The sequence below is a fragment of the Aedes albopictus genome, chromosome 1, assembly GCF_035046485.1.
Source record: "Aedes albopictus strain Foshan chromosome 1, AalbF5, whole genome shotgun sequence".
NCBI classification, from domain to species: Eukaryota; Metazoa; Arthropoda; class Insecta; order Diptera; family Culicidae; genus Aedes; species Aedes albopictus.
Window position 1 is genome coordinate 302693201 of NC_085136.1, and position 144179 is coordinate 302837379.

Below are 144179 nucleotides of genomic sequence, written 5' to 3' on the forward strand. Positions count from 1 at the left end.
AAATACTTTGAATAAAAATATAAAAATAGTTGTTTGTTAAGAAAATGATTGTATTTTCGCTATATAAAGTTGTGCCCATACTTTCTGGGACACCCTATACATGAATAACAAATCTAGAGGAATTTCTGGATGAGTCTTTAGAAAAAAATCCTGGAAGAATCAAAGAAATATCTGGAAGTATCCTAGGAAAGAAAAATCCCAGCAAGAATGTCAGGAGAAAGCCCTAGAGTCAAGAGGAGTTCCTGGAGGAATCCAAAGAGAAATATTCGGAGAAAATCCAGGAAAAAAATTTCCTTTAGGAATTTCAGGAGCAAACACCGAAGGTACTTCTGCAAGGTTCCTAGGAAGACTACCTTGAAAAATCCCAGCAAGTTTTTGAAGGAATCCCTGGAGAAATTCTTAGAAGAATTCCTAGAAGAATTCCGGGAGATACTATAGTAAGAATTTCTGGAGGAGTCCTAGTCCTAGGAGGTATTGCTAGAAGAACCACAGCAGGAATAGCTTGAGAAATCCAGCTGATATTCCTGGAGGAAGGCCAAGAGTACATGGAGGAATTCCATGAGAAATTTATGAGAGAATCCTTGGATAAAATTTCTTGGATGAAAATTTCTGGAGGAATCACCGGAGAGCTTCTGAAGAAATCAAAGAAAAATCTCAGGAAGTATTTTAAAAAGGTTTCTGGAATGTATCATTGTAGAAATCTCAGCAAAAACCCTAGGAGGAATTGCTGGAGGGAACTATACGGGAATTTCTAGAGAAACCCCATCAGGAATGCCCGGGTAAATCCAAAGAAAAAATCTTTGGAATACCTAGAGTAGGTCCTGCAGAGACCGGTAGAGATATTCTGGAAGAATCTATAGATAAGGCCCTGAAGGAATCGCAGGAGGAATTTCTGAAGGAATCTCAGGAAGATTTCCCAGAAGAATTCCATTCGTATAGGAATCACTAAAAAAATTTTTGGACGTATCATTGTAAGAATTTCTGGAGGAATCCCTGGTAAAACAACCGAAGGAATTTCTGCAAGAAATCCAGGAGATTGTCTGGAAAGATCCAAAAAAACAGGAGAAAGCTCTAGAAGCATCGGTAGCATAATTTCTGAAGGTACCACAGTTAGTTTCTAGAGGAAGAATAGCTGGAAGAACCACAGGAATTGCTTGAGGAATCCCATCTAAAATATCTGGAGGTATTCCTAGAATTCCGGGAGGTATCATAGAAGTAATTTCTAGAGAAATCCTAGAAACAGGAATGCCGGAGGTATCCTAAGAGAAGTTCCTCCAACAAATTCGTTGAGGAATACCTGCAGTTCTCCTTGAAAGGATCGGTAGAAGTATACTGGAGGAATCCCTGATGCAATCGCAAGCGAAATTTCTGGAGAAGGTACCACAGTGAGAATTTTCGGAAGAGTTCTAAGAGAAATTGCTGGAAGAATCGCAGCAGGAGTTGCTTGAGGAATCCTACCCACAATTCCTGGAGGAATGCCATGAGAAATTTCAGAAAGAATCTCTGAACGAAATCTCTAAACGAATTCCTGGAAGAATCACCGGTGGAACTTCTGAAAAGGTCCCAAGAAGATTGTCTTGAATAATCCCACCAGGAATGCCAATATAAATTTTTAGAGGAATCTAGAAGAATTCCTAGAAGCATCATAGTAAGAATTTCCAAAAAAAAACCTAAGAGAAATTGCTGGATCAATCTCTGCAGAAATTTCTAGTATGTACAACGCCATTAAGACTGCCTGGAGAATCCTAACGGAAGTTTATTGAAGAAAAATCGGGAAGAATCCATAAAGGAAGCCTAAAGAAATCACTATATGAATACATAGAGGTATTTCTGAAGGAATCCATGGAGAAGTCTGTTGATTGTTTTTACCAATATCCAAAACGTCAAAATGTACAACAGGTATATAAGCAATTCCGGGTGTGCTAAAGTTTTGTTTAAATGTGCCATTAATAAATATTGTAATTATTATGTGAAGTTTTAAATCACACTGACAGTCACCTGTCAAGTGTCAAGGAAAAATTCCAGGGGGTGCCAAATTTGATCTGGGGGGTGCCAGGCACCCCTGGAACCCCCCCTAGCTACACCAATGGTGCTGGGAATAGAATCAAAACGGTTGTCTAGATATATCCATTCATCGCTGTTAAAATATTACATATCGCAATCAAGCTATCACAGCTCCAATAGCTACTGTTCTTATGTGCTTCCACGTGACAGAATAGTATTGCAACAATTTTTTTTCTGCAAAAGGCAAACAAGACATGACAACGTGCACTGGGTCACGTGGAAGGCAAAGGAAATTATATAAAATGTTGTTATGTAGTGCATTGTAGTTAATTTTGCGACGACGATACATTAAAATTCCCACTGAAAATTAGGAATGGATTAACTTCGAACAAGAGAAAAAAAAATGAAGCCATGGGGGCGTTAATCATGTTTATTTTTTTACCTTTTAATGACACCGACGGTGACAGCGGCATGAAAATTGAATACTCGTGCGTGTTTTCATAACGAGCGTCAATAGTGTATTGGTGTGCGTTAGCTAGCTTGAAAAATAAAAAAATCCTATTCGCAGTACCCAGTGTTGTGATGGGTGGAGTTTCAACTTCTTTCAAGCAAACCGAAAGCCAAATGTTGGTGGGAGTAAGCTTTAAGCTAAAACAAGTTTAATAATTAATTTTCTGAAGAAAAGAGGAAGAAGAACTTACATTTTTAGCTGAACCTTAGATGTCGAGATCGTATCACGACTTATCGGCCAATCGCAGTTGATTTCTGTTTTTAAATAAACATTATTTAGGCTGTTTAACTATTCATCAATTTTGAGTACTTACGGGTTGTTTTAGGTGTACTTGTATGTTTAGATGTTTAAGTTCTAATAGGGGCTGGGTTCTAGTTTCCCTATAGTTTAGAGTAAGTAGGTATAACAATCTAATTCATTATTCGTAATTGCATGTGTTTACCTGACGATTGAATAGTTAACTAGTTTGAATTCACTTATGGATTACTAGAACAACTTTAGCTTATAGGTATTTTGAACTTAATAATGTATGTTTTAATGCTTAGAATGGAATTAGTTTTAGAAATACGATCAACAATCTTCAATCTTGCAAATCATCGTTCCCTTTCGGTGACGTCTATTCGCATCTCATTGCAAGTCATCAGTGACAGCAGAACACCGATCGCGACCACTGTTGACCGGTCAAAATGACTAGGCCACAGTTGAGCTGCAACGGGGGGGCTCGTCGTGACATCCCCCCTCCCGTAAACCCTGGTGAATCTCCTGGTCTTCTGGAACTCCATGCCCAGGTTTACCGACCTCCATAACGTCGAGCATCGCCAACTTCGTTGCTGGTCTCCGTAGAATTCCTGATGCTGTTCGAACCAATGCTTGTCTCACTCGCCCATCCCGTCCTGGAAACACTTCCTTCACACGTCCTCGGATCCACTGGTCCCTCGCCGTTCCTCCTACTATCAACACCAAATCTCCGACGACTAAGTCCCGTGCTTCCTTGAACCACTTTCCCCTTCGTGTGATTACGGGAAGATACTCCTTAACCCACCTTGACCAAAATCCATTGGTGATAGCCTGTGCTAACTTCCAGCTGCTCCGTAGAATCGCTGACCCTTCGACTACTTCGTCCGAATGTACCTTATAACCATTAGAAGATCCTAACAAGAAATGGTTAGGGGTTAGCGCTTCTTGGTCCGCGGATTCGAGAGGGATGTAGGTGAGCGGTCGCGAATTGATCATCGCTTCGGCTTCGAACAAAATTGTTTCCAACGTCTCGTCGTCGGGTCTGCGAGGGGCATCGATGATAGCTCCTATGGCCACCTTCACCGATCGCACCAACCTTTCCCACGCCCCTCCCATATGCGGCGATGAGGGGGGAATGAAACGCCATCGAGTGGTCGTACTCGTGAACACTGCAGCTAAAGCGTCGTTTCTAGCTCGTACATGCTCCCGATCCAGCTCTTTGCTAGCGCCTTGAAAACAGGTTCCATTGTCCGAGTGGAACTCAGCTGGTGAACCACGTCGCGAAATGAAACGGCGCACAGCCATAACACATGATTCCGTAGACAAACTGTGAACAACCTCCAAGTGTACCGCCCGCACGGTGAGACATGTAAAAAGTGCGATCCACCTTTTCACAAGACTACGGCCGACTTTGACTAACACCGGTCCGAAGTAGTCAAGTCCAACGTACGTGAATGGTCGTACGTACGGCTGGAGTCTGGCCTCGGGAAGTGGAGCCATTACAGGAGGGTCAGGCATTGCTTTTTTGACACGGCACATCATACACTTCTTCGAAACTTTTTCGACCAGCGAACGCAGTTTGGAGACCTCAAATCGTTGGCGCATTTCGTTGGTAACGATCTCACGATTGGCATGGCGATAGCGGCGATGATACCAGTCAGTAACTAGAAATGTGATTGGGTGTTGTCTAGGGAGGATGGCGGGATACTTAGCTTCCATTGGTGCGAAGGTTGCCGCTCCGATCCGACCCCGCATCCGCAGTACTCCTCGCTGATCGAGGTAGGGCCATTTTTTGTAAATTAGACTTGATTTCGCCACGCGTCCATGACGAGCTGTTGGAGACCCTTGCGTTGTTGAAAGGATCGAAATTTCTTCAGAGAAGGCTTCCGCTTGTGCCACCTTCCAGAGCGTTTCCTCGGCACGCTTGAGTTCCTCCTGCTGAAGAACTCCTAACTGCAGTGTTAAACCCTTACTTTTGAGACGAACATTGTCGATGAATCGGAGCGCAAAGGCCATTGCGCACTGCAATCGAGTCCAATTGCTGAATCTCGAGACATCAATTAACGGTGTAGCAGTGATGTGAGTGTTGCTTGCTCGCAGTTCTTCGATCGTAGTTGTATACTGAACTTGCTCAGGCCAGTATTCTTCTGGTTGATGTAGGAATGAAGGACCGTGGAACCATGGGTTGGAAGGCGAGAAATCTGGCCCGTTTTTCCACTTCGTACCCATATCAGCGACATTCCATCCCGAAGGGACCCATCTCCATTCCCTTGCGTTGGTTGTTGTAAGAATCTCACCTACTCGCACGGCTACAAATTTGTTGAAACGTCGGTGTTCGGATCGTATCCAGGCCAACACGGTGCTGGAATCGCTCCAGAGAACTCTTCTGCTGATCGGGTATGTGTGGTAACCTTGGATTGTTTCCAAAACACGGGATCCAAGGACTGCGGCTTTCAATTCCAAGCGGGGAACTGACAGAACTTTTACTGGCGCCACCTTGGTTTTGGCGCAAATCAAAGCCAGCCGTATTCCGCTTTCAGTCTCCAAGCGGTAATAGGCCACGCAGGCGTAGGCAGTATCGCTGGCATCAACGAGTACGTGAAGCTCAATTCGGTCGAAGTTTTCCGGGAATGGCGTGCCGAAATAGCACCGCGGTATTCGTAGTGTGTCCAATTGCGGAAAGTACTGTATCCATCGTCGCCAACGGAGATAGAGTTCTTCGCTGATTTGATCGTCCCGGTCTATTCCTGTCGCCCACACGTCCTGCATCATCATTTTGCCATGTATGAGGAAAAACGAAACAAAGCCTAAGGGGTCGAACAGGCTCATTATTACCTTAAGAACTTCTCGCTTTGTCGGCGTGTGATCGTCCTCAAGAATCGGCTGCAGGTCACGGCGCATCGCGAAGGTATAGGTGAAGACATCGTTGCTAGGCATCCATTTCATTCCGAGAACGGACTCAGTTGTTTCCGCTCGCACAAGAGCCAGGGCCTTTGATCCTTCTTGTTTTGGTTCACCAATTCCCCACAGCACCTCCTCTTCGTTAGACCGAAAGTTTCGTATTTCGAATCCTCCCTTTGAGTGCACGTATTTCACGTCATTGACCACTTCTACGGCTTCACGAGTAGTCCTGAAGCTGTCTAAATAATCATCTACATAATGGTGATCTTGAATAGCGGTGGCGGCTCTTGGATGATCCCGGGCAAACTCTTCAGCGTTCAAATTCTTCACATATTGTGCTGAAGATGGCGAGCAGGTGGATCCAAAAGTTGTGACGTTTATACTGTAGATTTGCGGTGAACGATCGGGTGCGTTGCGGAAAACGAACATTTGCGATCTTCGATCCTTTTCGTGTAGTTTAATTTGAAGAAACATCTCCCTGATATCGCCAGAAACGGCCACTGGAAACAAACGAAACCCACTGAGGACTTTTGGCAGTGGAGTAAGGAGATCTGGACCTGTCAGCAGGTGAGAGTTAAATGATACCCCACCCACCTTTGCTGCGGCATCCCAGATGAGCCGAATCTTGTCTGGTTTCTTAGGATTGATAGCGATCCCTAAGGGTAGAAACCAGGTTTTTCGAGGATCAATGGTGGGAATTTCTGCATCGCACACCCGCTGTATGTAACCCTTCCTCTCGAATTCGCTTATCTGCTGTTGAACTTTCTGCATCAAAGATGGGTCGCGCTGCAGCCTTTTCTCCAAGGATTTCATCCGCCGGAGTGCCATGGGGTATGTGTCCGGGAAGTCTGGGTCATCGACTTTCCATAACAGGCCTGTCTCAAATCCGGACGTTGTTCGCCGAGTCGTCTCAGCGAGAAGTTGTTTGGCCCTCCTGTCGTCCTCCGAATCTAGTTTGTAATCTGGTCCAGAGATTCCACAGTCGTCTAGCGTGAAGTAATCCCGTAGTTGAACGTTGAGCAGATCATCTGGACTGGGTGCCGCTGCAGTGTGAAAATTAACCACAGCTCTTGGTACTGGTTGCTTAGGAGAACTGCCGTATATGCCCCAACCGAGACGACACTTAACTGCTATGGGATCGTACAACCCTCCTTCTCGCAATTTTAGGGGAACTACAAGGCGGAGGTTGTCCAAACCGATCAACAGCTTCGGTTGGACTAGTTCATAGTCATCAATTGGGAGGCCTTTCAAATGTGGAAAGCGAGAGCACATCTCCCCGTACTGCAGCCGCTGAGCCGGCAAGACTAGACAGCTCACCGTACGAACCTGGCGAAGGTCGTACCGGTTACTGCCGTTTTTCCCAGAAACCTCTAGGTTAATTTCCTGAGACTTCTGCTCGTCACGCTTAACGTTCCCCGTCCATTGTAGCGTGAGTGGTTTCCTAGGACCCGTAACACCGAGCTCCTTAGCCACTTTCTCTTCCAGCATAGTGACCTGTGAACCCTCATCGACGAAAGCAAATATGGTTACACTTTTCTCCTTCCCGTAGAGTACAACTGGCAGTACACGGAATAGCGTCTGCTGAACGCTGGAAGGGAACTGGCTTGACGAAACGTTCACGGAATGGGACGAACTCGGTGGACAGGATGGAGAATGAAGAAGCGTGTGGTGTTTGAGCCGACATCCTTCGAATCCGCATCCCTGCCATGACTTACATGGCCACTTGCCGTGGTTGTTCAAACAAGTTCTGCACCACCCCTTGCTTTGTACCATCTTCCACCGTTCCTCCAGGCCCAAGTTTTTGAATTTACTGCATTCGAAGATTTTATGTCCCTCCTGACCACAGGATCCACACGATCGAACCGGTTTGCGGGAATTCCCTACCTGCGCCACTTGTTTTGTCGTAGGAGCATCGCCGGACGTATGGGTTTGTACGGCCATTGTTTTCTCCTTACCTCGTAGCTTCTCGTTCCTTGGGATTTTTTGATAACCAGGAAGTTCGAAACTTACTTCACTGGCAGCGCTAACCAATTTTCCCATGAACTTTCCAAAGGTTAGGATAGTTGCTGGATTCTCCTGGTTCTTGAATGCAGCCCATTCCATTTTCATGGGCCCTGGTAGTTTCTCCACTAGTTCCTGCATGAGCATAGGATTTGACAGGTGCTCTCTCTGCTGAGCGGCCTGAAGATGGTCAACGAAATTTTGGACGGCCAGTCCAAATTCCAGAATAGATTCTGGTCGATCGTGTCTAGGACCCGGTGTTCTCCGAATACTTTCGAGAAGGGACCTGATTAGCAGTTCAGGTCGTCCGTACAGCATTCGTAGAGTATCGAGTACATGTGGTACACTGGCTGGCAACAGCAGTCTGCTACGTACCGCATCACGCGCATGTCCAGTGAGACACCGTTGGAGCCGAACGAGATTTTCGGCGTTTGAGTACCCGCAAGCAATGGTAGACTGTTCAAAGCTGCTTATGAACATCGGCCAATCTGCTGGGTTCCCGCCAAAGGAGGGCAAGTCCTTTCCGACCACCTGTCGGGCAGCGATTTGCTGTGAGCTCAGAGTGCCAACCTCATCACGGAGTAGCGGAGGATTACTGGCAGTCGATGACTCGCGACTATACGAATATCCGTGGTGATTATTCACATCGCCGCCTGAATCGCCGTTTTGACGGATGCGATGACTTGAAGTTTCTTCCCTGGACGGACGAAGTACCACTGGGCGAGAATGCTGTCGGATGATTGGCTCAGAAATCAGTGGGGAACTGTGTTGTATGGGCTGACACCAGGGTGCTGGTCGTTGACACAGTAGCGGTTCGGAATTAGTGACACCGGCGACACGACGCGAGAGAGTCTCCCGTTTCGGAAACGGCTGATACAGTACCGATTCGACGAGAGGTGCACATCCCCGAAGGACTGGTTCCGAATTTGAGACGAACCGATGAAATGGTTCCCTGACCATAGTCGATGAAACGCCTTCTGGATGAAAAACTCGACACTGCGGCACTGGATAGGCTGCTGATCGAGGAGGTCTTGCTGTGTTTAGATTGATACAGTTCGGATTGGAGATGTGTACGAAATCCAACCCCTGAGGAGGATGTCCATCAGACCGTTGCTGTGTATTCTGGTGAGATAGTTCCCCAATCGTTGGGTTATACTGACTGAGCTGCGACACCTTCGGGGCCGGAGGAACCAGTTTAGAATGAGGATTGACTGGGCTCCCCACTACATTCTCTCCGGTCTTCCCACAAGGGGGTTGTGCGTTCAACCAATCAGACACCTTTTCGCGCGAGTTTGGCACGGAACTCACAACACTGCCGCGTTCTGATATCTGCAGGACTATCTCGTTCCTCTTTTCGAGTGACTCCCTACGAAGTGATTGCTGTTTCACTAGATGTGCCTTTTCTGCCTCCAACTTGCGCTGTCGTAATCGCGACTCTTCTTCCAGAAGCTTCTTCCTCTCCTCTAGCTGACGATGTTCCTCCTCGAGTTCACGCTTCTGTAATTCTTCCTCCTCTTCCAGTTCCTTTTTCTTTAATCTGGCTTCTTCCTCAGCCAGCTCCAGCTGTCTTCTTGCAGCGGATGACCGAGTGCTACAGCTCCTCACCGATGGGACCTTATCGGTGGTAGATTTCGTCACTGCCGTCTTACCTGATTTGGGCTCCAACTCCATATCCGATTTACCAACGGACCCTTTTGTAGATCGATTATCTTTTGTACGTGACCTAAGAAAACGACTGGGTGGTGCAGATGCCTCCTGGCAACATTTGCAGGTGAATGGACGATTTTGGGCAGATTCATTCACACCTGCACAACTGAAATGTTCCCATCGTTGACACCGATCACAAACTATCATGCGAGCGCTTTCTGAGCTCGGAAGGGTGCATATTTTACATAGTTGCTCCGGCCGTCTGTCGTGATGTCCTTCCATCTTAAACCCACGTCCTAAAAATCTTAAAGGATGTTGTGATGGGTGGAGTTTCAACTTCTTTCAAGCAAACCGAAAGCCAAATGTTGGTGGGAGTAAGCTTTAAGCTAAAACAAGTTTAATAATTAATTTTCTGAAGAAAAGAGGAAGAAGAACTTACATTTTTAGCTGAACCTTAGATGTCGAGATCGTATCACGACTTATCGGCCAATCGCAGTTGATTTCTGTTTTTAAATAAACATTATTTAGGCTGTTTAACTATTCATCAATTTTGAGTACTTACGGGTTGTTTTAGGTGTACTTGTATGTTTAGATGTTTAAGTTCTAATAGGGGCTGGGTTCTAGTTTCCCTATAGTTTAGAGTAAGTAGGTATAACAATCTAATTCATTATTCGTAATTGCATGTGTTTACCTGACGATTGAATAGTTAACTAGTTTGAATTCACTTATGGATTACTAGAACAACTTTAGCTTATAGGTATTTTGAACTTAATAATGTATGTTTTAATGCTTAGAATGGAATTAGTTTTAGAAATACGATCAACAATCTTCAATCTTGCAAATCATCGTTCCCTTTCGGTGACGTCTATTCGCATCTCATTGCAAGTCATCAGTGACAGCAGAACACCGATCGCGACCACTGTTGACCGGTCAAAATGACTAGGCCACAGTTGAGCTGCAACGGGGGGGCTCGTCGTGACACCCAGCATGTATCTAAAACCTTAAGGTTTAGGCACAGACAAACAGACTATCACCACAGAGAAAATTCTCTGTGCTATCACTCTACCAAGGAGGAGTCGCTGAGCACATATTTACTTGCGCCAATTATTTTCAGTGTGCCACCGGGTATTGAATTGTGCCTCAGTGTGCCCCGAAGTGCCACTGCTTGATGATTCAGATTTTGCTTGGCAACTACCAAGACAACCAACTGTTTGTTAAATAAAAAGAAAATCGGGTTAAGTACGGTTCCTTTGAATTCCACTAAGAATTTGCATCCTTTGACAGATACGTATTTCGACCTCAACTGTAAGGTCGTCTTCAGTGTCTTGTAGTTGACTCGACTGTTTGTTTTCATTTTGCAGGTCAAATGCACATGGTTGCCTAGTTTTTTCACCCAAACTCAAGTGTCAAAATTGTGCCTCAGAGTGCCTCGTTGTACCACACAGCGTATAAGACGGCGACTAGCCCCTTGCACTCTACTCACTTCCCAGTGTTTCCCTTTTTAACGGATTATTCAAATATTCCGTAGTTCGCAAATCGCTCGCACATGGCGGTCGCAGTTTTTACTCCTGTTTGACGTTTGCTCATTACCGTGGGTTTGCGTACAACAGCGTAATTAGAATTGGGCGATTATGTTTGCGCGACGATGATTTTTATCGCATTTTATTCCAAGTGATGCGTCTGTTTGTCCGTGGTTTAGGTACAAACATGTTTGTCTTCGTAAATACGGCTCTGGACCCATTGTGCCATGTGTGAACCCTTTGCCGACATCGCATGAATTTGTGCAGACGCAGTGGTATATACGGTCAGTCGTGGACTGTGCAAATCTCGATTAAAGTTCATTTGCTTAATTCTCGGCTAAACATTTGACGTTTGAAGTTTGATGCCAGCGGCACCCTTAGGTACTGCTATGAACAAAATTGATTTTTTGCCGATATTTCAGTTAAATTTAGGTTACCGAGCACTTGGATGTGCGGATCTCGGCAAAAGAATAAGAATTAGCCGAGCTCAACTAAGTGTGTAGTAGGCGTCATTGTCTTCTTGGTCTTTGTTGTATTCTTGGTCTTCTTGATCTTCTCGGTCTGCTCGGTCTTCTCAGTCTGCTCGGTTTTCCCGGACTTCTCGGTCTTTTTAGTAATTTTGGTCTACTCGGTTGTCTCGGTCTTCTGGGTCTTCTGGGTCTTCTGGGTCTTTTGGGTCTTCCCAACTAACAATCGCCAGCCGCAAACAAGCATGCATGCTGAATTGTTGCTTTATAATGGTAATAATAGCTGAACTAAAATTATGCTGTACATATTACTGTACAAATGCTATTTCAATTGAAAAAGTAGCCAATGTTCAACTTTTCGTATTGGTATGAACAATAATAATTTAAAACACTTTTCAAGCGTTTAATAAGATTTTTGTTCGACTCGCAGTAATTCCTTTACAACATAGTTTAACAATACATTTTTCTGCTTCTTGTTAAGTTCATATAAAAATTAGGACATGTATCTGTATAATGTGTTTTTCACTAGTCAAATAAGCGCTTTCGTTTTATCATACTTCGACTCAGAGTACATAATGAAAAACACGTGTCTTTTACTGAACAACAGCTGAATTAATTTGTTGTTCAGTCGTTAACCATAATGTTGTGCTAATTCACCACTGCTGAATAGGAGTCAAAGTCTGATCATTATTAAACCACGGTAAGTTTATGTTTTGATTTGAGCGCTGAAATTCATCATCTCTAGGATGGCGCAGATAGGAAGACATGCGGCTGGCAATCGACGGGTCTCGAGTTCGAATCTGGATTTAGGTAAATTTATGTGTAGTTATTATTTCACAATATGTATTCACAGCTTTATTGTATTTTTTACGAATAATCAGACTTTGGCGACGAAATTGAACTCGCCCTAATATGGTACTAACCTAGCATTTATGACACATTTTCGCCTTCTTTCCCCGATTCAGGCGAAACCAGCTGATTTTGTTATGAAAACATAAACAGCTGGTAGCCGAGAACAATAAGGATGAACGTAAACATCGGTGAACCAGCTGGTTTTGTTGTGTAAACATGACCAGCTGGTGGACCGAGAACAAAAGACCTTAATGGTAAACATTGAGACGGCCGGCGAAAACTGTCACATTATCGGGCGAGTTGCAAAAACCCTGCGACTGAGATTGACAGCGAAATCGAAAGCGAAATATGAGTACGACGAAATTCATCGCATCAAAGTCTAAGTCGAAAAAAAAATCGCAATAAGTTCCAATCATAAAATCTCGTGGAAATTGAAAAATTTTGCATTTTTTTAGTTTTTAATCATTTTTGCTAAAGCTGAATAGCAGCTTTACTATATAGTTGTAAAACGGTTTAACAACAAACAGTTCAGTTGGTACACAACACTATGCTTTATATTTTCTCCAAATTTGTGTGAACAAAACCCGAACAAAAGTTGTGCCTGAAAATTATCCAAATGTTATTCAGCATCATGCTGAATCAATTCGTCCTAAAGGTGCTTGTAAAATGAGTGATTGTTAGTTGGGTTCCGGGTCTTCTGGGTCTTCTGGGTATTCTGGGTCTTCTGAGTCTTCTGGGTCTTCTGGGTCTTCTGGGTCTTCTGGATCTTCTGGGTCTTCTGGGTCTTCTGAGTCTTCTGGGTCTTCTGGGTCTTCTGGGTCTTCTGGGTCTTCTGGGTCTTCTGGGTCTTCTGGGTCTTCTGGGTCTTCTGGGTCTTCTGGGTCTTCTGGGTCTTCTGGGTCTTCTGAGTCTTCTGGGTCTTCTGGGTCTTCTGGGTCTTCTGGGTCTTCTGGGTCTTCTGGGTCTTCTTGGTCTTCTGGGTCTTCTGGGTCTTCTGGGTCTTCTGGGTCTTCTGGGTCTTCTGGGTCTTCTGGGTCTTCTGGGTCTTCTGGGTCTTCTGGGTCTTCTGGGTCTTCTGGGTCTTCTGGGTCTTCTGGGTCTTCTGGGTCTTCTGGGTCTTCTGGGTCTTCTGGGTCTTCTGGGTCTTCTGGGTCTTCAGGTTCTTCTGGGTCGTCTGGTTTACCTGGGTTTTCTGGATATTCTTGGTCTCCTGGGTCTTCTGGGTCTTCTGGGTCTTCTGGGTCTTCTGGGTCTTCTTGGTCTTCTGGGTCTTCTGGGTCTTCTGGGTCTTCTGGGTCTTCTGGGTCTTCTGGGTCTTCTGGGTCTTCTGGGTCTTCTGGGTCTTCTGGGTCTTCTGGGTCTTTTGTGTCTTCGGGATCTCCTGGGTCTATTTAGTTTTCTTGGTCGTTTTCGTCCTCTAGGTCTTCTAGGCCTTCTTGGTCTTCATAGACTTATTGGTTTTCTTGCTCTTCTTGGTCTTCTGGGTCTTCTAGGTCGTCAGGGTCTTCTGGGTATTCTGGGTCTTCTGGGTCTTCTGGGTATTCTGGGTCTTCTGGGTCTTCTGAGTATTCTCATCTTCTTGGTTTTCTTGGTCTTCGTGTCTCCTATAAGTTTTACCGATCCAAAGTAATGTTATCAACTGGATTATTATATTCATTTTTATGCTATTATCACAAGAAAACACGTTAATCAATCAATTTTACTCTGGTAATTGACAGAATGGCTATCTCTGGAAAAATCATCACTGGCCAATTTAATCCACTTAATCCAATCGCAACTTTCCTTTTTATCGATCACCAAAGACCGCAGAAAAAGAGAAACCCCAAAGGAAAATTGAAACATATCCAACCACATAAAATAACCATACTAGAAGGAAAAACTGCAAGTGGATCGCTTTCCCACATTTCCCGCGTTTAGTAGAACACTTGCCACAACGACTGCAAACCAACCCGTTAAACCAGCCTCGGAGATACAACCGAACACAGCGCATTGGCAGAGCAGTAGTGTGGCATTGCAGCGTAGATCACTGTCCATTCCGCGATCATCCCCCCGCGGTTGCGGCACGGGACCGGAATCACCGCTTGCAGCCACCGACCAGGCTGCTGAGCCATTCAGTCTTAAATTAGCGCTGATGAAAGCAAGAGCTTCCACTCTGGTACATTTCTCGAAGAAAAGTGAACTAGTCAATTGCATCAAGTCCCTGCGGTGCTGTGCAAAAAAAATACTTCTGGGCTAACGACGCCTCGGCGGAAATCGAAAGTGCTCGAACCGGCGATCATGAAGCTCACCCGATTGGCGTTGTCCCTTTTGCTTCTCGTGGCACCCTCTTGGAGCGAGCTCCGGAAAACATTCCACAGCAAAATCAGCAGGAGCAGTGGAGGTGTTAGTTCGAGCAGTCGTTATCTGTTTCACCACTATCATGGTGGGCGCGATCGAGGGCACGATCATCATCATCAAAGCTTCAAGAAACAGCTGGCTTCGACGACGATCAGTGAGAATGAACTGGATGCGACTACCCTGCCACCGCCACCGCCACAGGATGAGGAGACTCCGACTCCAACTCCCACTGCGTTGCCATACGAACGATCGCTGCCTTTGCGGGTGCTCAATTGTATGACCAAAGTTTCCATCCTGGACTGTAGTAAGCTCTACGTTCTACAGAACATGGAATCGCGACACTATGAATTTGAAACGACTGGAAATTTGACTTACGACGTGCAGCAAATCTTACTGCCCTCGTACCAACGCCCGGACAATAAATTATTCGAAGATCGTTTACTGCGGCTCAACTCCACAGAGGTCGATCGACGAATCAACCAGGGCCTGGCGTTGCTCTTCAACGAACGCCAAGTGGACTTCAAATTCCTGCCAGGATTCGAACTGCAAATCAAGCCCAGCGACAGTGACACGCTGGAGTTCTCCATCCAGAAACAACTGTCCGAAAACGAATCTCAGGAGGGTCGCGCCCGGGATGATGATGATCGGAAAGATCGCGATCGCAAAAAGTACAAAGGTACCCGCAAGGTGATGAAGCATTTGCTACGGCTGGGAGTGCCCGCTGTGTTGCTGCCGTCGATGCTGCTGGCCGGAGTGCTGCCCATGATGCTTCCGGTGCTGAAGTTTGCGACGATTTTTACCAGTTTTGTGAATCACGCGGCACTGGCTGCGGCGGTGATGTATCTGGCGAAGCAGCACGCGCAGGAACAGGAGGAGAAACAGACGGTGTACTTCAATGCGGGATACAATTGAGTCCTAACTTGGGGTGGATGCTGTAAAAGTGGTGATGGTAGATGGGAAAAGTAAGTGTAGGTGCTAATAATTTATTTATTGCATAAGATTTTATTTTTATAATTTTGATTATTATTTAGTGATCATAGCAATAGCTACAAGACAAAGATTTCGCCTAATAAATAGAAAAAGACAAGTAAACAAGAAAAGTAAATTCAGAAAATCAAAATATCACAATCCTTGCTTTGTTGGTTCTAGAGCAGTGGTATTCAGACCGAAGTACATATAAGGCAATCCATGACGACATATCGCGATGGGGGTGACAGCTGAAATTGTAAACACAGTGTACGTCCAGCTTACCAAATTTTCGTCGAGTGTTCTCAATGCTTAACAAATTCCTTTGTGTTCAACTGTCGCCCCGATCGACGAATGTCAAAAATACATGGTAAACAAAGAAAATCAGCTGATCACATCTGTCTCATGGATTGCCTTACAGGGCGAGCCGATTCCAAATTATTTTCAGAATTATAAGGCCCAGATTCCAGATAGGAAAACATTGAGTTTTAATACACGAGAAAAATCCGTTGCTAAATTCATGACAAAAGGTAATTTAATCATAAAATATACCACTTTATGATATTATTACAACGAGTCATGATAACTACGATTATAGTAAATATTTCTCGCCCTTTTCATTTCCTTTTCAGGAATTCCTTCCGAGATTCTCCTAAAAGCTTCTGGCGGAAACCAGAAGAATTTTTCTGGAGTAAACTTGTGGATGATTTCCATTAGAAACACCTGAAAGAATTCCAAAATGGGTCCACGAAATCCACGAAGGAGTTCCTGAAGAAATTCCATAAGCAATCCTGGCAGAAGTCTACAGCATTGATGTCAAAGAAGCAAATAATCACAATACATTGAAGAATAAGATGGCGTTTTAGAATATAGACCACCTCACGGCGAAATTCTATTTCTTTCGCTCTTTCAGAGAGTTTGAAAACAACAGGACCAGTACCTGTCAAATTTGACAGGTGTTGGTCCTGTTGTTTTCTAATTCTCAGTAGGAGCGAAAGAGAGCGATTTCTTGATGACGTCACCGTGCAATGGAGTATTCAACTTAATATAGATATTAGGGTATTCCAGATCAAATTATATCAAAAATACAACTTTTTAAGGTTTTCCGGATTACAAATGTGATAAGGGGCCATTCATAAACCACGTAGTTTTTTTGGAGAGCGGGGGGTTCTGGCCAAAGTCAACGATCCATATTTTTTTTTGTATGGATGAAAGCCTAAGAGGGGGAGGGGGTCTGGGATGGCCAAAATTTGTTTTTCGTGGTTAATGAACAGCCCTTAATTACATATGATTCCTTTAAATTTTATTGGCATACGTTGTTCGGAGAACTTATAGCAAACAGTTATATCTCTCTTTTGCAAAAAGAACTAACTTTCGACAACTTTTAGTGTGGTTATGATTTTTTGAAGTTCGAAAATAGTCGGAAACACAAAATTGATTTGATGCACCTCTTAATTTCAATGGATTTGGCTGAAATTTGGATCAGTTACTTCGTTTTGGATGCCCATCAAAAAATGGGGGTGGACTTAAGCATCAGAGAACATTTCTATAAATTGGACAGGCCTACTGGCCAGTAATAGCACGCATAAGTTATTACATGAGCTATCTCAAAATCTGGATAATTTAGAAAATATAAGAGTGTATTTGACAAAGTTGTTCACAAGGTCAAAAACAATCTGATGATTCACAAGGTCAAAAACTGATGATTCGGCAATTAGTTGATGATTTCGCTGCTAGAGGGTGATACCTACACTCATCATGCCACGCAAAAATCGTCCTTTTCCAGCCAAATCAAAGCAACCCCAAACCGGGTAGTTCAGAAAGCCTATTTAAACGAATTCTAAAGTTTCGAATTACTTTTCAAAGTAGCATAGAACGTACTTAAAGGGCCAGTAGGGTCTTGTATCATTTGGACAGGTGTACCTATTTTGGGCACTTGCCGCTGTAACTAAGTCAATTTCATACATAATTACTTAAGTTTTGACGCATAGTTAGATACGCACTGTATCAAACTCTATGCACACATTCAAATCAATTGATTTGAAATTGACTTAGTTATAGCGGCAAAAGCCCAAATGGTACAAGATCCTACTTGTCCGAAAATATAAATCATGTAACGTTTGCTTGCGCAAGAAACTATCAAAGAAAGATAAAAAAAAAATATCAATGTTATCCCGGATTGCAGTAAAGCTATTTATGATTTTAGATCAATGGTTGAAATGGACGCTAATCTAAATATTTTACGTAAAAAATGGACGTATACCGATTCGTCGTAAAAGAAACGGACGTAAAATAAGGTCGAAGCGTATCCACCCATCTGACCGAAAATCGTTTGGCTGAATCTCGATCAAAAGAATTTGAAGGGGTAACCAAATTCCGGGTTACCAGAAGTGCGCTAAAAGTGATTGCTGGCACAGGATTATCATTCTAAAGGGATTTAAGATAAAAGTAAAACTGGCACAGATTACCCAAAAACGAAAGAAACGCAAGGCACTAGTCGGTCGTATCCATATATCGTAAATGCATACGGTGACAGCATTACCACCACACATTGAATCATTTGGATTGCATAACCAAAGGCGCATAGTTGCTGCTAGCATATATGGATATCAGGTGCTCGATGAATGTGATGCCACCGAAACACATTTCATCCTATCATTTCTAATGAGTTACACTCTGCAAAAATCAGAATTAATATGATCAGTTTAACGAATCACTAAGAACTTGCAAATGTATATAATACACTGAAACCTCCATTTAGGTAGGATCTATTTAGGTAAAATCTATTTAGGTCCCTCCATTTAGGTAACGTTACCTAAATGGAATTTGGGAATTTCAGAGCAGTTGGAGTACTTAAGATTATAAATTGGCCTGGTTTACGGGAAAAAAAAAACAGAATTGAGAGTTAAGGGACGTTAATGGAGTGTTTAAGAGTTAAAAAAGTATAAGAGTATCTGAGAACTCCCTGGAGTTTAGGCTACCAGATCTACAAGCGTAATCAGTGATCTATTGGAGTATTATGAATGAAATTTATGCTTGTATAGCCTCATGAAGCTATGTGCTGTCAAGTGGTGAGTTCATTGTCAGTTTGAGGATCTCCAAAAACTTCATTGAGTATCGGGCATCGGATCTAGTAACGTATTTGGTTATCTGTAAGAGATTTACGACTAAGGTTCATACTCACACAACCTCAGGTAACTATGAACTATCAAGTTTTGATTTCGAAGAATCTTTGAGGGTCTCCTAGAACTCTCTTGAGTGTAGGTCATCGAATCTCTGTAAAATTTACCTGAGAGCCTCTGAAGCCCCCTTAAACCTCTGTGAAACCTCCTGAAATATCCTGAAATGCATTGAAACGCCTTGAAGCTCTTTGAAACGCCTCTGAAACCCCCATTAAACCTCCGTGGAATTCACCAACAAGCCTTTTAGACCCGCTCAAACTCACCGGAAACCTCCTGAAATACCCCGAAACGCATTGGAACGCCTTGTAGCGTTTTGAAACGCCTCTGAAACGAAACCCCCTAGAACCCTCCTGAGACCTCATGGGACGCCCTAAAACGCATTAAACGCCATGAAACGCCTTGAAACGCATTGAAACGACTCTAAAACCTCTATAAAACCTCCGTGAAATTCACCTGAAAGCCTCAGAAGCCCCCTTAAGATCCCCTAAAGCTCATGAAACGCCCTGAAACGCATTAAAACGCACTGAATCGTCTTGAAACGCTTAGAAACGCCCTTGAGACCCTCATGAAACCTCCGGGAAATTCACCTGCGAGCCTCTCAAGCACCCTCAAATTCATCGGGAACCTTCTGAAATGCTCTGAAACATATTGAAATGCTTTAAAACGCCTCTGAAACTCCAATGAAACCTTCGTGAAATTCACATGCAAGCTTCTGAAGCCCCTTTAAGCTCCCCTTAAACCTCCTGAAACTCCCTGAAACGCATTAAAACTCCATGAATCACCTAGAAACGATTTGAAACGCCTCTAAAGCCCCAATTAAACCTCCGTCAAATTCATCTGCGACCCTGTGGAGGCACCCTTAAACCTCCTGAAAGGCCATGAAACCACCGACGAACCGACGTAACAGCTAGAACAAATAAATTCAAATTTGTTGCCCCCGACGCCATGATGGAAAATAGCCGAACACTATCGCCACCTCTATAACGGTTCACGTTGTCTTGATAGCATGATTCCAAACCCCCGTGTATTCATATAGGAAAGTTCGCGCCTGCGCTGATTTGACAGAAGCGTTCGCTCGCTTCTCTGGTCGACCGTTAAATTTAGGGGGGACTGTTTTGAATCACAACTGTCACGTCGGTTCGTCGGTGATGAAACGTCCTGAGAGTTTCTAAAGCCCCACAAAACTTCTCTGAAACCTCCTGAAACGCCTTGAAACACCTTTGAAACACAAAATCCATGTGAAACGCACCTGAAAGCCTCTGAAGCCCCCTAAAATACCTCTATACCTATGAATCCTCCGGAAACGCCCTGAAACGCCTTTTAACACTTTGGAACGCCTCTGAAACTCCCGTGAAGTTCACATGAGAGCATATGAAGCCACTCTCTGAAACCTCCTGAAACGTCTGGAAACGCCCCTGACCCCCAACCCCCTTAAAAATTCCCTTGAAATCCCTCTGACTATCCCCCCTACATCTGAAAGCCTTGATCTCCTCCCCTTTGCATCTGCAAGCCCTTCTCAAACTTCTTTGCAACCATGAAATCCATTTTGGTAATGAACTAAATCCATTGAGGTAATTAATCCATTTAGGTAAACATTATATTTAGGCAGTCCCGACTCGTTACCTAAATGGAGGTTCGGATGTATTAATTTGTATACTCAATTTCAACCATTTTTTCCAGTGTATGTAATGTACGAAATGTTCAAATCGGGCCTAACGAGAATTTATTGAACTAAACAACTTGAACTATTGTTCACGCTCAGAAAACCCTTCTGATCTGATAAACGTGAACAAACAAACGCAAATATGAGAACAAGCAAATAGGGTATGTGTGCCATCAGTAATCTCACGCTCCCATATTCATCCTATTCGAATACTAGCGATTACGGCACCGTTTGAATCCGTTCCTTTTGTTTTCATGGGTGCTCACTTCTAACAAAAAATGCAAAAATAAGAAACAAAACAAACAGTGCTTCAATCTTTTGTTTTTCATAGGATGAAAATGTTGTTGTTCGCAGCATGTACCAACAACAAAACAACCAGACAGTTACAGTTAGACGAAACATAAGACCAAAAACGAACAATTAGTGTAAGTAATCCAGACCAAACTTTGTATCCATTCGTCGAACAGCCGAAACAGTCGAAATTTTAGTACCCCTGAAGATGACACAAAACCCCAGTGTCGAAACTTCGGACAAACAATAAACTTCGTTTTCCGTATTGAAGACTGCGTAGCCGTTTAATTCCTGCAGTACAGCCTAATATGTGTCTATGCCTGATGGCTTGAAGGATGAGTTCTATGAGAGCCTTGATAAGGCTTAAAGAAAATACCCAAAATAAGATAAAACAAAAGTCATCGGAGATTCAGAAGCGCACATCAGGAGAAAAGGTTGCTTTTGACCAGTCATTGATAACTACGGATACCCTTCATACCAACAATAGGGCGATGCAATACCTACTTCAAACATAAAAATATCCGAAACGACACGCAAGTTGCTCCCATATATATCACGTGCTTGTCAATGGACAACATTACTCGGGCATCAAAAACGTGAGGTTTCACAGAGGTCCGCACATTGACTCGGACAATTACATTGCAGCCGCAAAAATTCAGGTGCCAAAACACTTTTAACTTTTGTTGAAAGGTAACAACGAAGGTTTACCCAGAAGTAGAATAATAACACTGCAGTGTGATGTTATTAAAGCCCTAGACGTGCTGAAAAACAACAAGGATGCTATGCAGGGTGAATCCTGGATGCACTTAACACAACTATATGCTGTGTTAATAAATCACCAAGATTCCTTTAAAGATACAACTGATCTCATATGCCCATTCTACAAGACAGGGTACAGACAAGAGTGTGCTAAGTACAGAGGGATACTCAGATGACATTAGGAGACTGGCGTGCAGAAAAACGACACTACAGTAGACGTTCGATAAGTGCAACATGTTTACGTTTCAGTTACCGAATGAAATTCGCTAACTGCAACGACTGACAGCCGTCAAACAGTTGTCAACTGCTGTTGTACGCGGCCAGAATGCACTCAAAAACATCGCAATGCAGCTGTAGTGCATCTGAAAAACATCGCACCTCTGTTGACGCTTCGTTTTTGACAGATAGCGGCGCGATAACTGCAAAATTGTTGCACTTAGCGGACATGCAGTTAAAAAGCATTGCAGTTAAACCGTTTGCACCGAGCGAACGTCTACTGTATAATCAGCATGATCCATAATGCTTCTTATGTCGTTTTCGTTTTTGCGACGGTGCTACACCGTTTCGTGCTACACTTTTCGCTGAAAAAACGAACGTTTTTGGTGTAGTTGCATTGGTGTGCGTGTTTACAAACCATAATATTGACAACTTTGCAAACGCTGATTGGTGGATTCGGTGTACACTACAGTCTGTTTATAACACAGTCCCGCAAAGAGTGAAACCAAATCTACCTATCGAACTGTCAAATCGGCTACCTATCGAGCACGCCAGCAAAATTGTGAAAACAAAGTCAGAAGAACAACACTCAAAAGAAGTTGTCTTTGCGTGTCTCTATATATACAGTCTCTAGTGTACACCTGCTACACTCCCGATTTTCTGAGTGCTGCACTATCATGAGCGGTGCAGAAAAAGTGCTACACCGGTGTAGCACGAAAATCAAAAACGAACGTTTTCGGTGCAAAAGTGCTGCACCGCAAAAACGAAAACGACATTAGCTTTGCTGACGTTTTTAAAGACATCAACAATCGTCACAACCATCACATACGAGTAAATCTCGCTGAGACCGCCCCACTATTTACACATTGTCTTTAAAAATGCTTAAGGTGGCGATTTTCTGAAAATCCTTGCCAAAATATAAGGAAAATGCATTTAATTACTCAAAGTGATAGTTAGAGCACAGAGAACAGACGTTTAAGCTCGAAAAAAAATACGTCGAAATCATGTGTAAAGGATTTAAGCACAGAGAACAGACATTTAAGCTCGAACAAAAAAACGTCGAAATCGTGTGTAAAGGATTTAAGTGTACCTCAACGCCACCAACGGAGACTGCCCCACATAAAAAGTCGATTTGATCCCACGATGGCAGTGTTCATCGTTAAAATACACTAGCCCACAAAGCGACACGAGCGCCAAACGGCCAAAAACGGCGAGCTCTGGAAACAAAAATGACAACACGGCTGGGATGGGATGCTAGCGCCACGCAACGGGAGCATAATCACTTACTCTGGGCTTTAGGACATAAGGTCGAAGGACGAAAGGTCGAAGGACAAAAGGTCGAATGGACAAAAGGTCGAATGGACAAAAGGTCGAATAGACAAAAGGTCGAATGGACAAAAGGTCGAATGGACAAAAGGTCGAATGGACAAAAGGTCGAATGGACAAAAGGTCGAATGGACAAAAGGTCGAATGGACAAAAGGTCGAATGGACAAAAGGTCGAATGGACAGAAGGTCGAATGGACAAAAGGTCGAATGGACAAAAGGTTGAATGGACAAAAGGTCGAATGGGACAAAAGGTCGAATGGAACAAAAGGTCGAAATCAGCTGGTAACTTGTTCTTCTAAAATTTTTGTTCTTGAACAAAAATTTTAGAAGAACAAGTTACCAGCTGATGTGTCTCACTTATAAGATTAAAAAAAATGATGAGCTTCTGTTGTTACTCATTCAGAGAACATAGTAAATTTCTCCTTCTTTCGTTTATAGGCTGTTCTTTCAAGTTATGTTGATATAGTATTTAATGGCAACTTAGTTAGATTTTTTTCTTTAGGAATTTTTCCTTCTTTAGTTTATAGGCTATTCCTTTAAGTTTTGTTACTGCAATAATTATTGACTCTTTAGGTGCTTATATTTCAATCAGACATTTTGCCTTCTTTTATTCAATAGCTGTTCTTCCTAGCTTTACTGCAGAAATAGTCATTGACTAGTTGTGCTTAGTGATTATCCTCTCTTGGAAAGATAGGTAGTTCCTATGAATTGCACTGTATAAGTAAATAATTTCATTGTGTTTGCTCATAAAATACCCAGAGATTTATCATTCCCTAGTGCATAGACTGTTTGGCTTTATTAACCCTAGTAGAATGTTGGGGTCGATATGACCCAGCCCAGACAGGCACGCTGAACGTGCATAACGCCATCGTGGTGCGAAAAACCTTGCTTCTTAGGGGGGTTAGATCGCTGTAATGATTGGAGTTTCAAATGACAATATTTCAATCAATGATTCATCCTTCTTCTACCCATAGGCTGCTCTTTCAAGGAACATTGTTGTCCACATTTAATTTCAATGAATAACATTATTTTCTATCATTTATGGACATCCTATCTTTCCTATCCTATCTTTCGATAATGTTTTTTTTTTAAGTTGTTGAATAATTTTGGAATCACTGGTTCTATTAATTTTATCGGAATTATAGTTGTCGTTTTTCTGTCACACTTTGATCACTTTTTCATGTCTTCAAATTTGTCTTTTGTCCATTTAACCTTTTATCCTATTCGACCTTTTGTCCGTCCCATTCGACCTTTTGTCCCATTCGACTTTTTGTCCCATTCGACCTTTTGTCCCATTCGACCTTTTGTCCCATTCGACCTTTTGTCACAGAGAACAGACGTCTATCTTCGCTTTCTGCCTTGTGTAAAACTTTGTAACGGTCATTTCAGAGTATGTAGTTATGCTCCTGTTGCGCGGCGCTAGCGTCCCATCACTTACATTGTTGTGTTGTCATATTTGTTTCCAGTGCTCACCGTTTTTGGCCGTTTGGCGCTCGTGTCGCTTTGTAGGCTAGTGTATTTTAAAGATGAACACTGCCATCGTGGGGTCAAATCGACTTTATATGTGGGGCAGTCTCCGTTGGTGGCGTTGAGGTGCACTTAAATCCTTTACACACGATTTCGACGTATTTTTGTTCGAGCTTAAATGTCTGTTCTCTGTGCTTTTGTCCCATTCGACCTTTTGTCCCATTCGACCTTTTGTCCCATTCGACCTTTTGTCCATTCGACCTTTTGTCCATTCGACCTTTTGTCCCTTCGACCTTTTGTCCATTCGACCTTTTGTCTTTCGACCTTTTGTCCTTCGACCTTATGTCTTTCGACCTTTTGTCATAGATTCCTTACTCTGATATGACCGTTACAAAGTTTTACCACAGACAAGCAGACGTAACACTCTTCAAAACGGCTTGGTACATGCATTTAACGATCAATTCAAATTTCATTTGGTTTTCGCGATTGTTCCACCAGAGGCGCTAGTGTTCGATTGCTTTGACGTTTGCCAGTGTACACGTTGCTGAATTATGCAATCGAAAATTACAGGCAATTTGTGTAGTAGTGTGCGTGTCAGCAAAACGTCAAATCGAAATCCATCATAGCCGACAGTGTCGCGCGCGGTTCTACCAACAGGTGGCAGTGTGCTCATAAAAATGATACTGGACAAAAGTTTTTGATGAATTTCCTCTAAGAGTTACGTCTGTTTGTCTGTGGTTTTACATTTGAACTGTTAAAGCACAGACAAACAGACGTAACACTTGCGAAATTTCCATCGACCACGCTGCGACCGATCATTTTAAATTTTCATAGTTGAGGCTTTCACAACCAGAGGCGCGCATCGTTTTTCTATGTGTTTGACATTTCACACTAGCGCCTTCTGTTGACGATATGGCACAACACAGTGTTTCGTGCAACTTCTCCACCAGGTGATGGTAGTGTGAACTGGGCGATGGATTTCCATGAAAATCGTTCAAGGTGTTACGTCTGTTTGTCTGTGATTAAAGTTTCTTCTAAAACTCCCTCAAAATGATACTATTTACAGTTATAAAAAGTTGGGTCGGCCATATTGATTTTGGCCGCCATCTTGGATTTTATATCAACACTTTTTTTCACCATGTTGGCAACCACCGATTTTCACATTTATTGCATTAATTGAAAGCTGAGACATTTATACACAACATATCAAAAAATTAGAAATGTTTTTTGTCTTATCAAAAGTTGTCCGCAGTTTTATAAATCAAGCCACGTTTTCTCCATACATTTCCATGCGCACCGGTAACGACGTGCAACATCATCAGAGTTTACGCCTGCATGTATACACCAGCGATGCCAGATGAATTTCTGTATCACTCGTTCAAAAATCTGTATCCCATACAAAATTTGTGTGGAAAATCTGTATCCTATACAAATGGAAAATCTGTATCCCATACAAACGCAATCTGTATAGATGCTCAAATATCTGTATAATACAGATAAATCTGTATATATGGCATCCCTGGTATACACATACACTCCTGCAGTAAAATCGGAGATTCGTTTCTGGTTTTTATTGTTTCTCAATTATGCGGGGATTTCTTTTATAACTTGTTTAATGTTTTGAAAAACTTGAACCTGTAGCTTTCCATTAGTGGATTCAGAATTCAAATTCATGTTCGTAAACACTGCGAAATAATGCTGCATTTATGTAAACGATCGGCACCTGGCACAGTGCGCAAAAGTGGCATGATTTACAAAATGGCAGATAACTTTTGATAGGACAAAATCAATTGATGCAACAATTTTGAAAATCGGTGGTTGGCAACCTGGTGAAAAAAAAGTTTTTATGTATATAAAAATCTAAGATGGCGGTCAAAATCAATATGGTCGACCCAACTTTTTATAACTGTAAACAGCAGCTCTATCTTTCCTCTTTTCAACAATATTTGGTTTGGAGGTTGGTTTCTGACAAATTTTCGAGTTATAACGGTCAAATTAGCCAACATTTGACCAAAATCGAGGGGTCTGCAAAAATTGCGTTCTAACTAACGGGGGGTCCATCAACTTTAGATACTAAATGCATTTTTCTTTTTTTTTTTTGGCGAGGACTTTCAGAAATTGCCACCTAAAACCTTTTTGAAGATAAGGTGTGAAAAGTCCGGTCTCAGCTAGAATTATTCATAAGGAGTATAGAGTTCTATAGGTTCGGCGCTGGAGCACAGTTACACTTTACCATCATATCAGCGCAAGCTAGGGATCGAATAAAAAAAGAAAAAAACTCTATGGGATATAATAACAATGCATTTTGTATTGTTGAAAAAGTTGTATTTAGTCATCCTAGATCGTACGAAACGCTACAACTACTGTATCCGTAAGATATTCACTTAGCGCTAGAGTATTCTTGCATCACGCAAGAAGAACTAAAGAATAAATTAAACAATTCACTTGAGCTACAGTTTCTTCCTCGTTGTCTAAATACTAGCAAGTCCCCCGCACCACTTGGAGGGGGAACCCTCCCCGCTAGCCTACACAAGAGAAATCCATCATCGATCAAAGCAAGTACATCAACATTGACCCCGTAGTAGTATACTTAATAACCTCCAGCAGTCGGAGAAAACCGGCACCGGGCCGGTTTCCCTAAGATCCCCCGCGTAAAAGAAGAGAGCCACGGTCACGCACCGCCCTTCCGCTACTCCTTCTTGTTGCTAACCGTGGCGTCCCTCCGATCGTCCTCGGCCATATCATGATCGTCCCAGCCCCACACGACCTTCTCGTTATCGTGATCCAGATTGTTGATGTAGTCGACCATCTTTTCCCGCAGGGCCTCTTCACTGTACGGATGCGAACCATCACCGGTCCGCAGCACTCGCTTCTTGATCATATCGTCCGACACCGACTTCAGATCGTACGCCCAGCCGATCCAGGCGAAGAAATCGATCACCGCCGTCGTGAAGTTTGTGCTGTACTGGCCCAGCTCCGACGTCTTGTAGTCCCAGGGGAACACGTGGTGATAGTTGTGCCAGCCCTCGCCCACGGCAGCAATCGCCACAAAGGTGCTGTTGGTTGGAGAAATTTTCCTGGCAAAACCGAAACCGAAATAATCTAGATTAGTTGCTTTATTCTGGATCTGGAGTTCAAATTGCAAATACTGACCTATCATAGGGTTTCGTTCCCCAGATGTGCGCAGCGCTGTTCACCAGCCAGGTACCGTTGAGCGACAAAACGTAACGGAAGATGGCCACGATGTACCACGAGTTGGAGAAAGTTTCGTCCAGGAAGTAGTACGACAGAAACGTCGGGATGACGAAGCAGAACACGGGCATCAGGATGGCGTAGTACCTGTGAAATGGATGACGAAATAATTTATTAAAACAGTTCATATCAAAGAATCTAGTCTAGTCTAGTCTAGTCTACACATACACAGCCATTCATTGAAAGAATCCTGGAAAATGATAGAATCGACTAGTTCTACCATTTTTCTTGTCATTATTAATGTTTGCAGTACATTGGAAATGCATTACAAGCATTAAAGCGGCCAGGCCTACTGTGCAGCGTTATTGTTATTACAATAAAGCCATTAAGTGGGGACATCTCGTACCAACCACTCAGCTTTTGAGAAAGCAAAATAAGTGAAAATCGATGGGGGTGACGATGCTAAGAAAGTTAATGTCACCCCTTGGTCCTTCGTTTCCTGGGATGGAACACAGGTATTTGGTCCGTGTCCTGGCACTTATGCCTAGGCTTAAGCGCCTTTACTCGCTCTCTGAAATGAAACAAACTGGGTGCGAAAGATATGTTGCGTAACTAAAAATTAGTTTTCGAAGTTAATGAATGTTCCCTCGAAAAAAAGAAAATGTAGTTTGAAACGGTCTCACCGAGTTATCTGGAAACTGCTGTTTCTCGGTGTCATTACAGCGCAGTCAGGGTTGCTCTTCGTCTCACCACCGCACTGTCGCGCACGCAGTCAGTCATCATTAGAACAAAAACAGTTCATATCAAAGAATCGTTTATAAAGAGGACTTCATCAAAACCGAATCCTACTACGAATCATTGGATACATCTTCCATCTAGGTATGAATCCGCCAATCTTCAATCTTTTTCTAGAAATCAAGTTAATAAGTAAATTTAGGCATTTTTAACAATGCTAAAGCCCGTGTGCACTATTTGGACTGTAAATAAACTGCCCATACTGCCCCAATTCTTATCAAAATTTGACAGCGTATGTGTTAAACTGTTCTCAGTGAAATTTTGAACGATTTTGATTGAATACTTTCAAAGTTAGAACACTTTGAAGGTCATAATAAAGAAAACATGTTTGATCTTTGATAATTGTAGAAACTGGGATAATAACTCTCTAAACGTAATTTCTGAAAAAAACATACAAATTTTATTCTGGAGATCCCACATGTGCACTATGGGGCGGCTCCATACAAAGTGGTGGCCAAAAATATTGTTTTGGATTTTCCTCATTTTTTGGAAGTATTCTAGTAAGATTAGCATAACATTAGTCAAATTTATGTATTTTCATCACATCTGGAAGCTGTAACTAGTATTTAACCCAGTTAGGAACTACTTATTCTTGAACAATTAACTTAAACGTTTCTTTTTAATTGTTGAGGCAGTTCGAATGCAAATCAATACTAGAATAAGATTGCCATGCATAAGATAAAACAGGAGAGGTGGAGGTGGAAGCACTCCCCCCCCCCCCCCCCTTTCGATGCAAATCTGACCCCCTTCCACCCATTTTATACGTTATATAACGTTTATCGATCACGTATTTTGGTAAAGAATTGTTCATCTACCAAGAGCCCCCCCTCCAACTTATCTGACACCCCCCCCTCCCCCCCCCCCCTGTAATATTTGTTCAAACTCGTCTAAAGGATACTTTTTTAATATGCTTCTATTATTTTACTGAACACATATAAACACCGATAACTAAGTTGATGATTTGTCTCCATTTTTTATACTGCAGGAATGAATATACTGCTAAATAGAAAATCATTTTGATTGATAAATTTCCATCACAAATTTTATTAATTAAGTTTCAAGAGACATAGCTTAATCAAATTCACAAGCAATATCTACTTATTTTCCTGTTCAGGTGACATCATTCCATATAACTTTTTGGGAATGGTAAACATTTTAGATTCACTTTCACGATTTTTGAGAGCATGGCCAATCGAATTCACCATATTTGAAACGTTATGTCTATATGCAGTTTTTATACAGGGTGTTAGGTTCCTGAGTGCAAACTTTTTAAAGGGTGATAGAGGACCATAAATGGAGAAAAAAATTGTTCTACGCATATGGTCAAATCTCAACCGTTACGTAGTTATTGAACTTCCCATGTTTATGACTCTTTTTGCCTTAACTGACAATAACTTGAAAATGGTCAAACTTATCGAAGTTTTTTTACCCTTATTCGAAAGATTATTGAATTTTCTAACAAATGGCATCTTTGAATCCATTGGTTTAGTTAAATAACTAAGTTTTCTAGAGCAAAACAGCTAAAAATAGTGAATTTTTATTGGTTTTTGTCAATTATCTTTGAAACATGCGTAATAAATTAAAATTCTTTCTTTGGCAAAAATGTGGCTCCTGTTACACTCTACAATTCGTTCTTTGACACCAAACTTCTAGCTCTTATCGTTTTCTTGCAATTTTAATTTAAATGTGCGGCACAATGCGCAAAACAGTGCTTTCCATGACAGTTGCAAATTTATGATCTGAAATGCGATGTTAAAATCGAAATTGCAACAAAACGATAAGAGCTAGAAGTTTGGTGTCAAAGAACGAATTGTAGAGTGTAACAGGAGCCACAACTTTGCCAAAGAAAGAATTTTAATTTATTACGCATGTTTCAAAGATAATTGACAAAGACCAATAAAAATTCACTATTTTTAGCTATTTTGCTCTAGAAAACTTAGTTATTTAACTAAACCAATCGATTCAAAGATGCCATTTGTTAGAAAATTCAATAATCTTTCGAATAAGGGTAAAAAAACTTCGATAAGTTTGACCATTTTCAAGTTATTGTCAGTTAAGGCAAAAAGAGTCATAAACATGGGAAGTTCAATAACTACGTAACGGTTGAGATTTGACCATATGCGTAGAACAATTTTTTTCTCCATTTATGGTCCTCTATCACCCTTTAAAAAGTTTGCACTCAGGAACCTAACACCCTGTATAGTGTCAACTTTACCGCCAAACATAACATTGTTTCCAAATTCCAAATAAGCGTCGCGCCAATCGTTATTTTATTTTTCAAAGCATTTTTTGCGTGAGCCTTATGCCATTGTAAAAATATTGTGCTACGTACTTCAACTTTTGAAGTACAGTAGACGTTCGATAACTGCAACATGTTTACGTTTCATTTAACGAATGAAATTCGATAACTGCAAAAACTGGTAGATGTCATAGAACTGTCAGGTGCTGCAGAATGCTGCCAATGTGCATTTGAAAAACATCGCATCGCTGTTGACATTTCATTATGAGGGATAGCGGTGCGATAACTGCAAAATTGTTACACTTAGCGGACTTGCAGTTAAAAAGCATTGCAGTTAAAGCGTTTGCACTGAACGAACGTCTACTGTAGTCGTTCTACCTTAGCAAGATCAACATTATATTTTGCCTTGATATAGGGTAGAAGCTTCAGTTTTGACCAGCCCGGAGTTTTGGCCATAGTGCGGTATTCAGCTTGTTACGATCTAAATCGGCATAAATTTATTTTTTTATTAGTAGATTCTAATGTAATATGATGACTAAAGCTGTGAAAACCATACGTTTTGATTGAAAACTGGAAGAAAAAACTAATTTTCCTTAAAAAATCAGCTCCCATATATCTATTTTGGCCAGGGTGCTTCTAATTTGGCCACTCCCATAAGAAATACACGTGATTGGCCAAAATAGAAACCAAAGCTGAGAATATGGCCAAAACTGCGGCAAGGCTTCTTTTTTGGCCAGTGTCACTTTTAATACAAAAATCAAGTATTAGCCTGATTTCTTCATTTTTCTAATAAAGTGTTGATCGAAACCTTTCATTTGACACATTGGTAGTTTTCATTGGATTATTGGTTATTTTTATAAAAATGATTTCCCTTAGACTGGGCAAAACCGGTGCCCGCACCCTATTCAAATACTTTTGTTGCATTGACTATTTGAGATTTTTTTAGATCTAAAATAAAACCACAGTTAAACAGACGTCTCACTCTACTCAGTTCCCATCGTTTCCCTTTTTAACGTAGTTAGCATTGGGGGATTATGTTTTCGTGATGATGATTTTTATCGCATTTTGTTCCAAGTGATATGTCTGTTTGTCTGCGGTAACACGATGCTCCTATGTTCCATATTACCACAAACAATTATTTTCATATTTGTTTTCGTTGAATTAACTACTGTGCTATACTCACGTTGCTAGCGTTTAATTTGAAAACGAACTTATGAATTGAAAATATTATCCTCATCTTTTAAATACAAGTAGGTAGTTTTAAGTAAAATTAATATATAAGATGTGGTGTTTCTTTCCCTGTTGCTAAATATGTATTGAAAATATAAACAAGATCTTCGTGAACAAAAGAAGTATTTCAGTCCAGATGGGTTCATACAGTTTATGTATGGAACGATAATTTTCGGTCAGTTTTTACCCATTTTTAACATAAAAATAATTAAGTGTGAAACATTTTTAGACTTAATTTTAAAATTAACAGTTCCACCTTTGAAGCACTGTTTAATTTGTACGATTTTTTTTTGTATGTACTCGCATAATCAATAACACAGCGCAACATTTTTTTTGTCTCAAGGGCAAAGTTATGTGTCTCCGAAGGATTTTTGGCCGCTGAATCCAAATCCGGGCTCAGATTTGCTCCAACACGTCACAATTTTGAGCTATACATCAATTTATAGGGCAAAATATGCGATTTTGGGCTTTTTTGACTGCAAGCCATTAAGCTTGGAAATATTTTTTTTAAGCAATCAAAAGGTTAATTGGTCAATTAACATCTAAATTAACGACTCATGCAAAATATTTCATTTTACCTAATCAAATTTGATAGATTTAAGCATTTTATGTTAGTATGAAAACTTGCATGCAACTTTTGGTGGGTGACTTGTATGGGAAATATCGTACCTAACATAAATCGCTTAAAATTATCAAATTCGATTTGGTAATACGACATATTTTGCATGAGTCGTTGATTTAGATGTTAATTGACCAATTAACCTTTTGATTGTTTAAAAAAATATTTCCTTGCTTAATGGTTTGCAGTCAAAAAAGCCCAAAATCGCATATTTTGCCCTATAAATTGAGGTATAGCTCAAAATTGTGACGTGTTAGAGCAAAGCTGAGCCCGGATTCGGATTCAGCGGCCCAAAATCCTTCGGAGACACATAAGTTTGCTCTTGAGACAGACAATAAGTTAATTTTTGTTACGCTGTGTAATCATAGTTAACCAAAAAATAACAAAAAAAAAACATTTTTTCGGGCTTGGGTCAAAATGACGCTCATCCGCAGCTGGATTTGCGTTCCGCAGATACTATAGACCTCAAACTAAACTGTGGAGGCGGTCTCTTGAGACTGCTCGACCCTGCTTGTTAGATATAGACCAACTTAGGCAAAAAATGTTGTTTTTGTCAATAATTACCCATTTTTTACTAATTTCAATTAACCGTGTAACCCCAACAACACACTCATTTTAAAGTTCAGACAATAACATTTCCAACGGAGGATTAAAATCCAAAATTAAACCGTTTTTTCACTGAGAAAACTGCATTTGTTTAAAATGCATTTTTTCTACAATTTTCACTATTTTTCTAAGTCTGATATCTGTGGCGCAATGAGTTTCCATCACAGAGGGCTGAAATTTTGGGAATCTAGGTTTGAACTATCTAGCTCTCAAATGGTATATAAGACACGTCATTCAAAGCAAGTAAATTTTTCGATTTTTGGCCACCACTTTCCCCATAGTGATGTGTTGTTATATTCTGTAGTATTCCCAGGCATTTTGCCAGAAATCTCGCAAAAATTTTATTGGTTTTAGGCTACAAGTGCTTCAGAAATATTCTATTATCTAAAAACTCCAACCAAAATTTATCGATATTATTTACTAATGAGATTCTTCAGGAATTGCCCTGAACAATATTTTAGAAATTGATCACAATATAAGACTCATCTTATTATGAGTTTAAATTAGAGAGTTCCCGTTTTTAAAAATTCTGCAAATTTTTCAACATGTTTTATTTCTAAAATTCGTGAAAAATAAACCTAAAGTTTGACAGTACGTGTATTAGGTATCAGACAATAACGCGACAGAGGGTAGGGGTAAAAACAATAGACGTAATAAATGAACCTTCTCTTGTAGAGGAGACCAGAGGTGGGCGTTTCAGGGCGTACCAGGAGATTTTACTGCCCCTCTTCTCATGTCAGTCCCATGTCGTTTCTGGTGCGAATCATATTTTTGTCACTCACAAGTTCATTTAAAACAAATTTGATACCTATCCCGCCTTATTTCACAGCTCAATATGCCTCAAAAAGGCTATAGGGGGATTAGGGGCATAATGGACACCCTAAGCAAATGAGTATGTTTGGCCTGTATAACAAACAAAAACTTAACATATTATCAGTTGGCCTACAACTTTAACTTGTTTCCTACGTATTTCAACCATTCACAGCTGGTAGAATGGCATTATTGAGAAGAAATAATGAATTGAAAACCGTGTGTTTTTTGGGGCTGGCAGGAAAGGTACGGGGCGAAATGGACACCCATCGGGGCATAATGGACACCCCTGCATATTTTATGCTGTATCTTTGAGAATATCGACCAGTTAAGTAATTTGCCAACGGAGATCAATACCACATATATAATACTCCATCTTAGACGAGTTTACATAACTTCAAAGTTAATAAAATAAATTTAAGGCTAAAATTATCGGATTGATTTTTTTCAAACTCTCTAAAACGCCTAACAGTATGCAATGCGCGTACATCCATTCATAATTGCCAGTGTTCATTTCGCCCCGAATCGACGACAACATTGAAATTGCTATTTTTAGTAAGTTCTGATCAAAAATATTATACTTCATCGATCGCTAAATCTGCGTATACATGTAGATAAGCTAACAATTCATTTGTTTGTATGGTGGACACACTCAAACACTCGTAATGCCTTATTTGCTGCTGTTTCGAAATTATAAGAAATCCACCATATGAAAAACATACTTTAATTTCAATGATATTTTGGTTATTTTGAAGGAATATAAATGGTACTTTTGAAAAATAGAACAATTACTTGTTCCTTTACACTTATGCATTAAACGTTTTACATAAAAGTCAACGGTTTCGGCAAAAACAGGGGTGTCCATTTCGCCCCGGGTGTCCATTATGCCCCTAATCCCCCTACATGAAGTAAATATTTTTTTACAAACAATTTGAGTAGTACATTGAAAAACAACATGGGACTGACATGCAAAGAGGGGAAGTTCAGGGGATCTCAGGGGATATCTGTAGATCTCAGGGCTATTTCAGGGGGCCTCAGGGAGTTTCAGCATGTCTCAGTGGGGTTCTGTAGTGCTCCAGGGGGTTTCAGGAACATTTCAGGGGTCTTTCAGGGAACCCGAGACGGTTTCAAGGGTTACCTGGTGGTCTCAGGAGCTCTACACGGAGTTTTAGTGAGTAACAGGAGATCTCAGGGGCGTTTGAAGGAGTCTCAGAGACGTTCTAGAAGGTTTCAGGGGCATTTTAAAAAGACCCCTGGTTCCACGGGCGCTTTAATAGTTCTCATGAGCTTTTCAAGGGTATCAAGGGCGTTTCGAGGAGTCCCAGGGGTCTCATGGTGTTTCAGGAGCTCTTCAAGGGGCGTTCTAGGAGGTATCAGGACGTTTTAAGGAGTTTCAGTGCTTTTCAGGGGTTCCAATGGGGATCAGTGGGTTCCTGAAAGTCACAGTAATGTTCCAGGGTGTCTCAGGGGGTACCTGGAGGTCTCAGGGAGTTTCAGGGAGTGTCATGGGTTTTCAGAGAAGATCCAGGGGCAGGTTCCAAGCGTGAAAAGGGCGACGCGCTCGTCATCAAGACCGAACAGTTCAAGTACTCGGACGTAAACGTACGAATGAAATGATCCTAGAGCTCTGGCTCCTAGGTGACGCCTACAAAACTCTGGCGGAAGAGGTCCTTGGTGATGGTGACGATGTGGTGAAGGCTATAATGCACAAGGCTTCATGAGTCCACCCAAGTGTTTGATTTGTTCCGGGAAATCCACGAACAGCAAACACCCAAGGGGCCCGCCCATCAGAAGAGCCACAGCTGATAAATCACAACGCAGGTAACACAGCTGAACCTGAACCACTACTTTGCAGTAGTGACGCTCGACGTCAGGAATACGTTCAATGGCGCCAGTTTGGCAACCATTGTCATTAGCAGGGGGAACGACACTAGTTTTGACGAGCCAAAAAACCTCAAAAAAGCTGCTAAAACCCGTAAAAGTTTTGCGAATTTTACCGGGTTTTATCGACTTCTTCCGGCTTTTTTGGGGTTTTTCGGCTTGGCAAAACTAGTGTCGCTCCCCCGGTCAATAGTCAAAAGCACAATAGCTTAATGGTCAAATTGCATCGTACATGTGAAAGTTCCACCAAGGCAGGTGGACCTACAGGTTCATTCTGATTGTAGATAGCTATACCATCAGGCGCCATAGGAAAGTAACTTTCGGCCTGACCCAGGCCCTTTCAGACCATGGTTGAAGCTTCCCGGCACTTCCTTTAGCAGTGTAAGTGGCTGGGCCAAATTGTGGAGGTCTAATAGCGGTACACGCAGTATTAGTTCGTGATATTGTCAGTGCAGCTGCAAGACTAGGCAGCTAATCTCGACAGTGCCGCACGTATTGCATATACACTTACTGCAATATACACTTACTTACTTGCTTACTTACTTACTTACTTACCTACTTACTCACTTACGATTGATGAGAATTCGGTTTTGCCGTGCCAGAACTCTAGAACGACCTTTTAGGATTCGTCTCTACGTTTCAGCAATTTTTAGTGTCTTCTTTAGGGAAAAAATCATGAATAAATGTCTTGAATTTGAGAGATTTAATACTGCAAAGTCAAACTCCAACCAATCGTAATTTCCGAAACAATAGAACTCTTGAACACCCTTGAAATTTTACATTTACTTACTTGCTCACCTACTTACATGCTTACTATCTTATTTACTTACTAACTTACTTACTTATTTTTACTTACTTATTAACTTATTTACTTATTTACTTACATAATTAAAAATAAATTAGCTCAGCTTGACTTAGCTTAATTTAGCATATACTGACTGTTCAATGTGTTCATGTCAACAGTAGATCTCAAGTGATGGTACACTAAAACTAAACTAAAGCAGATTCAAGGGGTTCCAAATATTCTTAAGAGAGGTTTCGAGAGCCTGTTTGAGGGTTTCTTAGGCGATTCACGGGATCACAGTGAATTTCAGGGGGTTTCAGAGGATCGATTCAGACGTTTCAGGAGGTCTGAGTGGCGTTTTACAAAATTTTTGGGGTTATCAGGGGCTTTGCAGGGAACATTAGCGGGTTATAGGGGCTTTTTGAGGGCGTTTCAGGGAGCTTCAGGGGCATTCCCGGAGGTTTAAAGGACATTCCCGGTGGTACCAGGAAGTTTCAGGGGTTTCCAAGAGCCTCAGGATATGTCAGAAGATTTCAGGAATGTTTCAAGAAGTGTCAGGGGTTTTCAAAGATATTTCAGAGGGTTTCAAGGACTTTCAATGAGGATTCAAGGGGCTTCATAAGGGATTTCAGAGACGTTCCAGTGAGTCCCAGGCAAATTCGAAGGCATATCAGAGAGTTTTTAGGAGCGTTCATGGAATACCAGGGTATTCCAAAACAGCTTATACGCCTTTCGTGGAGCTTCAGCTTAATAGGCAATTCAGGAGGTTTCATGAAGCTTTCACAAACGTTTCAAGAACCACAGGAGATTTCAGGGAGCTCAGGTGAGTTTCAAGGGGTTTCAAAGATCTCCTCAGAGGCATTTCATGGGGTTTTCAGAGGGTTTCTGAGAGCCCCAGGAGTTTGTAAGTGAGCGCATGGGCGCGCCAGGGGGTTTTCAGAGGCATTTCAGATGTCCCAGGGTATTCCAGAACTACTTGGGAGCATTTCAAGAAGTTACATGGGGTTTTAAATGCATTTTAGGGGGTTCCAAGTGTGCTCCAAAAAGGCTCAGGGCATTTTCCGAAACGTTTCAGGAACCTCATCGGGTTTGAGAAGGCTGTCAGAGGACTCAGGGGCGTTTCAAGATATTTCTTAGGGCTCATTTCAGGTGCGGTCTTCATTAATACACGAATTTAAAAGATATTGTTTACATACATATAGATTGAATAACAGTTTCAGGAAACGAGCTCAACAAGTTATCTGGAAACAATTTTTCTATTTCAATCAATATTTATATATAAATCATTCAAATTGGAGAAGGAATTTTTGAATGAATGTCGGGCAGATTTTCTCGAGAAACTCTTGAAAGAATCTCAGAAAAAATAATTTCATGGAGTGATTCCTTAAAGAGTTCCAAATAATTCTTGAAAAAAAATGTGATAGTCTAGATGAAATTTCTGGAAGATGAAGAATTCCTTAGAAAAGTTCCTGGAGGAATTGATGGAGAAATTCGTGAGGTAATTTATGAAAGAATGTCTAGAAAAATTCTTGGAAACTCTCTTCGAATAATTTCTGAAAAAATCGTTGCGAAACTTCTGAATCAAGCCTTTCAGAAATTTATAAAGAAATCTTTGAAGCAATTCAAGCAGAGTTCCTAAAAGATTTCCAGAAGGGATTCCTGAAAAAAAAAACACTTTGAAGAAATTAAGGATAGTCTAGGAAAACTTCCTGGAAGAGATTGTGGAATCCTTAAAGGAGTTTCTGGAGAAATCCGTAAGATAATTCATTTTTTTTTTATAAAAATCAGTGGAAGTTTTATTTGAGGAACACCTGGAGAAATACCTGAAGAAAGCTTGAATAATTCAGGAAAGCTTTCTGAATAAATTTCCGAAGAAATCCTTGTGTTAGTGTATGGACTGTTTTTTTGAAGAATTCCTAGAGGAAGTTTTGTAATGGCTGTTTGAGGAATTTATGAAGAATTTTTTGAAAAAAATTCTGAAAGAATGTTTGGACAAATCCTTAAGATAATTCATAAATATTTACTCCTTGCTCCTTAAATATTTTTGAGGAATCTTCGAAGGACCTGCTGAATAAAATCTTGCCTAACCTATTTAACTAACCAGGAAGACTAACTTGCAATACATAAAACTGGGGCTTAGGGAAGATAAATTCAATGAAAACTTTACGAACCGCAGTCTTAGATGTTTAACAATTGGCGAATTACTCTTAAATGTACTATAATATTGAAGAACGTAAAATTTGTTTAAAAAAATGTAGATAATATTATACTGATGTCTGCGTTAGAGAGCACGCGTTTTATCGTTTGAATACAAGAGTTTTTGCAAGACATGAGAAAACGTGCAAACTCAACAGTGCTTTCTATAATATTTCAATGTTGGAAAGATTTCTGCAATTCTCCCAGGAATTCTTCTGAAAGTTGCTCCAGGAACTCCTCTGGTAATTTCTTGGGAAATTTCTTTGAGAACTTCTCCAAAAATTGCTCTGAGAATTCCTTCATGAATTCCCACAGAAATTTCTCAGGGAATTTCCCCAATTCCTCCGGGAATTCCTCCAGGAACTTCTACGAAAAATCATCTGAAAATTTCCTCCAAGAGATTGTCCAGAAATTTCTGTGGAATTTCCTCCAAGAATTCCTCTGGGAATTCCTCTGAGAATTTTCTTAGGAATTCTTCTGAGAATTCTCCCAAAAATTCCTCTGGGAATTCCTCCGGGAATTTCTCTGGGAATTCCTCCGGAAATCCCTCTCAGAATTCCTTCGGAAATTCCTCTGAGAATTCCTCCAGGAATTCCTCTGGTAATTTCCCGTGGAATTCCTGTGGGAATTTCTGATGAAATTACTTTGGGAATTCTTCTGGGAAGTCCTCCAGGATTTTTTCGGGGAATTCCTCCAGCAATTACACCAGGAATGCTTTTGGGAACTTCTCCAGCAATTACACCTAGAGTTTTTCCGGAAATTAGTCCTGCAGTTTTTTTTTTCGAAAATTCCTCCAGGAATTCTTCCGGGACTCCCCCCTGGTATGCCTCCGGGAATTCCTCCAGGAATTCCATTCGTTAATTCTCCCTGGAACTCTACCAGTACTCCTCCAGTAATTCCTTCGGGAAGTCCTCCAGATATGCCTATGGAAATTCCTCCAGCAATTCCTTCCGATTGCAGAGTTCTTCAGGAATTATACAGTATTTATCTGAGAATTTCTTTAGAAATGGTAATATCTTTGGGTAGGATTTACCAATGGTAAAAGTTTTTTGATTTGAACTGCAATCTTGGAAATTCGTCACAAATGGTGGGAAATAAAATCGTTCAAAATCTTTCATATTTTCGTGACATTCTCTATTTTGAAAATTTGAATCTAACGCCCCACCACGAGTAATACGTAGTCCTTCGTCAAGCACAAGCCCAACCACCCATCCCACAGCTACTCACTTCTTCTGGAACATCACGATCGGGTCCGTCTCCAAATCAGCCATATCGACCGTCTTGCCCTTCTCCCGCACGTCCGGGTGCTTCTTCATCATCAGCCAGCCGATGTGCGAGAAGAAGAACCCTCGCTTGGCGTTGTGCGGATCGGCATCCGTATCGGTGAACTTGTGATGCACCCGGTGATCCCGCACCCACTCGTAGATACTGTTCTGGAAGGCTAGCGTCTGCGAGATCATCAGTATCAACCGGAGCGGCCACTTGGCCTTGTAAGCCTTGTGGGACCACAGGCGATGGGCACCGGCCGTGATGCCGAAAGCGCCGAACATTCCCAGGACGAAAGCTGCAATTGGAGAAGGAAGAATACATATGTGAAAATGGGAATTCTTCTGAAAGATTGGTGAGCTCGTTCCATACTACTTCCTTATTCCTTCCTGCTTGTACAAAATACTAAAATACATCATTTCCGTTACAAACACCTTATTCGTTACAAACCTGAATAGGTTAACCCTTATATGGATTGTGTCGGCCCGGGTACCCAGCGCCCATTTGAAAAGCATGGTGTAGAAAAAAGCAAAAAATATGTCGGACACATAACGGTTAAAAATGTATTCAATGTAAGAATAATAGGCAAATCATTTTTCTAATTTATAATACTGAGAGATGTTCATATTTTTCATAGTCCACTATATGTACAACAGAACATCTTCGTAAATTTGTTTGCAGTTTACTTCTGCTCAAAACAAACGATACCAAAAAGCTTTCGTCATTACACTAAGTACAAGTTAATGCTTTGCGACAACCATCAAACGCTTGATTACGCCGGCTGTGTACTTCCCATAATGGCCTCACAGGCTACTTTTTGTCACTTAACCTTGTGATTAACACATTTCAGCTTCTTGCTCTAATTACGACTCCAGCTGAGCCAGTTTCGCACAGCTACTCACGGGTCAAGTTCAACGCATTACACCTTCCTTACTGCTGTAGCAAAAACGTACATATGTTGCAGTTGAGTTGAGCAGGGCTAATGGCCAATTTCATCACTTATTCATGATGGGACAAAACGTCATTCGGCATAACAATTAGGTAGCTTCAAACTGCGCTCACGTTTCCCAACAACTCCCGCTTGGCAACAAGTGGATTGTTGCTGTGGAGATCTTTCTCTGATCAATCTATCATTCGGAGTAAGTCCACCAACAACCGCAATGACGTCTGTAAGTCCGAAAATTGTGAAAGGAATGGCCAGGGCATCCGATCCCGTCTGGAATATCCAAATTAGGGTGGATCATGAACACTTTGTAGTTGTTTCAAATCACAAGAAACAGACCTAACAATTTGAAGCGATTGTCTTTCATACAGGGTTTTTATTTGATTGGTGAGCTCGTTTCATACTTTCTACACTCTCTTTTCGTCCTTCAATTACATAAGTGACCCGATTTTGTCAGCCCCTTTTCGGAACACATTTTTTGGTCTCCTCGAAAACCTAAACAACTTTTTAGACTTTTTATCTCTCTATTTTCTGTAGCTTCATGATAAACATAAATGAATTGATAACGAGAGCAAAAAGTTTGTCGCAAAATGGGGCTGACAAAATCGGGTCCCTACTGTATGTGTTTCCAAATTATCCTAAATTTTGTGCTAAATTGCTGTGCAATTGTATTTGTTTTATAATTCATGTTAAAAAAAATCAGACCTAGCGGTGTGTAGTTTCCATTTTTTCACGGCCAAGTTCATAAAGGTGAGTTGACTCCTTACATTCAGAAACGTTACCTGTTCTCTGGCGTAGACGACTAACGCGTTCTTTTAAGTGAATCGGAATGTCGTTGGTTCAAATCCCACCAGAACTATATGGATTTTCTTCACATTTTTTTCGTTTTCGGTTTGTCTTTTTTTTTCAACCCATTTGTGCCAATACACTGCAACCCAGTTGATCCACCCTAGTCCGACCAGAAACACATGTTCCCCGAAAGCCGGTGCCGAGCGGATTTCTCCTGTGATCCATTCAATTTGGCCAAAATGAAGCCATTACTATTCAGTACACTGCTGCATCGCGCCCCGAGTCGGCCGCTGGGGATGGCGTGACCACTCCACTCCAGACTAGACGTATACGAGACTAAGGCTGGATGGACTATGGAGAATCGAACGAAAGGGGATGCATTATCACGTGCGGGTGTATTGAATGGCAAATTAAGCGATTCAGTGGAATCGATTCACCTTTGGAACCGATCAGTTTGTCTTAATGGGCCAGAAGTTTAGTCACTACTGAGCTCATACCAAGTGAAATGACTAATCGCTGAAGACACCAATGTGCACATACGGAGATAACTTGACTTTTCCGAAGGTGCACCATAAACAGGATATAATGTTTCACTTAGTGACCGATATTGACGTCAAACGGGTAATGTGTTCTAAATTTAGCGAATTTCTTTGCGTCACTGCTGTCATTAAACTTAGTTTCGTTGATTCAATTTATTGTTGGATTCATTGAGAGATGGAGAACATTAAAACCATTGACGTAGCTGGAGGGAGAGGGGGTCTACAGACTAAGGAAAAAATGCTATATTTTCTATAGAACACAAATCATAATAATGACTCTGAATGATGAAGATATATCCATCAGGTTCATTGATTAAACTCAACAGCCGAGTGCACCGAACAGAACGACTTTTCGACGAGGAATGAAGATCGATTTTAGAGGAGAAGAATACAGTACCTACAGGCTGTAATGCTGCACCATGGGACACTGCAGAACGTGGAACGATACAAACAGAAGCAGAAACAGCAGACCTGCCGGTTGATAGTCAGGATCAGTGTTGATAAAAACTCAAATTCTCAAATCTCATGGTTGAGTTGATTCACGCGCGATTCTTGACTCGCCAAACTCACCGCCGAAAGAATCATGCATGAGTTGACTCGTGATTTTACTCATTCCTTCATTTCTTGGTAGTCTTATTATTGACAATGAAGTTTTTAGGATTGTATGACAGAACAAGAGCAAACCTTGCATACAACAACAAAGATTGTCGTTTAAATTGATTTGGATTCGTTTTACAAGCAAATGAGATTTCGGTGCTACCGAAGGATTGAAAGATCTTCCCCATTCATAATAAAGACGACCAATTGCGCGATCACCATTTTGAATGTCACCTACAGAGTGCTATCCCAGTTCATCTTTCGTCATCTATCATCCAAAATGATTAAATTTGTGGGAAATTATACAGCCAGCTTCATCGACGGTCGGTCGACAATGGGTCTGATCTCCATTATAAGGCAAATCATTAAGAAATGCTTTGATGATCTCAACGGGTTTCCTCTATGAACACGAAACATGGACCATGTTGGACCCCAGGAGATCCCTGAAGCGCTCAGGGTTTTTCGAGCGATGTGGGCTAAGGACGATCTTTGAAGGGGCTGAAAAGAATTTCTGGAGGAATCCCGAATGGACCGGAAGGAAAACTAGGAAGAATCTCGAACAATTCCCTATGGAACTTCTAGAGGAATGCCTGAAGGCACTTTTGGAGGAATTATTGAAAAAAAAAAACTTCTGAAGGAATTCCTATAGACTCCTCATAGACTCCTAGAGGAATTCCCGAAGAACTACTGGAAGAAATCATGAAGTATCCCTTTATAAATCTGGAAAGGAACTCCGGGAGAATCTCTAAAAGCACCTTCTGGAGACCTTCTCAATGGAACTCCTGGACTAATACCTGCAGGAACTCCTATATTAATTCCCGAGCTAACTTCTGGAGGAATTCTTGAAGAAACTCATGTAGTGGAATTCTTAAAGAAATTCCCGAAGAGTTCCTGGAGGTATCCCGAAGGATTTCCTGAAGGAATATCCGAAGGATCTTCTGAAGGAATTCCCGATAGAGCTACCGGGAGAATTCCCGAAGGAACTCTTGGAAGAATTTCCGAAAAGACCCGTGATGAAATTCCCGAAGAAACTGGAAGAGTTTTCGAAGAACTTCTGGGGGAACTTCAGGAGAAACTCCTAGAGGAATTGCCAAAAAACTTCTGGATGAATTTTCGAAGAAACTCCTGAAGGAATGAGATATTCCCTTCCTTGAGAAATTTCACAGTGACTTCTCAATGAAACTTCCTGAAGGAGTTCCCGAAATATACCTGGACAAATTCATGAATAACTCCTGTAGAGTAATGCGGGGCAAAAGTTTGCACGGGGCAAAAGTTCGCAGTGGGTCTTTGTCTGCGCACTAATTAAAAACCCAGGCAAACTTGTAAAATCCAACAGGAATCACTAGAAGAACTCCTGAAGGTACCATAGTTTAAAATTTCTGAGAGAGGAATTGTTGGAAGAATCGCAGGAAAAGTTGGTTGAGGAATCTTTGGAGGAAGGTCAACCCGGGTAGACGAGAATATCTAAATCATATCTCAAATCGAACATTTTCTGCTGTCATAGCTTGATGTGATTTTGATGTGTTATTCAAAAATCTAATGAATATCGCTCGAATAGCTTAAAATGATATGATATCAGTTTTTGTTCTTGTCGAAATAGCTGAAAATTTCAACATAAGAACAAGTTTAGCTCTTCTGCACGAAATGAAACACATACACCCATAGAGATGGCTCAATGTTAGTGAAATGTCATGTGCCCCTTTCTGAGCTGTGGAAGCGAAAAACCGCATGCTCTTGATCCCATGTTATTTACAATAGCGAGCCACAGTTGAATGGTAACGCCGCCTGTGAATCCTAATCTTGTCTGCTATTGTTTTGATCTTGTAATATCTTAACGAGCTGTTATTGAGTAGTTCACCATATTAGATTTTGCTATTATTTCTGTTCTTTTACCTATTATATCAATCAAACCAATATCAGTTTTTGCTCTTCAGTATTTCAATCAATAATAACTGAATATGCTATCCATCAGATTTTTTCACCTACTCGGGAAGTGGAGTTTCTGCAGGTATTTCATGTATGATTCCTTAGAGAAATCCCTGGAAGAACAACCGAAGAAATTACGGCAAGAATTCCAGGAGGGTTGCCTGGTAGGATCCCAGAAAAAAAAGCCAAGAGAAAGATATAGAGGAATCCCTATCAAAATTTTTGAAGTTTCACAGTTAGAATTTTAAATGAAGTCCTAGCAAGAAAAGCTTCAAAAATCGCACGAGGAATTGTTTGAGGAATCACAGCCGGAATTTCTGGAGGAAGGCCACGAGGAGCTCCTGGAGGAATCTCATGAGAAATAACTAGAGGAACTCCTGGATAAAATCTCTGAAGGAATTCCCAGACAATTCATCGGAGGAACTTCTATAAGAATGTCCGACATATTGTCATGAATAATCCCAGCAAAAATCTCAACAGAAATCTCTGGAGATACCCCTTGAAGAACTCCTGAACTGCCGTTCTACGCCCGATCGCCCCATGTTATATGGGAATCCCATATAACATGGGACGATTATGCGTAGCACGGCAGTGAAGGTATTACAGTAAGAATTTATGGAGGAGTCCTAGGAGGAATTGCTAGTAGAACCACATTTGCAGTTGCTTGACGGATCTCAGCTGGAATTTCTGGATAAAATCTCCGATGATGTTCCTGGAAAAACTTCAGGACGCGCGCCGTTGTAAAAAATACAACACTACCAAAAAACCTCGCTGATCGTATACAGCGCGTGCGCGGTGCAGTCTCAGCTGCTTTATGGCGCGCGCGTCCTGAAAGGTTAATGGTCCCACCAAGAGCTCTTGAACAAATTTCTGGAGGAATTCCTAGATATTCCAAAGAAGATATTTCTAGGAAAATCCTAGCAGGAATAGCTGGAAGAATCCCTACAGGTATTCGATCAACGATCAACGATCAAATCTGACTATACATGTCAATGGTTGCTACTCCGTGATTGATCTGAGCTGGTACCAATTGCACTGAGATCCAAATGAATAAGGGCTGGGACACTCCACTTATTCTCAAAGTGCAATTCTAGCAGCTCATACATTTATGATCAATAACGGCGCTGGCCACATCCTTATAGTCAGTTGGGAAGGGAAAGGAATGTTAGAGTGTACTGGTTGTTGCTACTAAAGACCGAGATCACCTCTGCATCCCCACAACCAGCACGGACTGGGGTATTTGTTAGACAGAAAGGATGGGAGATCTGGGAATCACCGTTGGGTCAGTGATGCGATCCATGGATAGGGGGTTATTTATAGTGTTCGTAAAGTGATAGATCGTGTGGTGAATAGGGTAATAAGGTCAAGCGGCACAGCACGCTTTGGTTGCATAACTTGTAGGCGTTATATACACTGTGCTGTGAGTGGAAATTAGAAGGGAGGGAAACGACTTTTTTCTAATTCGTTTCTGGTTCTAGCGATGGCTACGAACATATGAACATATGAACAAATGAATAGCTGGAAGAATCCCTACAGGTATTATTAGAGAAACCCCATCAAACATTCCGGAGGAATCATAAATGAAATTCCTTGAATAAATACCCACAGGAGGAATATCTACAGTTCTCCTAGGAAGAGGTATTCTGGAAGAGTCTCTGATGGAATCGCAGGAGGCATTTCTGGAGGAATCTCAGGAAAATTCCACGAAATGATTGCAGTAAGTAAGTATGCCAGGAGAAATCCATTAAAGTATTCTCCAAACTACCGAAAGTTCAAATAGAAATTGCTTGAGAAATCCCAGCTAGAATTAATGGAGAAAAGCCAACAGGAGTTTCTGGAGAAATCCCAAAAGGAATTTCTGGAAGAACATCTGGATGAAATCTCAAGATGAAGTCCTGGGCAAATCCTTGAAGAAATCCCTGGACGAATCACCACAAGGTATCATAGTCAGAATATCTGGAGGAGTGCTAGAATAAATTGCTGGAAGAATCGCAGCCGGAGTTGCTTGACGAAATCTCCATAGAAATTTCTAGAGGAAAGCCTAACAGAATATGGCTAATTTCAATGACCCATTTTGATTCTGGAATAACTCCGGAACCAGGTGACCATTCCAACAATCTCTAGAAAATTCCCAAATAAGAAGGATATGCGCTTCTTGTGTCAACATTTGGTGGAAAAATATTGAAAATCGAAAAAGTTATAGCGAAAACAGTGTTTTTTCGCGCTCTCGTTAGGGGGGTTTGTAACGGAAGGAGTAAAGGAAACGTCAATTTCGAATACTGCTTTTATATTATTGTTTTTGTCTACGCGGTGTAACGTGTTTTGTAGACACCGTCTTCTGAGGCTACTTTTGGCTACTCAGTGCTACCGCCTGAGAGTCAATATGAAATTTAGAAAAAATAAATAGTTTCATTTGGGAACCCTTGTCGAAGTTGTTTTTTTATACTAGGGGAAAAACGTATTTTGGACACAGCGTTACGCCAATGTATTTTGGACACTTCCATTTGTTTTTGCCTTAATTGTCCAAAAAATATTGATGCGTTGCTGTGTCCAAAATATGTTGGTTCCCCTATAAAGATATTTTTCGCCTGAATTGCGTGATTTTTTTTCCGAAATGGATTATTGTGGAGGGGGCCATGCCCGCTTGGCCGCTCACTATTTACGCCCATGGTCAACGCTCTACCCTTTTCGGCTGGCTTACTACTGGAAATAGGGCAATCGAAGATGAACTTTTTCTACTATTCACGAATAAGCCGAATCGGCCATTGTCACCTCAGCAAGTACAAATAGAGACAGCCATCCTCACAACCAGGCAGACGAAATCGCTTACTGATTGCCTGGCGACATCAGAGTGTGCCCGTCGTCGTTAACAACAGCATCGTCTGACGGCAAATTATTGAAATTTTAAATTTTCTGAATCAAATTTGAGTTAGTGTTTAATTTACGAATGACTTAATTTTCACAACTTTTTTTCTGTGTATGAATTGTCTAAAATAACAAAACCGATTCTGCGATACATATATATATATATTAATATTCAGTGATATTTTGCTTAGGCTCTTCTCAAAAGTAACGCTGAAAAATGCTTATGCAAAATTCGAGATAAATCATATAAATTGTCAGTTTGGGAGAAATGCTGTATTTCGTAATGGAAAAATCTGAGAAAGAAGGTAGCCCCCAGAAGGGCATTAAGTTATAAATTTTATTAAGGAATCCCTGGGGAATTTGCTAAAGTACGAAAATTCAAGAATTATTTTAGGAAGATTTAAGGGCAGGATTCTATACGTCATTTTTTTATGGGGAAATGAATCGAAGAATTTGGGTAATGTGGGGTAAGATGACATTCTCAAACTTTCATTGTTTTCAACGATTAATAGCCTTATTTTTTAGGCATTCCAAGGGGTAACAGCAACTAATCAATATTTACTGAAGCAATTGATACTGCAGCAGAAATATTTACGTAATTAATGTATTTCCATCGATTTGAATCGATTATAAAAGAAAGTATGTAAAACGGAAATGGTGCAAAAAGACCAACTGCCATGGCATAGGATGCCACTTAATGACGACATTCAAAAATTACGTCTTTGTGTGAAAAATTAGCATACCTAAATAAAATACACAAAAAAACTTCCATCATTTTTGATGATATTGATGGTTCAATCGCCGCGAATTGATGTGTTGGCGATTAATCGATTGCCGCGTCTGTCACGCTTTTTCATATACTCAATACATGGAGTGTCACACTTTACAAACCCCCCTAAATGGTGATCGTCATATTTCAATGACCTCTAATATGGATAGCGTTGATATCACCAACCATGCGCCTCCATATGTTGCTAAAAATCCTAGGAAACACTTGGCTGATAATAAAAACACCAGAAACCCATAAATGTAAGCAAAAAAACCGGCAGTTGCTAGTTTTCAATGGGAAATGAAAAGATTTTCCGTGGGTTTGTCTGCCTGGCTTCTAGATTTGGGTTCCCTAGAGTGAGATTTTTAGGGAGGATTAAAAAAAAAATTCTTGAAATTCGTTGACTAAGTTATGGTATTTGAAAAGTGCTTTTATTCAATTAGATAAATACAAACATATTGAACCATCTTCAAAATTGATTGGATTTCGCACAAGCTTCCTACAGTATACTGCTGCTATGCGAACAAAAGACGATGTAAATGCACTTTTTACCCTCAACCGTGGATAACTATGCGTCACGTTTCGATCAGTGCTGTGCCGTGTGGAATGCAACCGTGGAGATGTCATTTTCTTCAGTAGGCAGCTTACCTACTGCCTAGCAACTTTCCACCGGCCACCGGTGCCACCTAGTGTACATCAGGAAAAGCATGACATGATCAATAACGCGGATGCTGTGAAGGAGCGTAAACTGTTTTCACCTCGTGAACGTTAAAACCGTCCGCACAACACGGACGACGAACGGTCTACGTTTGCGCTGATGGAGTGTACCTGCGCCTAATGAATGACAGTTGACCTATAGTAGGGCCGGTGCAAGAGCGGTGAAACATCATGAGGTGCACCTCATCGTCGTTGAAAGTGCAAGTGCAGATTAATCAAGCTGATGAGATTGAGTTTCGGAAATGCTGAACTTGAGTTGAATAGAGTTGGCATATTCCCATAACCATGGTGTTGTCGCTTCCGGTTCGTTACGCTGCAATCGGAATGAAGTTTTTTTTTTCGCAATAAATGCCTACAATTTTCGTACACTCACTTCTCTACTGGCGTTGTCTAAACTAAACCATACTTTTCCGTACGTCAGCTGTATGAATCTTAGAAGTTGAAAATAACCGTTTGATTGCCAGTATATTTGCATGTACAAAATTATTCAAATCATCCGAGCCGGAGTACTGCCGAACAATCAGTACAAACTAGCAACTACTGGCCCGCCGATTTCAAATTCATCCAGAAGCTAAAATTCTTGGGAAAGACACGCGTGCACAGGATTCTAATGAATGCGCGCGCACCGGCACCGGCTGCCTTTCTTGCAGGCTGGCAGGCATCATCTGATAAAAGTGGTCGTTTGACTGGGAAGTGAATGTCCCAAATTGGTGTTATTAACATGAGCGTTTAGATTTAGACGATTGCGTGCCGAGTTGTGATTTATGGGGTACAACAGTCGCAGCAATATAAATGGCATCATTATTTGGCGCTGATAAGTTTTGTCAAGTCATGCACGGATTCGATGGGAATTTAGAGAAATTTCGACAGTTGGATGTCATGTAGAGTAAGCGGATTACGATTCTAGGAATTAATGGACCCCCTCTAATAAAATCTAATCCTTAACAGAGACTAAGTAGTACCGATGCGCCAACCACAGCACTCTACCCACCTTCTCTAATCGGGGAAATAGTACAGCTGATGTTCTGTTTCTCTGATATAATCGGCCACCCTTCTTAAGTCACTGAATCGAGGCCTAGCAAGCGTGATATTATGAATATGTTGCTTTTAGGCTTTAATTATTACCTAGATGGTTTTGCATTATGCGTTTTATACAGTATACTCTGCGTACTTTCGCCTTTAGCGTTCTCCAATCGACACCGAATTGCTTTTAACGCTCCAGTTCTTTTCTGTATAATGATTTAGAAAAAACTTGTCTAGTTTGGTATAATAAAAAAAACTTGTCCAGTTTAGTCTAACCGTTGCAGGAAAGCTCAGATCAACTTCCAGCATAATACATCCTCAACGGATCAATATTGCAGATTACGCAAAATTTTTCAAAGTAAAAGGAATTTCTGTAAAGGTAATCGGTGTTTGATAGGTTCTGTAAAAATGAAACGACGAACTCGCGTGTTATGCCTCGAGCATGTGTGCTTGTCAATAACACAATCGTTGCTACATTCCTCAGTGGTCCAGGGCCCAGTTTTCGAAGCCAGATGCATTTAGCACCTTCAAATGATGTTTTAGACGAAAATGGTTTTCTGCAAAGTTGTTCCTGTTAATGAAGCCCTCTTTTACATGTACATGAAAATAAGGGTGCCCCATATTCTCGAAGAAGTTGGAAAGCAATTTTTTTATTTGCAAGAATAGTTATATACATTCTTCGGCAAAATTGTACATATATGCAAATTTGCAGAAAACAGTTTTCATGTAGCTTCTAAGTTGACCGATCTAGAGATTTTTTTTTCTGAGTGGGCATAGGGTGGTGCAAGAAAACCCGGTTTTCTGGGTGTCGACTCAATTTTGAAAATCAAATTCCCTGACTTTCCCTGACTTTCCAGTCACTTTCACTGAAAATTCCAGGTCATGTAAATCAAAGCTTAAAGGTGTCTGCTCATTAGATAAAATAAAATTCTCTGAATTTTCCTGGTTTTTCTAGTAGTGGTAAAATAGAAAGAAAAAAAAAACAAGTAAATTGAACCAGATTTATTTTTTCAATAAATTTAAGGCATATTTGCAGTATTTCTTCAGAATTCTTCTACATATATTTAAATTTCATAATGAAAAAAATCTCAAAAATAAAATCCACCGAGTACTCTTCAAAAATCCTTCAGCAAGAGATTCATCCAAAAATTTTGCAATATTATTTCTGATACTGATGTAAATAAGTACAGTAAATGTTTTGGCAATATTTGAATGCAGTTTATAGACATTCCTAATTTGTCGAAAAGACGTTCATGAATTATGTAACTTTTCATGGAAAATTCTCTAAGAGGTCTGCCACAATGTTGACAAACTCGCTTTGAACTCATTTAGATTTTTTTCTCGAAAATTCACCACACTTATTTTGTAGAAATTATGTCCCAAAAATATGTTTGAAAGCTCCATCAAGCGCTTCCGAAAAGCCGTACGGATTTTCTTGCTAAACTTTCTGATGCCTCTAAGCATTGATAGAAAATCTGTTGAATCCTAGAATAAGATTATAGGATGTCTATCAGGTTATGTTTCGAGATTCTTCTAAAACTAGGAATTACAACATGAATTTCACTTGAAGGACTTTTAGAACATTGATAATCCTGTCTTCGTTACATAGTTATCATCTTGAAATAGCTGAAACTTTTCAAATGTCTTTATGGAATGGATCAACCAGTATAAGAGAGAATGTCTTTTCTGATTTATTGTGCTTTTATCTTCTTAAGTCTCAATAAATTTGCAATTTTATTGGGATCTTTGGTAAACTCGTTACTTGATTCTTTCCATATTCTCATCTAAATTCTTGATGGTTTCTTTACTGTAGATTTAGATCTTTGAAGGATTTCTTGCAGAACGGCAAGATTTTGTTTTTTTTTTCAAGTGTTGAGTTCTCAACACATATATTTTGACGTCCCAAAAAACACTTCAAAAGTTCATCGAAATTGTAAATTCACATAAATTTTCCATTGTGGTCTATTCGAGAACACTTCAAAAAACTTTTAAAAATCTTAGAAAAAAAAAGTCGACAGAATGGTGTTTCTTGATGTTACCAAATCATGTTACGAGTAATCTGCGAAAACAAATAATTTGAATTCTGTAAGGACTATGCCAAAAGACCACTAGAGATGGCGTTTGGATTCGAAAGTTTGTGAAAGACATGCAAAAGTCTGGTAAGGACTCGGCAAAGAAAGATTGCTAAATAATTTTAGCTAATTCATGAAAAATCCCGGCAAAAATCTTTCAGAAGTCTTATAAAATATTCCTTATAGACTTCGCATAAAACTATCAAGAAACTAAATCATTAATATACCAATACACCATGACTTTTGTAGGGTTTAGATATCACCATGAGGTAAAAATGCATTAAAAAGCTGTGAAGTAACTTGGGTATCCAGTTCTCTAGTGCATTAGGCTTTGATTACCTTAAGTAGTGCTTAAAGAACACTAAGTTGAAGAAGCAGACCAAGCTCTACTGAGAGCGTAGATCTAGAACGAATCAGGTGAAGAACTGCGCAATCATCATTTTTCCGAGATTCTTATTAAAGATTCAACAAAAATTTCTCTACAAAATAATAAAAATCATCATTGGTCTGTACAACAAATTTCTGGGCATCTTAAGACTCGCTAATAAATCTATTAGAAACCCATCAAGATACAGGAATGAGACATTTCAAAACGATATCACCAATGAATCGGCCGAAAACCCACCAAACATTACATTGAGTACAGCGTGATGTACTTTTAATTTCTAGCTTATTTGCTGTATTTAAACCGGACTTGTTATTTTTACATGAAATAAGTCTTCGTGATAAAATTCAGAACAGCATTATACTGAATACTACAAAAATCAGGATGAAGTTCATACATTGAGTTGATGGTAAATCAGAATCATGGATGTAATAGTTTAAAGAAACTATTTAGCTAGTTTTTTTTTGTTCAAATTCCATAACTGTAGGAATATGTATAACTCAAAAACATCGTTTTATGATTATCGTAAAAAAATTTCCCTGACCATCAACAAAATTCCCTGACTTTCCCTGATTTTCCAGGTCCAAAAATAAATTCCCTGACTTTCCCTGACTTTCCAGGTTTTTCCAGGTAGTCGACACCCTGCGGTAGTAACTGTTTCGGGATCATTTGCTCATCAATGCCGTCCAAGAAACACTTGTAGAGAATTTCAAAACGCTTCGTTTCGTGCGCGGAGACGGTCGTTATCTCTTTTAGTTCAATAGTTACAGGCAAAAAAATTAGAATGTGTTATTTTGTATCTCAAGAAAAAATAGTAAAAATGTGCCTATTTTTCTATGAAATTATCAATACCCGATAACGACCCGATAGGACCCGATTTTGTCAGCCCCATTTTGCGACAAACTTTTTGCTCTCGTCATCTTACGGTCAAACTTTAACCAATAAATTTATGTTTATCATCAAACTACAGCTCTTATGCAGAACTTAGAAGTATAAAAAGTTTGAAAAACTGTTCAGGCTTTTGAGGAGAGCAAAAAATGTGCTCTGAAAAGGGGCAGACAAAATCGGGTCACTAATGAATCGCTTGCTGAAGATTTTCGACAGGGAATTCTATGTTTTGGAGGTTTCGACGATAGTACCAAGTGAGTTCATGAATGTGCACAAGCAGTGTCTACGTCCCTTCCAAAATTAGCGTAATAATTCGCCTAAAATCTATATGTGTAGAAATGCTACAAGAAGTTCCAAAAGAAACTGTGCCACTAGTCATAGAACATATTAAAAAACGATAGATAGTTTTACCTTTGAAATAAATTAGGCCGAAACGTTGGGCAATGCCAATTTAATCTTTTGGATTCCGTAGGATTGAGGAAGCCAAAACCTCCAAAACATTATCAACATCTTTTGAATGGAATGACGTAGCAACATTTTCCGCGCACAAAAATGTGCATTTTCGCAAGCTCTAAAAGTGTTTTTTTTTTTAACTTTGTTAAGAAATTTGAAACAAAAGCGATCAAGCGTATAAACTGTTTTGACAATATTTGAACCATTTCGTGGACCACTGTGCCGTGGTCCAAGGCTCTGATTTACGAGAAAAGATGCATCTTCTAATGATTTTTAGACAAAAAATGTCTTCTACGAAGTTGTTCCTAATGGCAAGGCCTTCATTTAAATCTACATGAAAGTTAGGGCGGCCCGTATTGTGAAAGCAATTAGGAACAAAACTTGTATTTACTTTATTTTCAAAAATAATGTTATGCAATCTTTGGCAAAGTTGAAAATCTGTCAATTTTGAGCAAATTTGTAGAAGACAGTTTTAATGTGGCTTCAAAAGAGCATTTCCAGCCTAAAACACGAAAAAACTGTAATTTTGAACCCGATATTTTTCAATTAGAATGAGATTTCGTTCATGCACTGGATTTCGTGGATTTCTCTGCAACACATCACCATTTTTCCACACCTAACTTTTGTAGAGGATACATGAAAAATACCTAATCTTCTTCTTCAAAAATTATAACTCGAAAACGGTTTGTTTGATTGAAATGGTGTCTTCACAGGTGTTTGAGGATATTTAAAAGACTTTGATTAAATTTCAATTTTCCAAAAACCTTGCCCTTCGATTTTTTATTATTTTCAAGTGTTTCTAACTATTATTCTAAAATTTTTATTTTTTATCGATTTTAAAATAAAAAAGCAAAAGCAAACAATTTTTAAGTTTTTATATAGATGTGACGTACAGATTCCAATAAAAAAAAACTATGCAAAATTTTTCCTACTTAACAATACTTAAATTACATCGAATTAAAAAAATATATGGGCACTTGTGGAATGTTATTCGAGATTTTTTTACTGTTTTATAGTTTTTGTCAAAACAGAATTAATTATTTCTCAGATATAGACCGTCTAAAATATTATTTAACAAGGTCCAATTTTTTCTAGTTTTTTTTTCTGATTTTAAATTCGCTGTGTCGATGAATGTAGGAAAAAAATACATACTTTTTTAATTGGAACTTGTAGGTAGAATCTTAAGATCTCTAAAATTGTTCCTTTTGAACTATCGATGAAAAATAAAAATTCGATAAAATGGTTAGAACCATTTGGCCATCCTAGGCTACTAGGCAAATTTCGAGGCTGGAAGTCAGCTTTCTACAAAAAAAAAACAATAAAAAAATCGGAGGGTAAAGTTTTTGGAAATGATGATGAAAATTGGAATGAAATTGATATTTCAAATGAAATGACATCTAACATTGATCCACGATGAATGTTACTCACAGTGCATTTTTTTTTCTAAAAGTCTTTCAATTATCCTCAAACATATGAAGGCATCATTTCAAACCGTTTTGAAGTTGAAATTTCTTGAAGAAAATTACTAGGTTTTTATATGCCCTTTTCAAAAGTTAGGTGAAGAAAATTGGTTCAAAAGAAAAAAAAAGGGGGGTTTAAGGGGGTATCAGGAGAACTCAAATACATTGCAAGGGGTCCCAGAGGGTTTCAGAAGGTACCCAGAAATTTTTCTTTCCTTTTTAATGGCTCTACGTCCCCACTGAGACTTGGCCTGCCTCGCTTAAACTTTGTGTTTTTTCAACATTTCCACAGTTTTTAATTGAAGGGCTTCCTTTGCCTGCCATTGCATGAATTTGTATATTGTGAGGCAAGTACAATGATACACTATGCCCAGGGAGTCGGGAAAATTTTCCCGACCGGAACGGGAATCGAACCCGCCTTCTCCGGATTGGCGATCCATAGCCTTAACCACTAGACTAATTGGAGACCCAGAGTATTGGTACCCAGTGATCTCAGGGGCGTTTAAGGGATCTCAAGGACGACTTAGGGGGTTCAGAGGGTCTCGGGGCGATTCAGGGGGTCTCAATGGAGCTCCAGTGGGCCACAGGTGCGCTTTCAGAGGTTTGAGGGGATTTCAGAGAAAACCCAGAGGGTCTCAGGGGCGTTTCAGAAGTTTACAGGGGGTACCAATGTTCTCAGGGGCGCGTCAAGGGGTCCCAGGAGGTACTAGATCTCAGCAGCGTTTAGGGAGTATCAGGGGCATTTCAGGGATCTCAAGGGATTTCAGGGGGTTACAGCGGGTCTCTGGGGCGATTCAAGGGGATCTCAAAGGCAGGGATGCCATATATACAGATTTATCTGTATTATACAGAGCATCAGAGCAGCTTATTTTTAAAAGAAGGGAAAATATCTAATGAAAATACAGCAGCTATAACATACCCAGTATAAATATGAAACATGAAAAAATAGCTTATGTTCAAACGAAGGACAAATCTCTGATATAACAAAACACAAATACAATATCTACATTCTACACACAGCACAAAAAAGAAAGTTGTAATGACATCATATGAAGATGGAGAAATCTGCGATGAAAAATTCAGCTACTCTGACAATCTGACGAAAACTACCCCTTGGAATAAATTACAAAATAAATAACATTGGCATTTAAACTTGAATGGAATATTTGATTTTTAATGTTCAATATTATTAAGTACGATTAAATTGTATTCGACTATATGTCCATTCGACCAAATGTCTTTTCGACCAAACGTACTTTCCACCAAATGCCATTCGACCAAACGTCATTCAATAAATGTCTTTCGACCGAATGTCCTAAGGCCCTCATGACCGTTTCAGGGGGTCTTAGGGGCGTTTTAGGGGGTCACAGGGGCTTTATGGGGTACCTGGAAGTTTCAGCAGTGCGCTTCAGGTGGTCTAAGCGGCGTTCGAAGGGTAACAAGAGTATTAAAGTGGGTTCCAGTAGGTTTCAGGGAAGTGCCTAGTGCACTACGCCGACACTTACTGCATAAAAGCGACAAAACCCAACGTGATCTTTGGGTTTCATCAATAAAGGGCAAGGTACCGTCGGATGAACACCATCGCACTTATTGTGAATGTTGTAACTGGAGGTCTGTTTCAGAGTGTTTCAGGAGTTTTCAGAGGTTGCCAGGGGGTTTCTGAAGCGCTTCAGGGAATAATAGGGGTTTTCAATGAGGACGCAAGGGTGTTTAGGAGGTTTAAGGGGCGTTTTACGGAGTGCCAGGAGACTTCAGAGCCGCTTCAGGGGTTACAGGGGATACTTGGATGTCTAAGGGGATGTCAGGGGCTCCAAGGTATTTCAGGAGGGTATCCGGAGGTCTTGGAAGGATGTCAAGGGGTGCCTCACAGGTGCTTCAGAAGATCTCAGGAAATTTCAGAGGCGTTCCATGGGGTCTCAGAGGCGTTTAAGGGTTTCAGAGGAATCCCTGAAACGCCCCTGAGAATCCCTTGAAACGCCCTGAAATGCGTGCAAACGTCCCTTCTGAAACCTTTCAGAACGCACTTGAAACGCTCCTGAAACTCTCTGAAACTCTCTGAAACTCTCTGAAATACCTTGAAACGCTTCTGAAACCTTTTCTAACGCCCTTCAATGACTCCTGAGACCCTTCCCCTTCCCTAAATCTCCCTTAACCCTCGAGTGATCACGCTTTTATAATTTGAATATTGTGCGAGCATTCCCTAATCGAACACGACTGACGATTCGGAACGTTTTTGCCTTCACGCATGGTTTCACAGTCGAATGTGTCAAAAGCGACAGAGTGGCACGTGCTTTTTTTTTGCTTCCTCACTCACATTTCATCTTCGCTCTCCTGCTTTTTTCAACGTTGACAGCAGAAGGTCGCATCAAAAAACGAGGTAGTTTGTGCAAAAGTGGCAGCAAGGACACATCAAACTGACGAGGTTCGTAGAAAAGGACGTTTGGAATAGGGTGACGAATCGACCTTCGAATCCAGTGGCGCCAAAGAAACTCACAATATCACGTTGAAAAAGTTTTGCTTTTTGTACTCAGAATTAACGTGGTGGTTAAGATGCTGGTCAATTGCTCAACTAATGGAAGGTTAGAACTCCTTGAAATGTTCCTGAAACCCCTATTGAAAGACTACTGAAATCACCGAATCCTATTGAAGCCTGTTGAAACGCTCTTAAAAGGCATCTGATATCCCCTGAAACGGCCCTCTGAAACGCTCCCTGCACATTTTTAATTAAGTATCCCCAGCGTATGGCATAAAAACATTTCACTGTATTGCTTATCCAGAGAAATCATCCAACCTGGCGGAGTTAAGAAGACAAAGAAGACCTGTTCCGACACTATAAAAAGCATGCACACAACCTAGCAACAAAAAAAATGTCGAAAAATTGATTTACATATGTTTAAAGGCGTTTAGGTTCATACAAAAGTGCTGAAACTACACCAAGTTCAGTTTAAAAATAAGTTACATATTGTAGCAGTAATTGTGATGATAATAACCAAAAATCGATAATGTTCCATGTTATCCCAGTTTATGGATTCTTCCTTAACGGTACAAACGATACAAAAAAAAAACAATTCAATTAGGTCAAAACTGACCAAGTTACACTGCCGTGTGCAGCTTAGTTGTCTCATGTTGATAGGGATTTCCTATGCTGTACATGGCAGTACAGCGCAATACTTCCCAGAATAGAATCGCTGTCTAAATAGTACCTCACCCTATCTAGAAAACGTTAGGATGCCAAGTCTTTTTTTAATGAGTTACAAAAATGAATTACCCATTGCATGACTCACTCGGGTAAATTCTTAGGCGTCCTCAAACCACAGTGTGATATGCGACACGATGTTCATGAAAAAACGAACTCAAGAACGTTCGCTCCCACACGTTTTACATAGAATGCTGTACAGAAGATGCCGTTCAGGCATGGCCTTCTCTATTTTGACGACACGTTGCAGAACTACTGAATAGGGATGCCTATACATTCTTAGTTAAGGATTTGCTTCAAGTTCAAAGATCAACTAACCTAATACAATAGTGCTCCCCTTGGCAACGGTAAACGCCAAATACAGTCCATACAGGAATCCACCGTGCAGATACACGAAAGCGATAATGTTTCGCCACACCAAAGCGGCCTGGAAGTAGGAGCTACTGGAACTACTACTACTGCTTCTGGTGCTGCTGCTGGATTCAGTCTTCTGGAAGTCGTCAACCTGTGCCAAAAAAAATGGTTCAAATAAAGTTATGAAATTTGGAAGTGTTACCATCCATAGTTGTATGAACCTACTTGGGCCCATGTCTTCGCTGCTGTCACTATCGCCGTCGCAGTAGGCTCTGCCGTGGTGGTTCGCACATTCAGAATCGATTTGTTGGCTTTGATCTGGTTGTTGTTGGGGTCTTCCGGTTGTATGCATGCCTCCGCCAGGAGTAGCGTATTGCCAAGGACGTTCGGTGCCATCGTGGACGACAATGGCAGAGCGGTAAAGGGGGGCGTCTGAAATGGAGGAGATGGAGACAAAACCGAACACGTGTATCAATTATTGGGATTTTACGACCGCTGCGATGGAATTTGATGGGGGAGTTGGATAAAGGTGCGAAGCACCGTAGTACGATTTATGGCTTTCGATTCGGCCATCGGTTCTAAATATAGAACGGTGTCAGTTGGATGATTGATTGATGAAATATTCATGTAACACCATCCCTCGTAAATGGAGTGTCCACCAATCCGTTGCCAATCCGGCAAAGTCTTCCTGATGCAGAGATTCCACTCCGTCTCCATGGAATACCAATGAATTCCACAATTTCTAGCAGAAGCAGACAAAAATTTGCATCGGTTTTATGGCACCATAATCGGACTGACAATCGAGCGTATAGCTAGTGCTATAAATAGACAGGAAATTATGCGCGGTTACATTTCAAAAATTAGTACTGTCTACCTTCGTTGGTTTGAACGACACCTCATGCAATCCAACGGGGTTCATCTTTAATTTGAACCTTTAGTAGCCCTAAAGGGCATCGAAAAACACACTGCTGGTAACACTTTTTTGGTTGTTTTGTTTTGATTCAGCGTACCGTTTCATCCCGTTCCATGAGCATAATGACGTTTGAACCATTTTTAGTTTGGACGATATGCAGATTAGCGGGGGTCAAATTAAACAGATTTCAGTGACATTTAGTGTTCAGATTAGATGCGGTCAAACAAGCGGGGGTAGACTGTACAACCATTTGTCATCTGCTGCCGACCATGGTGAAATTTAATTTGTCATTTTGGTAATTCCACGTGAGTGTTAAGGCGACGCTGATATCACTAAAACTCTATGTTTCATTACAATCCTTTGATACTTTAACCTGACAAAAAAATCCTCATCTGAACAAAAATCCTTATACAGTTCTCTCGTAAACAAGTCCGATTACTTAACGCTCAGCCCTGCCGCGATTGTAAACCTATCCCAAAACGAAACACTACATCTTCATCGTATCACCTTCAGAGGGCACAGTGCACTGTAACTCTCACCGTCGTACCCCTTGTGCATAATACCAACCTATGCACTTATCGCATTAAGTAATGCAACGACCGTTGACATGTCATGCGCATAAAGCCAGGAGAAAGTGAATCCGATGACCGCCGCGAGGACAAACCAGTTATTGCAATTTCCCTTTTCGCCAAAAATCAAACAAAAGCCTGCTGCTCCCTGCGCCTGCTGGGGTTCGTGCCTTGCCCACGTCCCTGCAACAACAGGCCAGGAAATTACTCTGTCTTGCGTTGCGTTTTTGTTTCTGTTGTTAATGATACTGCGGCAGGTCGTGTGAAATGTCGAATTACAGATTGTGTAGGGTTCATAAATTTCACCTTAATTTCTTCTTTTTGGTTCGAGAGAAAATCTACCAAAAGGATGCTTCATTTTGTCCCTTACAACGTGGTCAACGCTTAAAAACGATCCGATCCACTGAACGTGCGTTCCATCTGCGGAACGCAAACTCGGAAACGCAACTAATTTGCGTTTCTGGTAGCGTATTGATTGAGAGATTAATTTATTGGTACCTATATGTACACAGTATGAATTGGTCATCTCTCATCACATTACGGCGGGATGTGTGTTATTGACAGACAGCATTGTTGGTCAGGTGAACTCTTTGTTGGTTGCGTTCCATCCCTGATGGTGCGGGATCTTGATTGTTTACAAATAGAAATCATATTGTGCTCACGTACAGCGGCCGTCGTCGCTCGATCATCGTCTTCGATCCGAACCATAAAGTAAGGTCCGGATGGCCTTGCTTGGGCAGAGCCGAGCCGAGCCGATGCTCTGCGGTGCGTTGGACTTGCCCAGAATGAACCGGCGTGCCCTTTTGGAGGGAAGTTTGCGTTTTCTGATTCCCGGGTGACGATTGCCGTCAAAAGACGACGATGAAGACGTCGACGTTGCGCCATCATCAGTTCAGACAACCGCATGAATTAACGCACGAACAAGCAGACTTAATGATTGATTTGAAACGCGAATGAGAGAAATTCTCGCCACAAGCCATTATTTACATACGGTCTGGGATTTGTTTAAGATTTTATTGCTAATTTGCTAAAATATAATAAAAACACTTTGGATCGGATGAATTATAGCACCCACGCTTGCCATAAAGTGCTAACAAGATGGCAAAAAATGACAATTTTTCATCAATCCTAAATCGATTTATCGCGTGATATCCGCATGTTTCATTAAAGAAAAAGTATGCATAGGGCTCCATATAAAGTGAACAAATGTTGAGCAACCATTTTGGATTTGGTCGCCATTTCAAACTTTATCATAAGAGCGCGTTTCCACTTTCGCGATCACCAATTTCAAATTTGGACTCACGATAAAAAAAAAGCTGAAAGACCTATTTTTTCAAAACACAAATTGATTGTAGTAAGCATTGATCGCAACATTATTGATAGCATCTTCACCCGTTTGTTTGAACGACAAAACCGACGGAGTTCATTTTTAATTTGATCTTCTAGTTACCCTATAACCGTCACAAAACACACTACTGGTAACCTTATTTGCTGTTTTGTTTTGATTCTGCGTTGCGATTCCCCCCGTTCCATGAGCAGATTGACGTCTGAGCTATGTTTGTTTTGAACGGTGTGCAGATTAGCGGTGAGCAAATGAAAAGCTTTTTAGATTAGAAACGGTCAAATCAACGCGGGTGGACTGTATACACGATGAAGAACCTCCTGTTAGGTAAAATCTAACGAGCCTGGATAAAACAAAGAGGAGAAACGTCAAAATTGGAACAGTCGATTTGCTGTCATCCCCATAGTTCCAATCGAGCCGGAGACCTGTCAAAACGACAAGGATTCGCCACTTTGGTATACTCGAGACACTTAAGTAAAATCTATTTAAGGTTTTGCGGGGCATCATCAGAATTATCAATCATTGCTCTCAAACTTTGAAGATGCAAATCTCGAGCTCTACTGCATGAAATGGGTTGAAAATTTGATCGTTTGTATTCTTACATTTGATGAACAATCGATTAAGTTTTCAGTTAGATCAGTCAACAGGAACTGAAGATTTGCATTGTCAATACGGTACTCTAGTGTTGTCGATGTGCATCCTTGAGTGTCGGATCCATTGTATCTTTCAATATGGTTATCTAGTGATCAGGATATGCATCCTGGAGGATTGCAGTCTTCAAAGAAGTTCCTTAGATTTATTGGCCCCACATTTACAAGCCTTTGATTCTAGACTAGGTGTTACTGTTATATGACCTTTGATCTAGACTTGGTGTTACTGCTCTAGACATTTTTTTGTTCTCTTTGAACGTCTGTCTACCGTTCTGAATTTTCAGTCTTCGGCAAAGTGATTTGGGTTGAGAGTTGCTACATTTTAACATCTCGGGTTTTGGTATAGATCTGCTGTAACTGATCTACATATACCTATCCAGAGCTCTAGATATGCATCTTGTTGGGTGGCAATCTTCGGTAAAGTGCTTCGGATCAGTTGGTACTATATTCTTAATCTTGTAGTTGCTTCTCTGGTGAAGATTCTGAAGATTTCTCCTGAAACATCGTAAATATTCCCCCAGGAAGCTCGTGGAGATTAGCTTTGTTATCTCGTGAAGATTCCTTCTTGAATCTTGTACAAATTCCTCCTGGAAGCTGGTGGAGATTTCCCTGGCATGTCGTGAGAAAAACCTCTGGAATCTGTAGGAGATTCTACCAGAAATTCCACGGAATTCTTCCTGAAATCTCGCAGAAATTCTCTCTGGAATGTCGTGGAGATTTTCTCTGGAATTCTCGTGAAGATTTTCTTTGGAATCTCGTGGAGATTCTTTCTAGATTCCTCGTGTAGATTCTCTCTGAAAGTTTCTCTATGGAATCTCGTGGAGATTCTCTCTGGAATCTCGTGGAGATTCTCTCTGAAATCTCGTGGGGATTCTCTCTGAAATCTCGTGGAGATTCTCTCTGGAACCTTGTTTCCCCCTGGAATCTCGTGGAGATTCCCCCTGGAATCTCGTGGAGATTCCCCCTGGAATCTCGTGGAGATTCCCCCTGGAATCTCGTGGAGATTCCCCCTTGAATCTCGTGGAGAGTCTCTCCAGAATCTCGTAGAGAGTCTCTCCAGAATCTCGTAGAGAGTCTCTCCAGAATCTCGTAGAGAGTCTCTCCAGAATCTCGTAGAGAGTCTCTCCAGAGCCTTGTAGAGAGTCTCTCCAGAATCTCGTAGAGAGTCTCTCCAAAATCTCGTAGAGTCTCTCCAGAGCCTCGTAGAGAGTCTCTCCAGAGCCTCGTAGAGAGTCTCTCCAGAGCCTCGTAGAGAGTCTCTCCAGAGCCTCGTAGAGAGTCTCTCCAGAATCTCGTAGAGAGTCTCTCCAGAGCCTCGTAGAGAGTCTCTCCAGAATCTCGTAGAGAGTCTCTCCAGAATCTCGTAGAGAGTCTCTCTAGAATCTCGTAGAGAGTCTCTCCAGAATCTCGTAGAGAGTCTCTCCAGAATCTCGTAGAGAGTCTCTCCAGAATCTCGTAGAGAGTCTCTCCAGAATCTCGTAGAGAGTCTCTCCAGAATCTCGTAGAGAGTCTCTCCAGAATCTCGTAGAGAGTCTCTCCAGAATCTCGTAGAGAGTCTCTCCAGAATCTCGTAGAGTCTCTCCAGAGCCTCGTAGAGAGTCTCTCCAGAGCCTCGTAGAGAGTCTCTCCAGAGCCTCGTAGAGAGTCTCTCCAGAGCCTCGTAGAGAGTCTCTCCAGAGCCTCGTAGAGAGTCTCTCCAGAATCTCGTAGAGAGTCTCTCCAGAATCTCCTAGAGAGTCTCTCCAGAATCTCCTAGAGAGTCTCTCCAGAATCTCCTAGAGAGTCTCTCCAGAATCTCGTAGAGAGTCTCTCCAGAATCTCGTAGAGAGTCTCTCCAGAATCTCGTAAAGAGTCTCTCCAGAATCTTGTATAGAGTCTCTCCAGAATCTCATAGAGATTCCCTCCAGAAACTCGTAGAGAGTCTCTCCACAATCTCGTAGAGAGTCATTCCAGAATCTCGTAAAGAGTCTCTCCAGAATCTCGTAGAGAGTCTCTCCAGAATCTCGTAGAGAGTCTCTCCAGAATCTCGTAGAGAGTCTCTCCAGAATCTCGTAGAGAGTCTCTCCAGAATCTCGTAGAGAGTCTCTCCAGAATCTCGTAGAGAGTCTCTCCAGAATCTCGTAGAGAGTCTCTCCAGAATCTCGTAGAGAGTCTCTCCAGAATCTCGTAGAGAGTCTCTCCAGAATCTCGTAGAGAGTCTCTCCAGAATCTCGTAGAGAGTCTCTCCAGAATCTCGTAGAGAGTCTCTCCAGAATCTCGTAGAGATTCTCTCCAGAATTTCGTAGAGATTCTCTCCAAAATCTCGTAGAGATTTTCTTCAGAATCTCGTAGAGATTCTCTCCAGAATCTCGCAAAGATTCTCACCAAAATCTCGTAGAGATTCTCTCCAGAAACTCGTAGAAATTCTCTCCAGAAACTCGTAGAGATTCTCTCCAGAATCTCGTAAAGATTCTCTCCAGAAACTCGTAGAGATTCTCTACTAAATCTCGTAGAGATCTCGTAGAGAGATTCTCTCTAGAATCTCGTGGAGATTCCCCCTGGAATCTCGTGGAGATTTCCTCTGGAATCTCGTGGTGATTCCCCATAGAATATCGTGGAGATTCCCCCTGGAATCTATTGCAGATTCCCCTTGGTATGTATCGGAGATTCTCCGTGGAATCTCTCGGAGGTTCCCCCAGGAATCTCGTTGAGATTCCCCCTGGAATCTCGTGGAGATTCCCTCTGGAATCTCGTGGAGATTCCCTCTGGAATCTCGTGGAATTTCGCCCTGGAATCTCGTGGAGATTCCCTCCGGAATCTCGTGGAGATTCCCTCCGGAATCTCGTGGAGATTCCCTCCGGAATCTCGTGGAGATTCCCTCCGGAATCTCGTGGAGATTCCCTCCGGAATCTCGTGGAGATTCCCTCCGGAATCTCGTGGAGATTCCCTCCGGGATCTCGTGAAGAAATCCCCTGGAATCTCGTGGGGATTCCCCCTGGAAAATCGTGGAGATTCCTCCAGGAATCTCGTGGGGATTCCTCCTGGAATCTCGTGGGGATTCCTCCTGGAATCTCGTGGAGATTCCCGCTGGAATCTCGTTGAGATTCCCTCTGGAATCTCGTGGAGATTGCCCCTGGAATCTCGTGGAGATTGCCCCTGGATTCTCGTGGAGATTGCCCCTGGAATCTCGTGGAGATTCCCCCTGGAATCTCGTGGATATTCCCCCTGGAATCTCGTGGAGTTTTTCCCCTGGAATCTTTTTTCATTTCTTTCGGGTTCTGCATTTCAAGGATCTTGTACGCTACAAGTATACTCCATTGCACGGTGACGTCATCAAGAAATCGCTCTCTTTCTCTCCTACGGAAAATTAGAAAACAACAGGACCAATACCTGTCAAATTTGACAGGTACTGTTGTTTTCAAACTCTCTGAAAGAGCGAAAGAGATAGAATTTCGCCGTGAGGTGGTCTATCACAATATAGTGGTGCTGCACAGATTAGTGGTTCCCAAGCAGAGGCCACGGGCCATGAAAATGTCTCAAGAATCTGAAGTGCGATAAGAATGTAAAAATGTTTTTAATATTCTGCGTCTGAAGAAGCATTTATTACTATGCAGAGAGGTTCCCAATCTGTTTGCTACCACGGCGTTTTTTTTTTTTGATATTTTCAAAACGTCGCGGTGCACCAACAACTTTTTACAAAGGATTTGTATGATTCTACCACTTTCAGTTCAAATACAATTCGTTAAAAAGCCTTCAATGTCTGTGTTTTCGGAAAATAGCTTCTCAAAATGATTTTTAAGAAAACATCCTTGAAGATTCACAGAACTTTTCAAAAGTTTTTAATTTCTGGAGCATTGTAAAAAATTTTAAATTTGTTAAATAAAGTGTGTAACTTGTTTATCAAATTTCAGGAAAAATAAAAATGGATTATTTAGAACTAGTCAGGACGGCTGACTGAATTTTCGCAGATACGAAAATGCGATACGAAAAAGAACCAGCCTAGAGCTGAAAAATGTCTGTTCTTTTCGAAAATTTAGAAAAGGAGAAATCCCTTTGAGCGACAAGACTTAAAAACGCTATGAGGCGACACTAATTTTACTAAAAAAAACAACATAAAAGATGTTCAACCTCCAATAATAAGAGTTGGTTCTTTATATTTTGGGCCAATGATCACATCACACCAGGGCGCCACAGCGCACAGTTTGGGAAGTACTGAGTGGCGTTGCTATAATCAGTGGTTCCCAAACTGGAGTCATGGTTCATGCTGATTTCGCAAGCACCAAAACTCTGAAAAGATGCAAATGTTTAGGAGTCTGCGTCTAAAGGAGCACTTGTTACAATATAGTGGTGTTGTAAACCTCAGGGGTCTCCATTTTGGAGTTACGGTACATGTAAATTTCTCAAGAATCTAAAGTGCGATAAGAAAATCAAAATAGGATCACCGGTCGCATTAATTTCTCATGAATCTTAAGTGTGAGTGTTACAAAACTCAATGGTTTCCACTTTATGGTAAAATGCTACGCAAATGAGTTTGCTTAAACCCAGTTTATGCTCCTCTCGTTTTGGGCGTGAATTAGTATATCTGTCCCATATGTATCTTTGTATAAGCGCTAGAATAGAAATAGAAATTATATAGTAAGTAAAATGTCTTGGTATATAGAACCGTTTTTCTGTAATTTGTAATTTTCGTTAATCTGTATTAGCGAGATTTTTAGCCCCAGGCTAGTTCATTTGTATTTGTATTACTTCCATCGGACAACATTGTGTCTACATGAAAACCTTATGTGCTATATATTACCAGAAGTAATTAATCGACTTTTAAAAATATTTGTCGAGATATTAAAATCAAATAAATGGTAATTAACATTGAAAACATCACACATTGCCTTAATTGGCTCATTTGAGCCGTAATCGGTACGATGGAACTCCGATCGAATAAAACTTACATTTCGTAACGTTCTTTGAGGAGCATTTAGGTCAATTCGGCGTAATATGTTCGGTGCATCGATTTCTCCTGTTAACAATTTGGCTATAAACATTGCCTTCATAATGTTTCTTCTTTTCTCGAGCGTATCCATTGCGAGTAAACGGCACCGATTTTGATAAGGCGGAAGGTTCATTGGGTTGTCCCACGGTAAGAGACGCAGTGCAAACCTTATAAACTTTCGCTGCACAGACTCGATTCTATCATTCCACGTTTGAGACGACGGACACCAAACTACAGCCGCGGATTCAAGTATAGAACGTACCAATGAGTAATATAAAGATCTGAGGCAATGAGGGTCCCTGAACTCTTTGGTGAATTTAAAAATCATTCCTAAGGTACGATTCGCTTTAGCGAGCATCGCTAAATAATGTTCGTTAAAAAGAAGTTTTGAATCCAATAAAACTCCCAGATCCTTCACTGTTGTTACTCGCTGTAATGGTTGATTTCTAATGCGGTAATCACCCATTAGTGGCTTCTTCTTACGACTAAAAGTTATCACCATACACTTCGCAACACTAATTGACAGGTGATTACGGTAGCACCAATCCTCAAATGACTCTATCATTGCTTGAAGCACTCTACAATCCTCTAATGATCTCACAATCAGAAACATTTTAAGGTCATCCGCGTACACTAGTCTACACCCAGCGGGCAGGATGTTGCACACATCGTTGAAAAATACAGCAAACAGGAGGGGGCCAAGGTTGCTTCCTTGTGGGACTCCTGAGCTGTTCTGGAAGGTCGCTGAAACAGTGGCTCCTAGTTTGACCCATAAACGACGATCTGCCAAGTATGACTTCAACCACGAAACAAATTTACTAGGAGCGCCCAAATGATCCATCTTGTCTAGCAGCAGTTGGTGATTAACACGATCGAAGGCGGCTTTTAGGTCGGTGTAGACTGCATCAACTTGTGCTCCGGATTGCATGTTTTTTAAGCAGTACGATGTGAATTCAACCAGATTAGTTGTTGTAGATCTCCCAGGAAAGAATCCATGCTGATCTTGAGAGATGTAGTTCTTCACGGCGTTAAATAGGGTACCATTGATTAAAATTTCAAATAACTTCGATCCGGCACATAATGACGTCACTCCTCGATAATTCGCAACGTTACGTTTGTCGCCACTTTTAAAAGCGGGAAACATGTATGACTCCTTCCAACGATCCGGAAATTTCGATAGACGCAGACTCAAATTGATAATACATGTCAGAGGGTAAGCTAGGGACTGTCCACACTTCTTCAAAATCGCCGATGGAATACCGTCTGGACCAGGAGTGAAAGATGATTTGAGCTTTCTTGTTGCAGCAACTATGTCATCCTCCGCAAATGATGTTACGTCTAGGTTAATGGCATTCCTTGGGACATCACGCAGTGCTCCAGACTGGGTAGTTGGATCAGCAGACTCGAATGCTGTTAGAAAGTGGTCGACAAACAGGTCACACATTTCTTCCAGAGACGCCGCCGTTCTATCGCCGTAGTACATATTACAGGGTAATCCATGCTCCTTTCGCTTGCTTTTAATAAAGTTCCAAAAACGCTTAGGATTTTGTTTTAAATCCCTTTGCGTGCGTTGAGCATATTTAGCATACAAGAAACTGTTATATTTCTTATATTTTGTGCTAGCACGGACAAACTCAAACTTCAATGTGGGACATTTTCTCGACGAATATCGACGCAAGGCAGAGGCTCTTTTTCTTTTCAAGAGTCGAAGCTTTCTGTTCGACCATGGAGGATGTAAAGGGCGTCGAGGGGCGGGCACGTAACTTCTAAATAGCTGTACTAGCTCGTCGGTGAAAAAAGAGACTGCGTAATCGATATCTTCCATGTTTTCAAGCACAGACCAGTCAATACGATTGAGCGCCTGATTCAAAGCAATGAAATCGGTCCTCGCGAAATCGAACTCCATGTCATCGATAGTTTCAATTAGCTCGACATCGGTGTCGCAGTTCATCGTGATTTCCAATGGTGGATGATACGGGTCTACATCAATGAGAGGTTCTACAGATTCTTCAAGATGACTCTCAAATTCAGCTTCTTCATTTATGAAAACAAGATCTAACGAGCGACCAAAACAATTCTTTACATAGTTCCGCTGAACCATTCCATGAAGTACCATTCCGTCCAGTAACGTATTACTTGAGCCCGAAAATGTTGACTCACTAGCATTGATTGTTACGCTGCCAATGTCGTTCTGTGCCCAGATAAGGTTTGGCTGATTGAAATCGCCAAACAATATATGACGAGTTTTACTAGTCAAATGGTTGCTGATGGAACTAACTGACTGAATATGCTGGTCCATGGTGGTCGAGTCTACAGCAAGTTCAGGGCAAAGGTAGAGTACGCCCACATAGATGGTCAACTCTCCGAACGAAACACAAACCCACAACTGTTCCAGTGACTCATCCACTTTCACGGGGGACAGCCAGGATGCTAACTTGTTCGAGACGGCGACAAGAACCCCTCCACCTCGGCTTTTACCTGTTCTTATCGGGTCACGGTCCTTACGATAAACGCTGTACGCTTGTCCAAACAGTAGAGGAGAAGGGATATGATCGTTGAGCCAAGTTTCAGTAAGAATGATCACATCGTATGCAGCATCTGATGTCGCAGTGAAGAAGTTGTCAATTTTGGAGCGCAACCCTCGGACATTCTGGTAATAGAAGCCGATGCTACTCCTCCGCGGAGTCTGGGCGTTGACGGATTCGTGTGTATTGTGCGTATCATTCGTAGACTGAAATAGGGAGATACTGTTCAGGCGTGGTGCAGTATCGATCTTCGCTTCGACAGGACATATACCACTGTAAAACTTACCTGATGGAACAGGAAGTGCAGCTGAGTGGTATGCACGGAATCCGTCGTTGAAGGAGATGGTGTTGTCAAACTCATGGGTCACGAAGGCAGGTTCGGTATGTGGGATGATCATCGGGAGGTGCGTGTCGTTGTTGTCAGACTGGAACAGGGTTTCACAATTCAGAACAGGTGCGGTATCCTTCCTAGCTTCGGCAAGGCATATACTACTCTTAGGCTTACCTGATGAAACAGGAAGCGCAGCTGAGTTGGCGAGTGGTTGACAAACTCGGGACTTACGCTTTACTTCCCTTCCGAAGGAAGAACTCACATTTTGTGAGTTTGGAGATTCGATCCCAGGTCCTCGGCGGGATAGTCAAGTATTCTAACCATAACACCAGGTCCACTCTATATATAGAACCGTTGTTAGCAAGTGGCTAAAAACCATTCAATGATGTCAGTTTTATTCATGAAAGTGCAAATTGCTCAGATATGAACAACTTTCAAAGTTGATGATTATTCTGATTTATCGTTACTTAATTGTCGAGCAGAATGCAAAATCTTCATTAGAATGCAAAAAAACCTAAACACCTATAATTTGGACATAGATTGGAAGAAAAATCTACTTTCGCCCAGTGAAACTGGACTATGCCCAGTGAAACTGGATCCAGCCCGTTCCAAGAACTTGAACTTGACTTTGCGTAGCGTGTGCTTGAGAATAATGTAATGCAGGGGCAGCCAATTTACTCTCATCGGGTTCCGATCTAGCCACCTACCCACGAGAGTTACAATCTATGTAGTGAATAGGTACTTGCTATTCACCTGACGACGGGTAAGGTGCCCAGCAGAGTGCGCCGCTATACCTCTACATTAGACTTAATACCATAGGGAGGTGATTTATAACTCATGCTAGCACGAGTGCGCCTGTAGCCTCTAGTCTGCTGTCGGCGGCAGCGCACCATGTCCCACAGGTCCCAGCACGGAGGAAGTTAGGCGTTCGACACTGTTAGGCATTGGTTAGACATGTTGCTCATCGAAAATTTTTGGAGAGCATAAATCATAACCCCGAATTTATGCTGAATGTTCGATTTTTTCGCGCATCGTTGACAGTTGAGCAAATGGCGGTGAAAAAAAAAACTGTTGATTGCGGCAGCTCGCGGCTCTCGCGTTCGTCGGTCGAGAAAATGAAACAAATTGTGCGTAAGAACCGTTTCAGTCGTTCCGTCGTCCAATCCGTCAGTTCCCCGTCGGTGCTGCTGACCAATAAGTTCGGTTCGTTATCGTCGTACCGTCGCTGGTACCAGTCATCACCAGAACAGTGTCCGATTCCGTTAAGTTTGTCCTCATCGTGTCGGTGAGTCACTTATATTTTCATTTCATTTATTTCTACTTCAAATTTAATTTAATTTTAATTAAATTTTATTATAATTTCGATGAAATTTTAATAAAATTTTAATCAAATTTCAATTTAATTTCAATAAAATTTTAATAAAATTTTAATTCAATTTAATAATAATTTGATTATAATTTAATATTAATTTAATTTTAATTTAATTTTAATTTTAATTTTAATTTAATTTTAATTTTAATTTAATTTTAATTTTAATTTTAATTTTAATTTAATTTTAATTTAATTTTAATTTAATTTTAATTTAATTTTAATTTAATTTTAATTTAATTTTAATTTAATTTTAATTTAATTTTAATTTAATTTTAATTTAATTTTAATTTAATTTTAATTTAATTTTAATTTAATTTTAATTTAATTTTAATTTAATTTTAATTTAATTTGAATTTAATTTAATTTTAATTTAATTTTAATTTAATTTTAATTTAATTTTAATTTAATTTTAATTTAATTTTAATTTAATTTTAATTTAATTTTAATTTAATTTTAATTTAATTTTAATTTAATTTTAATTTAATTTTAATTTAATTTTAATTTAATTTTAATTTAATTTTAATTTAATTTTAATTTAATTTTAATTTAATTTTAATTTAATTTTAATTTAATTTTAATTTAATTTTAATTTAATTTTAATTTAATTTTAATTTAATTTTAATTTAATTTTAATTTAATTTTAATTTAATTTTAATTTAATTTTAATTTAATTTTAATTTAATTTTAATTTAATTTTAATTTAATTTTAATTTAATTTTAATTTAATTTTAATTTAATTTTAATTTAATTTTAATTTAATTTTAATTTAATTTTTATTTAATTTTAATTTAATTTTTATTTAATTTTAATTTAATTTTAATTTAATTTTAATTTAATTTTAATTTAATTTTAATTTAATTTTAATTTAATTTTAATTTAATTTTAATTTAATTTTAATTTAATTTTAATTTAATTTTAATTTAATTTTAATTTAATTTTAATTTAATTTTAATTTAATTTTAATTTAATTTTAATTTAATTTTAATTTAATTTTAATTTAATTTTAATTTAATTTTAATTTAATTTTAATTTAATTTTAATTTAATTTTAATTTAATTTTAATTTAATTTTAATTTAATTTTAATTTAATTTTAATTTAATTTTAATTTAATTTTAATTTAATTTTAATTTAATTTTAATTTAATTTTAATTTAATTTTAATTTAATTTTAATTTAATTTTAATTTAATTTTAATTTAATTTTAATTTAATTTTAATTTAATTTTAATTTAATTTTAATTTAATTTTAATTTAATTTTAATTTAATTTTAATTTAATTTTAATTTAATTTTAATTTAATTTTAATTTAATTTTAATTTAATTTTAATTTAATTTTAATTTAATTTTAATTTAATTTTAATTTAATTTTAATTTAATTTTAATTTAATTTTAATTTAATTTTAATTTAATTTTAATTTAATTTTAATTTAATTTTAATTTAATTTTAATTTAATTTTAATTTAATTTTAATTTAATTTTAATTTAATTTTAATTTAATTTTAATTTAATTTTAATTTAATTTTAATTTAATTTTAATTTAATTTTAATTTAATTTTAATTTAATTTTAATTTAATTTTAATTTAATTTTAATTTAATTTTAATTTAATTTTAATTTAATTTTAATTTAATTTTAATTTAATTTTAATTTAATTTTAATTTAATTTTAATTTAATTTTAATTTAATTTTAATTTAATTTTAATTTAATTTTAATTTAATTTTAATTTAATTTTAATTTAATTTTAATTTAATTTTAATTTAATTTTAATTTAATTTTAATTTAATTTTAATTTAATTTTAATTTAATTTTAATTTAATTTTAATTTAATTTTAATTTAATTTTAATTTAATTTTAATTTAATTTTAATTTAATTTTAATTTAATTTTAATTTAATTTTAATTTAATTTTAATTTAATTTTAATTTAATTTTAATTTAATTTTAATTTAATTTTAATTTAATTTTAATTTAATTTTAATTTAATTTTAATTTAATTTTAATTTAATTTTAATTTAATTTTAATTTAATTTTAATTTAATTTTAATTTAATTTTAATTTAATTTTAATTTAATTTTAATTTAATTTTAATTTAATTTTAATTTAATTTTAATTTAATTTTAATTTAATTTTAATTTAATTTTAATTTAATTTTAATTTAATTTTAATTTAATTTTAATTTAATTTTAATTTAATTTTAATTTAATTTTAATTTAATTTTAATTTAATTTTAATTTAATTTTAATTTAATTTTAATTTAATTTTAATTTAATTTTAATTTAATTTTAATTTAATTTTAATTTAATTTTAATTTAATTTTAATTTAATTTTAATTTAATTTTAATTTAATTTTAATTTAATTTTAATTTAATTTTAATTTAATTTTAATTTAATTTTAATTTAATTTTAATTTAATTTTAATTTAATTTTAATTTAATTTTAATTTAATTTTAATTTAATTTTAATTTAATTTTAATTTAATTTTAATTTAATTTTAATTTAATTTTAATTTAATTTTAATTTAATTTTAATTTAATTTTAATTTAATTTTAATTTAATTTTAATTTAATTTTAATTTAATTTTAATTTAATTTTAATTTAATTTTAATTTAATTTTAATTTAATTTTAATTTAATTTTAATTTAATTTTAATTTAATTTTAATTTAATTTTAATTTAATTTTAATTTAATTTTAATTTAATTTTAATTTAATTTTAATTTAATTTTAATTTAATTTTAATTTAATTTTAATTTAATTTTAATTTAATTTTAATTTAATTTTAATTTAATTTTAATTTAATTTTAATTTAATTTTAATTTAATTTTAATTTAATTTTAATTTAATTTTAATTTAATTTTAATTTAATTTTAATTTAATTTTAATTTAATTTTAATTTAATTTTAATTTAATTTTAATTTAATTTTAATTTAATTTTAATTTAATTTTAATTTAATTTTAATTTAATTTTAATTTAATTTTAATTTAATTTTAATTTAATTTTAATTTAATTTTAATTTAATTTTAATTTAATTTTAATTTAATTTTAATTTAATTTTAATTTAATTTTAATTTAATTTTAATTTAATTTTAATTTAATTTTAATTTAATTTTAATTTAATTTTAATTTAATTTTAATTTAATTTTAATTTAATTTTAATTTAATTTTAATTTAATTTTAATTTAATTTTAATTTAATTTTAATTTAATTTTAATTTAATTTTAATTTAATTTTAATTTAATTTTAATTTAATTTTAATTTAATTTTAATTTAATTTTAATTTAATTTTAATTTAATTTTAATTTAATTTTAATTTAATTTTAATTTAATTTTAATTTAATTTTAATTTAATTTTAATTTAATTTTAATTTAATTTTAATTTAATTTTAATTTAATTTTAATTTAATTTTAATTTAATTTTAATTTAATTTTAATTTAATTTTAATTTAATTTTAATTTAATTTTAATTTAATTTTAATTTAATTTTAATTTAATTTTAATTTAATTTTAATTTAATTTTAATTTAATTTTAATTTAATTTTAATTTAATTTTAATTTAATTTTAATTTAATTTTAATTTAATTTTAATTTAATTTTAATTTAATTTTAATTTAATTTTAATTTAATTTTAATTTAATTTTAATTTAATTTTAATTTAATTTTAATTTAATTTTAATTTAATTTTAATTTAATTTTAATTTAATTTTAATTTAATTTTAATTTAATTTTAATTTAATTTTAATTTAATTTTAATTTAATTTTAATTTAATTTTAATTTAATTTTAATTTAATTTTAATTTAATTTTAATTTAATTTTAATTTAATTTTAATTTAATTTTAATTTAATTTTAATTTAATTTTAATTTAATTTTAATTTAATTTTAATTTAATTTTAATTTAATTTTAATTTAATTTTAATTTAATTTTAATTTAATTTTAATTTAATTTTAATTTAATTTTAATTTAATTTTAATTTAATTTTAATTTAATTTTAATTTAATTTTAATTTAATTTTAATTTAATTTTAATTTAATTTTAATTTAATTTTAATTTAATTTTAATTTAATTTTAATTTAATTTTAATTTAATTTTAATTTAATTTTAATTTAATTTTAATTTAATTTTAATTTAATTTTAATTTAATTTTAATTTAATTTTAATTTAATTTTAATTTAATTTTAATTTAATTTTAATTTAATTTTAATTTAATTTTAATTTAATTTTAATTTAATTTTAATTTAATTTTAATTTAATTTTAATTTAATTTTAATTTAATTTTAATTTAATTTTAATTTAATTTTAATTTAATTTTAATTTAATTTTAATTTAATTTTAATTTAATTTTAATTTAATTTTAATTTAATTTTAATTTAATTTTAATTTAATTTTAATTTAATTTTAATTTAATTTTAATTTAATTTTAATTTAATTTTAAAATTTAATTTTAAAATTAAAATTAAAATTAAAATTAAAATTAAAATTAAAATTAAAATTAAAATTAAAATTAAAATTAAAATTAAAATTAAAATTAAAATTAAAATTAAAATTAAAATTAAAATTAAAATTAAAATTAAAATTAAAATTAAAATTAAAATTAAAATTAAAATTAAAATTAAAATTAAAATTAAAATTAAAATTAAAATTAAAATTAAAATTAAAATTAAAATTAAAATTAAAATTAAAATTAAAATTAAAATTAAAATTAAAATTAAAATTAAAATTAAAATTAAAATTAAAATTAAAATTAAAATTAAAATTAAAATTAAAATTAAAATTAAAATTAAAATTAAAATTAAAATTAAAATTAAAATTAAAATTAAAATTAAAATTAAAATTAAAATTAAAATTAAAATTAAAATTAAAATTAAAATTAAAATTAAAATTAAAATTATAATTAAAATTAAAATTAAAATTAAAATTAAAATTAAAATTAAAATTAAAATTAAAATTAAAATTAAAATTAAAATTAAAATTAAAATTAAAATTAAAATTAAAATTAAAATTAAAATTAAAATTAAAATTAAAATTAAAATTAAAATTAAAATTAAAATTAAAATTAAAATTAAAATTAAAATTAAAATTAAAATTAAAATTAAAATTAAAATTAAAATTAAAATTAAAATTAAAATTAAAATTAAAATTAAAATTAAAATTAAAATTAAAATTAAAATTAAAATTAAAATTAAAATTAAAATTAAAATTAAAATTAAAATTAAAATTCAAATTCAAAATGTTAAAATTAAAATTAAAACGGGCTCCGAGTTTTTTTTTTATCAAATATGTTTCGTCCAGCTTTCATTCGAGGCAAGAGTACGGTTGTAGTAGTGAACGTCGACAAAAGTTCACTACTACAACCACACTTCTTGCTCGGATGACAGCTGGAATGAAAACAAGCAGCATAAAATCTATGCCTAACATTCGTCTAACAGCCCATACTAAAACATGTCTAACGTTAGTCTAATGTTAGACTAACAAACATGTTTCGAATTTGCAACATGTCTAACAAAAGTGTGTCATATCTGTCTAATTTTAGACTAACATTAGCCAAAAGTGAGACAAAAAGTTAGCCTAACATGCTGGCCAGTTAGTCTCACATTAGGCTAATGTTAGGCTAACCCTCCGTACTGGGGTTGCACAGCTAACAAACGTGCACCTCATAGACCAGGGGTTCTCAAATCGTGCAACGCGGTGAACTAAGACACTTCAAATTCTATTATTTCAGTTACACTTTTTTGTATTGAGTGGTCAATCGAACAAATGAACAAGATAAGTCTATGATTAAACTATATCATAAAGTGTTTAAGGGGGTGGCTAAAAAAATCTACCATGATTCACGCAGGAGAGTTAATCTTGAAAAGGAATTGAATAAAGACGCTCTCTGAGGTATTCGAAGTTCGATGTTCTAGAAATGAATCTTTCAAGAATCTTTGAATTCACCAAAACCCAACTCATTTCTAAGAAGTGCCCCGTGAGCCAGAATGTCGGGAAACCCCTATCCTAGACGAAAAAGTGGCACTTGTTAAACAGATGTTTTGTGCCATTAGGCTACGACTCCGGCAGCGGCTTTGCAAAAGTAATGTGCACTTGACATTGTACCGCCGCTCCGTCGTCGTGTTGTTGCAACTCATATATTTGCATATTTCAATTTCACTTTCTACCAATAGCCGCGCGCGCGGGAGGCGCGCAACCAACCGAAGGAAGGTGTGCGAATCGATGAATATAGGGTAGAACTAGAATTCCGACAGAGAGAGACGTAAAGGGAAGTCCGATTGCGATCGTTCGTAATGTTGCGTATCTATAAGTAGACCGGGTTACAGGGTTACAGAGATTTTTTTTCTGTCTCTCCTCCCCGAAGGTAGGTCAGCAGCGCCGTCAGGCGTCAGCACGAGTGAGGAGTAGTTGTTCTCAGTCTGGGTAGGGAAGGGAGTCGAAGGTAACCGGTCACGTTTTGCCCACGAGGGAGTTGAGGTGGGTGCTTACTGGTTTTATAATTGCGAGTAAATGATGATTAAAAGGGTGCTGCCGAGTCCCCGGAGGGAGAGCATTGGCATGCTGCTCAACGGTTGGCTCAATGATTGGATGAGCTAATAGTGATTGAATCATTTGCGATAAGAAGATGAAGATGGCAATTGTCATCGACGGGATATGAGAGTGATACATGAGAAGGTCATAACAGTCGTGAGGTAGCATTACAGATAATGCACTGCGCACATGCAGCATCAAATTCCAGCGGAGCACCTGGCAGAAGAGAACAGGTATAACAGCTGCAGTTTATGTATGCTTGGTGAATTTATCGTAGTTTTAAATACTAAACGTATACAATCTACGAATAATTGTTTACTGATGCATCAACAGGTGAATCTTCTCCCAACGACAACAGAACATAAGATTTAGAATACACATATAAATATAATACTGTGTAGCTTGTCTTGCTGATGATTCAACGTTAGATAGTTTAAAAGATTTTTGTAGAATCGAAGTGTTGTGATTGAATGCTGGAAGCAACACTACAGCGGAACAGAAAAGGTTCTCAGGCTTCCGTGAACTCTTCTATGTTCCCATAATGACGGAAAGCATCACAAACGTTGTAAAAGTGTAACAGTGTGTTTGTGCTAGTATGAAGATTTACTCACATAATCATTGATAGTTCCACCTTGATCCATGGGAAGCGCTGTTAAGAGTGACTCTTGTTTTCCAGCAGTAGTGCTGCTAGTCTTCTTAATTAAGTTGTCTCCACGGTTGCATCCACTGTTACATCTTATGGCGGCATTTCGCAACGAAATCCGTATGGAATTTGGAATGATCAACATCGGTCAATCAACTTTCGCCGGGGACAAGTACAGATGCCAACTGTTTACGCGTCAACGAACAGGATTCGGAATCTTGGTTTTTTCTTGTAAATTAGGTGTATTTGCCATTCAACAACCAAGAAAGAACGGCAGTACAAGTTCTTGTATTGCATCGACTGTGTTCTGAAGAGTTTTCTATCAGCCAGAAACAAGGTTAAGGCGATCAACACGTTTGCTGTTTCCCTGTTGATCTACAGTTTTGGGGTGCGTCATGGTAAAGTGCAACAAGACTGTCCTTGAGGCGTTAGAACGAGCAGTACAAATGGCATTCTCCAAGCACCAAATATGCCACCGAAAGTCGTCCATTGAGAAAGTCACACACCACGGAAAAAGAGGGCGTCAACGCTATCCACAATACATACTATGTGTCTCAGAAGGAGTTCAACCGAATATTCAACATAAACGAAAGGATGTTCTTTAACCGCAACCAAAACGACAAGGTATTCCGGTGTTTGGTGGCATTACACAGCTTTGGGCTAATGTATGCGAGAATCTTGTCCAAATTAGCAAGGATGGGATGTGGTTGTCAGAAGAAGAGCGACAGTGTAATGGTGTTGGAATTGGGAAATGACCGCGGTCGTGGTAACTGCCAGGATATACGTGAGTCTATCCGGTATACCAGAAGTTGGGCTGCACCAGAACCCAATTTCGTGCACAATTTTGGGTATAAAAAGTTCACGGCGATTCACGAGCGGATGAAGGAATACTTAAACATGGTGCTGTTATATTATTGCCTGGATTTTCGAGTCTGTACAAGCTGCTGATGTCAGCAATAGCGAGGAGGACACAAGACCATTGTGGCGCAGCATTATATCGTTCGAGACCATGATATCCCAGGAATTTATGTCGCAACTTTCCGTGGCATAACATCCCAATATGCAGATATACCATAATATCACATAGGATATTATGACGCATCCTAGCTTTTGGACGTTATTTCGTGAAAAAACGTGCCACGACGATCGGGGTATTATTGTCTTGGGCGGTATGATCTGGTTCCATCACGGCGCTTACATCAACTAGATGACAGTAGAATACAAGGTCGAAAAGATATGCAAGGTTACAAAGATCAGAACATTATGAAAACAATCAATACGGATCATGCCATCGATTCGCATCGAATAGAAAAAGGCGTACAACTCAGTACCTGAGCTGTAGGACAAGTTCTTGGATCATGTCATTCTGAGGAGCTTTCTGTCCTGAACCAGCAACTGCGGGTAGAAAGCCAGAGTCGTCAGTCCATGCATGGTTATGGCCAGAGTGATATGGTAATCCGGTGAAATACAGTGTTATGTCAGCAGATGCTGAATCACAGCACTGTATGTGAAGCTGTACACAATTACAGAGCCTTGCAGCTGGCACAAGAAGATTATCAGCTGAGCTGTGACATTAAGACAGTAGACAAGATGAGTTAAACGTGAGGAAGGAGAAGATATCACATGGAATACGCACCCATCAACTGGAGCTCATGCATATCGTTAAGGTGGCGTCGAACGCGTAGCTGATGACCTCTTTTTGGAAACAGAAGGTTTTATTGTTGTCATCCAGGACCAGGTTATTTTGATGAAGAAGTATCGGTAATACATATTGCACGTAGACGTGAATGACCGCAATAGGAAGTGCAATTCAGTAGATCGAACTGGGTATGCTGCGCAATTCAGATCCCACTGTGATCCACTAGCCTCTGCCCAGCAACTCTTATCCCTACCTCCTCGTGGTACCGGCCGGAAACTACGAGCATCCTTAGGGAAGATCGAGTAACCAACCCCGGAGGGAACTTTGGTCGTAGGCTGACAGGGAAGGGGGGGGGGTTGCTTCGGCAAACCTGAGCGTCTGTTCTACAGGAGGAGCGGCTCACAACTGCGTCTGATCTCCATGTTAGGGGCAACTGATCAACGTCCGAGTGCCAGGGAAGGACTCAAAGCTCAACTGTGCACTATGGATTTCCGGAATGTTGGGGGTTTGTGTCAGCCCTAGCCATAAAGAAACCATTGTAACGGAAAATCAGCTACAGAATAATACGAACCGAGACCAACGGCAACGACCCCATCGAACAGAAACGATTGGAAACTCGGTACGTGGAACTGCCGATGGAACTGCTGCCGTGATCGGTTGGTGACCGATCGACGAAAGAAGGTGCAGGTTGAGAATCAAGGGCCGATTCTTCAACTTCAGCATAATAAACGTGCACAGCCCACACTCCGGAAGTTATGAAGATGACAAGACCGTATTTTACGTGCAGCTCGAACGCGAGTACGACCGCTGCCCAAGCCACTACGTCAAGATCATCATAGGAGATCAAACGCTCAAGTAGGCCAGGAGGAAGAATTCAGACCGACGATTGGAAAGTTCAGCGCCCACCAGCAGACGAACGAAAACGACCTACGTCTTGATTTCGTCCAAAAATATGGCCATACGTAACACCTTTTTTCCAACACAGCCTCCCTTATCATCTGGAGTATCACCACAGCAGATGGAATCGCAAATCGACCACGGTCTGATTGACGGACGGTCCTTCTCCAACATTATCGACGTCAGGACCTATCGTGGGGCCAACATGGACTCCGACCACTACCTAGTGATGACTGCGCCCAAAACTCTCCATCATCAACAATGTACGGTACCGGCAACCGCCACGGTACAACCTAAAGCGACTAAAACAACCGTATGTCGGTCAGCATACGCGCAGAAACTCGAGGCCGCGTTGCCAGACGAGGGCGAGCTCGATGAGGCCCCTCTACAGGAATGCTGGAGTACAGTGAAAGCAGCCATCAACGAAGCAGCAGAGTCCATCGGGTACGTGGAACGGGATCGACGGAATGAATGGTTCGCCGAAGAGTGCAGAACGGTTTTGGAGGAGAAAAATGCAGCGCAGGCGGTAATGCTGCAGCAAGGGACCCGACAGAACGAGGAACGTTACAAATAGAAGCGGAAACAGCAGACCCACCTCTTTCGGGAGAACAATCACCGCCTGGAAGAAGCGGAGTGTGAAGAAATGGAAATGCTGTGCCCAGAGAGTAAAAAAATCGAAGATTGAAAGTGAAGATTGACATTCTAATTTTTTATTCGTGTTTGGCCACATTCATTGTCAGCTGAATGCCTCTCTTTTTTCATTCAATTCTCTGTCACGAATATTTTTTCGCACGTCGTAAAACGTCCAATTTCTGTTAACAGACGCACAATCCGACTTAATGGACAAATAGAGAACATAATTAATATTCTAATTGACAACTATACACAAGTTTTGAGGTTATTTTAAGTATAATCGGAAGTTACGGTCCAGTTTTGTTTCTCAGTGAAAATTGTCAGTGACAGAAAAATGAATGAATAGGTGAAAAAAATCATTCACCAAAATGAATTTTATTTTGATCCCTCAGTTGAGAATCTTCAAAATTCACGTTGAATTTCACTCATTGAAAATGAAAATTTTAAACTCTGGCTGTGCCGTTCCCAAGGAACTCGGAAGTTCTACCAGAAGCTCAACGCATCCCGCCACGGCTTCGTGACGCGAGCCGAAATATGGAGGGTTAGGACGGAAGCCTCTTGACGGACGGACGTGAGGTGATCGAAAAGAGGAAACGCACTATGGAAGTGATCAAAGAACTAATTAGCTAAGAAAAAAATTACACACCCTATGCCACCATTTTCGTCCTTTTCCAAAAACAGACTGATTGTTTCCGTTCTTTTTACTATCATGCATGCTCAATCCTAACAAAAATAAAAAGCAAGACAAATGGCGCTTATTAGCTTTGTTTTCGCTAGAACGAAAATTGGAGCACTTTTCTTAAGATGGGTTCCGGTCCCCTACTAGAACAGTTCCCTAAGAAACTCTGCTGTTTAATCATTGTCAAAGTAAACAGCATAAAACATGCTATTAGCACGCGAGAAAAGTATATCGCACTTACGTTTGAGGTGCCAGCAATTACCCCCCAGCAGAGGTCAAGCTAATTTTATTACCGTGACGACCATAAACATTGTCCTCCAAAAGTAAATCTCCGACCGACCGTTCAAGAATAAACAGAGCTTCTAGGTGCAAGACGCACCTTTTCTCTACGCCGCTGCTCGTCAATGCTTGCGAACGAGCGAAGTACGAAAGACTTCAATTAGCCACCCGACAGCGAACTTGGCCTCCCGCGCTTAGATAGAGCATCTGCGTCATCTGACTGTCCGTCGTCCAACAAACACAGTGTGATGTATTCATATCGCAGATCGTTCAACCGGATGACCCTTGGAGACAATTTCGCGATACATATTTCCGTAGCTGCGTGCACTGCATCAGTAGAGGTGCTAAAACCACTTGCATTGTCGCTGAAGAGCCGAAACAATTTTCCTGATTCATGCGAGATGAGTTGGTTTATAGGTAGATAAGAGCTTTCTGCTCTCTCCAAGGACTTGTGCTGTGGTGCTCTGTTGTAGGCCCAAACCTGTTGCACGTCGTCCGTGTCCATCACGGCCTGAACGACGGCCACCGCACCACGGTGTGGTGGCAGGTCAGATCAGAACAGGTAGACCTTGCACCGGTCGGAGGTAGTGCCCTTACTTTGCAGACAGAGGAAGCAAGTTATATTTTGCCTCTCTTTTTCTTTCATTTGTATCCGCGCAGGCTTTCCTCTTCGCGATGCAATGGTCAAAGTGCATGTGCATGTGCAGCAGAGGGCACATCATCGCACAACACAGGCGCTATACATGCAATTTCAAAATTTCACTCTTTTTCTGCAGTCGACGTTTACACGGTGCTCTGCTGCTGTCGCCACTAAAGTCAGTCTGTGTGCACAGTGGTTCAGTTGAACGGTAGGAACCGAAATATATCATTCAACTTGACAAACTGTGGGATTCAGGGAAATTGGATGACTTATAAAAATATTACTTTCAATTGGATTTGAACAAATTTTGCTGTAATACAAACAACTGATACAAAAGCTATTACACATTTTTCAGAACTGTTTTGCTGGGATGGGAATCCATCCAGAGCAGGGTTTTATCTAACTCCCGTCTATCTAAGCAGCGACCAATAATGATCGAATTTATTGTTGCACCTCGCTTAACGCCTCATGGCCAATATGGTATCCACTACTAATTTATTAATTAGCGTCCTACATGATATGGACAAATGTGTTAAAAGAACTCCATTTTCCTTAAAATAATAAGTTTGAAAAAATGTTCAACGAATTATGTTTCCGTCTAGCCCACGTCTATTTTGGGCACAACCTGAATTCAATTCCCGACACACCTTCTACGTGCTGCTATGGTACATAGGATGGTGGTTGTGAAATACGATGTTTCATTTGCACAAAATCCACAAACACATTTACTTGCATCCTCCCTAGACGAAGAAAACTGTAAGCAAACATTTTACCGACGGGAATACAAAGCGATTGATTTGATTGATTGCTTTTGCTGCACTCTGCAGCAGTGAAATCCACTTTAAAGTGCCACAGAGCTTTTGTCGGGTGTGGATTGAAGGTTTTTTCAACAAGTGAATCTGGAGAAGTGAAAATTGTACGGTGATGAAGAACAATTCGGCTAGCTGCTGCTTTAGTGCGGTTTCCTTCGTAGTACGCAAAACGTGAAAATGGTCAACTCGTAAGTGGAGTGAAACTGAAACGTGACATTTAGTGCAATCATGAGTGCAATTCATCGATATCCGGATGGTTATCGATAGTCTACATCATTTTGCTTCCATCTGATGAGACAATAGCAAAGGCAAGTCAGAATATCTGTAAGGATTGGCTATTTTCCTTCTGATGTGACGGGAATATCACGAAGTAAACTTTCACCCTATCTAGTAATAAAGAGGCCCGAAAAAGACGAAAGGAAGAACTTAACTCAATATCCTACTCAGGTACCCAGAGTACCCAGGTAACCAAAAAGCATATAAATAAGCTGCATTTCAGTTTTATAGTTGCATTTGACCTGCTTACTGCCGTATCGGTAGTAAACAATAACGGACTCGGTTAATTCCGTTCTTTTTAATATCATACGAGTTCGCTTCTAACAAAAATACAACAAAAAAAAACAGTGCCTTATGCCACAAACAAGCATGCATGCTGAATTGTTGCTTTATAATACTAATGATAGCTCTCCTAAAATTATGCTGTACACACTCAATCCTGAATTGCCTGTTCAGCACTTTTTTGACGAAAATAGAACAGCAGAACTATTTCGGTAGCTTCGGTAATTAATTTTATTGAGGCTCAGTACACCAACTGTCAAAACCGGGTGCAAAAGGTAAACAATGCAGTATAGCTGTATTCAGCTGTTCTATTTTCGTAAAAAAATTACCGAACACGATATTCCATATTGAGTGTGTACACATAAAATTATGCTGTTCAAATGAATTTTCAATTGAAAAAGTAGCCAATGTTCAACCTTTTGTTCCGGTATTAACCATGATAGTTTAAAACACTTTACAAGAGTTTGATATGACTTCTATTCGACTTGCAAAAATGACCCAGATCTTTTTCTGCTTCTTGTTAAGCCAATCTACAAATCAGCACATGTATCTATATAATGTGTATTTCACAAGTCGAACTCACAGAACAGGATGAAAACCACGTGTTTTTTACTAAACAGCAGCTGAATTGCTGTGTTGTTCAGTTGTTAACCATAATATTCTGTACTATTTTAGCACTGCTGAATAGGAGTCGAAGTGTGATCATTATTAAAGCACAAGAAGTTTATGTTTTGATTTGAGTGCTTTGATTCATCATCTATAGGATGGCACAGATAGGAAGGCATGCGGCTGGTAATCGACGATCTTGATCTTGATCTAGGTAAATTTATGTGAATATATAATTTCATAATGGTTGTTCATAGCATGAGCATTTCATTTATTTTTTATATTTTTTGCTAAAGCTGAATAACAGCTTTACTATATCTTTGTAAAACGTTTTTAACAACAAACAGTTCAGTAGGTACACAACACGATGCTTTATAATTTGTGTGAATAAAACCCAAACAAAGGTTGTACTTGAAAATTATGCAAATGGTATTCAGCACCATTCTGAATTCATTCGTCATAAAAGTGCTTGTTAAATGAGCTTGGGCAATGCATGCGTCACATCAAACCGCGACATTTTCGATAACCTGATGAACGATAAGTAGGAAAATAGTCTCAGACCACATCGGAATCAGTAGTCTTCCGGGTGTCCCACCGGAAGTGGCCGAATAATGAAGTGAACCCAACTCATACATGCGACACATCAAATTGCGGTTCTTTAGATAACCTGATGAACGGTAAGCCAGAAAATAGTTCTAGACCATATTTGGACGACCGTTAGTGTTCCGGAACCAGTTCCGGGTGTCCGAAAGTGGTCAAATGTAAAAGAGAACTAAATCCACTCATGCGACATATCAAATGGCTTTTTCGGAACCTTGATGAACGGTTAACAAGAAAATAAATCTCAGTCCATGTTTGGGAGAACCAGTAGCACAGACAAACAGACGTAATACCTAGAACATTTTTTGTGAAAATCCATCGCCCAGCTCACATTACCATCACCTGTTGGAAATGTTCCACGATACACTGAGTTGTGCAATATCGTCAACAGAAGGCGCACAGTGAAACGTCAAACGCGAATAAAAACGATGCGCCACAACTATGAAAATTTAAAATTATCGTTAAAATCGTGGTCGATGGAAATTTCGCAAGTGTTACGTCTGTGTGTCTGTGCCAGTAGTATCTCGGAACCAGTTCCAGGTATCCTACCGGAAGTGGTCAAAAGTAGAATGGAACCAAAGCCATGCATGTGGCAGGTTTTTCGATAACCTGAAGAAAATCTCAGATAACAATCTGAGACTACCGGTAGTATTCCAGGTGTCCCGCCGGTAGTGATCAAATGTAAAAGTGAACCATGCATGCTACACATCAATTCACGGCTTTATAGGAAACATTATGAACAGTTGGCAAGAAACTAGACTCGTACCATATATCGGTACTGTCCGGAACCGGTTTTGGGGTATTCCGTCGGAAGTGGTAAAATGTAAATTTATTCCAACCCCATACATGCGGCACATTAAATAACGGCTTTCTCGATAACCTGATGAACGGCTAGTAAGTAAATAGGCACATACCATATAAGTAACTATCGGTAGTGTTATCGGTTCCGGGCGTCTATCCAGAAGAGCTCAAATTTAAAAGTGAACCAAACTTATACATAAAATTGATGTATTGTGGCTTTTCAGGTAACATGATGATTTTTTTTTGATTATTTTAATCGTGAATTTCAAATTATGCTTATATGTCATAGCGTAACATTATGAACAGTTAGCAATGGCATAGTCTCTGACCATATTTGGAACATCCAGTAGTGTCATGGAATCGGTTCCGGGTATCCCGCCGGAAATGGTCAAACGTAACAGTTAACCAAACCCATATATGCGGCACATCAAATAGCGGCTTTTTTGATAACATAATAAACGATTAGTGAGAAAATAGTCTCAGACCATGGTAGGGTTGGGACAACCGGTAGTGTCCCGGAACCAGCTCCGGATGTCCCACCGGAAGTGACCAAATGCAAAAGTGAACTAAACCCATACATGTGACACATCAAAAAGCAGCTTTTTTGATAACGCAAGAAAATAGAGCATATTTAAAAGTACCGGCAGTATCCAAAATCGATTCCAGGTGTCCCGCCGAAAGTAGTCAAATATAAAGTGAATCAAACCCGAGATATCAAATCGCGGCTTTTTTATACCCTAATGAACGGTTAGCAACAAAAATAGCTCAGACCACAATATACTACCGGTGGTTTCTAAGAACCAGTATTGAGTGTTTTCGTGTTTTGCTAGAATTACTAAAGTGAACAAAATCAATGTAAGTGTTAGATATATGATTGTGGAAACGACTGACGGATTGGCAGAGTTATCCCTCTATGGTTGGCATTTCGATCCGGATAAATTATAAGCGGGGTGATACTATTTCATATGACGTTTCGACCCTTGGTTTGGGTCTTCTTCTTGGGTCTTGGTTTGGGTCTATAACCTCCCTGAAGAAGACCCAAACCAAGGGTCGAAACGTCGGATGAAATAGTATCACCCCCTTATAATTTATCCGGACCGAAAAGCCAACCATAGGGTTAAATATATATAAGAGAACAAGATCTTGAGAAAACTAAAGCGATTTAATCAAATCACGGCATTTCAGATCCCTGAGGCATAAAGGAACTGTCCAGAATCTTGTATCTTATCTTGAAACTTTATCTAGTGCTGAGAATAACTTTTATTTAAGTCCGCAAAGTGATCTGTGATTGGGAAAAAGTTATATCCGAGCTTGTAGTTATCGTCCTGGTATTGATCGGCCTCTAGTGATAGTGAAGATGATCCAGCAGTCTTAGGCCCGGATTAAGGATTATAGGGGCCCAGGACCAGAGCGGATGTGGAGGCCCCTCGGAGGAACAAATGCGATGAGCAAATAAGTTTTTCTTGGTTTTTGAACAGTATTTGAGCAAAATGAGAAATCAATTTAATGTTTAGCAAGCAAAAACGATTTTTGTGACGGCTCCTAAAATGAGGGGGAACGGGGCCAAGGGGGGCCATAGATCCGGCCCTGAGCAGTCAACTGAGAGGTCTGATATTTTTCAGCTCTTCCTGAGCATAACGTCGGAATAAGTGCCATAAATAAGTTTCCCAATTCGCTAATGACTTTGATAAAATTCTTGCTTTCCTAAATAAAGTATTCTCAGGATGTAGGAACAATTCGACCTACATCGAGAAATATAACAAGTACATATTCGACGAGAAAGACACTATTACCACTAAGTGGATTAATCTGGGCTGTTTATTAGTGTGGGTCATCGGAAGCGTTTTCTCAGATCAAAGCTTTTTTGGTTCCGTTTCGGGTCCTGAGTATCTGTGCAAAATTTGAGCACGATCGGTTGCGTCTACACTTTGCGCATTGCAATTGAAATTTGTATGGGATTTTGTATGGGAAAACATACTTTTCTGCATTTTAGAAATAAGTTGAAAAATTTTGTCTAAAACTTTTTAACCGATACTGTAAAATGATAGCCTAGGATGTTCTGAAGAACTTTGTTGAAGACCGCAAAGCGATCCGATGTTTGTAAAAATAGTTATAACCAACGAACCGCATGCATGTGTTTATGTTTTAACATGAAAAGGAATAACAATAGCAACAAAATCATGATGTTTCACCAAGCAATGCCAACGCTATAACTTTTTTCATAAGCATCAGATCACTTCGCGGTCTTCGACAAAGTTTTTCAGGACACCCAAGGCTATGTTTTCACTTTAACGGTTACACGGTTTTAGAAAAATTCGAGCTTGTTATGAGAGAAATGCAAAAAAGTGTGTTTTCCCATGTAAAACCCCATACCGTCTACCCTCGTTGGTTTGAACGACACCTCATGCAAACCAACGGGGTTCATTTTTAGTTTGAACTTTTGGCAACCCTGTGAGCGACGGAAAAAACACTACTGGGCGCCTTATTTTATGTTTTGTTTTGATTCTGCGTTCCGTTTCACACCGTTCCATTAGCAGAATGACGTTTGAACCATTTTCAATTTGAACGATGTGCAGATTAGCGAGGGTCAAATTAAAAAGTGTTCAGATTAGATGCGATCAATCTAACGGGGGTAGACGGTACCAACTTCAAACGCGATGCGCAAAACGTAGACATAACCGATCGTGCCCAAATTTTGCACACTTATTTGGGTCCTGAAATGGGATCAAAAACGCTTTGATCTGATGGGATACCACTGAATTTTTCACTTTTCCATATAAACGATGACCCACTCTACTGTTTATGTATGAAGTGGCGAATATTAGAGCAGCGTTTACCTTAGTATGAAATTGAAAGCACCCACCCGAGTAGATGGAAAGTCTCCCTATTTCAAAATTTCTTAATGTTTTGGTGAACAAGCACCTCATGCAGCTACTTCATTATCGACTGCTAAAAGAGATAAGTGATACTAGTGTCCTTGACCTGATGTATGACCCAAGTTGGCAGGTTGCCGTATTAATTGAATAATAAATGTATATGTAAATACTAAAAGCAGAACACATTTCAAACATTCTAATTTCTGTGTCACGGCTGTAGAATCCGCTATCATTTGCAGCATGCGAACTGATTCAATGGGAAAAAAGATTCGTTTCCCATTATTGATTTTAATTATCAGCACATGTCTGGGAGCCCCGGGGCTAAATTAAATAACTGCAGGTGTGATACTCAAGTCCTAATTAGAATAATAAAAAATCAACGTTGGGGACTGCTCGTGCCGATATGAAGTTGATCATCATTTTACCTTTTTTTCTCGGCCAGCTTAGATAGTTGTGTAGTGTTGAAAGGCGGTTTCCTCAATTGACGAAGAATAACACATCGAGCCGCCTGTTCCGGTGGTAAAAGTTCACTAATCCTAATCGCTAACAAAGCCTCTGGGGTACCAGAGCACCCTTTACATATTTCACACCTTTCGAGATAGAAGCTAAAACTTATCACAATAAAATAATAACATAGAACGAACTCACCAATTGATATTTTCAACTCTTCGTATTTAGTCGAAACTTGTGTATGACAATGGACGGCAAATAATGATGATGATTGTGTACCCACCATCAGCGTAAGGATTACCTATGACTGCAGAGTCATACCGGAACGGAATGATCTGCCTGATGTTTTGTTGTAGCAAGGTAAGCTAAATTCACTGGAGACCTTCGGAAAGCAACATGATGATTGTTTTCTCGAGAAAAGTCTGCCCACCCAGACTTGTCAGACTTTTGGTGCAGAAATCAGTTCATTTAGCTTCCATGTCATGTTCAAATATGAAATGGAACAACAAGGAACGAACTCACCGGATAATCTTGTTCAGCTGGTTTTCTGTGTTATTGTGAACTAGTGTAGATACCCTTTAGAGAACCAGTCTCAGTCTCTGATACAGTTGAGATACTACCGTCTACCCCCGTTGGATTGACCGCATCTAATCTGAACACTTTTTAATTTGACCCTCGCTAATCTGCACATCGTTCAAATTGAAAATGGTTCAAACGTCATTCTGCTAATGGAACGGTGTGAAACGGAACGCAGAATCAAAACAAAACATAAAATAAGGCGCCCAGTAGTGTTTTTTCCGTCGCCCACAGGGTTGCCAAAAGTTCAAACTAAAAATGAACCCCGTTGGTTTGCATGAGGTGTCGTTCAAACTAACGGGGGTAGACGGTATGTCAAGAATGAGAGGAAAAACTTCATCATCAAGTCCAGTCCAGGTAGCCGACGCTTGAACATCTGTTCCAAACTTTTCCACTTACAACCATAAATGGTACTCTCGCCACCGTCATGAACCACTGTGAACCGAGGTTAAAGAGAGATTCTGACTCGCGCTGACTGGTCTGGTCGTAGGGTTAACCTACCAGCATGCGATTGCGAACCCATTCAATCGCGGCACGCCCTTCCTCTTGCTGCACCAGGAGGTTCTACTACCTAAACTTGACGAACAGGATTGTCTGATTGGCGGCGGCGGTGCCCGATGGCACCGAAGGTTTCCATGTAGAACATACGACGACGACGACGACGACAACGATTTATAAGGTCTCATTGACCTACAAAGATAAGACCCTGACAGCACCACCGCACCGCCGACCGAGCGGGCGGGAGCCGGCACCTTGATCATGATGATCACACTGGCAGAAGCAGATGGGATCGAGCGTTGCTCTGATCGTGCGCGGTTCTTGGAATGCTGCCATTGATTCTTACGCGCCCGTTCCGACGCTTTGGTGGACGTCATTCCGAATGGGTGGACAATAACTCGGATGACGTCCGAAACGTTTGTGCAGTAAAAATTTCGTGACCGAAAAACAATGGCACCGCATATGTTAATTTCACCCATTAAACCACATTCAATCAATCCCGACGACGCGACGAATGGTGCAAAGTGCGCGAATGGACGATACCTACCTACCTACCCACCTACCTACTGACAAGTGTCGATGATGCAGGCTGAACGCCGCGAACCGAAGTACATATAAACCTAACGTAATTTTACGGCTGGCTCTTTCCGGTACCCGGTGTCCGTTCCTTCGCCCACCGGGCTATACGTGTATTAATGTCTCATGTGTGACGTACATGTCCGTTTAAGATCGACAAAGTGACATCGTACTCTGATTTGGCAGTTTTGTGCGGTAATATTTTAATACTGGAAATAATTTTTGATATTTTTTTACAGATTATCTAAGTTTTAGTCAAACTAAACAGTAAATCGTACTTAACCCTCGAGCGATCGCGCTGTTGTATTTTGTACAACGCGTTGAAAAAATCTCGCTTTTTGTACTCAGCATTAGTGTGATGCTGACGCAGGTAGTCAACCGCGCGAGTTACGGAAGGTTAAGAAAATCCAAGCCTTTTATCGACAAATTTGTTTTCTAATGAACCAACAGTTGCGTTGTGTATCTTAATGATACTTAAACATGGAAAAGAAAGAATGGTCTGAAAAGTATAGATACAGACATCGAAGTTTTCGAGGGATGAACATTGGCCATGTATCGGTTATAAATTTGATGATGACTGTTTTTCGGTGATATCGTACGATGTGGGCTATTGTTTGAAAATTGGAAACGCTATGAGTGGCAAATCGTTTTATTCTTATTGCATGCTAAACGATTGAACCCAGTATTTAGTGACGTGGGGAAACCGCAATTGGGGGTGATTCATGGCACGATGGCATGGAGAATTATTATTATTGTTATTATTGATAGATCGCGTGGCGTAAGTCACGTAGGATCCGAAAAGGTCTAATAGGCTGGCGATTTTCAGTAATTTGAGAAAATAGTTGAAAATGTCTTCAACGTTAGACTTCATATTATTAGGCAACAGTGAGACTGAATACAATCGAAGGGTCTACCTTAGTCTAGCTTTAAGCTAAGTTTCCTGTTGCCAAGTAGAGCGCTCAAGTAAAATTCCACCTTTTTCCGCAAGTAATTTTGACAACTGATCCAGTAAGGGGAGAAACGATACTTTTCCTTACGGAATAATAGCACAGACTATTTTTCCGCACGGAAAAGTGACAGCTCCATTTGATTCGCACGAGAGGCGTTTTTTTCTGTTCGGGTGAGCCACTGCGACCAGTATTTAGATCTTTTGTGGCATTACCCGTATCCTTAGTATTTAGTGCATGTCGTACTACTCCATTGTCATTAAGAGGCAATGAAGCATCGATTTCTGTACAGTTCCTGTTTTGTTATCCCAGAGGTGCAAGAAATAGATTGAGATAAAAAGGTCCCGTTATCATAGAGATTTAAATCCCAGCGAAAGAGCGCCCCTAATCAAACACAATCTATTTGAATTCTGAGAAAAACAAAACGGTGGTACTGATATTTATCCATGCATCGGAACTCTAGCCCCATCCCAGGACAACAAAGAAAAACCCGGGACTTTATGCTAGTTGCAAAACTCTGTCAAATTAGAGAATGTGTTCTGCAATAAGAATGCACGTGAGTCCTTGAATTACCAGAACTTAACAGTCCTTGATAGGTTAGTACGTAATTAGATACGTAAAGCATGTTTGTTTTCCTAACATGAAGTGTAGTCTCGGGTGGGCAAAGTCCGATTCTTCAACTATCAGCAAGGCAGAATAAATGCAATCTTAGAAACTGTCACCAGTAACAAGGACTTTGTACCATGAATCCTTATTACCAAAACACATTACCCCAACTTGACAAACCGGATGTCACTAGGGTTCGGTTTGGTAGATCTTGAACCGTAACGCAACACATAAAGGCGATCTACCTACGTTACGGGCTCCGTTAAAGATCGAGCATATTTTAAACCCCCTCAACCATTCATCCATCAGCACGGGTCGCCTGACGCCTTGGATTGGGGTTCCCTGTTTAGTGGACTTTTACCCCTGGAACAGGTGGTCCGTAGTGTTATTCTTAGCCAATTGAGACAACCGCTACCGACACTACACAGCTATCTAGGCTGATCGGGAAAAGAAGTTAATATTGATGATCAACTTCATACGGACCCGAACAGCCGATACGAGAGGCGTTACGAGTGTTACACTTTTTTCCTTACTTGCCATCTGCGAACTGCTCAAGTAATTTTGAAGCGGAATCATTACTTGATCATTACTTTTTCTATCTTTTTGCACAGTACGTACGAAGTGGAAACTAGCCTTTAAGGTACAATTAGTTCAAATTCCTACATCAATCAATCGATCAATCAAATCTGACTACAGTCGACTCTCCACATGTCGATGTTCTACATCTCGATATCTCTCCCTATCTCGATGGTTTGGTCGGTCCCTTCAATCTGCATACCTTTTACTTTCCTACATGTCGATATCTCCTTTTCTCGATATCTCTCTATCTCGATGCGATCTCGTTCGTTTTTGTTCGAGATTTTCTCTCCATATGTCGATATGCCCGTTTTTACAGGTTGCTAGATCTCGTTTCTTAGGTGCAAAACATTCTGGGAAGGTGAAGTGACATCTGTTTGTTGACGGTTTTTCCTAGTAACGGACCATTTTTGAATCTAGTGTGCATTACAAATTTGTTCTTGAGTTCGATCTCTCCCTATCTCGATGGTCCCTTCAATATCGAAATGTAGAGAGTCAACTGTATACATGTCAATGGTTGCTCCTCCTTGATTGATCTGAGCTAGTACCAATTGCACTGAGATCCAAATGAATATGGGCTGGGACACTCCACTTATTCTCAAAGTGCAATTTAAGCAGCTCATACATTTTTGATCAATAACGATGCCGGCCACGTCCTTATAGTCAGTTGGGAAGGAAAAGTAATGTTAGAGTGTGTTGGTTGATGCTACTAAAGACCGAGAGCACCTCTGCATCCTCACAACCAGCACGGACTGGGGTATTTGTTAGTTGGAAAGGCTGGGAGATCTGGGAGTCACCGTTGGGTCGGTGATGCGATCCATGGATTGGGGATGTCCGTAAGGTGATAGATTGTGTGGTGATTACTATGAAGGATATGCGACGCAGTTCGCTTTGGTTGCATAACTTGTAGGCGTTATATACACTGTGCTTTGGATGTTGGAAGGAAGGGAAACGAACTTTTGCAGTTCGTTTCTGGTTCTAGCAATGGTTATGAACATATGAATGTACATGAGTTGTATATGTAGAGAAGGGAGAGAGAAAAATTGGATAGAAAGATGCAAAGTAGGATGAAAGGGACGGGCCAGGGATTGAACCCATGACCTTCTGCATACGAATCAGAAGCGGTAGCCACTAGACCATCAAGCCCGTCTAATTAGCTCAAATTTATATATAATTGCAAACCTCGTACACCTCGATTTACTGGAAATTTCCAGTTTTGAAATTTCTATATAATCTAATTTTCCATAAAAATGAAGCAAAATTTTTAACTTCATTGCTGTTTATATGTAGATGCTCGCAAAAAAATCCGTTCCGATATACGTGAACTCTCAGTCACGGCAACGGGAACAAACGGAGACTATGCATAGCAACGATAACAACAATAAGAAATGTACACCGTGAACTAGATATCACGGTTTCTAGAACGCCCATATTGACAGCTGGAACTAGTTCCAATTCACGGTGTATATTTGCTTGTTCTCCTATTTGCATTTGTTTGTTCACGTTTATCAGAACAGATTTATTCGCGTGTGCATGTTAATATGCTTCGAAATGTCAAAGAATGACAGAAAAAAAAACGATTGTTCAACCATTATTTACAGTGTTTGAAAACGCAAAATAAACACGATCGACGGCTGTTCCAGCAAGAAAATGTTAAAAACAAATGTTTTGTAAAGCTGTTATACTGTTAGCCGAGAAAAATAAAAGGATATCTTTGGAATTTGCATTCTCAAAAGACTGAGTTTTTCGATTTAGAATGCGAAGTTTTGCTATCACGACAAGCAGATTTCGCCACGGATCGTCGGAGCTCTGGGCAAGATTATTTATTATATATATTATTATTTCGGATTTTTTTTAATTTTCGACACATAACTCATTTACTGAAGAAATTTTCTGAAAAATGTTTTTTTGAATTGAAACCTTCAGACGGAGAAACTTCCAGTTTGTGGTCTTTTCACAAACGAGGTTGTTGAAAATGGCTGAAATTTGGAATTGATATGTTCTTCCATATTCAAATCACTTTATCCGAGATTTGAACGCCTAATCACTAGTTGTAAGAAATACGATGACCTACGTAACAAGATTGGCATAAACAGCAACATTCAAATCGCACTTATTAATTCTAAATCAGAAGAAACCAAACTGTTAAAGTTTTTAAGGAAAAGTAGTTTATTTGAACTATTGTAATAGTTGTTATAATTATTTACTAAGAGGCGAATGAACCCCTCTGGTTTAAAACCTCTATAATAAACGCAAAAAAAAACTTTATCCGAGATGAACCAGCCTCGGACTGAAAATCTCGCTAGTAAAAGATCTGAGAGTAAAGATATTGGTAAATAATAATAAAGATGATACTAATAATAATAATTCAAAAAGAAAACTTCGTGTTCAGGCAAAGAATTAGATGTTAATTTTAACATAAAAAAAATTGGAAAAAATGTATGAATTTTCAGGACAAATCAGCTTAAAATCTAAAAAAAACATGAACGTTGATTGTACCCGAGTACCTTTATTCTATAAATAATTATTGACAGTTGGTATTTGGGGTTACCAAATTGGACGGTTCAAACTGATCAGCAGGTGCTAAACCGAGAATGAATTTCAACAGGTTTTTATAAATAACTCGTCTTTTATCTTTTACTGACTTTTCGAACCCTCTATGAAGAATACCCTCTTAAAAGGTACAACACTGATTATACTCATTCATCGTTTATACTGATAATTGATATGTATTATATGCGACATTGGTGGCCCAGAGTGTAAACGGTTTATTCAATGATGATATTTCTGCACTTAGGCATCGCTTATAGGTCGCAGTTTTGGATGTTAAGCTGTTGGATAGAGTGGTCCACACATATATGAAAAATATAAAATTTGAAAGGTGTTAAGTCTTACCTCGTGAATAAGTTGTTTTGGGCTCCCAGAAACTACGTTAAAAATTAGAGCGGAATCGAGTCCAAGGGGGCGCTCAACTAGCTTGAAGTTTGAATGGGAAAACTTGGCCAAATGTATGCAGAATTCTTATATTTTCAATTTATGCCGCTATGTGGTACTGTGAGCGTTCAATGAATAACACCTTTGGTATTTTTATAGGTGACTATATGCCAAACAATTTTTTCGAAGACCGCAAAGTGATCCAACGCCTCAACGCCTGGTTGAAAAGTTATAGTTAAGTCACAGAGAACAGACGTCTATCTTCGCTTTCTGCCTTGTGTAAAACTTTGTAACGGTCATATCAGAGTATGTGGTTATGCTCCCGTTGCGCGGCGCTAGCGTCCTATCACTTTTATTGTTGTGTTGTCATATTAGTTTCCAGTGCTCGCCATTTTTGGCCGTTTGGCGCTCGTGTCGCTTTATGGGCTAGTGTATTTTAACGATGAACACTGCCATCGTGGGGTCAAATCGACTTTATATGTGGGGCAGTCTCCGTTGGTGGCGTTGAGGTACACTTAAATCCTTTACACACGAATTCGACGTATTTTTGTTCGAGCTTAAATGTCTGTTCTCTGTGGTTAAGTTTCTCAAAAATCAAGTCAATCGGTTCAAAATTGACTGAGTTATAGCAGCAAGTGCCGAAAATAGGTGCTCCTGCCCAAATGGTGTCAGACCCTACATATTGCATTATAGATTACAATTGTTTTCGTTCAGGCGATGCTTTATTTCATGTAAGTTTCCAGAAAATGCTTGTTTTGGCTTACAATACTCGTTGCTGCCGGCATTGCCACTTAACCGACCGATTTCAGAGGTGCCATATAGGGTATCGGGATGCTTCGTTGGCATAGTTCCCACGTTTGGCCTATCTCAACGTAAACCAAAAACTCAAACAAACACGCATTACTGGATATCGGAAAAGCTATGCGCCAAACAACTGCAACATTTCGTTTCAATTTTAGCACTTTGGAGTGTTGAAATTGAATGAAAATGTCACTTTGTTTATGTTTTGTAGACGCCATGATTCTTCGGCTTAGTGGGTAGTCTATACACATGATCATTATTGGCATGATTCTGGAACATTTCGAATCGACTTTTCAATAACTTAACATTTGATGCGACGGTCAAAGACGCTATTTTGAACTTGTATATTTGTTTTCAACGAATAGTAACTATTTTACAAATTGAATGTGGGCCGAATATTGAGGACATTCTTCTCACTATGTACCCAAATCTTGGCCCATCAGTAAAGTGACGTCAACAACACCGATAAAGTGACGTCAACATTGCTTGCGTAAGAACCAGAAAAAACGAAAAGGAAGAAAGATTTTGTGTACGGTGACTGTAAAAATATAACACAATAATAGGGTTGCGTTGTTTACCTTACTAAATTAAGAAAAAAACTTTAGTTTAAGTAATATATTTATGGTTTTTTGAAAATTTGGCTCCGAAAATGAAAATTAAAAGTAAGATTGGTGAACAAACAGAGATAATACTTCAGCAGAAATATTGAAAAAATGAGATAATAAGTGGTTCTAGTTCATGGAAAGCAATAGGCTAACGTTGTATCCACTAATAGGCCAAGTTTTGTACCATAAACCAACATTGCATACCATCGCATCGAATATTTTCAACTTAATTAAGTAAATTCTTGAATATTTACGTTAGTTTACTTCCAATTGGTGAAACAAGCATTGCCTAGAGTGTGCAATATGGTCAACATATTATTTCTAGTGCTATTAATTCATGAGTTTTGGTCAAAATTGTCAAGGCGGCTTAAGAATTAGGCCAAGGAATGGTACATATACCATATACAGATTTATCTGTATTATACTGATTTTCGAGCATTCATACAGATTGCGTTTTGTATACAGATACAGATTTTCTTACTAGCGGAATTATTTATTTTTTGTACCTATGAGATACAGATTTTTTACAAATTTTGCATGGGACACAACTTTTTTTTAAGGAACCGTACAGATTTTTCATGAAATCATCTGGCAGCCCTGCACGATGTTGACACTTCAGTTGAGAGGTGTTGCCAAATGAGATGAAGAATAAAGTTAAGGACAAGAGGAAGATGATACGAAGAAAGAATCGTGAATTGTTTGTGAGTGATATTAGGCAGCATCCATTTATTACGTAACGCTAAAATCAAACATTTTTGACCCCCCCTACCCCCTCCGTAACGCTTTTTTATATGAAAATCCTATTTTTTTGTATGGACCGTAACGCTCGGTCGTACTCCCCTCCCCCCACTCCCCCTAGAGCGTTACGTAATTTGTGGACGGCGCCTTATAAGCAAAAATTGAAATTGTTATAACAACACAGCCTTGGGCTGCCACAAAGTTTCACTGCACTTATGAAAAAAACAATAAACAAGAATAAAAATGTGCAGGAAACGTCACATATTTTGATTTTTAAAGCAAAGTATTTTGAATATTTTTGGTATTTTTTAGTGTTTAGTTTTTCGGAGATTTTATTCCTAAATAAAGGAGGCCATTTATGTTCGATTTTAAGGCAAATCCATAGGATGCTTTAGCTTTAGGAAATTTTGTGGAGAAATTCTAAAAGATCGTGACCGAATTTGAAGAGTTTTATAAGACTTTTTTTTAATAAGCGGCTATTATTTCGTCCGGAATTATCATTGACAATTTTCGAGAAATTTTACTAAAACTTCTATAAGAAATGAAATAAAAAATTTCATTAAAATCGAAAGCCGCTTCAGGCGGTAAAGATTAAATAAATAAACAACAAATAAACAACAATTCATCAAATTTTCTCTGACAATCTACATAAGAATTCATACAAGAAATTACACAGTATAGTTTTCTATTCCTTTCTCTTTCTTCCTTTTCTTCCTTTTTCTTTTTCCTCCAACGTAAGCGATTTCAAAATTTTGTCGAGAATTGAATTGAGAATCGATGTGCTATTCAAAATGTTGTTCAAAATTGAGAATTGTATTGGGAGATCGCCACAAATTTCGCTAACAGTTGCATCAGACCTTCCGCTACAAATTATTTTTCAGGTTGTTACAAAAAGGACCGCTAAGATTACACTGTAAATTTTGAATTCAGTCCACAACGACATCAATATTTTTTTATAATAATGTTGATCTTTTTCCTTATCTTGAAGTAAGAGGTCCGCCACAACATTGTGGTCCCAGAATCCCACATTTGTAAATCCAGCGCTTCTCCAGCAGCTCCAACAAAAACGCTTTTATTTTTTTGTGCTAAGAATATTCAATATCTTACTTCTACTTCTTTTCGTAACGTCCCCACTGGGACAAAGCCTCCTTCTCAACTGAGTGTTCTATGTGTACTTCTACAGTTAATAAGAGTTTCCTCTGTCAATGGCTATTTTGCATGTGTAGGGGAATTAGGGGCATAATGGACACCCTAAGCAAATGAGTACGTTAGGCCTGTATAACAGAGAAAAACTTTACATATTATCAGTTGACTTACAACTTTAACTTGTTTCCTACGTCTTTCAGTCATTTACAGCAGGTAGAATGTCTTTACTGTGAAGAAATAATGAATTGTAAACCGTGTGTTTTTCAGGGGCGGTAGGAAAGGTACGGGGCGAAATGGACACCCATTGGGGCATAATGGAAACGCCTGCATATTTTATGCTAATTCTTTGGTAACATCGGCCCGTTAAGTAGTTTGCTTACGGAGATCAATACCACAAATATAATACTCCATCTTAGACGAGTTTACATAACATCAAAGTAAATTAAATAAGCTTTAGGCTAAAATAATCGGATTGATTTTTTTTCAAACTCTCTAAAACGCCTAACAGTATGCAATGCGCGTACAGTCATTCGTAATTTCCCGTGTTCATTTCGCCCCGAATCGACTACAACATTAAAAGTGCTATTTTAAGTAAACTCTGATCAAAAATAATATACTTCATTCATTGCTATTGTTTCTTTACACTTATGCATTAAAAGTGTAACATAAAAGTCAACGGTTTCGGTAAAAAAAAGGGGTGTCCATTTCGCCGGGTGTTCATTATGCCCCTAATCCCCCTATATCGTGTGGCAGGTACAAATATGTTTATGCCCATGGAAGTCAAGGAAATTTTCATTACGATAAGTTGGACCGTCCTGAAATCGAATCTGTCAGTCATGCGGAATACACACGCCTCCACAGCTGGGGCTGTATGGGCCCGATTTTCTATAGATACAACAACGATTTTTTTTTTAATTAGGCAATAAACATAAAAAAGATTCATTACTGAGAGATTTGGTGACGAATTTTGGGAACATGACCCAAACAATTAGAGCCGATATAGCCACAGCTATAAATGCGTGAGCATTCAGCTTGACCATGTTGAGTGTAACGGGTTCGATTCCCGATCGTTCCAGAAACTTTTCGTAATGGAAATTTCCTTAACTTCCTTGGACATAGAGTATCTTCAAGCCTGCTTTCGTTTGGCATTTAAATTTTAAATAGCTTCAACATAACATGCAGTTTCGACACCATCCTTGTGACAAAATATGACAAAAACAACTTGTTCAAAATAAATACGATCACACGTATAGAGTGCACATCACAGATGACTCTACTGGTAGCGTCGTACATACCACACTGTTACCGGCTATTGCAGCTGAGTCGACACTTTTTCCACTGCACACTGCCCCATATTTCGAATTTGTTTATCGGTTAAAATTTCAAAACAAAACACAATCATCGCGGTCAATGATTCTACATACATCCATCCATCCAACGGAAAGTAGACCCAGAACTAACACTCGATCAGAAGCCTCGAACATTCGTCATCGTTCCAATACGTGCGCCGAAAAATTCGTACTTTTCCTGTATACTTCTTACACCTGGTAAATGTGTATGGCCCAGAATTGACCGACTCGGACTTCCATCAGGCCAAACATCCAAATGTATGCACAAGAAGGTACCTTCATCCATTGCAGTCATTGGTATGAAGAAAGGGTGCGAGCCGCCGAGCGGGGAGACCCAAAACTGTTACAAATTTGCTGACTACCGACAAATTGTCCACCGACCGGCGCGGCGCGGCCTGGCTGAATTCGCACAGCAAAGTAGAACAACCTCTTGCCGGCCGGCCGCTGCTGGCTGGTGAACTCAAACAAATCGATTGCAATACAACACAGAATTATAAGTGCTATGTGGATGAGCGATAGACTGGTTCCGGTGGATTTTTGGGCGAAATGTGCTTTGGATTTCATATAATTATTATGTGGAAGTGTTGTTGCTTATCTTGAAAAATAGATGTCGTTAATCTTGCCATCTATGTTGCATAGCTCCTGGCGTTATTGGCCTACTTCAAGGAACTCTCATCACTACTAAAGTAAATAAGCGAAGTGAGTGAGTAAAGTCCTGATTTTCTTAAAAGTTTTCAAAAACATTCTTATAAATAAAGACAAATCTACGAATAGTGGTGGTACTAGTAGTCCATTGTAAATTTATTGCTCAAAATTGGGAACACCACATAAATAAAAGAATTACAGTGTAAGTCGGTAGCTGTTTATTCTCATTTATTTGAAAAATATGAAAACCATCATTTAGCGTTGATCCTTACATTCTAAGTGAAGCTTCCCATTGAGATCTTATAGTACCAGCCACTATACAACCTGTTATTTCACTATACGTGCAAAAGCGCAAAAAATAGACAAGTAACTGTTGAACATGGGGTTTTAAGCACTACTAATACTGACTATAGTTCTTGTAGTAACAATTTCTCAAAAAGACAATAATGTAATAAATCTACGATCTTTCTAATGAAAGCTAAAAGTACGAAATATGTACGTTGTACGTGGGCCTGGAATGGTCTATTGTTGGCACTTCCTGCGACTACTTGGTGACTAGATTCGTAAATAGCGATAACACTTACCGTTGATTAGCAAAGTTTTGTAGATTTGCAGCTGATTAGAATCGATTATTGTAAATATCCACTGCTGCAGGTGTTTCAGAGCAAAACTCCTCCTTTAGATAAAGTCCGTTTTCCTTAATCCACGTATTTCACACTAAAATTCACCACAACAGGTCACAGTCCTCAAATGTTCCCCCCTAAGAATCGTTCTTTAGGAAACTTCAAAAACACCTTCACTTTTCTCCTGATTCTCAGAAGTCTTTTCCTCCAAGGTATTCACTAAGTTCCGTATTTGTCACCTTTTTCACTTATGGTACTATCACTCGACCCGAAATGACCTGCACTACTTCACGCCGATTAGAGTACACTTTGCTACCGCACTTATCGCAAAATTTTCAACCCGAACGCCACGGAATCGCCAGCCGGAATAACCAAGTCCCGTCCGGAGCGGGCGGCTTTATAAAAATTTTCGCTTTTCTCGCACAAAAGTCGCGCGGCGATCCCTCCCCTACCCGATCGGTCGAATCGCGACAATGACTACAACGGCAACAGCAGCAGCAACAACAACAGCGCAACCCGACCGAAGTATGTATGTAACAGGCATCAGGGCTAGCAGCCGAGCCGCACCGCCCGCGTGCGCATGGTTGTTGATGATCGTTACAGGCCGCTCAATCGGACGAACGGACGGACGGAGATCCACGCGGTTGTGGCGATCGACGACGACGACGCGAAGACGTTGCTGGAGGGTGGTAGGTGGCGTTGTGGCTGGCGATTGTTGATTGTAGAAGAGAGGTACAATGCATTGTGTGGCGGTGAAGACTTTTCCCTTTCGTCGTCATTATTCAGGTGCTTTTCTTCTATGTATGTATGGGGTAGATACTGGTTGAAGTGCGATAGCGATCACGACGAAGCGATTCAGCCGGTAGTCACTTACCGGCAAGGTTCTTGGTGATGATGAAGTTGTGCTAACTGTGGGACCCTTGAATGGTGTTCTCTTGGTATTAGAGCTCTCGTCATGCTCTCGCTCTCCTCGGTTCTCTTCCACACGTGACTTGAATGCCACTTATCAACAGAGTGCTGTTTTACTTTATGACGTGTAGGAGAGCTAATGGAGAAATTAGAATTTCAGCTAGGGACAATTGAAGACGTTTGTTTTAAAGTTTTTGTTGAATCTCAATGTCAAGACGCTATAAAAAAAATCTACGACTGTTGTGAATTTAGCTGAGGCTTCAGTATTGTCTTAAAGATTGACAGATCTTGATTTTCGGCCTTCAAATTTCAAGTATCAAATTCCCTATTTGTTAGAATTCCGGCATTTTCATCTATTTATTTAGTTCAACGTTAAATTCGTGATAATACTAAGTTACAAATTTACCACCGTAACACTTGGTTTGCAGGGTTGTTGACCGGCGTTCTCACAACATACCCTGCCCACCGTAATCGTCCAGCTTGCTTTAGCCACTTGCAGAATGTTGGGTTCATCGTAGAGTGCAGCGACCTCGTAGTTCATCCTTCGCCGCCACACACCGTTCTGCTGCACACCGCCTAAGATCGTTCTTAGCACGCGTCGCTCGAAAACTCCGAGTGCCTGCAGATCCTCCTCGAGCATAGTCCATGTCTCGTGTTCGTAGAGGACCTCCTGTCATATTAGCAAGAATGCCGGACAACAACCCTGCAAAGTTGGTGTTTGCCAACCATCCGGGTGGTACAAGAAGGCGTGGAGCGCAGAGAGCACGATGGGCGGACCAGGTGGAGCGTGATCTGGCGAGCGTTGAGCGTGACCCACGTTGGAGAGCTGCAGCTGCAAATCCAGAATTATGGCGGCAAATTGTTGATATAGTGTTATCATGAATTTGATGTTGAACTAAATAAATGAATGAAACATGATGTGGGGATGAATCTGTTTAAACCGCAGGAGCCAGTAGTAGGCACGATTTCTACTGATGCTGCGCCTTCGAATTTCCCGACTCATGTTGATGTCAGTCAGTCGTCAGTAAGAATCCGAAGTAGACGAATTCCTCCACCTCCCCTAAGGTATACCCGTCTATCTTGGCATCCGGTCAGTGGCGTAGCACGGGGGTGCAGAGAGCGCGGTCCTCACTGGGCCTCCGAATTCAGGGGGGGGGGGGCTCCAAATCAGGGTAGCTTTCTAACACTAGTTTGAATAAAGTTCTTTAAATAGCGATAAAAGTACAAGTTAAGTTCAATACTTCGCATTCCGAAGATAGGTATGGCCCCTTCGTGATTATCAAGAGTTTTTGAAATAAGACACACAGATGGCTAATTCAAAGTCCTATTATAAACAATTGTAAATCTACACACGTTATTCAAGTAGTTTACTTACAAGGGAAGGTTACGATGGTGTCCCCCGGGGATTTCAACCGGACTATTTTTGTTGCATTCTACTTGTGGAAATATGAATAAATCCAAAGCCTTTCGGGTGATGGGCCAGTGGTGTAGTCAGGAGGGGCCCTCAAAGGGGCAAATTATGCAAAATATAACATTATTGAAAATGCTCAAACGTCATCGAAAAGCAAATTTCAATATATTTTGAAGTAGAAACACACAGAATATGCATAAATACATGTTTTCGTAATAACAATAATTTACCATAGGCGTTGCAAGGGTGAGATGGGTGTTAAACAAAGTGATACATTTTTATTAAAATAACTTCAATTGGTTTTTACCCTGGCAACCCCTATGGTAAATTAAATTTGATACGAAATCATGTTTTCATGCATATTCTGTCTGTTTCTACTACAATACATTGTGAAATTAGCATTTTGATGACGTTTGAGCATTTTCAATAATGTTATATTTTGCATAAATTGCCCCTTTGAGGGCCCCTCCTGACTACACCACTGGCCCATCACCCGAAAGACTTTGGATTTATTTATATTTCCACAAGTAGAATGCAACAAAAATAGTCCGGTTGAAATCCCCGGGGGACACCATCGTAACCTTCCCTTGTTAGTTAGCTTAGTTTAGAAGTTTGTTGATTTCTCTTTGTGCCTACGCATGAGCATTATGAAAACGTCCCTGATATCCCAACCACGGGACCGTACATAACTATTGATTTAGCTTAAGGTAGCAGCTGAAAGTCAGGAACCCCATTTGAGAAAACATTTTTTTTTTTAGAAATACATATGAAATACTCCTATTCAGACCAAAATCATTATTTGTGAGGCCCTCTCTTGAGCGACTATCACAGTAGGTATTGTTGGTATACATTTTTGTTCAAAACTAAGATTTGAACACTTGTTACGTCAAAACTGTAATAACAACAGTTTGTTGATTATGTTTGCTATAGCATGAAAAATAAGTGCAATTATCGTATTATTCATAATGTATTTCTTTCCAAGTATTCCTTGTAGGATTTCTGCGAGAATCCCTTCGGGCATATCTTGCTAGATAACAGTTATTTCAAGAACCTCTATAGAAATTCCTATAAGATTTACTTCAGAACTTTTTGAAGGAATAGCTTCAAAAAAATCCTCTAAGTTTCGATTTACAATAATTCCTTCAGAAACTCCTGCAAGCTTTCCTTCAAGATTTGTTTTCCAAAATATCTCAAGGAATCCTTCAAGAAATCTTTCCAGGATTTTTAAAGAAGTTTTTCTAGCATTCCTTCAGGAATACCTCTACGGTTTCCTTCATGAAGTCTGTTAAACCCGCCACGTCCAGGGATCTAATGGGCTCCAACGTTCCCACTCCTATACGAACGTATCCACACCCAAACCGCATAAAGAAGATTGTCGGTCATGTGAAAGGATAGATATAGTGCCGATATTGGTTACTACAAAATAAAGAAATCTGGCCTAAACTTATCCTTCCTTATCACTATTTCAAATACTTTCTTTTTCTACCCAACATTTACACAATCAGTGAAATCTAATTAGCTAGTGTTCATACTAAATGTTTAGAATCAGTATTCTATTATCTAAATCTACAAGTTGCCTAAAGTCGCATTTCCCGATATACCGGGGATCTATCTACCCATCAATCTCAAGGAAACTGTGGCACTTATTTTCATTGTATTTATGTATCTCGACTCCTAAAACAATCTCGGTGACGATAGCGAACCACCAAAATAATTTCATAACCGTTCCTACCGTATAAATTGAAATAATGAGTTTCCGAAATCTACACTAGCGATAACAAAGTCCGAGTGCGTCAAGGAATCCTTCAGATGAACCCTAACGAAGTTCTCCAAGGATTCCTTTATAGATTTCTCTAAGAAGAAATCTTCCAGGAGTTCCTCATGGAAAATATCTTTGATGAATTTCTGAGATCATGCTTGAAGGCATACCTGAATGAATCTTTGAGAGATCTTCTAAGCAATTTGAAGCGATTCCAGAAGAAATCCCTGTAGCAATGCTTGCATGAAGTTTTGGAGTAATTTCTAAAGGAATCTTTGAAGAATCTTTTAGACGAATTCTGAGATGTATTTTGGAGCTATGCGAAAACAAAACTTTATGACATCTAGAATGTGAACTGGACCCAAGAGCGTTTTAGTAAACAAACATGTTTTGGTTTACCTTACTAACAAATACCGTAATGTGTGTTCTTTCTTTAGGGGCTGTCCATAAACCACGTGGTCATTTTTTTGGGACTTTTCAACCCCCCCCCCCCCCCGCGTGGTCATTAGTCCATACAAATTTTTTTATTTGTCCATACAAAATGGTCATTGGCCGAACCCCCACCCCCCCCCCCCCCTCATGACCACGTGGTTTATGGACAGCCCCTTATAGCGGTGGGCGATCGAAAAAGCTAGTTTACAAAAAGCTGAAACTAATCGACAATATAACAGTGCCGGGCCGACTCAGGACGCAAGAGACTCTCCGGCAATCCCAGGGTCGGCTAGCTACTGGGTAATCAAGGGCACTTTCGCGATACAAAAACGCTACACAGAGAACTTTCACATTTCTTATATAAATTTTATTGAAATCCTAATTGTGGCGTGTGCGTGTTGTTCTGTGTAATAAAATTTGTGTTAATTTGTTAAGTGTGGCCTATTTCTATGTTCGGTGGTACCGGTACATACCGCTGCGTTGATGGTGCTAGGTTCGGTGGCCGACACAGCGACTCCAGTCGAGCTGTGCGGCCGGAAATCTCGCCGGATGGCAAGGCGAACGGTGTCTAGGGCCGGTACTCGGCCGACGGACCAGCGGGCGTTGCTGGGGGGGATGCAGGCGTCTTCCCTCTTAGACGCTATCGACCGGCCGTGGCATGGCCACCTTGGACGGCCGAGAGGGGAAATCCTCCTTGTCGGTTAAGGCGATCTGCCTGAGGACCCGTCCGGAAAATGACGGTAAAACTCCTTGACGAGTTAGGCGCGGAAGCCTGATGGCTTCGCGGGCCGACCCGTGTGCTGGACGATGGGACTTAAAGGTCCAAACAAAAGAGGTCCTAACGGGGACGTACATGTTAAAACTGCTTTCTTTAAATTAAGCGCAGGGTGTCTAAATTACCTGAACGGTATTTCCCCGGAGCTAATCCTAGCCCTTGCTAGGAAAGGGGGGGGGGGGTTTCAATGTTCACCACTAAATCCACTGCACTTTCAAAATACCACGTCTTAAGCACACGGACGCCTGTTACAGAATCTCCCCATTTTAGGCAATGGCCGTTCTCCTAATTTTCTCCCTTTCCGTCATTCTCATCAACCATCATTTTATATGCTATTTCGCTCGAAGTCCAATTTGCTGTCCCATATTCAATCTTTGGTAGCGAGACAACACATTTACAGCGGCACAGGACCCTAACGCTTCTGTGGTACTTCTACTGTTCTTACACAAGAAACGTGAAGGGTCCGACACTTACAACATATTAAAAAACAAAAATCAACAATCTGTAACCAAACGGTTACAAAGCATCTAGACTTTTCACACGTTAGGCTAGAAGTATCTACTGTGAGGAATTACGTAAAGGATTCTTGAAATAAAAAATGAAAGCAAAGGGATTTTTCTTTAAATACCTTTGTTATGACGGAAACCCCAAAGAATTCCTCTTAATTTCATTGGTGCAATTAAAAAAAAACAATCTTCAACCTATAGATTTCTTTGAAGGAATTTCTGCAGCAGGCCTGGGGAAATTTGTGCAGGAATCCTTCGGGGATGAATGTATTTATCCATGTAGGATTATCTGAAGGAAAACTTTGCGAAATCCTTGAATCTTTGTAACGAAGCTTGAAAAAAAAACAATAGAAAAAAGATGAAATCCTGGAATTTCTATAATTTCTGGAATTTATTAAAGGATTCTTGAACAAATTGTGAAAGGGAACTTGAACAAATAGCTTAAGGAATCTTTGGACGATTTCCTGCAGCTATTATTGAGAGAAATTTCTGAAAAAAAATCCTGCAGATATAGCTAAAGAAATGCTTGAACAAAAGCTTGACCAAGAAAAACAACAAAAGAGCAGTTGATGAATTTTATTCAAAAAAAATCTTGGAGAAGTACCTAGAGGATTCCTCTGGGAAATTGCTTAAGGAATCATGTAGGGTAGCCGCAAAAGAATCGTTTTTTGGAAATTTTTAAGAAACTTTATGAAATTCTTGAGAACATCACTGAAGAAATTCCTTGAGAAACGCTTGAAGGAGCCCTCGAAGCAATCGCTTAAGCAACTTTTAAAGGAAATTTTAGAAGATTTTGTAGAGAAGTCCTTAGAGTTAATCCTAGATAAATCGTAAAAGATATCCAAGAAAGAATTCTTGATGTTCCTCACTTGGAACAAATGCTTGATTAAATCGTTAGAAAAATATCTTTAAAGTTTTGTGAAGCGATATATCTTTGAAGTTTTGTGAAACAAAATTGGTGTTAAAGAAATCTTTGAAATTATCAAAAGAAAAAATCCTGATGGAAGCCTTGGAAGAATATCTAAAGAATTCATGAAAGGAATTCCTACAGAATTTATTGGAGGAATTTGCGTTTGAATCTCTGAAAAAATCTTGCAGGAGTAATTATTGAACAACATGAAGAAATCCTTGCATGTGTAACTTAGCAAGAGCCGTGTTACTCCCGGCAAGGATGAAACCCCCCGTCTTTAAGCCTCAGGGTCGGCAAGACGCTCGTGACACTCCGCGAAAGAAAACTCTATTCTTCGTCTGGGGTACACTTTATTTTCACTTCCTGACGTCCTACTTTCCTGCCGTCTCACTGCCTTCCTTCTAATTTCCTGGCGTCCGTCCTCAACACCGGACGACGCCTCCCACGTTCTTAAGGACTAGTCCTACCTTATATGCTCTACTTTTCTTCACTGCTTCTGGGGCCCAGTGCACTGCACGCCTACGCTGCCGCTCCTTTCACCTATCCACTAGCTCCTTCTCGCCTTCCTGGGCCAGGGGCGGGAAATTCTTCTTCTTCCCTCTCTCTCTCTCGTTGGCTGCAGCCTCTCGCGGAACTTCCTCCTGTCCCGTGCGCCCCTCGAGTGTGTTGACGGACTCGAGGCTTCAGTGATCCGTAGAGTCACTGGGAAAGCCTGGGTTCGTCGGCGCGTTTGGTGGTTGTATCGGGTTACAGAGATGCGGACACACTACAAATTGGCTAGTAGGGTCTACGCAGTGGTAGCGACTTGCACTGTACGGGTCACTAACTTGGTTTTGAAATAAAAACCGCGAGGTCCTGAATGTCCGGATTACTCCAACTTCTCCACTTTCCTTTTCTCCTTCTTTCCAGTTATCCGTACTTTCAACTTTTTCTATTAACTTCTCCAACTAAACTTTCTTCCAACTTTACTTTTCTTCAAAAAACTTTCCTTCTATCAACTTTTCAAACGACTGTTGTCTCTGAAGATCACCAGGCTAATCATCCTCCGTTTTGAAGATCGTTGACCCCGAACCATTGGCCATTGACCCGTCGTAAGTGCCGAAGTTCTTCCTCATCATGGCCACCCATTTCGCCACTCCCATGGCCGCCCATTCGTGCAGTCCTGTGCAGCCTGGTGGTGGCTAGCAGAACTACCGTCGTCCTTGTATAGGGCAGTGCAGTGATGGCTGCGTTCGTGGGATTTTTAGGACGTTACACTTAACCTAACTACAAACGTTTTCTTTTTTTATACAAAATACGACTTATACTACACGCGACAAATCTCATCAATACTGGACAATAATTTGTGAAATACCGTGATTTCGGGTGAAATTAATCAGTGGGGTAAAATTGATCGACGAAAGGTCCATTTTTATTTGTTAAAAATAACGCTTCAAACTTAAAACAATTTGTGGAAAATGACCATCACCTTGCTCAAGGGTTATTGAATGATGAGTTGACATGTTTACAGCCAAATAGTTACATATTTCGGTATTAAATTCAATATTTTCCGGAACTGCGTGTTAGGCGATCTTCATAGACACTTCCAAACTTTTGTTACCGTAGTTGTATCGCACATGTAATGAATATTCGAATGAATGTTCATAGCTGCCAAATATTCGCTAAACCCGTTTTCGTCATCAAAAGTTCTATAAATATTGTAATTTATGCATAAAATTTCACTTTTTCGGAAGTACAATATTGATACACATAATTAGTGAGAAAATTGCATACTTTTAGGCGTTTTCTTTCGATTTATTAAACTTTAAACTTAAATAATTAAAAATATAGTAAACTTGTAATAGTTTTGCATAGGTTTTCACATTCTAGGGTGGTTATTAATCTGAATGGAAAAATAATTTTCAGCACTTACAAAGGCATTTCACTGACTGATCAATTTCACCCCGAAAATAAAATTTTTGATTTTTTCTTTAAAATGATATTTATTATATTAAAATGATTTGCAGTAAAAGTTTCAACCTCGTTGACTGATGAAACCCATGGTCGTACTTGTTTTAAAGCATTGAATTTAACCATATCAACAAACATTCAAAAATAAGACGCAAAAAACTGCGAAAAGTGAATTTTACGCGAAATCACGGTACATGGGGAAATCATGTATGAAATTTCTAATGGAATTCGTGGAGAATTGCTTGCTGAAATCATTTTTTCAAAATTCTAAAAGGATACTAGAATAAGTTCTGAATGAATCTTGGAGAAATCGCAAGAGGATTTATTTGATGAACTTCTAAAAAAAGTATTGAAAATATTCCTTGTAGGAAGTTTGGGAGGAATTTCTAAAGGCATTTTTAAAGGAATTTCTTTGGAATTAAAAAAAAACTTGGTAGAACTCCTAAAGAGATCCCTGGAAAATCCCTAAAGTAATCCTTGGTAGAATCCTAGGAGAAATTATTAAATAAGTTAAACAAGAAATGCTTATCCGATCGATGAAACATTTGCAGAAGTTACTAACACGATCCCTAAAAAACCAGAAACATTCTTATTGATAATTTTCAAAAGATTTTTGGAAGAAATACTTAACCTTCGTGCGATCGCGCTGTAGTATTTTGTACGATACGTGAAAAAATCTCGCTTTTTGTACTCAGCATTGGCGTGGCGCTGGTGCAATGTGAATCACCCAAAAACATACAGCGAAAAAAACTAACGAAATTCATCAAAATACCTTATGAATTTTTGGCATAGCTCAACTATATGGATACCATAAGAATATCTTATGAAAACTAGTTATCATAAGTTATCCTTATGGCATGGCATAAGAAAATCTTATGAAAATGAGTTTTCAGAAAATTTTCCTCATGGCCAGTCTTGTTAGAGATCACAGTCATTGACACCTTTTCGTCGATATTCGGCTGCCTTTGTCTCCGACATTCGCAACACGAGCAATCAAACTACCGTACGAAATAAAAATGTCAAACGAATGCACTTGACCACGATTGCGGCTTCGGGAGACGGTTCGGCTTTTGTTATTCCTGTCTTCTTCCACAATGAGAGCTGTGTTGGCTATATGTGTGTCGTATTCAACTCAACAAGCAAGAATAAACTAATATTTACATTCATAATCAGAATTGGCTGAAATCCATGCGAAAAGCTAGAATTAGACAAATGTCATCGTGTTAGACGACATTGATTTGACCCTTGTTTATGTTTATAGATCTTCGTTCTACCGCTCGTGTTGTGTGTAAGAAGTAACGGTAGCGCATGAATGTAACAAAGCAAGCTGACACCCGACTGCGGCACCGAAATGAAGGTAGTGAAAAGTGTCGAATGTTTACAAGACTGCTCATGGCATGAATTATGGCAAAAATCTTATGAATTTCCTAAGGTTTTTTAGTTGCGTGTAGGTGCAGCGATATATTGGGCCCATATAGCCGAGGCGGTAAACGCACGGGTATTCAGCATGACCATGCTGAGGGTGACGGGTTCGATTCCCGGTCGGTCCAGGATCTTTTCGTAAAGGAAATTTCCTTGACTTCCTTGGGCATAGAGTATCTTCGTGCCTGCCACACGATATACACATGCAAAATGGTCATTGGCAGAGGAAGCTCTCAATTAATAACTGTGGAAGTGCTCATAGAACACTAAGCTGAGAAGCAGGCTTTGTCCCAGTGAGGACGTTACGCCAAGAAGAGGAGAGGAGAGGAGGTGCAGCGATATAGGAAACTAGTCTGCTTTTCTCCATTGCTACGGCGTTCTTATAGGAGTGACGTCATGTTTACAAATTTTAAACATGACGTCACTCGCATAAGACCGCCGTAGGAATGAAAGAGCCAACTAGTTTCCTATCGCAGCACCTATGGGTAAATTCACATCGGTGCTGGCGGTGGTGGCCATTAGCACAGAGAACAGACGTCTATCTTCGCTTTCTGCCTTGTGTAAAACTTTGTAACGGTCATATCAGAGTATGTGGTTATGCTCCCGTTGCGCGGCGCTAGCGTCCCATCACTTACATTGTTGTGTTGTCAAATTTGTTTCCAGTGCTCGCCGTTTTTGGCCGTTTGGCGCTCATGTCGCTTTGTGGGCTAGTGTATTTTAATGATGAACACTGCCATCGTGGGGTCAAATCGACTTTATAAGTGGGGCAGTCTCCGTTGGTGACGTTGAGGTACACTTAACCGTTATGTGTCCAACAATTTTTTTGCTTTTTTTTACACCGTGCTTTTCAAATGGGCGCTGGGTACCCGGGTACCCTGTCGGCCACATAAGGGTTAAATCCTTTACACACGATTTCGACGTATTTTTGTTCGAGCTTAAATGTCTGTTCTCTGTGCCATTAGGTAGTACCTAATGTTGCGGTAATGGCATTTGAGCACTTTTTCGACTGAAATTTTACTAAAAGATATTTTTAATAGATGATGGTGCTTAAATTATGAGATTGCACCATTTGTTTACTTAAGATTTGCCCAAAACCCTATTTTAAAAAAATATTTTCCTTAATGTGTTTGCTGCTGTGTCCATTGTTGCGGTAGTGTGCCTAATGCTGCGGTATTCCATATGATTTCAATGGGATACTGCAACAATAGGAACAAATACCGCAATATTAGGAACACAATGTTCTTTCAGATAAAAACGAATAAAATGCTCATAACAACATCAAAGTGGCAATATTTCGTTATTTTCCTGTAGATTAAGGATGGATTTTATCATTTTCAATTCAATCCATGTCAAAAGTTTGCTTGGGGCGATACAATTGTGGTTTAAACATGTACCCAGTGCTTAACTCCTCCATGATCGGATCAATTACCCTAGCATTTTCTGATGTATTCCCGATGGATATCCTCTATGAAATCTCAGGCGTGCATTAATCACTTAAGACATGTTTATAGGCATTCTTTAAGAATTCCCGAAGAAAGTTGCAAAATTGTCTTATGAGGAATTACAGAAGGTTGAAATTTCTGAAGAAAATATTTGATGTTTTTTGATGTGTGAGATTAAATGTATAGACTGTACCCAAAAAAACACGCTGCTATGGCTTGCATAAATACGGTGTAAAGCAAGCATTACTGTGTATGTACAATTGAAGTTGAAATAAAGTGGGAGTGGAGCCCCAGTATAGTCGCATTATAGTTAACTTCAATTTGGCGTTTCAGTATTTCAGCGTTATATCTAGTTTCCACTAGCTTACCGCTCTATCGTAGCAGTGTAACCGTCGGTGCCAAAACAGGCTTGTAGCTCCACCACAAGTTAACAAATTTTCAAGAATTCCAATTCCCATCCCAAACTCCCGGTTTCCAATTAATACGTTCCAATATACGTTTTCCCACTAACATTATGATGGATCATTGGCTGCTCTCAATGGCTTGGTGAGAGTAAGAGCGATGTTCCACTTTCACTGCACCTCTTCTTTGACGGGCAGGCCCACAGCGAAACAGTGTGAAGAGACTACCCGAATAAAAAATACAGTAGAAAAACTGAATGTTGTATTGTAACAGTACTATTTAGAACCATATTGTTACAATAAACACCACTGTAAAAATAAAAAATACAAAAACAATAAGATGTAATGTTAGACACCATACAGTGAATTGTAAATGAGTTTTTTACAATATACTATACGGGTTGTTAAGTATCGTAACAATATAAAAAAATATTTTTCTCCATATATATTTTTTTACAAAACCATACATTTTATTGTAAATGAATTGTTCGAAATACTGATACGTGGGCTTTAATATACCGTACATTGTATGGTACACGTATGGTTTCAAACAATAAAATGTACCGTAAATATATTGTTTTCAATTGTAATTTCACTACTGGTTATAAATTTAATCATGATTTTGGAATGGTTCTCTTTTGTTATGTTGTATTGTTTGACATTAGATAAACCATATAATGTTATATTATCTCGTCATGTTCCTTCGATAATGGCAGTTCCAGCCAAACTAACCTAAACTCGTCTAAGTCTGAGTAGCCTCTGATTGCATTAACAGTTGAAGCTTAAGCTCCCATGTCCCACCAGCCAGATAACCGGGTTTTGCAAACTAAGCATTATTTGAGGCAACACTTTGAGCGGCATGATGGAACTATGTCTAGCGCGCTAAGTGTTATTAGACCACTAATGTAGTTGCATGAAGTGGGTGACGAGGTACATAAGTATCATTACAGCGTGCTTAACCATTATTGGAATATTGAGGCTCCAATTTGACTGAACTATGAAATGTGTACATAACAACTCATGAGAAAACTGTCAAGTTCGATTCAACTATATTGTTAGGTTAAAAAGCGAAGACGAACTTATTTCAGAAGTCGTTTCAGTGTCCAGTCCAGTCCTTATGTTAAAAATGTCAAAGATAAATCGCATTTAATTCCGTTGTTGTACAAGGCAATTTCACATGCGAGAAGAAGAGAAAGAATAGTGTTGAACTCATCCACTGATTTACGGTAATCTGGCCTGCGTCTTTCCGGGTTGACTTACATTCGTATTCCTCTCATCGCACTCTACATACCTAGCCCACCATATCTCTTCACGCAGAAAAATAAATTGTAAACACAATTAAATTCTAGTTCAAATCAACCGATTTTTCAGTTTACTATAGCGACAAACTGATTTCTAGTTTAAACTGAACTGTTCCATTTGTTTGATAATACAAATATTTTCATTTGTCGAAATTTTTGACAGTTTGTTAAAACAAACAGAGATATGGTTTTTTAAACATGAAATAATTGATTGATTCAAACAACTGCACTTTTGCCACTAACAAACCCGGGATGCTATTGTTTTGGTGACGGCAGCAACTGCGGCAGCTCGGAAATCTATTTTTAGATCGTCGGTAAGCGGATGGCGAGGAGAACGACTAGAAAAAGACAAAAAAGGCGAAACCGATCAACTTTTTGTGGATGCTGTCGTGAGTACCTGCGCGTTATCCATCACGGCCAAAGCTGCACTTGGAAGTTGGCGTGATGGATTTGCTGCACCTTCTTCGCTGTGGCGATGTTGGGGTAAGCATTTTATAGATGTGTGAGTGCTTTCGGACCATGTTTATGGTTTTTATTTTGTTGAAACAAATGAAATTTTTGACATTATATGAAATGATGGTAATCGGTTGTTTTTATCAATAAACTCTGAATGAAAACAATTAAATATAACTTTGGAATAAGTAAATTCTCAGTTTGAAAATCAACCATGCGTTTTATTGTTTTAAACAAGCGCCATTTTTCTGCGTGTTGGATATGCAGTCCTTAGGTACACCTGGTTTACCACTTTATTTAAACATTTTATTGACTTTAAATAGATGTTTCAACTTATTCACTTTTTTCTCTTTCATTTCCTTTGCAACAAAAATATCACGGACATCAACAAAACAAAGCACGGAAAAAGATTGTTTCGGAATAGAGAATGGTTCAAACGTAAGAAAAACAGTATAATATATTGTTACATAAAGATCGGATGTAAATGTATAATAGCTACCAATGTGCAAAGCTTTTAGCGAACCATTCCATTACAATACACTATATTGTAGCTGGTACACTATATGGTACAGGAATGGTTTTCACCAAATACCCTATGGTTAGTTTTTATCCGGGTAGGTAAAGTATCACTTGGTCCTTTTATTTGACATGTAGATGGAACCTGTGAAAATCGGGTATATGACCAACATATGAGCAAAGATGATTAGCAAGCAACAAAATTGCTTGTATGATTTAGCTCCATTTCACCAATGGCCACTTGTTATAAGAAGGCGAAATGCAAATTTCGAGTCTTTTCCAGTCGTGATCTTAGAATAGATCGGAAGTGCGCGCGTGCATAGATTTTCTAATTTAAAAGGTTTTTGATTTCTATAGTATGGTGAATTTGTTTAATCTAAGGTTGTTATTTTTCTTATTAGGTTTATAAAAACAATTGTTAGGTTAAAAAACGATTGTGACGAATGGTGTTAACAAGTTATCTTATTACGAAAATTAGTATGGTTAGTCGTTAGTAATATCAAAAGTGAACTTAATGCTAATGAACTATTTTCTATAGTTATCAGTCTTAAAACAAAAGGACGACCGACAAATAAGCTAAAACACGAGAAACAAGAAGAAAAAGGTAATTGTGTAGTACGTTTTGTGATATTGTGGCAGATTGTAAGAGGCTTTAATAAGTGATGTCATGGAGTACTAATGTGCGTGGTTAGGCCAATCAGGCCTTTTTCTTCCGATTTGTATTCTACTCTCCAGCAGTGTTACCCAAGCCTGGATGAGCGCGCCAATCAGCGATTGGAAATTGGAAATGCGCAGATCACACTGCCACCGACAAACCCCCCCCCCCCCCCCCCTTTTGTGGAATTAAAGTTGCAACAAATCAGTCGCAACGGCCATTGCGATTCCTCGACCGACGGACCGACGCCATTGGACCGCGTCTGTCTGCGACAAGTTACCACAAACTACCTCCGATAATCTTCCGGCCGGAAGTGAAGAACTCTAGAGTCCAAATCACCGTTGCTATGGCCTCCGATAACCGATTACCGCTAAACTGCAGCCAGCGGAACCACCAACATCTTTCAAATCCGGATATAACGAATTAGCATGCAAGTACCCTAGAAGATATGTGACGTCAGTAGTAATAAATCATGATCATTGTAAATCACCTCAGTGTTAGCCACTCAATAGAAAAGCGCAGCCCTGATTTAGCTATTTCACCATCTCTTTGTTTTCCGCGTCGATCCGGACTCAAATTGGAGTCACTAGTCCTCGCTATTCTCATGATCCTTAGAAATGGAACCTTATATAACTCTTGAGCCTATGTAAATGTTTTTCTGGTCATGGCCTGTTCGTTCTAGATGGTCTCCTATTGTGTGGCAAATATTCAGTGTTTTGTGAAGCGACTGCCTTAAAATTAGTGTGTGTATGAAAGTTCAAGCCATCTTTGTTAAAGCGACCCTGAAGATCCTTTCCCCAAAGCTAGCAGGCTACAGCAGTTCGACTGCTAAAGTGAACTAAATCAGCAACTACATTGCATTGCTTCCTACAATCTGACAGCCATTGCGTAGCATTTAAAATTCACGATTTTGTGGGTCTTCAAGTAAAACAATACTTGCCTGAATTACCGAAAACCGGGGTCAAATTGATCTCCGGGACGAAATTGATCAGACGTATTCCGTTAGATAAAGCATAGTTTAAATAGTTTCTTTTTTATCTGTATTAAAGAAATTTAAGCCCTAGAATAGTTCATCTCGGGCCCACGCGTTTCTCCCCTTCCGAAGGAAAAACTCACATTTTGCGAGTTTGTCGGGATAAACAGTTTCTTTAAAAATTTCTGTTAGTATCTGATCCCAACCGCACGACTCTGGAAAGGAAACTATTCAAAATGTGCGTTATCTGGAAAATCTCATCACTTGTCCGGAGCTCAATTTGTCCTCGGTTTACTATACCTCTTTTTGAATAGGAAAGAGAAAATGATAAAAGAAGAAATAGAAAAGGCTGTGGCAGTAGAAGTGAGTAATTTTTAGCTTATTTTTGTTTCCAATTTCGATAGTCAGATTATTATTTGTATTATTAATTTTATTAACGACATCTTCGCTATGCAGTCTGAGAGATAAGCATTGAATAAGCCGTTTATTTGACCAAAACCAAGGTCATAACCTGCATTTAAGTAGGGCCTGTCCATAAACAACGTAGACTCTTAGAGGGGGACGGGGGGTCTGTACTCCACACAAATTTCGAAAATTTTGTATGGACAAAAGTCTACGAGAGGGGAGGTTGGTTCTAAGGTGGCCAAAAATGAGTCTACAGTATGCGGCAGGAAAAAATGCGAAAGTGTTTTTCAACTTCAAACCTCGTTTTCGTCCATTTGACGTTAACCAATCTATGTTTCAACGTTCCATGATCTCTAACAGGCTAGTGTTCTGAAAAGTTAATTAATAATTTTCCCATTTTGGTCACTAACCTTTAGAGGGCGGCGCCTGAAGCTGAAGACTATCAGAATTTTCAAACCGCAGAAAAGTACACAGGTCGCTAAATTTCGTATCTGGTAAAACAAAATATATAATTTTCTCCACAGTATCATCAAATATATGTACTTATTTCATCTAGTATGTGAAACTACATGGCTCTGGATCAGTGTGGTCTGGTTGTTCATCGAATTTAAGCTAATTTTGTTACTGTTATAGTCATTTTGTTTAATGACCATTGGGCACGCAGTTTATTGATACCCGCTTATTAGGCTTATATTATCACATGTTAAACACCAAATATGTTCATTTTTATTTTTCACTGCTAGAATATAGACATTGACTGATGCACTGTCATGAAAAAATAGTCATATATATCTCAAATTTAGTGTGTAATAGTGCCTTGAACTTTTCGCATTTTTTCCTGCCGCACCCTGTACGTAGTTTATGGACAGCGCCAGAGTACTATGACTGATTTTCATTTTATGACTTATTGTTTACTTGGGTTCTGTAACAAAATTCAATACACCCTAACTTCCATTTAGGTAATGAGTCGGGAGTCCTAAATATTTTTTTTTTACATAAATAGATTCATTACCTGAATAAAATGGATTCAGTTTTTATCACCAAAACGGAATTCAAAAGGGTGCAAAAAAGTATGAAAAGGGCGAATATCTAGAAGATTCATGCGGCATTTGAGAAGGTTGAGAAGGAGTTTCACGAGGATCTGGGGTTCAGAGGCGTTATAGGTGGCTCCAGAGAAGTTTTCTGGGGCTTCCGAGGGTCTCAAGTGCTTTACAAGAAATCCAAGAAGATTTCAGGGTGTTTTCGGAGGTATTTGAGGATGTTTCAGAGGATTTCCCGGGGGCTCCGTAGGTGTTACATAGGTGTTTTCGAGAGTTTCAGTGTCTCAGGTGCGTTACATGGGGTCCGAGGAGCGTTCAGGGGGATTTCGGAGGCTATTTAGGATGTTGCAGAGGATTTTCAGGGGGGTTGGAGGCGATTCGTGGGTGTTTTCGGGGGTTTCGGAGGGTCTCAGATGTGTTACATGGGGTCCAAATGGGTTTCGGGGGGGTTTTCAGGATATTTCAGGTGTGTTACATGGGGTCCGAGGAGGGTTCAGGGGATTTACGGAGGCATTTTAGGATGTTTCAGTATTTCCGGTGGTTCCGTAGGCGTTACATGGGTGCTTCCATGGGTTTCCAAGGGTCTCAGATGCGTTACATGGGGTTCGAGGAAGTTTCAGATAGCATTTCAGTATGCTTCAGGGTATTTTCCGGGGATTCCGTAGGTGTTATGTGGTGTTATATGGGTATTTTCAGGGGTTTTGGAATATCACAGTGGCATTTCAGGAAGTTCAAAGGAATTTTCAGGGAGATCTAGAGGCATTAAAGTAGCGTTTTCAAGGTTCCGGAACCCTTTTTGGAAGTTTAAGAGCATTTTCAGCTGGTTTCAGAGGCGTATTGGGAAATTCTGAAATGTCTCAGGGGCATTACAGGAAGTTTTGAAGGACTATTTTTTTTTTATTTTTAAACAGCTGAGGAATTACGAACACAGAAATAAGCAGTTTTCCCTTATGATCGATGGGAAATGGAAAGAGTTATACTTCATGTAAGGCTAGTTAACAAACTGGAAGTTCATGAATTTTTGCACCGGAAAAAAGTGTACCCTGGTGCAATGTTTTGGCGATTGGGCTGCGAATCAGGAATTTTATAACATTTCTAGACTCTTTAACAAATAAAAATGGTAGGCTATTGTAAGATCACAATTTTCTAGCATGAGTTGTATCTTAAACATGGTCCTAGATATGAACCGCAGGTAGGACTCGGGGCACACTGTTCTTTAAGATGCAATTCCGTAATCGCTATCATTTTGGAAATTTAGTGTCTACGAAGAATTAGTTCGGTATACCAGAGCCCTTCTTTTGAAAGTATTACTCATATGATTAATCCACCTAGAACTCAAACAACGAATTATTACAAGAATATTGCATACTTTCAGGAGTTTATCGGTGTATATGGACCAAAATTGATTCCAATTCGTAAGAAACACGCTATGCTAAAATATTAAAGACCAGATTTAGATTCCACTTTGATCTGCCGAAAATAAACAGCAATTTAATGAAAATGTAGTCTAAAGGTAGCTATATCAACAATTCTTATGTTTCAGGTGGCGAACCTGAAATAGTCCCAACCCCTCTCCTCATCCCTAACCCCTGAGCACGCTCTAAGCTCTCCTTAACTCAACTCATTGCTTCTTTCCTGTAAACTAACCTGTAATCTTTAGTCCTAAGTAATCCTTTACTGTTTTGAACACAATCGAAGTCCATTTAGGTAATTTAATGGAGGTTCCAGTGTATTGAAATACGACATACACTATACAAAGGACATGGGATATACCTCAAGAGATTCCCTGAAGAAACTCCTTCTTGGTGATTCCGGAGAGCTTTGGCGGCTATGGGGATGTTGTTTAGGGGATCGGGAAAATTGTAGTCCTGGCTTCTACTTTGCTTGTAGAAGACAGTCCCTACCCTCACGCTACCTGGACCTCCATGCCTCCATGTTCAAGTGTCTGTTGAGCAAATTATCCTCTCCTTAGAAGAAAAAAACTGAATAAATCAAATCTAGACGAACATTAGAAAAGAGCCTATCTACTTTGCGTAAACAAACATGTTTTTGTCTCTGTAAAGCCTATTTGCATCCACCCACGCACATCAACATCTTTATCAGAAAGAGTGTTCTTCAAGCTATCTGTGTGGATTCGTCGAAAAGTATTGGTGCTCTAAAGAAAACAATAAGCGTTAAAAGATCATGGCACATATCGGATTGGTTTTCAGATACCCTCACGTATCCTTGACAACTCGTAGTCATTCTCATTATAGCTAGCACAGATCGCACGCAAACAGCAGAAGGTTTCCCTATCCTGTGTGAAAAAAGTTCCTTTCCGATCTGCATGCCGACATACCTTTCCTGAATAGAATCCTAAACACGTACAATAACGATTTTTTGCCTGTGATACCCATCAGCGGAGCCTCGCCTGCCAATGTCAAGCGCAGAGAACAAGGTGTCCAGCAAAAAAAAATGCTTGATGCTTGTCGTCTGACTCGTCCCCTGACTAGTGCAGTGATAACGCCAACTCGCCAACTAACATATCAAGTATGGCACGGGCTCAACTGCAAAAAATAGGAAACTCTCAGCTCAGCTCAGTCATGTTCCAGGAGGAAAGAAAACACGTGACGCCAAACGTGTGCCGCTGGTGACGTTCGGAACTGAAAGGCCATTGCATTGTGATGATGAGACAAACAGATCGAAAAAATCCTACTGATAGCGAAGATAGTAACAAGGTTAGGAATACCTAATTATTGTATTTGAGTTTTTTTAATTATGACATTATTATGTATTTTATTATTTCTTAAAAAGAGCACCTTTTTTGAACCTCTATATATTTTTTTCTGATTTTTTAACTTTTTAATACTAAACATTAACTTCATAGTATGTGGGTATGTGTTCATAGTTTCTTTTTCATTGCCTGACAGTTCTGTCCGTTACAAAACTCGCCAAGGGGTGATTCGACAAATTGCTATCATACAAACTACAAATTGATTTTTAAATTACTTAACGGGAACCTACAATTAATACAATGTGGATTTTAGCTCAGTTTTGCGAGCAGATTAAGAAAATGCTGTTGTTTTGATATTGCTGAAAACCTTAATTATTGTGGTAAAAATATACTTCGATGCATGTTTCGAATATTGAAAACATTTCTACTATTTAGGGAAATTGAAAACGAACGAAAATCTGGCAGAACGTACCGTCTACCCCCGTTGGTTTGACCTCATCTAACCTGAACACTTTTTAATTTGACCCCCTCTAATCTGCACATCATTCAATTATTATTATTATTTATCTGTATTAACGAGATTTTTAGCCCTAGGCTAGTTCATCTCGGGACATCATTCAAACTAAACATGGTTCAAACGTCATTCTGCTCATGGAACGGGGTGAAACGGAACACAGAATCAAAACAAAACAACAAAAAGGGTCACCATCAGTGTGATTTTTGATGCCCTCAGGGTTACTAGAAGTTTAAATCAAAAAATGAAAACCGTTGGTTTGCATGAGGTGTCGTTCAAACGAACGGGGGTAGACGGTACCGACGGTACTTGCTTATCGTTACGCGTGGTTATGCCATATCAAACCAAGTTACGATCACGTTTTCTCATTCAATTCAAGTGCATCATTACTATCGCAGAACACTATCTCTAATAGGAGAGCTTCTCAAGTAGTTTTCCTAATTTGTTTATGTTTTGCAAGTTATTGTCAACTCGTGTCGGAACCGGTTAGATCGACTTACTATGAAGCTACAGATTTGCAGTAAATGATACGGCTATTTAGATAATTTTCCCTGAATAAAATTGGCATGCATCTATAGAGTTCATAGGTAGGAGATATGTATAAGATAGAGTACGGAAGAATAGAGAAAAAACAGCATTTTTTTTACTGATCTAAGAAAACTGATGATTCAAAATGAAAAAAGGAAACTAACGCAAAGCAAAAATAAATAAAGTATTAAATATTCAGAACACAAAGTCAATGTCGGGAATTCCACAATCCACGGGCAAAAGACAAAAGTGCAAGTTCACAAGTAGTGTCAACGGAACAAAAACACAAACAGTCCGTAAACAACCAAGCCGACAACCGACAGCACTTAGTGACGATATTAAGGTTTTTATTAGTACTAATTGAGTAGGTACGATGAATCCCAGCCCATAAAGCAAATTTACCGAAGAGACCGGGGTCGTCAAACAAGCTTTAGTCGGTATGGTAGCACCTGTGGATTACTTTAGCAACTACTGCAAGGTGTTGTATATTTGCTCAAAGTGCATTGATTGATTCTAGGGGAATTTGAACGAAGAGTTTTCTCTGAAAGCTAGTAGATAGAGCATTGAGGTTCTCTGTTAACATTGGTATATTAGCAGGTTCGTGTCAGTTCACGGTAAACAAATCGCGGTACATTTAGTGAATCACTTTGGTTTTTTTATCAGTCGTACAATTAGTGGGAGGTTGTCTCTGTTGTACAATGTACAATGTACTTGAATGTTCAACAGATTGGAAGTTTGATTATTGATGATGAATCAATTCTGGAAAAAAATGCATCAAGATACATTTCTAGATGAACTTACTTTACAAAACATTTTCTTTGGATGAATTTCAGATACACAGTAACCGAGAATTCAGATGAAAAGATACTTTAGCTTTAGAGCTTGTTAGAGGTTGCTCTTTAACCTTTTAAGCAACTTCATTTTAATTTCGGAACTTGAAAGCTCACAAGTCGGGTAATTTATCTTATTGTTACTGAAATATTGTTGAAGCTGCTTACATCATATTACTTACGTACACGACGCTGTTTTGCATATTTGAACTGGTTCCTTCTGTAGGCTAGGTTCATCATCATTTTTAGTATTCGATTTTGTTTTATTTGCAGCTTGTTGCGGTGTACTTATTTTCAGTCTTTAGCAGAGCATCCACGGTGATGCAGAAGACCGAATTGAAAGATCTCCATCCTGGACGATTGCTCGTCATCGTCTTTCTTCTTCTTCTTTTTTCTGGCCAACTAGCACCGTTCGGCGCCAGTTGTTTTTTACGTCGGATGGGTCTAGGAGCTAAGCCTTAAATTCCGACGCCCCAGGGAGACAGCCACCACACCTGAGGACCCTACATATCGAACCCATCAACACATGGGCCGGGACCTACGGCTTTACTTCCTATCCGAGGGAAGGCGTGATCACGGATTTTATGTCTCAGAAAATCCCATCGGCGTCGACGGGAATTGAACCCCGACCGACTGGGGTGAGAGGCAACCACGCTTACCACTACACCACCGACGCCGACAGTCATCGTCCAGGTCAAATTTCTGTCGGCTTGCTTTATTTCGTTGTTGAGGCTGCGGCGCCATGAGCCTCTTCCAATCTAACGCTTGCTTGCAGATTTCGTTTCCGCCCCGACGTAGAGTGTGGACCTGACCCGCTTCCACTTTCGCTCCCGAATTTGTGTCGCTATCGGCTTTTGATGACATCGACTATGGAGCTCCAGGTTGGAGATCGAATTGTGAGAACACCATGCACGAATCCTATAAAGCAGACATCTTGATGAAAACCTGCAACCTCCTGCAACTGTTGAGTGTTCTCCACTGATACACACCAAGTATCACTGGCGTACAACAGCACCGATTTTACTTTTGAGTTTAATATTCGGATTTTGGTGCGTCGAGCGTCGACTAATCTGATTGTTTTTCCATACATTTCTTAAACTCGCAAAGGTAGCCCTCGCCTTTTTGATCTGTGCACCTATGTCGATCTTGGTGCCACCATCGTCCGCCATTTGACTACCAAGATATTGAACGCTTTCAACATTTTTCACTACTTGCCCAGCTACCGTAAAGCTGGAAGGGTTGACCATGTTTGCATCCAACGATTCGGTCTTGTTGACGTTGGTTGATGATAAAACCTGCCGTTGAGGAGCGATCGGCAAGAACATCGAGCTTACTCTGCGTATCAGAGCGCCGTTGAGTTAAGAGAACAACGTCATCAGCCAGTTTGAAGTCGTTTATAGGTGTTCCATGGTAATGGGCTGCCGCACCACAGCACAGCAATCCACGATTTGGTTCCTATCTCGTCGATTACTAACTCCAGCGACGTGCCGGTTTCAGACAAGACACCGTTGTGCAGTACTCTGCACAAATATACCTCGTATACTGTGCTTCACATATTTTCGTGATTGAGACGGTCGAAAGCTTTTTCGTAATCAAGAACACCAGGTAGAGAGACTCTTGGAATTCTCTGACTTGCTTCAGGATGATACGGAGCGTGACAATATGGTCCACACAGGATCGTCCGGCACGGAATCCTGTTTGCTGCCGTCGGAGAGCTGCATCAATTTTCTCCTGAATCCGGTTAAGTATCACTTTGCAGAGGACTTTGAGAACAATGCACAGCAATATGATACCCAGCCAATTTATCGCATACAGTCAGGTCACCCTTTTTGGGTACCTTGACTAAGACGCCTTGGATCCAGTTGGCCGGAAATGTCGTGGTTTCGCATATGTTGTAGAATAATTGATGCAGCAGTTGTGCAGATACATCGGGGTCTGCTGCGAGCATCTCGGCTGATATGCGATCGACCCAAGGGGCTCTGTTCGATTTCATGCTACGGATGACTGTTTCTATATCCTGCATGATGGAGCTTCGGTGTTGACACGAATAATGCGTCGAACACTTGGCGGAACATGCTGAGGTGTTGATGGCGTGGCCGACACTTCAAAAAGGTTTCCAAAGTGCTCGAACCAGCGTTTCAGCTGGTCAGCCGGGTCGGTCAATAACTGTCTAGATGTGTCTTTCACGGACATCGTAGTATTCATCTTAGTCCCACTAAGGCGACGTGAGACATCTTAGAGGAGATTCATGTCGCCGGTATTAGCGGCTCCGGCTCCGGATCTCCATCTCCTAGACGAAGAAACTTTTCATCGCAGCGTCTTCCAATCGGCGTATGTTGAACCGGCGCCCGAACTTCTCCTCCTGTCGATGGATCCTGGCAATGCGCAGCCGGATCTCGCCGATTAATAAAAGATGATGGTCTGCCGCAATGTCGGCGCTACGTTTGTTCCGCACATCAAGAAGACTAGCTAGGGCCCGCGGCGTAGCACAGTGGCCGGAAGCCGGACAACACCTCAAAAATCGACTTCAATTTTTTATTTTTCAAATATTTTTCTTCCATTAAAGATACTTCAACTAAATTTTCAAGTCATTTGGTCAAAAATTGAGTCTTGTAGATTTTCAAAGTTGAGGTTTTGTGTGCGGTATTTTACTAGTGTTATTTGTTTTTATTTTATGAGCTTTCTTCATGAGCTCGTTGTGAAACTCAGGAAGATTTGGATGATGTGACAATATTTTTAGTGTTTTTGGGTATAAATAACCATTAAATTTCAGGATTTGTTTGGAAGCTAATCACAAAATTATTATGTTTTTACAACATGCAGAAATATTGACTTTTATGAAATTTTGAAGAAAAACTTCGTTTTAAAGAGATCCAGTACTTGTTTAGGAAACATCAGAAAACGACGCCGTATCCCGGATCTGACGTGCAATTTTGTCTAGTTTTTGGCTATATAGGTCACTGTTTGCGCATTTTTGCGCTAAACACGAAAAAAATGTTTTTTTCTATCAGGTCACAATGGAGCCGCATGGTTTCGCAGGAAGTGATATTGTTTGAAGTTTATATTTTATCTTCACATACATAATTCAAATTGACTTCAGGTCAGGGATGCCAGATGTGAAGACATGTCTTCAAATTGAAGACATTTGAAGTTCTGTGAAGACATTTATTTATGCGAAGACATTTGGAAGTCATTTCAAATTTTGTGAAGACTTTTGAATGCTGAAAAATAATGTTTATTTATGTTGTTAATCAAAACCAATAATTCAAATCTTTGAACAATTTCAGATGAAATGCGTTTCAGTTTTTGAAGATAAATTTCAAATTTTTAAATGCTCAATTTTTCGGTCTTTATATTGGTGAAAATTTTGGAAAATATGCTGAACTATTGATTTAATTTTTCATCAGCAATAGTTTATAGAAAATAAAATTTTCATCAAAAAAAATCCTCTGGGAATTCAACTGTGTATTCTCTATTTTTTTTAAATTCCTCCAGGTGCTTCTCGGATATTTCACCTAGAGTACCTCAGGAATTCTTTCAGTTCCTTGGGAAATCCTCCAGGAGTTTGCCGATTTTTTTCAGGAGAGCCTCGGAAATTCCTACAGGAGTTCCTCGGGAATTAATCCTGGGGTTCTTCTGGAATAAGGTGTTCCTCGAGAATTCTTTTAGGAATTCCTCGGGATTTCCTCCAGCAGTTTCTCGGGAATTCCTCCAGGAGTTGTTCGGGAACTCTTCCATGAGTTCCTCGAGAAATTCTGTCTTGGAAATTCCTCCAGGACTTCTTTGAAAATTCATCCTGGAGTTCCAAGAAAATTTCTCCGGGAGTTGCTTGGGAATTACTTTAGGTGTTCTTCGAGATTTTTTTAGAAGTTCCTCGGTAATTACTGTAGCAGTTCCTCGGAAATTCTTCCAGGAGTTCCTCGGGAATTCCTCCAGAAGTTTCCAGGGAATACCCTTAAGAATTCCTCGAGAATTCCTTCAAGGAGTTCCGTTAGAATACCTCTGGAGTTCCTTGGGAATTCCTCTACAAGTTCCTCGGGAATTCCTTTAAGGGTTCCTCAGTCAATGCTCCAAGAATTCCTCGGAAATTTTCCAAGAAGTTTCTCATGAATTTTACCAGGAGTTTCCCGGGAATTCAACTAGGAATTACTCGAGAATTCCTTCAGGAGTTCCTCGGGAATTCATTCTGGAGTTCCAAGGGAATTTCTCCGGGAGTTCCTCGGGAATTTCTCGTCCAGTTGCGGAAATTCTTCAAAAGATTCTCGGACATGCATCTAGAAGAATACCTCTAGGAGTTTTGGAAATTCTTCCAAGAATTTCTTACTAATTCTCAAAGGAGTTTTTTTTTTATTTCTTCAGAAGCTCCTTGGAAATTCCTCCAGAAGTTCATCGAGAATCCCTCTAGCATTTTTTTCGGGAATTCTTCCAGAAGATTCTTGGAAAATGTTTCATGAGTTTATCAAAAAATCATCTGAATATACGTATGAATACCTCCAGGAAATTGTCGGGAATTCCCAGAAAACTCCTGGAGTAGATTTTCTGGGGACCAAGAGTAATTCCCGAGAAACTGCCGGAAAAGAACCTCGAGAAACTATGAAGAACTGCACGTGGAATTCTTGGAGGGAGTCCCGAGAAGCATGTTACTCCTCAGAATATTCCAGAGGAATCCCAAGAGGCCCAAGAAACACCAGGAGGTTTTCCCGAGAAACTTTTTAAGGAATTCCTGAAGGCATTCTCGATGAACTTCTGCAAGAATTCCCGAAGAACTCCCGGAAGGAATCTACCGTGGATCTCCTGTAGAAATTCCGGAGGATCTCTTGAAGAAATTCCTGAGGATCCTTGGATGAATTCTAAACGAACTCCTGGAGGAATTGTTGAGGATTCTTGTCAATTTCCTCCATGGATCTCCTGAGGGAATTTCCGACAAACTCCTGGAGGATTTTTCGATGATCATCTGAAGGAGTTCTCGAGGAGCTCCTGGAGGAATTCTCGTGGAACTCCTGGAAGAATTAGCTCCGGGAGGAATTCCCAAGGGACTCCTAGAGTAATTCTCGAGCAACTCCTGGAGGAATTTACGAGAATTTCTTGGAGGAACTCCCGAGGTTCTCCTGCAGGAATTCCCGAAGCTACTGGAAGAATTCTCGATTCGATTCGACCTCCTAGAGGAATTCCCGACGAAGTCCTAGAGAAATTCCCGAGAAACTCCTGTAGGAATTTCCGAGGAAATTCTGGAAGAATTGCCAAGAAAATCCTGAAGGGATTTCCGGGGAATTTCTGGAAAAAAATGCCAAGGAGCTCTTAGAGAATTCTCGGGAAACTTCTGAAGGAATTCTTGTCAACCTTTAGAGGAATTCCCGAGGAACTTTTGGAGGAATTCCCAAGGAACTTCAGAAGGAATTCTGTAAGAATTTCCGAAGATTGCCTGGAGGAGTTTCTGCTGAATTCCTGGAGGAATTCCCGAGGATCTACGCGGGGATTTTCCGACAAACTTTTCAATAAATTTATGAAGGGTTTCCCGATAAGATTTTGGAGGAATTTCCGATAAACTTGTGGGAAAATCCCGAGGAACTCCGACATAAATTTCCAAGTAACTTCTGTAAGAATTGCCGAGGACTTCCTGGAGGATCTCAGGAGGAATTCCCTAGGATCTTCTGGTGGAATTCCTAAAGAGCTCCTAGATGAATACCTGATGAACCCCTAGAGAAGTTCCCGAAGATCTCGTGGAGGAATTCCCGAGGAAGTCCTGGAGGAATTGCCGAGGAACTCCTGTAGAATTTTCCGAGGAACTCCTGGAGGAATTTGTAATAGAATTCCTGGGAGAATTCTCGGGAAATTCAACTCCTGAAGAAATTCTCGGGAAACTTATAAAAGAATTCCGGTGGAACTCCTAGAGGAGTTCTCAAGGAACTTCTGGCAGAATTCCTGAAGATCTTTTGGAGGAACTGCCGAGGATCTGCAGGAGGATTTGCTGAGTATCTTCTGCACGAATTGGCGAGGAACTCCTGGGGGAATTCTCGAGGACCACTTGGGGGAATTTCCTTGGATGATCTGGGGGAATTCCCGAGAAACTCCACGATGAATTCCCAGGAACTTTCTGATGGTATTCGCGAGGACTTCCTGGGAGAATTTCCGAGGAATTCGCGAAGGAATTCTTAGAGAAATTCCCGGATTTTTTGGGAACTCGTGAAAATAAATCCGAGAAACTTGTTTAAGAACTTTCGGGAAAACTCCTTAAAATGGCCATGGAAATTCTGGAGAGAACCATACATTATTGCTGGATGACCTCACGGTATATTCCTTCATTTTATAAGTGAGCACATGGCATAAATTTTGACTTCTTACATTAATTTTATGCTAAAGCCAATATGGGGTGTGAAGACATGTGAAGACATTTTAGCGTGCCTTGGGAATACACTTGAAAATTTCGCCTGGCATCCCTGTCAGGTAATCCTCATTCTGCCTTCACTATGGCACGTGGTGATAGGGGGAGGGGGAGCGGAATATGGGGGGGGGGGGGGTTGATTGATAACGTGATGAGTGATGGTCACAGTCAGACATTTTTTATTTATTTTTTTCATTATTATTTTATTTTTTGACAGAAAATCACAACAAGATAGGTACATACATTTATTTGTTCAACATCATTGAGACAAGACATAATCAACAATAGTACGCCACAATACTCGGTTTGTGGCTGCCGCTCTCCATCCTCGGTCGCGCCCAATGCTCGCCAAGTCACGCTCCACCTGGTCCGCCCATCGTGCTCTCTGCGCTCCACGCCTTCTTGTGCCAACCGGATCCGTTGCAAACACCAGCTTTGCAGGGTTGTTGTCCGGCATTCTTGCAACATGCCCTGCCCACCGTATCCTTCCGGCTTTGGCCACCTTCTGGATGCTGGGTTCGCCGTAAAGTGCAGCGAGCTCGTGGTTCATCCTTCTCCGCCACACACCGTTCTCCTGCACGCCGCCGAAGATCGTTCTTAGCACGCGTCGCTCGAAAACTCCGAGTGCTTGTAGGCCCTCCTCGAGCATGGTCCATGTCTCGTGCCCGTAGAGGATCACCGGTCTTATTAGCGTTTTGTACATGGTGCATTTGGTGCGTGGGTGAATCTTTTTCGACCGCAGTTTCTTCTGGAGCCCGTAGTAGGCCCGACTTCCGCTGATTATGCGCCTCCGAATTTCACGGCTCACGTTGTTGTCAGCCGTCAGTAAGGATCCGAGGTAGACGAATTCCTCCACCACCTCGAAAGTATCCCCGTCTATCGTAACATTACTACCCAGACGGATCCGGTCGTGTTCGGTTCCGCCTACCAGCATGTACTTTGTTTTTGAGGCATTCACCACCAGTCCGACCTTTGCTGCTTCGTGTTTCAGGCGGGTGTACACCCGCCTGTCATCGTTCCAAATATTCTGGCGATAATGTCCATGTCGTCCGCAAAGTACACAAATTGACCGGATTTTGTGAAAATCGTTCCCCGGCTGTTGAGCCCGGCTCGTCGCATCACACCATCCAGCGCGATGTTGAAGAGTAGGCATGAGAGTCCATCACCTTGTCGCAGTCCCCGGCAAGATTCGAATGAACTGGACAGTTCACCCGAAACCCTTACGCAGTTTTGCACACCGTCCGTCGTTGCTTTAATCTAGGTGGTGCGAATAGAAACGGTTTTTTTTTTTTCAAGCTAGCTAACACACACCTACACACTCCCGGCACACAGCTTGTAAATACGCACGAGCGTTCAATTTTCTTGCAACCACCTCTCTCAGCGCGGTTGTCAAACACGCCGTCGCGACGCTGGTCGGAAATGGTAAACATGATCAATCCACCATTATTCCGATTTTGTTCTCGTGTTCAAAGTTTATTATTTTGCATTCGCGATGGAAATTTTGATGGATAATTGTGACAAAATTAGCTAAAATAGGCACAAAACAATGTTTATCCTTCTCCTCACTTTCCAACGGCTTGGCAGCGGCAAATAAGGATATCGTGACAACAGTTTCGATTATATCCGCAGCACCTAGATAACAATACTCTTCAATCAATCACACTGGTTCAACGAGGTTTAACATAACCTCCACCTTCAATGTTTGGCTCCCAATGTTTGGCTCCCGCTGAGAGAGCATATTGAGTCAGTCCGCGACACTCAGGCTTTAATCAGTCTAGTCAGCTTCCCAGGAAAGCCGTTTTCGTCCATAGCTCTGCGCGGAGGATATTGTCATATGCCGCCTTGAAGTCGATGAACAGGTGATGCGTTGGGACCCGATATTCACGGCATTTCTGGAGGATTTGCGGTACAGTGAAGATCTGGTCCGTTGTCGACCGGCCGTTGATGAAGCCGGCTTGATAACTTCCCACGAACTCATTAGTTTTAGGTGACAGAAGACGGAAGATGATCTGGGATAGCACTTTGTAGGCAGCATACAAAATAGTGATCGCCCTGAAGTTCTCACATTCCAAATGGTCGCCTTTCTTGTGAATGGGGCAGATTACCCCTTCCTTCCACACTTACGGTAGCTGTTCGGTTTCCCAGATCCTGACTATCAGCCGATGCAGACAGGTGGCCAACTTTTCTGGGCCCATTTTGATGAGTTCAGCTGCGATACCATTCTTTCCGGCTGCTTTGTTGGTTTTGAGCTGGTGAATGGCATCCTTAACTTCCCTCACCCAAGTAACATTTTAAATTTTGTTCGACTCTACAAGAGATCTTCATAACCAATTTTATAAAACTTGCAATAAAACTGAATCATACATCAAAACCTCTTGATAACCTCTTTAAGAGCATCTTCCGGCTAAGTGGACCACTCTCGGAGAGGTTTTACAAACCGCATTAAGAGTAGCAATAAACCCGTTTTAAAACCTAGTTGAAATATTTCCCATTCTCGATTGTTGTTGTTTTTTTTTTCAACAAAAACTATGACAAGCTCAAGATGCAGAGAAGCTTCTTCGATGGCACGTAAAGTTCAGGAGGATACATCATTCGTAAGTAGAAAGCGATTATTTCAAAGTAGTATTTTAGTAGTTATTGTGCTGGTAGGCTTATGCGCATTCGAATTTACCGTGAATATTGGGGTTGCAGAATCGTAAAATTAATGCGCTTCGAAAATAGTGAATATTATCATACTGGATTGAAATAAATCAATTTGTGAATTTAGTAAAACTATCCCGAATCACAAGAAAACTCAGCAGAGAGAGTTTATTTATGTGAGCATGTTATGAAAATGGTTGCAAACTACCAATTCATTGCTAATTTAAGCAAAATAAACTATTTTTCATTCACGTAAGCTAATTCTTCAATATGGCGACGACCATAATCAGCGAAATTAAAACGAAAGCAAGTTTACTTTTATGATGACCGCAATAAACCTAGCAGTGTCGTAGTTTCTGATTTTCCACCAACAGATGTCGTTACTAATCGAACGGATCGCCATCTGTTGAGAGTTTTAACAGTTTTATTGCGGTAATAATGATTGCCAGAAGGTTTACATATCGGAAAGTTTTGTTTACTCTTGAAATCTGTCTTTATCAGTGTACGCAGAATATGCCACCGCAAGCGAAAAACAGGCAACAAAGGAGGCACGGCAACAACGCTTTGTTTTTTCGTTAGCAGATAATGACAAAATCGCTCCCGAGTTTGTTCACAACAAAAACGGTAGGAATATTTGTCTCGTCATATTCACATCGTGATTTTTGCATTGTTTTACAACTGAAATTCGACTCTGAGGTTTGCAAATGTCTTATTTCGTCCAAATGCTTATGAATTCGATAATGTATGTCGAAAATTTCAGCAGAAAACCGAAATATCAGCACACGCACGGCAAGCGATATTTGTTTTATTGCTCTCATCGCCTGACATGCGTTTGTTGCGGAGCGCCTTTGTTACAAACATGCACCGCTTAGGACAAAGCGTTTGTTTTTCGGCGTGATCCGTTTTTCGTACCCTGGTCTTTATGGATATCTTCAAGTATACTATAAAACATTTTATTAATGGTTTTCATAAAAGCAGTCATAAAACTGTGTGTTTTAATTATTGCTGTAATAAAACATTAATAAAAATCAAACAAAACCAATCAGCGATGGAATTGTTACTTGGGCAGCGTGGGAGTTGGTTCATTTCCGTCCTCCGCTGCACTGGCGTCGTCGTTTCCTCCGTTGTCGTGGTTTCCCGTGCCTACGTTCTCCACGCCGTTCAGGTACTGATCGAAGTGCTGCTTCCACCTTTCGATCACCTCACGTCCGTCCGTCAAGAGGCCTCCGTCTTTATCCCTGCATATTTCGGCTCGCGGCACGAAGGCGTTGCGTTGAGCTTCTGATAGAACTTCCGTGTTTCTTGGGGACGACAGAGCAGTTCCATTTCTTCACACTCCGCTTCTTCCAGGCGGCGCTTTTTCTCCCGAAAGAGGCGGGTCTACTGTTTCCGCTTCTGTTTGTAACGTTCCACGTTCTGTCGGGTCCCTTGCTGCAGCATTACCGCCCTCGCTGCGTTCTTCTCCTCCAAAACCGTTCTGCACTCTTCGTCGAACCATTCGTTCCGTCGATTCCGTTCCACGTACCCGATGGTGCTCTCGGCTGCGTCGTTGATGGCTGCTTTCACTGTACTCCAGCAGTCCTCTAGAGGGGCCTCATCGAGCTCGCCCTCATCTGGCAACGCGGCCTCGAGATTCTGCGCGTATGCTGAGGCGACATCCGGTTGTTTTAGTCGCTCTAGGCTGTACCGTAGCGGTCGCCGGTACTGTACATTGTTGATGACGGAGAGTTTTGGGCGCAGTTTGACCATCACGAGATAGTGGTCGGAGTCGATGTTGGCGTCACGATAGGTCCTGACGTCGATAATGTCGGAGAAGTGCCGTCCGTCAATCATAACGTGGTCGATTTGAGATTCCGTCTGCTGTGGTGATCTCCAGGTATAACGATAAGGGAGGCTGTGTTGGAAAAAGGTGCTATGTATGGCCATATTTTTGGAGGCGGCGAAATCAATGAGTCGTAGGCCGTTTTCGTTCGTCTGCTGGTGGGCGCTGAACTTACCAATCATCGGTCTGAATTCCTCCTCCTGGCCTACCTGAGCGTTTAAATCTCCTAGGATGATCTTGACGTAGTGGCTTGGGCAGCGATCGTACTCGCGTTCGAGCTGCGCGTAAAATGCGTCCTTGTCATCATCAGTGCTTCCGGAGTGTGGGCTGTGCACGTTTATTATGCTGATTTTGAAGAATCGGCCTTTGATCCTCAACCTGCACATTCTTTCGTCAATCGGCCACCAACCGATCACGCGCCTCTGCATATCACCCATCACGATGAAAGCTGTTCTGTTACCCTCACTCCCATGAGCTCTAACTCTCTGCTTCGGCCCTCAAGACACTCTTTCAGGGTCGGCTCGGATACTGATCGGGAATACAAACACGAGGTATCTCTTAATTATCGGTCGTTTATTATGGGTACTTACAATATTCGTGTAGGTGTGTGTGTGAGTGTGGACGATGGCCGGCCGGCGTGGGGATCTCTGCTGCGACGGTGACTTCGTAGGATGGGAGCTGACGATGGGCGGTGGGGCAATGCTGGGACTGCGACGTAGGCAGCGACGGGGACGTCGGATCGGGCGAGTTACCACGCGGTCGATCGGGCTTTGGGTGCTACGACTTCGCTGGCGAAGACCTCAAGGCGGCAAGTGACGAAGAGGGCGGAAGGGACGCTCGACCTCTTCTGCTGGTTTCTGACCACGTCTTCTCCTTGGGTGGTACTCATCCGACACCGGATGGGACTCGCTGTCCACGCTGAGATGCGTTTGCTTTTGGCCCGGGGTGGGCACGTGTTCAGCAGCCCTTCAATCCACACTATACAGCGGGTGGATTAATTGAGGGAAAACCGCCTCAATTTTGGTAGATAATACTAATGGGGTCCTAATGGGAAAATAGGGAAATGGGGTCCAATGAGGACTATGCTAACCGGTCCACTTTTTCTTAACAATTTACCTGATTCTTCAGTATTCAGCTCAGGAGTAACTTCTCCACTTAAGGCGAAACTGGATCCATCTCCTCACTTTTTGGTTTTTGATTTTTTATTAAATAACGAAGCGATATTTTCAAAATCGGTTTTCGTGCACATGTAGAGTATGGATCAGGGTATCTTCTAAATTTTTTACGCGAGAGAAAATGTTTTTTGTTTTTGCAGAAACCATTTTTGAACAAAATTTCACTTAAAAATGGTTTCTACAAAAACGAAAAACATTTTCTGCAACGTAAAAAATTCAGAAGATACCCTGATCCATACTCTACATGTGTACGAAAACCGATTTTAAAAATATTGCTTCGTTATTTAATAAAAAATCAAAAACCAAAAAATGAGAAAATGCTTCCAGTTTCGCCTTAAATAAACTTCACTTGAGCACTAACGTGATACTCCACGTTTTATAATAATTTCCTCTGACTTTAGAACACCTGTTGACTGCTTGGTGGTTGGAGTGGAAAAGATCGGATCTTCCCGATCGGACCGGTAGCTGACCCCAAATTTCCCTTTCCCATTCCATGTCCCAAATGTCCCATTTTCCTTTCTTATCCATTATCCATTGCATTGCCCAAATTTCCCTTTACTCCATGATCCCCTTTGGTGGGCGTTGTTTGGTGTATGTCAGGTGTAATTTGTGTATTCAATCTGACCGTTCATACTGGAGTGTTCACATTCATTTTACCTATCTCCTTTGCTCTGTTTTACCTTAAGGTCATTCAATATGATTTCGCTAATATTTTAATCAAATATTTCGGCACCAACATTTCAAAAGGGCGTAACTGCATTTTGAAACAAACCACTCTTCAACATCTGTGGGTCATATTTTAAGTTTCCCACGAAATTCACAAACATTACTAGACAGAGAAATTGCTCTTCTTTCCTATACTGGCGGTGATTTGCATGGCGGCATTGAAATACGATCTACATATGTGAAAGAGGGGTTTGTTTCAAAATGCAGTTACGCCCTTTTGAAATGTTGGTGCCGATTTCTGATTGGAATCTTTATTTTGTGTTTAATTTTGTGTTTATCATTATATTTATTTTTAATACTATGGCACTCATGCTCTTCTTGCCGAACAGCAGTATACTGCTGGTCTGTTCTCTCATCCGGTTTAATGTGAGAGTGCCACTCTCGCTCTGTTAGGGCTTATCTCTTAGGGTAAAAGTACCTAAACGGTAACAGTTCCCAGCTCGCGTGAGTTGGATCCTGTCCAACACACCTCCTGCAGCGCTACGATGCCGAACCCGCGGTCCTTCAGTAGATCGGCGAGTATGCGGGTGCTCCCAATGAAGTTGAGAGATCGGCAGTTCCACGTCCAATCGCAAGTCCTTTTTGTTCGCTGGGGTCGTTGCCGTTGGTCTCGGTTCGTATTATTCTGTTGCTGATTTTCCGTTACAATGTTTTTTTACGACTGGCTCGTAGGGCCTTAGGTACACCAACCCCCTACTTTCCGGAGGACCATACTGCACAGTTGAGCATAGAGTCCTTCCCTGGCACTCGGAAGTAGATCAGCCGCCCCTAACATGGGGATCAGACGCTGTTGTGAGCCGCTCCTCCTGGAGAACAGACGTTCAGGTTTGCCGAAGCAAACCCCCCCCCCTTCCCTGTCAGCCTACGACCAAAGGTCCCACCGGGGTTGGTTACCCGATCTTCCCTAAGGTTGTTCATAGTTTCCGGCCGGTACCACGTGGAGGTAGGGATAGGAGTTGCTGGGCAGAGGCTACTGGATCACAATGGGATCTGAATTGCGCAGCATACCCAGCTTTTACCGTACCGGACAAACATTTGCTTCTATTTCCAAAAAGGGCGCCTAAAAGTTGACTTTCAATGATTTCCAATTTGCAAGTGAAGTGTGTTTTTCTTCTGAGGTTTTTTGAACTTTTGGTTTTCGAGTTATTCAAAGGCGATTGCAATTTAACGGCTAACGGATAATTCTCGTTAACCGTTAACTTAAAATTTCAAGCTGAACTTTTTCCACATCGATAGGTATAAAGGGGTGTCAGGCCATTCGGCCGAAGGTCATTAGGCCGAAGGTCATTAGGCCGAAGGTCATTAGGCCGAATGGTCATTAGGCCGAATGGTCATTAGGCCGAATGATCATTGGGTCTTCTTCTTGCCGTTACGTCCCCACTGAGACAAAGCCTGCTTCTCAGCTTAGTGTTCTATGAACACTTCCTCGGCAAATGACCATTTTGCATGTGTATATCGTGTGACAGGCACGAAGATACTTTATTGATGCTGAATCTACTGATATTTTACCCATGAATTTTTCCTTCTTTTAAACATAGGCTGTTCTTTCTAGTATCATTGCTAAAATAGTTTTTGGCGCAGAAACTGCTGATATTCAATTCATAAATTTTTCCTTCTTTAAAACATAGGCTATTCTTTCTAGTTTCATTGTTAAAGTAGTTTTCGGCAAAAAATTTTTGGAAAAAGTAAAAACAACAGATCTCTTTACAGGCTCATAACGGCTGATTTTCAATTCGTCCTGATGACCATTCGGCCTAGTGACCATTCGGCCTAATGACCATTCGGCCTAATGACCCAGCATCGTATAAAGGTACACACTCACTTGCAAATTGGAGATCATTGAAAGTGCACTTTTAAGTGACTTTTGGAAATAGAAGCAAATGTTTGTCCGAAATGCGTTAACGTTTAACGGCAACCGTGCCCACCACTGGTTAATACATTTTAAGTTCCAATTCTAGTCCGTTGTTTCACGCTAAAAGTCGTGGCCGTTGAATCAGTTGTAATCTTTCATTTTCGGTTTCTGTAACGATTTTTGGATTGCGAGAACAGTAGGTTGTTGACCTATAATGTCCCCTATCCAACGTCGGGAGGCTGCCATCTTATACCCCGGACAGACATGTGGTACGAGTGTGATTCCTGTACAACGGTACACAGTGTCAAGAAAATTCTAACAAGACTATCATGAACGGAGAGAATTATCAGTGTGGAACTCATTTCAAGGACAATTGTACAGTGATTCTTGTATCACATGTGTGTCATAAGTATTAGTTATAGCTTCCGGTGGAGGAGCATTTCATACTCAGCCGCTGGATTCCAGAACAGACGCTGTTTGAGCCAAGGTTAGAGCCGCACCTCCTTGGTGAACAGACGCTCGGTACGTACCTCCTCAATCTAGCTGAAGTCAGAAGGACAACAGTGCCCAAGCTGCACTACCAGCGGTCTTTGTCATCAATTGATCCATGGAAGCATGAGGTAGGGACTTGTGAGCACCAGAGCTATGTTGGGCGCTTTCCTTATCGACACACCGTTTTGCAGCCCTGGTAAACACAGATAGATTACAAATCTTAGCTTTGTAATAAAAGCAGTTATCGTTACACCCGTAGACTTCAGGATCTAAACTCAGGAACAGTTTGGATGACCTAGAATATCCCAACTGATCTGATACTGTCTAGTCTATTAAACGTTAAGAATACTTACAGGACATGATAGATTACAACTCTTAGCCTTGTATAATAAAAGAAGTTACCGTTACACCCGTAGACTTTAGAATCTGAACTCAAGAACAGTTTGGACCTGACACTCTCAGACGATAGGATACTGTACGTGCCTAACTATGTACAAAAATTCAAATCAATCCGTTTGAAATTGACTTAGTTATAGCGGCAGATGCCCAAAACAGGTACACCTGCCCAAATGGTACAAGACCTGACTCTAAAATAAGTCACAGAAAAAACTTCTTGAGAAAATATTGGTATAACACCGCGCATGCACCCAACCACGTGCTTGTTTCAGGCGTTTGAAGCGTACCGCCGGTACGCGCCATAGCACTCACTTCCAGTCGCGTAGCTCTCAATATTTAACTAGAAATCCTCTACATAGAGATGAGCGGAAGTTACATATGTCGATTAGAAATCCTCTACATAGAGATGAGCGGAAGTTACATATGTCGATTCGGCAACGCTGTTTATTTTGTTTACAACAGCTGCCAACACTTGCTACAAAGTTAGATGTTCAAATTCGTTGTGGTTCAAGTTGTTTTGTTTACATTTTCTAATTATGGTAGAATTTTTTTCAAAATTTTGTTGAAATAGCGGAGAAATCGAAGAAATCTGAAATTTATTGCAAAGGTGTTACGCTAATCATATCGGCAGAAGTGAAACAAGAAGTAGCAATGGAAGTTTTTTCGACAAGTGCAGCAACAAAAATGTCGTCATAAGCATGAGCTTTTGAAAGCAGAATTAATAAATTTTTGTCTTTTTACAAAACTTACACGGAAAAACGAAAGTACCCAAAAGTGAGTTCATCCCACCCAACTTCGAGGTTGCGTGCGGGAAGCCAATTTTGAGTTGCTGGAGTCGATGTTTAGGTAAGTAGTTTGCATTTAGGCGTATACGGCCAAAGAACCTAAAGTCAAGGTTCTTTTTACTCAACCGTCAGTTAAAATTACTCAACTTTCGGTACTGTGCCACTTACTCAATTTTGGCTTCCCGCATCGAACTCTCAAAGTTGGGTTGTTTTGCTATTCACTCTCTGACAACAATAAAGAGAGCGAATGAAACAGGATGCAAAAAAGAACTCAAAAGTGAGTTTAAAAATACTCAAATTTGGGTTCTCTTGTTTTTCAGTGTACATATGCCGCCAATTTCTCGATGTTAAAAATAAATAATTTTAATTTAATTAGTTCCGATTGCAATACCGTTCAAACGACGGCTTTCTACGAACGATAAGCATGTTCATTTGGCTTACACTTTGACAGTTCTCTCTGCACGATTGGCTCACAATGGCCGCCTCCGCAGATCTCTATAATGTAGGATTACTAATGTCGATTCGGCAACGCTGTTTATTTTGTTTACAACAGCTGCCAACACTTGCTACAAAGTTAGATGTTCAAACTTTGTGCGTGACTTCGTTGTGGTTCAAGTTGTTTTGTTTACATTTTCTAATTATGGTAGAATTTTTTTCAAAATTTTGTTGAAATAGCGGAGAAATCGAAGAAATCTGAAATTTATTGCAAAGGTGTTACGCTAATCATATCGGCAGAAGTGAAACAAGAAGTAGCAATGGAAGTTTTTTCGACAAGTGCAGCAACAAAAATGTCGTCATAAGCATGAGCTTTTGAAAGCAGAATTAATAAATTTTTGTCTTTTTACAAAACTTGCCGCCAATTTCTCGATGTTAAAAATAAATAATTTTAATTTAATTAGTTCCGATTGCAATACCGTTCAAACGACGGCTTTCTACGAACGATAAGCATGTTCATTTGGCTTACACTTTGACAGTTCTCTCTGCACGATTGGCTCACAATGGCCGCCTCCGCAGATCTCTATAATGTAGGATTACTAATGTCGATTCGGCAACGCTGTTTATTTTGTTTACAACAGCTGCCAACACTTGCTACAAAGTTAGATGTTCAAACTTTGTGCGTGACTTCGTTGTGGTTCAAGTTGTTTTGTTTACATTTTCTAATTATGGTAGAATTTTTTTCAAAATTTTGTTGAAATAGCGGAGAAATCGAAGAAATCTGAAATTTATTGCAAAGGTGTTACGCTAATCATATCGGCAGAAGTGAAACAAGAAGTAGCAATGGAAGTTTTTTCGACAAGTGCAGCAACAAAAATGTCGTCATAAGCATGAGCTTTTGAAAGCAGAATTAATAAATTTTTGTCTTTTTACAAAACTTACACGGAAAAACGAAAGTACCCAAAAGTGAGTTCATCCCACCCAACTTCGAGGTTGCGTGCGGGAAGCCAATTTTGAGTTGCTGGAGTCGATGTTTAGGTAAGTAGTTTGCATTTAGGCGTATACGGCCAAAGAACCTAAAGTCAAGGTTCTTTTTACTCAACCGTCAGTTAAAATTACTCAACTTTCGGTACTGTGCCACTTACTCAATTTTGGCTTCCCGCATCGAACTCTCAAAGTTGGGTTGTTTTGCTATTCACTCTCTGACAACAATAAAGAGAGCGAATGAAACAGGATGCAAAAAAGAACTCAAAAGTGAGTTTAAAAATACTCAAATTTGGGTTCTCTTGTTTTTCAGTGTACATATGCCGCCAATTTCTCGATGTTAAAAATAAATAATTTTAATTTAATTAGTTCCGATTGCAATACCGTTCAAACGACGGCTTTCTACGAACGATAAGCATGTTCATTTGGCTTACACTTTGACAGTTCTCTCTGCACGATTGGCTCACAATGGCCGCCTCCGCAGATCTCTATAATGTAGGATTACTATATTTAACTCACGAGTTCCACTGGAACGATGACAATCAGCTGTTCGGTCGAACTGTCATCGCGTCTCTGTTCCCCGCGGGAGTAGTGTTTTGTTTTTGTTTACCCGCGTCGCTTATCGCGCAGCCAAAAGCGTCGTAAAAAGTTTACCTCAAATTTTATTCATTTTAATTCCGTTTTTTGTGCGTTTCTTTTTCCCCGAACAAAAGCAGTTGCTAAAGTGAAAGTTTGTGCGGTCCTTTTCGGTCGCTGCAGTCAAATTGCAGCGACGGCGGTGGTTGTGTTGTGCGCGGCGTGAATCAGGAAGGGAACCTGCTACTGCTGATAAGAACGCAGGAATGGTGATAATCGGCTATGTCAATGTTTTGGTAACTGTTCAAACCTTATCCTAAGCATTACTAATCCCCTGCTGGTTCGGGATTCGGCAGACCGTCACAGTTGATTTTCGGATGGTGTCGAGAAAAGGGAGGATTGTGATATTTTAGTTGAAATTATACTTGATCTTTTGTGATACTTCGGAAAAGGGGAAATGGTCGATATCTCGCTGCAGACAGATAAGGAAGGCAAACGGTTGGGTCGCGGACTGTCCGGCGTTGATAAATATGAGTAAGTGTAGTTGTACAGATGCAGCGATATTTAAACCAATTATAACTCTCCTGACACTTCCAGATTGGAGTGGCGAAACATCCTGGACATCGCAAACGACGAGACTCTCTACGACCTGCGCCACGCCGCCGTCCGAGGAGATCTCCGTGCATCCCCATTCCGTAGCATTTACTGGGCTGTATTCCTGGGTGTCCTCAAGCCCCCTTCAACGGAATGGATCAACCAACGAGAGCTCAACCGTCGGGAATATGCCGAGCTGAAAAGCCGTTACATGCTGAATCCGCACTCCAACCCAAACGGAGGCGATGACCCCCTTTCGCAGTCCAAACAAAGCCTTTGGAATCAGCACTTCTGCGATCAGGAACTGTGCGCCGTCATCAAGCAGGACGTGGTCCGGACCTTTCCGGGGGTGGACTTTTTCCGCAAGCAGCCGATACAGGAGATGATGATCAACATTCTGTTCTGCTACGCGCGCAAGTACCCGACCATGTGCTACCGCCAGGGCATGCACGAGATTCTGGCACCGTTGATCTTTGTGATACACAGCGACCAGCAGGCGCTGGAGCACATCCGGGAGCTGCATCCCGATGTTGAGTGAGTATGGTATATAAATTTATGCAATTCAGTATCATAATTTACATTTTATATAACTCATTTTGGTATCATAATGGCCAATT

At 39.7% G+C, this 144179-nt stretch overlaps 4 protein-coding genes across 4 annotated transcripts; 2 read left to right on the plus strand and 2 right to left on the minus strand.

Moving 5' to 3' along the window:
* Positions 1-3205: 3205 nt before the first annotated feature.
* Positions 3206-9325, minus strand: LOC134292014 (uncharacterized). Its single transcript, XM_062860640.1, has one exon. It carries the CDS (start codon positions 9323-9325, stop codon positions 3206-3208), a length of 6120 nt encoding a protein of 2039 aa, XP_062716624.1.
* A 4739-nt stretch (positions 9326-14064) lies between these two features.
* LOC115267387 (uncharacterized) lies at positions 14065-15559 on the plus strand. The gene has a single exon (XM_029874372.2). It carries the CDS (start codon positions 14418-14420, stop codon positions 15387-15389), a length of 972 nt encoding a protein of 323 aa, XP_029730232.2. The 5' UTR covers positions 14065-14417; the 3' UTR covers positions 15390-15559.
* Positions 15560-26636: 11077 nt separating this feature from the next.
* Positions 26637-103242, minus strand: LOC115267364 (acyl-CoA Delta-9 desaturase-like). Its single transcript, XM_062847054.1, has 6 exons — positions 102820-103242; positions 59168-59374; positions 58907-59093; positions 39928-40264; positions 27502-27687; positions 26637-27425 (listed from the first exon to the last, which is right to left on the minus strand). The coding sequence occupies exons 2-6, from the start codon at positions 59336-59338 to the stop codon at positions 27038-27040; spliced, it is 1269 nt and encodes a 422-aa protein (XP_062703038.1). The 5' UTR covers positions 59339-59374; positions 102820-103242; the 3' UTR covers positions 26637-27037.
* Positions 103243-142956: 39714 nt separating this feature from the next.
* LOC134287618 (TBC1 domain family member 5) lies at positions 142957-144096 on the plus strand (the record flags this gene model as incomplete). The annotated part of the gene is given in 2 exon segments (XM_062849769.1): positions 142957-143502; positions 143566-144096. Coding segments are annotated over 2 exon segments (608 nt in total), but the record flags the coding sequence as incomplete, so codon positions are not given.
* Between the last annotated feature and the right edge of the window lie 83 nt (positions 144097-144179).

Bases quoted from the DNA above. Each gene is read 5' to 3' on its own strand.
- LOC134292014 (XM_062860640.1), bottom strand. From the start codon at position 9,325: ATGGAGTTGGAGCCCAAATCAGGTAAGACGGCAGTGACGAAATCTACC.
- LOC115267387 (XM_029874372.2), top strand. From the start codon at position 14,418: ATGAAGCTCACCCGATTGGCGTTGTCCCTTTTGCTTCTCGTGGCACCC.
- LOC115267364 (XM_062847054.1), bottom strand. From the start codon at position 59,338: ATGGCACCGAACGTCCTTGGCAATACGCTACTCCTGGCGGAGGCATGC. The intron at 27,688-39,927 runs GTGAGTAGCTGT...TCCATTTCACAG, and splicing joins ATCGTGATGTTCCAGAAGAA to GTACTACGCCATCCTGATGC. The intron at 27,426-27,501 runs GTCAGTATTTGC...CGGTTTTGCCAG, and splicing joins GGAACGAAACCCTATGATAG to GAAAATTTCTCCAACCAACA.